Consider the following 144179-nt stretch of genomic DNA (forward strand, 5'->3'; position numbering starts at 1 on the left):
AGGCCAAATCACTGCATCCCTCTTCTGTCACTGTCCGAGTGACACTGTCTGTGGCCACTGTCTGTGGCCCCTGTGATCCCAATCATGTTGCTGCAGGTTGTAACACTAAACCAAGGACTGCCAGGTTGAGTGGACAATGGGTGGATAATGGGCTCCTCTTTTCTAACAGACATCATCCTCAAAGTATAGTCAAGAAATGGTTTGCTTTCAACTAACTGGAATATAAATTCCATGACAGAGGGTATCGACCTGCCTTTGTTCACTGCTGTATGTCTGGTACATGATGGGCACTTTGTGAACACTGGATAGATAAATGATTGATTTAATGAATAAAATCTAAATAACCTTTCATATAAATATGCTATATTGAGTAAATGTTTATATATATATATATGGACTTCCTCGGTAGCTCAGCTGGTAAAGAATGCATCTGCAATGCAGGAGACTTCAGCTCGATTCATGGGTGGGAAAAATCTGCTGGATGAGGGATAAGCTACCCACTCCAGTATTTTTGGGTTTCCCTGGTAGCTCAGATGGTAAAGAATCTGCCTGCAATGTGGGAGCCATGGGTTCGATCCTTGGGTTGGGAAGATCCCCTGGAGAAGGAAATAGCTACCTGCTCCAGTATTCTTGCCTGGAGAAGTCCATGGACAGAGGAGCCTGGCAAGCTACAGTCCATGGGATCACAAAGAGCTGGACACAACTGAGCGACTTTCACTTCACTTATATATATATATATATATATATATATATATATATTATAATGTATATTATATTATATTATACTATATTATATATATATACACACACACACACACATACTTGTATATATATATATATATATATATATATAATATATATAATATAGTTGACCCTTGAACGATGTAGGTTTAAACTGTCCAGATACACTTACATATAGTTTTCTTCAATAAGTATGGTACCTGCATTTTTATTTTACAAATCAGTAAGTATGGGGAAAAGTTTATGTTTGACTAGAGATCACAGGATATGGAATCAAAAGAATTAGCGTTTGAGTCTTGATTCCTGCCCTTGGGTGAGTCATTTATCAATTTCTTTGTCTTTGAGGCAGAGATAGCAGAACATGGATTTTCAAATGCATGGGGGCGGGAATGGTCAGCACCCCTAACCCTTGTGTTGTTCACAGGTCAGCTGTATTACACATCATACACACACACACACACACACACACACACACCCCATGGTAACTATCATTATTAGAACTTAGCTTAAAAAAAATTTAAACCACATAATGAAAACAGGTAACTAATTATGTGAAAATAAACACTGAATTTTGGACATTAGGAGTTTTGTACTTCTAGAAAAAATGTCAAGTAGAGTCACCTTTTATTGTTAATGTTAGTTTTTTCAACTTTGAGGTCATTAGATTTCATCAGTAACCTCATTTTCTGACCTGGCTCAAGGCTCCTGCCCTGGTAGCATGGCTCACTGCAAAGTCTTAGAAGAAAGATCGAATAAAGAACAGCCTGGGGACAAGTAGAAGGGTATCTGGCAGGAAGAAGTGAATGTGGTCACTTGCTCTTCCATGAAGTCAGGGAGCCTCTCGGGTCTGACTGACTCATTTGACTTGAACCTGAAGAAATGTGAGGCAGAGAACACTGCAGCTATCTCACGGTGATGTGGATCTTAACATGAAATCAATATAGTACACAGAGCACAGCAGGGGGAAGCAAGTTCTGAAATCTGAATGCAGCCCTGCCTGAAGGCATACCTCTCCCTAGCGTGTGTGCGTGCTATGTGTGCGTGCTATGTTGCTTCAGTTGTGTCCGACTCTTTATGTCCCCATGGACTGCAGCCCACCAGGCTCCTCTGTCCATGGGGATTCTCCAGGCTAGAATACTGGAGTGGGTTGCCATGCCCTTCTTCAGGGGATCTTCCCAACCCAGGGATTGAACCTGCATCTCCTGAATTGGCAGGTGAGTTCTTTACCACTAGCGCCACCTGGGAAGCCCATCTCTCCTTAGACTTTCCACTAATAGAAGTCAGTATGTTTCCTTTTTAAAAAGTTTATTTAAACCAGGTTGAGTTGGACTTACTGTCATTTGCAATAGAAGGAGTCCTGTGTGATTACTGTCTGATACTCTGTGCTAAGTTTAAACACACTGGTGTTAATAGTTTGTCTCATGTCTGGGATTTGAGCCTGACATAGATATATAATAAGCAAACACACTTCACAGACACCTTCTAATAAGCTGCTATTTGTGTTAGGCAAGCATCATCTTTACCTCCAGTTCTTCTATTAAATATCTTACTCTCTTGATGTGCTTCCCCAGTGGCTCGATGGTAAAGAATCTGTCTGCAATGCAGGAGACAAAGGAGACATGGGTTCCATCCCCGGGTCAGGAAGATCCCCTGGAAGGGGAAACGACCCTTAAATTTAATTTTTCCCTCTCCCTTTTAAGGACAATATAATATTTTTGAAATTATTTTCTTTACTAAAGCAACCATCAATTAGTTGTGGTTTGCTCTTTTACTAACCCATACTTCAACTTTGTTGTGATAGATAATACTGTCTTACCTAAAAAGTTACAATTCACAGCAGAGATGTACATTTCTCATCCAACTGTCTGAGATCTTCTGTCTTTTATAATTGTGGGGAAGAGTCCAGTTAGTGGAAACACTAATTGATCCTTAATGAGTACAAAGATTACTTCGTCACACCATCTTGGAGCTAGACTTATTTTAAAATAGATTAGCTTCTTGCTGCTTTTCTGTTCTTTTTGAGAAACAACCAAGCAAATCACATGTGGCACTTCTGTCTTTGTGATCTAATCTCAACCTCATTATAGTGTTATTAGGCAAAAGCAAGTATATTTTTAAATAAACGTCACTTACCATAGAGGCTTTCTACCTAGATAGTTCACTCACCCTTTAGCAATGAAGAATTAAGAATATTTCAGTAGTAATTATAAAAAAATTAAGAATAAGAAAAAAGAATTTGTTGTTTTTCCTATGAAATGATTTTTGTAGAAATAAAAAAAGGATCATAGCAAGTATATTTATGACATGTAAAGGTGAGAGTCATAATTCCCCTTTGTTCTACGAAAAAATATTAATAAAAACTGCTTTCTCCCCAAGGAGGAAATATTTGGCTACATGTAGACAGGCAAATATTTTAGAATGTCTTTAAAGTATAAAATAAACAAAACAATTTTCTTTCTCAGGAAAGGTTATTTGATATAGTTCTGTTACCCCTTCTATGCATATCCTCTTTAATGAGGTAATACTGTCTGGTCACTTCCTGTCTGGGGACTTTTTGCAGAGATGGATATATTCTAAGCATGTTTATTTACCAGCTACCATTACTTTCTTCAATTCCCAGAAGGACTTTGGTTCCACTCACAGACTATAATGAGGAGAAAAATTGTTACAAAATACAACTGTGTCCCTTATAATCATATATAAAGTCTTTGCTTATGTGTTTGCTTTGGCTAACACATTTTCACTTTTTATCAAATTGAGTCTGATTTTTTTTCCTTTAGATTTGAGGAAAGCATATGAAATTCCAATTTCCCTATCACAGCCTCTGACCATATGACACAATTTGACCAACAAAGTCCACAGGAGGAAAAAGACATTTTTTAAGTGGAGTGATTTTTGTGTTACCCCTCTCTGCCAGGAGTCCTTTTTGCTTCTTTCTTTATCCTTTCCCTGGGATCTTTTCCTTCTTTTTTTTCCTTCCACACAACTCCAGAAAAATCTTTTGTTTACTGTCGGGTCAACAAGAAGCCAAATTAAAAACTAACAACTTTTGAATTTCAACAGCCAGACAAAGTGAATGTTGACTAAGAAGTGAAAGAAAGAAAGAAAGAAAGAAAGAGTGGGGGGAAAGACCCTAAGGAAAGAAAAGGCCAGCTGAGGGATTTGGAGGGCAGCAGCTCTGGAGGGGCAAGGCTGCCTCGTTTGATGTGGGAGGTCTGAGCACAACCTGCTGGGATGCTCTCTGGGACATCTCATTAACCGTGTCATCAAAGCCCCCTCAGGTCCAGCGAATCATAACATTATCTCTGACATTACCACACAGATACAAGGTTCCCGAGGCAGTCTATAAACATGCCTGTACTAACCAATTCATCGTGGCTTGACACCCCGGCAAGGGCTGGATGCCCTTTAGTGAGCTCCGTGAATTGCCCCAGTCATTCATCAAAGTTTCTTGGAGTGCATTTCACACAGCATTAAATTTAATTAAAGCAACATTGACTGCATTGTAATCCTCGGGAGGCTCTTTGTCAGAGGGACCTGGAACACTTTCAGCTGAAAATATCTATTGTTTTCTTGGAGTTTTTCTTGGTTGTTGGGTTTGGGGTTTGAACGGCCTTTTTTTTTTTTAAAAAAAGGTTAGATATCCGGATCAGATTGAAAAAATGGTGATTTCCCTTTCATGACTCATTTCTTTTCTTTCTTCCTTCATCTTTTTGGACGGCTGCTTCTGCCTCTCTTTTTTAAATTTCCAAAATCAGAAAGCTTAGGAATTTGTTATCAAAGTAGCCTTAGGAGAGTGCGTTGCCTTAAGTTTAAGTAGCTGTGTGACCCCTTTAATGCCATCTGCACACAGTGTTAAGGAAGCCGACGTGCACAAGTGCACAAAGACAGGTTCCTGCTCAGGGATGCACCCATATCTATGCCTAAATAGGCCAAGAAGCCCAGCACAGGCTCAGAAGTGTCCACGTTAGCACTGCGTTGTAGTTAGAAATTGCACAGAAGGTGCTATTTTAAAATCTGAAGTTGTGCAGGTGGTGCTTGACTATACATAACTGTCCTAAACCCTCGGTGTCCTTGGTGATGTTTTAAAGTAAAAGCTCTTGGTAACAGCAGTTGAGGAAAAACAAATGTCTTTTCTTTTCATCAGCAAAGAAAACTCGATGGCAAGGAGAGGAGAGCACACCCAAGGAAGTCAATGAGCTACTCTAATCTCCTTTAGTGCTTGTATCACAGCTGAGTTATTTATGGAGAATGCAGATGTGTGTGTGTGTGTGTGTGTGTGTGTGTGTGAGTGTGTGGTGTGTTGGGGCTTCATTAGGCAGGAAGGGAGAGGGAAGAATGAAGAATGAAATGCAACTTACAGGGTATTTTTAGAACATGTCTTTACCTGGTGACACTTTCTGGCTACTTTTTGAAAAACATATGGATACTAAGTTTAGTTCTCCATTTACTCCTACCCTCAAAAAGTATGCAAAAAAATCCAAGAATTAAGGCCAAATGACATGATTTAATTATGGCAATTGGAGGCCAATATAATCTGGTTTAACCAAGATGAGATTGGTCTAATTGCAGAGTTAACATTTTCCTCTCAGGGGCTGTTCACACTCATTTTATTTGTTTGTCCTTTCCATTGTGTGATTGTATTAAATGACTTGATTTCTCCAATAAGTTTCATGAATTCAATTCTATGAGTTCAGTGAATTAGCCCTTGTAGGCAATACTAGGTAAATCTATTTACATCTAATCTATTTCGCCAGAAATGCATAAGTTATCTAAATTTTATGTTTCAGCTTCTTGGTCTGCAAGATGAAAATAACAAGATCTAGCTTACTGAGTTCCTAAATCTATTATAAAAACTATACAAAAGAATGTATGTAAGTGTTCTTTGAATAGAATAAATACACTTTATAATATGCTATATAATTATAAAGTGATTTCTTAGCATAAAATAACAACTAAAAGAACACTGACAAAATCATAATTTTTTTCTAAATTAAAACATTTATCATCCTGATGCATGATTTGAAACTCAAAACATTGCTTACTTTCTTTTGAATTTGTGTGATAGTGAATAAGCAATATGGGGGAAGAAGTAGAGGATGAGAAATTAGAAAGGACCGATATAAACAATAATAAATAAAAAAATTAGATTTAAAATCATACAATCTTGTAGTGAATGAAATGAGAGACCAGAAATAAAAAATTGATGTAAGCATATCAGATTTGAAAGGACTCCAGGAGGAAATCTGCCTTGGAGTTAAAAATAATTTTCTGATTCCACATTGCCTTTTAGTAGATACATCTCATTGTTAAAAGAACATATGGAGAATCAAGGCTCTGTATACAAAGTTGTGGTGAAGGACACAAGGTTTGGGGTCAGGCATCCCTGGGCCCAGACCCCAGCTCCACATCTTACTAGCTGTGTGATGTTGAACACTTGCTGAAGTTCAGAGCTTTGATTTTCTATCTATAGTATGAAGACAGTAATATCACCATCTCAAGGTGTTTATACATTTTTAATAAAGAATTATAGAAATAAATGTATGCAAATCCTTTAGCAAAGAGACTGGCATGTTGTAAACACATGAAACACAGATTCTGAAGGGGAAGTTACGAGTAGAAGGTGTATGTTGTATGATGGACTCTAATCAACTGTTTCCAGAATCTTAATGCCAGGCCAATCTAACTCACAAATCTATTCTGCCACTTTCTGGACCATGAAAGTATATTTCCTCCACACTGCCCCAACCCTTCTGTCCAGGATGGCAGTATTAATTTCACAAAAGCCTTTGATGGGCTTTCATTAAATAGGGGGATACCATTGCCCTCCGTGAGTCAGTTGGTAATGTCAAAACATAGTGGGATCAGAGAAGACAAGTGCAAGGACCATCGGAAGGAGATAGAAAGATACCGAGGCCACTCGGGCAACTGATTGAACATATCAGTGTCAACATATGCAAAGAAGCATGTCTATAAAAGGGGGTGTTTAGCCATGTAAATTCAGCAAAGGGAAGTCAGAGAAGCAAATATTTATAATGGCTGTCTTAACAGCTCCCAGAGAAAGAGCTTTAGCAAAGGGATTTTATGTATGTCTAGCTCTTCTGGCAAGACAGGACCTCTATGGAAAGTTGGATGCATAAGGTTTTCTCAGCCCAGTGAAGTTCAGTATTCAACTGTTCCTACTTCCTCATCTGACTCCATAGGTCTGACCATGTGCCCTATGGTGAAGGCATGAGGGAGAGAACGTGCCAATCATGTGGACTTGAAGTATTTCTGGTGCTTGTAACCTAATTTCTGGTGCTTTAGTTAACTATTTCAGCTTTCTGCCTTTGAAGGCAAGTCCACCCTTGATATTTTTGACAACTCAGCCGTCTGCAGTACTGAGGGCTACATCCTACACTGTGATATGCCTACTGTTTCAGTCAGACTTCAACCAAAGGAACAAGCCAGAAAGAAGGAGATCTGTATTAAGAAATTTATTACAAATAATTGGCATACACAGTTGCACTCTGGCTGTACAAGTCCTATATCCATAGGGAGCTGTCAGGAAGGGCAGTTCAGACATCTTGGATGTGGGCTGAAGCTGCTGCCCACAGACAGAATTTCTTCTTTATCCAGGGAAGCTTTAACTCTGTTCTTATGGTCTTATACTGGTTAGATTAGGCCCACTGGATTATCTAAAACAATCCCCTTTGGGGCTTCCCAGGTGGCTCAGCAGTAAAGAGCCTGCCTGCAATGCAGGAAATGCGGCAGGGGACACGCAGGAGTTATGGGTTCAATTACTGGATCAGGAAGATCCCTGGAGAAGGAAATGGCAACCCACTCCTGTATTCTTGCCTGGGAAATCCCGTATTGCCAAAGAATCATACACAACTTGGTGACTAAGCCACAACAGGGCTCCAAGAGCAAGTGTCCTGGAAAAAAAGACAACTGTTACATAGCATAGCTGTCATGGTGCTGGAGAAGACTCTTGAGAGCCCTTTGGACTGCAAGAAGATCAAACCAGTCAATCCTGAAGGAAATCAACCCTGAATATTTGGAAGGACTGATGCTGAAGTTGAAGCTCCAATACTTAGGTAACCTGATGCAAAGAACTGACTCATTGGAAAAGACCCTGATGCTGGGAAAGATTGAGGACAGGAGGAGAAGGGGGCAACAGAGAATGAGATGGTTGGATGGCATCACTGACTCAATGGACGTGAGTTTGAGCAAACTTTGGGAGACAGTGAAGGATAGGGAAGCCTGGTGTACTGCAGGCCATGGGGTTGCAAAGAGTCACACAAGACTTAGTGACTGAACAACAATGACAAATCCCCTTCACTTAAAGTCAGTGATTGCAGACTTTAATCACATCCCTAAAATATCTTCACATCAACTCCCAGATTAGTGTTTGTTTGAATGACTGAGGACTTTAGCCTAGGCAAGTTGACATGTAAAACGACTTCACTTTTCACTTTTCACTTTCATGCATTGGAGAAGGAAATGGCAACCCACTCCAGTGTTCTTGCCTGGAGAATCCCAGGGACAGTGGAGCCTGGTGGGCTGCTGTCTATGGGGTCGCACAGAGTCGGACACGACTGAAGTGACTTAGCAGCAGCAGCAGCACTCACCAACTTAAGACTGGGGGTTAGATTCTTGATGTCCTATACCTACATAAATTCCATACTGTGTTCTAGAGTATGATATATTCACCACGGTAAGATTAATACCTAAACTCTTTGGTATGATGTATTTATCACATAATAAAAAAAATATCCTGTGGGGCAGCTGCTTAGCAGGTTTGTTGCCTTTTTCCTGCAATACCCCAGAATAAGTACGGGGCCTCTACATTTCTATGGAGGTCCCTTTGTCAGTATTACAAATTATATAATCAGTACATCTAGAAAGCAACAGTGACTATCTCCTGAAAGCTTGGCTATGTTAGGATATTTCATTAGTCAGCTTTCATTTGACTCTCCGATTCTGTATTTTTGACATTTTTAAGAGCAATCCCTTTGCCTGTGCTGTGGCCCTTAGGTGCTCTCATCACCTTGGGAATCTCACATTACCAATAGGCATTTTCTCTTTCTGTTTCTTTATCTGTTTGGATGATCCTACATGCATACATTTAGACTTCTTCCAGTTTCTCCCATTTGAAAAACAAAACAGAACTTTGCCCTGCCACCTTCTGTTCTTCTTTTCCAACCCAACCTCTCAAAGGAGTTGTTTGTATGTCTTATTTCTTATTTATCAGCCTATTCTTTCCATATAACCTACTTCACTGATTCCACTGTGATGGCTCTCATCACAGTCACCACTGGCTTTCATGTCACTCAATCCAGTAGATCTTTTAGGAGTCAGCTAACAGCAGCATCTGACACCCGTGACCATTCATTCCTTTTTGTAATACCCTCTTCCATCAGTGTCTTTGTTTTATACACTCTCCCAGTTTCCTTCCTACATTTTTGGATACTTTTTCTCAGTCTCCTGTTCATGGTTATTATTCTTTACCCAGACTTTAATGAATGTGGTGCCTCAGATCTAGGCTGAGCCCTTTGGCTCCAGCTATCATCCATATGCTGATCATTGTCAATTTTTTTAACTACACATCAGTTAGAAATGAATTTTCCTAGTGCTAACAAGAAAAAGAGTAACTAAAATGAATACAGTTTGTTTTTGTTTAATAAAGTCTGGAGGTTACTTTTTGTAGGCATGTTTCAGTTATTCAGGACATTACGGCTAAAGTCTTTGTGATCCTCTAGCCTTTTATCTATGGCAGCAATATGGCTGCTGAAGCTCCAGCCATTATATCCATATTCAAAGAGACAGAACAAGGTACAGATAAGATAGTGTCTATATCAGAAAAAAACTTCCCTGATGGTGCCTTAATAAACTCAAGCTCATGTCACATTGACTAGATCTTTGTCACATGATCATCCCTATATGCAAAAGAGAGAAGGAAACACAGTGTTGCTTATCTAGCTGGTGTAGCAGAGTTTGGCAAAAGAGAAGAGTTGGATGTTGGGTGATCCAACTTAACAGTTCTTCCACATCTAGCTAGTCCTTTCCATTGAGCTGCATCTTCAGCATCTCCACTTGGATATATCCAAGACATCTCAGAATCAAAATACCAAAAACTTAAGTCATGATTATTTCCTCTAAATATGGTCCTCCAGTTGTGCTCTCCCAAGAAATCACACTGCTATTCATCTGGTTCTAAAAGCAGGCAACCAGGACTGTTATCTTGGACAGTTCTCTCTATTATCACCCACACCAGCAAGTACACACACATTGGATACATTGCAAAGTTCTATTAATGTTGATTTCTAAGCATTTTTCAATCCCTTCACTTTCTTCCATTTTAGGCACCGTCATGCTAGTCCAAATTATCATCATCTCTTTCACATTCTCTTGTGCCATCCTCCATCCTTTTTTCAAACTGATGCCTTTAAAAACAGCTTAGACCATGATCCTCTTCTGGTCATGACTTTCAACTACTCTTAAATATTATGACCCCAATGGTTCTGCATGACCTGCCCACTGTCCAGCTCTCTGGCCTCATCTCTCACTTACTTATCCTTGCTTTTTGAGCTCATCAGCTCCCAGAAAGCCCCTTGTTTCTTTGCATCTCAGGATATTTATCTTTCCTGATTTTATTGGTGGGGCAGGAAGTTTTTGAATACTCCTTTCAAGGAGTTGATTTCTACTTACCTTCATATCTCAGCTCCAACATCACTTCTTTGGGAAAGATTTTCTTGAACCCTACACCAGATTATATCCTTCTGTTAAAATCACTTAATTTTCTAGTTATTTTATTTCATAACTCACAGTTTGTAATTATATATTTATTTGCATGAATATATGATTATTTGATTATCTCCAAGTACCCCTATTAGATAAGCCCCTTGAGAGAAGAAACCATGTTTATTTTTTTCATTACTTTATTTCTAGTGCTTGGCCTGTCACAGTAATTAATATATATTTGTAGAAATTAATATATAATATTGGTTGAGTAAATATTGACACAGGTTTGTGTTTACCCATTGGCAAATTTTAATCAAACAACAAAAAAGAACTCATTGATTTCTTACTATGTATCCAGCACTGTGATAAGTTCAAATAAATAGTACTGGTGAATTTGAGAAGACAGGATTTGTTAATCCTCAAAGAAATGCCACTTAAAGATCTCTGATACTTGTCCTCTCATGTCACCATCTGATTCTGCTGGCCACATCATCTGGAAATTGTGGATATTTAGTTCAAGACCAGGACAGTCACAATGACTTCTATGACTTCTACCAAAAGCTAGACCTGACTCCCTATCTCTTTTGCCAAACCAATTTTATCTCAACGTGACAGCTACAGACATGGTTTTTAGAAGACACCAGCAAATAAAACTGAAATAAACTCTTTCTGCTCTATTCTCCTTGAGATTGATGCCTGAATGTCAAAAGAAAGGATGAACTTCAGATGAGTAAAGGAGCATAATCTAGACTCCTGTACCCTCCATCCACCCTAACTATTGTTTATTCTGTGAGATGAAGGGTCGCCTCATCCCAACCAGAGGACAGCCAGTGTGATCTGCTAGCCAAAACAGCACCAACTGGTTAGAGAAACCACTGAAACAAAAGATGAGCATATCCATGTCCTTTTTATAGTGTGTTCTCTTTTGAGCCAGACGAGCTCTGTCTTTATAAATGTCCATAAGCCTTCTGTAAGAGATTTTTCTGGGGGGAGTAGGTTGGGGAGTAGGGGATATACTTGATTATAATATAAAGAATGGGTGCACAAATTCACAGTATTGGGGCTGACTTAGTTTCTATTCATTCAGCGCCCCTGCAATCTTCATGTGTCCCTACAGGTCCACACTCACCTTACTCTTCTTTCTAGAGGTTAAGATGAATGGATGACATCCCAGACTCCTGAGCCCCCTGACTTCTGTGTGTGCATGTGTGCATGTGTGTGCACACTCACACTCAGTTGCTCAGTCATGTCTGACTCTTTGCGACTCCATGGACTGTAGCCCACCAGGCTCCTCTGTCCATGGAATTTTTCAGGCAAGAATACTCGAGCGGGTTCCCAGTTCCTATTCCAGGGGATCTACCCGATCCAGGGATCAAACCTGCATCTCTTGTGTCTCTTGCATTGGCAGGTGGATTACCACTGCCACCTGGGAAGCCCAGCCAACGATACAAGCCCAGATAGGAGATTGGAAGGAGGCAGGAAGGTGAGGTCTGAGTATTTATCCTTACAGCACCTTCCTGTGAGGCCTCAGGGACTGGCAATGACTTAGCTGGAAGGACCTCACTCCTTGTAACATTTTGGCTCTATGGGTCTCTTTCTCCTTGTTGCTTGGGTAACTTACTCCTCCTCTTGTTTCCTGGGGCCTGCAAGTGGGAAAGCTCTGCAGTTGTAGGTCTGTGAGTGTCTCGGGGGTTCTTAGCTCTTCCCCACTGCCATCCAGTTCTGCTTGTTCTTTAAACGTAGGTCCCGCTATACATTTTCCTTGTCTCTTCCTCAACATCCAAGGGGGTGGCATTCTCATCAATTCTCAAGGTCAATCCAGAAAGTATCTGATGAAGCGTTCTGCTTCATCAGAATGAAACACACAGGTGATGACAGTGGGTAGCTGCTCCCAGCACTGCTAGACTTTCGCTGCGTGTCAGTTTTGTGATCTGCTTTCAGAAAGCGTCATCTTCACATCCCTCTCACGGAATGTCTGTAGCAGGAGTTCCCAAATGCCAGTTCTAGAATGAAGAGTTCTAGGGTGGTTGTTTAAGTTATAAATACATATCCCTGAGTCTGGGGTACGGTGTTGTAATCTAGCAGGTGGGTGAGGCCTTGAAATTGGTGATTTTATAAGTTCCCTGAAGTCTAACAAAGTTTGGGAGCCACATCCCTGTTTCCCACTTCATCAGCCTCCTTCTGTTTCTTCTTCTGCTTCTTAGGGAGATTTACATAGAGCTTTTGATATCAGGTTTGTAGCTTTCATTTCACCCTAATTATCATATACTGTTATTCCCCATCACCTCTATCAGATCAGTTTCTTTAGAAAAAAAATAACCTTTCCAGTGATATGATATGTCATTATTCCAAATCCTCCAGGCTGTGAAAATGCTTATAAGATCACACATACATCTTCTTTATCCATTCCTCTGTTAATGGACATAGGTTGTGTCCATATCTTGGCTACTGTAAATAGATGCCAGGGACCACCGGATGGTGGGGTTGGCAGAGGAGAGATGGGGAGTTAGTGTTTAACGGGGACAGAGTTTCAGTTTAGGAAGGTGAAAAATGTGGGAAATGGATGATGGTGAGAGTTGCACAGCAATGTGAATGCACTTAGTTCCACTGAGCTGTACAGTTAAATAAGGTTAAAATAGTATGTTTTATATTATGTGACTCATACCACATTAAAAAAAGATTGCATATACAATTTAAGTCAAAATATTAAGTTGTTGTCTAAGTATTTGTACAAAATACATTCATCCACACAGTAGATATATACTATATATCTGAAAACATGAGGACTCTCATTAAGTTTCTTAATATTCCTTAATATTTTCTTCTATACTCTTCTCACAGTTATTCTCCTACTGGTCAGATCTGTTGTCTTCTGTCTGGAATTTCAGTTTTGTCTGATCTTTATCCTCAAGTTGAGTTTAACCTCTTGAGCAGGTCAGCACACCTTTTCCCTCCAACCTGTATTTTTTATTTTGAAAGAAAACACTCCCCCACTCCATTTTAGTGTTCCTAAATCTTCCATTCTCTTCCAAAGTCAACTTTCCACTGAAAGAAACGCCATTGTCTCCCAGGCTGTTTAGAGTTTCTTAATAGACTTTTGCAAACAGCATCTTTTGGGTTTCCCTGGTGGTTCTGTGGTAAGAATCTGCCTGCCAATGCAGGAAACACATGTTTGATCCCTGATCTGGGAAGATCCCACATGCTGTGGGGCTCCTGTCACAATGACTGAGTGTGTGCTCTAGAGCCAGGGAGCCACAACTACTGAGTTTACACACTGCAACTACCGAAAACCTGTGCATCTAGCACCCATGCTCTGCAACAAGAGAAGGCACCGCAATGAGAAACCTGCCTGCAGCAACCAGGAAGTGGCCACCGCTTGCCACAACTAGAGAAAAAGTCCGCACAAACCCGGCACAGCCAAAACTAAATTAATTAATCAAATAATTCTATGAAAATCACTCTTCCTTCACTTAAAAAAAAATCTTTCACTTCCACAGGGTTCATCAAAATTAGTTAACAATTTATTGAATCTCATCAGGATTTCCACTGAGTCTCTGAATCCTGTCCCCACTAGATGGCACATCCAGCCAGGCAACTCTTTTGTTCTCTAATTCCCGAGTCTCGGGTACAACTGCTTGGCTACCCCTACAGCTGGCTCCCTCCCCACCAGCCTTCTGTCACTGGGATGGAAGGTGTTGCTCGAGAGTCCCCTACCTTCAAGTCTGGTGCTTTCTCAGTGTTTAATCCTTGTTAATCTCCAGTCCATTCACTTGAGAGCAATTAATTACTCTTATTGTCTTCCCAATCTCAGTTTCATCTTTTTCTATCATAATAGAACCTCTGATTTTTAGCCAAGTACATGGCTACCCCATATAAAGACTACATTTCCTCCTGAGTGTAGCCGTTTGAGTGGTCTGTGTAATTTTGGAGATGTGATATATCTTCATTTCCTCCCTGCCCTCCCCGAGGGACTTTGTTGAAAGTGGCAGTTGCTTGGACTGTCAATTTTGATGCCAGATAGTCTGTCTTGGACCATGAAAGAAGGACAACAGCCTGGAAAGAACATAATAGCTGGTTGCAAAGTTCTGTTCAAAGGACTTAGAACAGAACCACAAGGTAGCCTGGACCACTTACTCTCAGATATTATTGACACGTGCGAAAACCACAACGTATTATTACAACACGGTGATTTGAGGATTTCTGTCACTCTCAACTAAACCTAATCCTAACTCATTCAGAATTTGGTATGTAGAAGTGTGTGTGTGCATGTTCAGTTGCTCAGCTGTGTCTGACTCTTTGCAATCCCATGAACTGTAGCCTGCCAGTCTCCTCTGTGCAAGGAATTCTCCAGTCAAGAATATTGGAGTAGGTTGCTATTCCCTTCTCCAGGGGATCTTCCCAACCCAGGGATAGAACCTGCATCTCCTGCATTGGTAGGCCCATCCTTTACTACCGAATCACCTGGGAAGCCCATGTAGAAGTAGGGTATTGTAAGTAAATATATTCAAAATGAGCCATTGGCTTAGTGGATTTGGTAGGGTAGTACAGTTTAATGAAATTTGCAAAACAGTTGGCTAAATCAGTTCCAGCAGCAAACTATGTGCAGATTGGGGCTTTAGGGAAAGTTCGGGATGCTGGTGTGTGCTGCAGCTTCATGCCACTTTCAGCAAAGTCTCAGAGGAGGAAGATAAACTTGGGCCAGAACTAGCTCCTGCAGAGAGAAGTAGAAAGAAACATTCTTGGCTTGTGGCCTGTGAATTACCAAGTGCCCAGTAATTTGGAGTTCTCCAAGGGATGAAAGTCTAACTGTATTTGTATCCTACATGGATTGGTAAAAAGCAAGGGCTGCCTAACCAGGGTGGAGATAGGACTCCACCCTGGCAAGGGTTTCAAGAACCTTCTAGTAAGTGTTCTCAACAAGACAATGGGAAACAGCTCTGAGGCACATGTCAGTTCAGGAAGGTTGTCGTCAGATGCCACAAGTTAACCACTCCTTAGGTGAAAGAGAAAGGAGTAACCACAGAGCAAAGTAAACGTCAAGAACTTTTATACTTAAAACTTGTACCAAGGCCAGATCTTTGGCCAGAATTACCCACACATGGAACAGATTGGGCACAAAGAGATCAGAAGCCTCCTAAGTTTCTGATGAGATAATATGACCCAAGAAACCACAAACTTGGTCTGCAAAAGACTCTCCAGTCCCTAAAATAATCCCTGGGCTCTAAAACCTATGCTAGCAGGAATTTGGAATTAATAACTGTGAAACCCCCCAGGAAAGGCATAGCTCCAGCACCCACCTCAGATGAGGTCATGAAATAAAACGGAAGCGAAGCCCAGAGTGTAGAACCTGGGACTACAAAGGACAAAGGTCAGAGGAGAGCTTTGCAGGGCCCCAGGGAAAGGCATTCAGGTGAACTTTCTTGATGATTCTCACCAGAGGGACTCCAGTTATATGGGCCTGTGATTTGTGTTTTCCATTCTCTCTTTTTCTACAAAGCCATTTTTCACTGCTGTCATTTTGTTTCTATTTCACAATTGTATATTATTGGGTGTGGCAAGGATTGAGGGGTTAAAAACTGGCATAGGTGTAATTATATTAAGTTCCTAATTTTTTTAATTTCTTATATCTGATAAGTTATTTCTAATAACTTCTGATTCAGGTAAGAAACTTACAGGGACTTCCTGGTGGTCCAGTGATTAAGACTCTGTGCTTCTGCTGCAGGGAGCAAAGGTTTGATCCCTGGTTAGAGAACTAAAAACTTCATGCTGCATGATGTGGCCAAAAATATATTTTAAAAATAAAGTAAAATGAAATAAAGTCTCCAAAAAAAAAAAAAAAAAGAAAGAAAAAAGGAAACTTGTAATGCCAAACAGGCCTATCATTCTACTAAAAGCACCAGTATAGCCCCTGGATATATATAGTTTTTTGCTTCTTCTATAGATGACAAGTTAATTACATATGAAAGAGTAAACTTACTATTGTAAATGTAAAAAAAAAAAGAAGAAAAGCGAAAAAGGTTCATAAAGTTAAAAGTTGTGCATTACATTATACTTTAGATGACCTCCTGCTGGTTTGGAAGGAAAACAGTTAACTGTATTCTATTCTCCCTTGGTATCAGCTTCAACTTCCTTTTCAAGCATCTCAAACATACAATAAGCTTTTGATTATCAAGATTTCAAGTTCTACTAGACAGCCAATGTGTATTTATGAATGGAATTACTAAAGAAGCAACTTGACTCCACCTAGGGAACAGTTTCTGCAAGCCCTAAGCAGTTCTCTGGGACTAAAGAACTGAAAAGAACTCGTTGGCCTTATTTTCACAATTGTTTCGGTACCTCCTGGGAAGCGCACGAAGTGTTGCCCAGAAGCATATATTATGTAGTTCTTATTTGTTTATTTATACCCCACCTTCTTTCAGGAAGGACTTAAGATGGCTTATGGAGATGCATATGGTAACACAAGTAAATTCACACGAGCTGAGAAAGTTGAGGCAAAAATAAAAAGTGTAAGAAAGAAAGATGGTACTGGTAATACATTTAGTATAGGGAAAGTTTGTCATGAAATTGCATACATTTGTCAAAAGTGGGCCACCATTTTGTCTATTTTTTTCAGACTTCTTTTTTAAACACTTTTAAAATATTTATTTATTTTTGATTGATTGATGATGGGTTTACAATATTGGTTTGATTTCTGCCATACATCAACATGAATTAACCATAGGTGTACATGTCCCCTCCTTCTTGAATCTCCCTCCCACCTCCTGCCCATTCCCACAGAGCCCCAGTTTTAGTTCCCTGAGTCATACCACAAATTTCCATTAGCATATACACTAACATATGTAAATAGATAGCCAATGGGAATTTTTTGTTTAAAGAGAATACCAATAATTATGTTTTCTATATCATTTGTAAAATAAAAACCAGCCAGAAGCTCCAAAGAAGCATGACTACTTCAGAGAGATACATGTGCTATGAGTTCTTATAGAATGGATAATGTCCTTAATTTACTTTACAGTAAATACTTTTTCCATATTATCTCTTATAATATCCCCCACTATAGACGAATTGTAAAAAATGTCTGGAGAGTACAGAAAATTACTAGAAGCAGGGACAACTGTTGTCAATGTTCTTGTTTATTTCCTTCCAACTTTTTCAATATTTTTAATAACATTGAGAGTTTATTGAACTTATTTCTGTGTTTTGCTTAATTTAAGTTATATCATAAAAGCTTTGACATGACAAAGTAGTCTATATAAATAATTTCTGATGACCAAAAAAAGGGGGACTTTCCTGGCAGTCCAGCAGTTGAAACTCCATACTTCCACTGCAAGGGGCATGGACCCACTTGCCATGTGGTGCAGCCAAAAAAAAAACCAAATCCACATTTATTTCGGGGAAGGCGATGGCACCACACTCCAGTACTCTTGCCTGGAAAATCCCATGGATGGAGGAGCCTGGTAGGCTGCAGTCCATGGGGTTATGAAGAGTTGGACACTACTGAGCGACTTCAGTTTCACTTTTCACTTTCATGCATTGGAGAAGGAAATGGCAACCCACTCCAGTGTTCTTGACTGGAGCATCCCAGGGACGGAGGAGTCTGGTGGGCTGCCGTCTATGGGGTTGCACAGAGTCGGACATGACTGAAGCGACTTAGCACCAGCCACATTTATTTTAATAATACGATGGTTAGAGGTGGTGAGGCCCTAACCATCTAGGATCCAGGTATACATATCTCTTCTATTGACTTTATCCAAGGATAGATTCTGATGCTGAAACATCTCCAAGAATGAAAGAACTGCAAATCCTTGTGGCCATGCAGTGTTCTTCCTTCACATTAGTTAAATACTTATATGCAAAGCACAGGGCTAAGTTCAGGGTATTGAGTCCTTAAAGTATTTACCATCTTAGCATCCATTTTTATCTGGGGAGGAAGATGACAGATGTTTATCAAATAATCTCAAAAACAGTAATATAATTATAGCTATAAGTTGACTAATGGAAGCATCTGGAAAGTCAGTGAGACAAGGTGAGTCAGATTTATGCAACCCTGGGTGGAGGTTGCGGTGGTGTGTGTGTGCTCAGTCTCTCAGTCATGTCCAACTTTTGTGCTACACCAGTAAACTGTAGGTCACCAGGTTCCTTTATTCATGGAATTTTCCAGGCAAGAATACTGGAGTGGGCTGCCATTTCCTCCTCCAGGGGATCTTCCCAGCCCAGAGATTGAACTCACATCTCTTGCATCTCCTGCATTGGCAGGTGGATTCTTTACCACCATGCCACCTGGAAAGCCCCAGAGGCTGTAGTTTAAAGGGGGAAAAGAGGATTATGGAGTGGAGGGGGGAGGGGTATAAAAGCAACCAGCAGAGCAAAAACCACATACAAGGAGGGAGAAGGTTTGTATAGCCTTGAGGGGATAGAGTAACAGAGACGCCATTGTGGCTGTAGCCCAGAGGGCAGTGTTGTGAGACCAGACTGGACAGACAGAGGTCAGACCAGGCTACACCTTGCAGAATGAGATAAGGATTTAGACTTTAATGTAAGAAGAGAGGGAAGCTATTGAAGGCTTTTCAACTGAGGGTGGTTCAAACATATTTGTATTTTTAAAAATTGCTCAGGGTGAGGTATGGAGATTGGAAAGGTCAGGGTAGGAATAGATGTGGAGAGAGGAATTAGAAGGCTTTCAATGATGTGAAAGATGTCATGGCTAAGATTACAGAGTCATGATGACAGAAACGAAGAGAAGAAAATGAATTTGACTATCCTGGAGTTCAAATCAACAGGACCGATATTTTCGCCTTTGAGAAAGATAAATAGCTATTGATGGGCAGTGATTTTGAGAATATATTTCCTAAAAAGTCCTTGGAATGCAGTAATTTTATGGGCAAGTAAAGAATAGAGCCGAGTGCGTTAAGAGCCATCTATGCTGGGGACAGAGAAAAGCTGAGCAGCCTTGGGTAGAAGCCATCTTAGCACCCCATGAAGATGAGTAGACAGAACCCAAGGCAGGGCCAAGATTCTCTTCAGGAAGTAATTCTTTAAATCTACCTGAATGTACAGAACTAGTAACAAAGACATCGATGTCCTCTGTCATCAAGTGTGGGTGGTGAAAATTTTAATTGGCCAATTTACATAACAGATTTTTCTACATTGATCATTAAAAATCTTCTGGAAGCACTCATGCCACCTGCAGTTTCTTTTTTAAAAAAATGCTGTTTATAGCTGTGATTATTTTTAACTGTGATGGGTCTCTGTTGCTGGGTGGGCTTGAGTATGTTAGTTGCGGTGAGTGGGAGCTACTCTGTAGTTGTGCTTGAGCTTCTCATCATGGCAGCTTCTCTCGATGTGGAGTACAGGCTCCAGGGCACTCGGGCTTCAGTAGTTGCAACTCCCGGGCTCTGAAGCACAGACTCAACAGTTGTGGGGCAAGGGCCTAGCTGCTCCCTGGTACATGGGATCTTCCCAGACCAGGGATCGAACCTGTGCTTCCTGTATTGGGAGGCAAATTCTTTACCACTGAGTCACCAGGGAAGCCCTACCTGCAATTTCTGTTTCACTTTCGGATAACTACTTGTATCTTCCATGAAATGAACAACCTAAGTTTGCGTCACTTTTCTAAATGAAGTGAGTTGCTACAAAAGATGATCAGATTGAAGATGAGGTGAGTTTGCCAACAAAAATGGCTTTGGGTTTGGAGGAGCTGATTTTTAGCTCTTTTGCTAGCAAAACTAGACAGTGAAGCCAGTTACGAATTAAGACCACACCTAGTTTGTGATCCTACAATTTTTCATCTCCTGAAAACTGCTCATCTTTCTACATGCTAGTAGTCTCTGGTCTCTATGGTTCCCATTCAGATTTTCCAACATGGTTTATAGGAGCTGGTAGGGTCTAGCCCCATTTCTGGCCACTGGGAAGGTTCCCATTCTCAGTGTATCACAGAGCAGGGTATTTATGAGACTCAATTGTCAAGAGTCTTCACAGAGCTTAGAAGGCAGCTGATTCTTGTTCACAGAAGCAAAGACTGTGCATCCAATGTGCCTTAGGCAATACCTATGCCATACATGAAAATAATAGTTAACAGACACAACATTTATGTATAAGCCACTGTTATAAGAGCGTTTATCTAGCTTAAAAGCCAACTTGTTTTACAAATGAGAAAACCAAGGCACACAGCTAAGATATGTCCAAGGTCACTAGAGCTAGAATGTCTCTGAGCCAAGATTGAATTGATAGTCTTCTCTGGTAATTGTGCTCTAGATATACAAAGAAATATTATTCAGCATAAAAAATGAGGAAATCCTACCATTTGTGACAACATGGATGAACCTTGAGGGCATTATGCTAAGTGAAATAAGTCAGACAGAGAAAAGTAAATACTACATGATCTTACTTATATGTGAAATTTAAAATAAACCCATAGTAAAAGAGATCCAAATTGTGGTTACTAGAGGAGAGGGGTAGGGGTAATAGGGTAAGAGAACTGGAGAAAGGTGGTCAAAAGGTACAAATTTCCAATTATAAGATAGATAAAGATGTAATGGACAATATGATGACTATCGTTAAAAATGCTGTATGATACACAGGGAAGTTGTAAGAGAGTAAATCCTAAGAGTGCTCATCACAAGGAGACATTTATTTTTCTTTTCTTTTTACTAAGATTTGATGATATTTTTTTTTCTTTTTACTTATTTGATAAGACAGATCTTAGCTGAACCTATTGTGGTAATCATTTCAAAATATATGTAAGCCACCATGCTGTAAGGGCGTCCCAGGAGGCACTAGTGGTAAAGAACCTGCCTGCCAATGCAGGAGACATAAGAGACTCAGTTTCAAACCCTGGGTCAGGAAGATCCCCTGGAGGAGGGCATGGCAATCAACTCCAGTATTCTTGCCTGGAGAATCCCATGGACAGAGGAGCCTGTCAGGCTACAGCCATGGGGTCGCAGAGAGTCAGACATGACTGAAGGGACTTAGCATGCACGCAGCATGCTGTATACTTTAAACTTAAGTGATGCATGTCAATTATTTCTCAATAAAACAAGAAAAATTAGTATGTTATACAGGTGGTATTTCAAATAACAGTAGAAATAGATATATGAAAATAAATGTTGCTTGGTCTATTGGTTAACAATTTGTTATATAGAGTAAATAAATAAAATATACATACGGCTTCCCAGGTGGCTCAGTGGTAAAGAATCCTCTTGCCAATGCAAGAGATGCCTGAGACATAGGTTTAATCCTTGGGTCAGAAAGACTCCCTGGAGGAGGAAATGGCATTCCACTCCAGTATTCTTGCCTGGGAAATCCCATGGACAGAGAAGCCTGGTGGGCCATGGTCCATGGGTCACAAAGAGTCCAACATGACTGAGGACACACACATCCATACCCATACCCACCCCCCCTACACACACACATACAGCTAGAGCACTATTGTACCAATCCAGATTCTTGGTTGCTAATAACAGAAACTGACTCTGTGTAGAATCACACCATGTTTCCTGGTGTGTGCTGCATCAACCCAGAGATGAAGATGCTTTATGTCTACACACAAAATCTCTATCAATTTACCAACCTGTGCATCCAAGGGCCTGTGTCTACTTGGAGAGATGTCTTTCTCTAACTTGCACAAGGGCATTGTCTATGCTAATCATGACCTGGTCACAGACCTGACCTGGGTGGCCTGTAGCCTCTGTCCCTAAATACTGAATGCCTACTGACACCTCTGGACCCAAGATAGAGGCATAACCACTGAAGTGGATTTGGAGCTGTTCCTATCTTTACCATATTAACTCTGAATCCTGGATGGGAGAGGTCAGTTGACCAAGCTTCAGCCTTGTACCCTTAATTCAACCATCTGGGACAGGAAAGCAAGTGTCTGGCTCTTTGATTTCACAAAACACACTGTAGCATGTTTCATGTTATCAAAAGCCAAGACTTATTAAATCTTAGGATGACAAATGACATACAACAGGAGAAACTGAATAGACAAAAACTGATACATGCAGTATGGAATTTCTGATTCCCAGGTGGTGTAGTGGTAAAGAATCCATTTGCCATGCAGGAGAAACAGGAGATGTGAGTTGGATCTCTGGGGTGGGAAGATTCCCCTGGAGTAGAAACTGGCTACCCACTTCAGTGTTCTTGCCTGGAAAATTCCACGGACAGAGGAGTCTGATGGGCTACTGTCCATGAGGTCTCAAAGAATCGGAGCATGCACACACATTTGGAATTTAAAATTTTATGTCGTAAAAACGCTAAATCATATGGAAAATGAGAAAATCTGGGAGAAAGGAATAATAACACATAAGATAAATAAAACTCTGACAATCTTATCATATAAAAATTCATCAAAAATCAGTGCAAAAATATCCTCTTAAAGAAACAGAAAACAAGCACAAGAAGATAATTCACAGGGTAAGTAAAGAATGTGAGAATTGTATGGCCCTGCCAGTTGCCTGTCCCATCTTATGGAGGAGAACCTGCTGAGGCTGCAGAGCTGGACCTACTAGTAGCTGCCAGTACCCCAAACCAGCCATGTTAGGTGAGGGCAGAATGAAAAAAAACAGGGGAAACTGGAAGTCAAGTCCAAGAGAAGTGACACTGAGCAACAACGAGATATAGAGTAAGAACTCAAGAACAGCCAAGAGAGTTACAAGGTTTAAGAGGCTCTCTCTTCAGACTATCTCATTTAATCCGCAAACAACCACAACAGAGATCTTTAATAAGGCCAATTTTACAGCAGGGGAAATGAAAGCTCAGAAAGTAGAAGTGACTAGCTCGAGGCACCTCAAGGCATGCGGAAGAGCTGGAATTTGAACCTGCTGACGTTCCTAGCTCATTGAAGTTTTAGCTGTCAAAAAGATTGGGTTGGCCCAAAAGTTCATTCGGCTTTTTCCATGGGATGGTATGTAAAAACCTGAATGAACTTTTTGGCCATCCTAATATTTATGAAATTTCCGTGGCTAGAGAACAAATAGAACTGGGACACAATCCTCATAGTTGATTTCACCTAGAGTTGCAGAAAAACATCTATTTCTGCTTTATTGACTACGCCAAAGCCTTTGACTGTGTGGATCACAATAAACTGTGGAAAATTCTGAAAGAGAAGGGAATACCAGACCATCTGATCTGTCTCTTGAGAAAACTGTATGCAGGTCAGGAAGCAACAGTTAGAACTGGACATGGAACAACAGACTAGTTCCAAATAGGAAAAGGAGTACGTCAAGGCTGTATATTGTCACCCTGCTTATTTAACTTATATGCAGAGTACATCATGAGAAATGCTGGGCTGGAAGAAGCACAAGCTGGAATCAAGATTGCCAGGAGAAATATCAACAACCTCAGATATGCAGATGACACCACCCTTATGGCAGAAAGTGAAGAAGAACGAAAGAGCCTCTTGATGAAAGTGAAAGAGGAGAGTGAAAAAGTTGGCTTAAAGCTCAACGTTCAGAAAACTAAGATCATGGCATCTGGTCCCATCACTTCATGGGAAATAGACGGGGAAACAGTGGAAACAGTGTCAGACTTTATTTTTCTGGGCTCCAAAATCACTGCTGATGGTGATTGCAGCCATGAAATTAAAAGACGCTTACTCCTTGGAAGGAAGGTTATGACCAACCTAGATAGCATATTTAAAAGCAGAGACATTACTTTGCCAACAAAGGTCCATCTAGTCAAGGCTATGGTTTTTCCAGTGGTCATGTATGGATGTGAGAGTTGGATGGTGAAGAAAGCTGAGCACCGAAGAATTGATGCTTTTGAACTGTGGTGTTGGAGAAGACTCTTGAGAGTCCCTTGGACTGCAAGGAGATCCAATCAGTCCATCCTAAAGGAGATCAGTCCTGGGTGTTCATTGGAAGGTCTGATGTTGAAGCTGAAACTCCAATACTTTGGCCACCTCATGCAAAGAGTTGACTCATTGGAAAAGACCCTAATGTTGGGAAGGATTGGGGGAAGGAGGAGAAGGGGACGACAGAGGATGAGATGGTTGGATGGCATCACTAACTCGATGGACATGGGTTTGGGTAAACTCCGAGAATTGGTGATGGACAGGGAGGCCTGGCATGCTGTGACTCATGGGGTTGCAAAGAGTCGGACACGACTGAGCGACTGAACTGAACTATCACATGTCAGACAATTATACTTAATTTAGCCCTGGAGAGCTTGGGATCAATATGTACAGATTGCTATATTTAAAATAGAAAACCAACAAGGACATTACAGCTTCCCACGTAGTGCTAGTAGTAAAGAATCCACCTGCCAATGCAGGAGATGCACGAGATGCGGGCTCCATTCCTGGGTCAGGAAGATCCCCCAGAGTAGGAAATGGCAACCTATTCTAGTATTCTTACCTGGAAAATTCCATGGACAGAGGAGCCTGGTGGGCTACAGTCTCAGTTCAGTTCAGTTGCTCAGTCGTGTCCGACTCTTTGCAACCCCATGAATTGCAGCACGCCAGGCCTCTCTGTCCATCACCAACTCCCGGAGTCCTGGGCTACAGTCTAGGGGGTCACAAAGAGTTGAATTCAACTGAGCACAACCAACAAGGTTGGTTGCACATAGCATGTGCTAAGTCGCTTCAGTCATGTCTGACTCTTTGCAACTCCCTAGACTATAGCCCACCAGGCTCCTCTGTCCATGAGATTCTTCAGGCAAGAATAGTGGAGTGGGTTAACATGCCCTCCTCCAAGGGATCTTCCCCAATCAGGGATTGAACCGATGTCTCTTATGTCTCCTGCTTTGGTGGGTGGGTTCTTTACCACTAGCGCCACCTGGGAAGCCCACTGTACAGCACAGGGAACTCTAATCAATGTTACGTGGCAGCCTGGATGGGAGGCGAGTTTGAGGGATTGATTGATGGATACCTATATATGTTAGGCTGAGTCCCTTTGCTGTCCTTCTGAAACAATCAGAACATTGTTAATAGCTATACTCAAAAACAAAAGTTTAATTAAAAAGAACTTTGCCCTGGGACTTTGGAGAATGACATTGTCACTTGGGTGGGGCCGTAAGAACCCTGGGGGTGGGCGTGTGGGTGTTCTGATTTATTGCGCCTTGTTACATCCCCACACTGTCCTACCAACCTCACACTTGGCTCAACCCTTTTTTCCTCAGGAACAACAGTCTAGACAAAAAAACTCCTCCCTGGGCAGAAGTGCTTCCATAGAGATGCTAAGCGAATTCTTCAAGCCTCCCCTCCATGCAGCCCTTCCCTGCAGGCCACCCGCCCCTCTTCCTCACTCTTTGCAGCTGCAGAATCACCACTACATCCCCGCTCATTGTAAGTGACCAGACTAGGCAAATAGGAAGACGGATGGTTAGTCAGGGAAATTTGGGCCACCGTGATGGGAAAGGTGCAGAGGAAAACATTATGGCCGGAGCCCCTTTGAAACATGCTGACAGTTGACAGATGAGTATCCATAAAATGACAAAGGCTCCCTGTGTAAAGACCTCTGCCACCAGCGCTTCTCCCTGGGAAACTAACTGCCCTCAACTGTCAGTGAAAATATTATTTTTTTTTCTGGTAATTATTGCCGTCCCTGGTTCTCTAACCACAGAATAGCCTGCACTTTGCATCTGTGGGTTTCTTGCATCCTGTAGCAGTGGCAACGCCTGCCTCCCCAACCTTTCAATAAGAGGTAACAAGTTATCCTGGCCATTAGATGGTTACACCCAGGATAAGAAGCAGGAATCTAATCACAGTTCCAAGCAACATGTATTGGGAGAACTCTAAGATTTTTTTAAAGGCAGTATTAATAATCCCTTAAAGATCCATGACAAAGAACTGCACATATTTACAAAGCTTGAGTCTGTAGCAACGACGGATATTAAAAATGATGCTGTGTACATCCTCAAAGTAGCCTTGCCGATGTGACTACAGTTTCTTATTCTGTTCATTTTGTCTGTCCCCTCACCTTCTGTGACAGAGAATATTAAAAGGGGTGGAGAGGAAAGAAAGGGGAGGGAACTTGAGGGAGTTGGATGCTGTGACAAACTATGGCAATTCTAAAACAGAGGGCGGGATCTTCTTTCCCACAAGATTTCTTTATCTTGGGAATCCTCTCAGGAATTCGAAGGGGGCATTGTCTCCTCTTGGATGATACCTTTGGATTCAAGGTCTCTCTTGAGCTTTTTTTTTTTCCTAGAGCACTGCTGTCCAGCAGGGTTTTCTGTGAAGACAAAAGTTCCACGTATGTACTGTCTAATAGGTGGTATCATGTGGCTAGTGAACACTTGAAATGGGGCTCGTGTGACCGAAAATGCTGGATTTTAAGTTTTATTTGACTTGGATTTAAGTGAGCTTCCCTGATGGCTCAGCGGGTAAAGAATCTGCCTTCAATGCAGGAGACACAGGAGATGCAGGTTCAAATCCCTGGGTTGGGAAGATCCCCTGGAGAAGGGAATGGCAACCTGCTCCAGTATTCTTGCCTGGAAAACCCCACGGACAGAGGAGCCTGGCAGGCTACAGTCCAAAAGGTCACAAAGAGTTGGACATGGCTAAGCACACAGGCATGGAGTACCTAGGACTCATGGTTTTGGATACTGCAGCTTTGGAGCTGCTGTTGTGTCTACCTCGGTGCCATATTCAAGTACTGTGGGTATAAACTTCAGAGGAGGAATTTAATTTGGACACACAGTTGAAGTATAGAATCTTGCTAGATTCAGGCAATTTAACACATGAGTAGGCAGCAAAGGAGGCTTTCCAGGAATTTCCTCGAGTCCCTCCCACATCCTGGCCACAAGGCTTTCCCTTCAGAGATTAACTCTGGAACATTCTACTTCCTCCCTGAGCTTGGACTGGACTGTGTTTAATGTGTTGTCTTTGAACAAGAGAGTGGTGTGCCTGTGTGAAGTCGCTTTAGTCATGCCCAACTCTTTCTGACCCTATGGACTGTAGCCCACCAGATTCCTTGGCCCATGAGGTTATCCAGGCACGAATACTGGAGTGGATTGCCATGCCCTCCTGCAGGGGATCTTCCCGACTCGGGGATCGAACCCGTGTCTCTTGTGTCTCCTGCTTTGTCAGGTGGGTTTTTTACCACTAGCGCACCTGGGAAGCTCTAAGGGAGTGGATCCTTTGAGTTTTTGTACTTCAAGCCCATTGCCATTTGGCCTCAGATGTGAATTTCCTCTTTCTCAGCCACTTAATCAGAGTCTCCTGGGCTCTGAGCTCAAGAAATGCTGGCGCAGCTTTTCTCAGTTTCTCAGGGCTGCCTCAGCCTTGATCAGCGATTTCTACTGGGTTCTAGTCCCCTCATCTCTGATCTTCCTGGCTTTTTTCTCCCAGTCTTCCTGTCTTTGCTCTTGTGGTTTTAAATCTTCTTCAGCCTCTCTTCCTCTTTCCATCACCTTTAGTTTTGGTTTTTTACTTGCTCTGGAATCCCTGAGTCATGTACTTCTCATGGGTAGCTTCAGAATTCAAGTTCATGTTGTTTGTGAAAGAAAACTTGCTCATCACTCTCCAAATTTCTATCATTGTTTACTCACACATATTTATAATTTTAAGCTTTACCACTTACATGTTACTTCATTTGCTTTTATTCATCTTTAAGTTTGCTTTTTAGTCTACTATCCTGTCTGGGAAGATATTAGAGATGTTTTTCTTTGTTTTTATTGCTGTTGTTTCATCTGCCTTCACATTCACACATACATACACACACACACACACACACACACACACACACACAGTGGTACACATTAGAATAAGTCATTAAACCATAATATAAACTCAATAGAAAGAGGCTGCTGTTTTAAATAACATGTGCCAGTATTTCATTTGAGATACTTATGAATATATTTTATATACCTCTCCACTTTACCCCCCAAAAAACTTCTTTGTTCATTATTATTAAACTATCATGACAAGGAATACAAAAGCATACAAAATCTGGAAGACTCTCGAGGGTCCCTTGGATAGCAAGGAGATCAAACCAGTCAATCCTAAAGGAAATCGACCCCTACTATTTACAAGAAGGACTGATGCTGAAGCTGAAGCTTCAATACTTTGGCCACCTGATGCGAAGAGCCAACTCATTGGAAAAGACCTTGATGCTGGGAAAGACGGAAGGCAGTAGGAGAAGGGGGTGACAGAGGATGAGATGGTTGAATGGCATCACTGACTCAAGGACATGAATCTGAGCAAACTCTGGGAGACTGTGAAGTCCTTGGGGTCTCAAAGAATCAGACACGACTCAGTAACTGAACAACAACAATCATGACAAGGGATACAAAAGTATTTCATAGTTTATACAGCACCACCTAAGTGTGAATTTTTGTCATTATCATTTCAACGGCACTCTTGGAGGACTGAATTTGAGATGATTTTTTCTGAGCAGTATAGTGGCTGCCTTTCCTGGAGGCTGCCTGCCTGGCCACCACGCTATGTCCTCAGCTCCCATTCTCTGTACAGAATTCTGTTCCTGTTATGACTGGACCTAAGGTGGGGACCCAGCCCCTGCTGGAGCAATGACATTCTTCCTTCTAGGAATTTGGTTTGTGATAGAAACACAGAAAGTCAGTTTGAGGTCATTACATTGAAGGAAATGTAAATGTAGGAGATTTAGAGGGAAAATATACCTTCCAAGTTGACTGACAGTGTTAAAAAATAGGTCCTTGGGAAACAGTAGACCCACATGCCTGTGAGCTAATTCACTTCAGTCATGTCCAGCTCTTTGTGACCCCATGGACTGTAGCCCGCCAGGTTCCTCTGTCCATGACATTATCCAGTCAAGAATACTGGAGTAGGTATCCATTTCCTTCTCCAGGGGATCTTCCCAACAAAGGGATTGAACGCTCATCCTTTACATCTTCTTCATTGTCAGGAGGGTTCTTTACCACTAGCATCACCTGGGAAGCCCTATGGAGAGACGCAGAGAAGAAGTACAAAGACTGAGTCTTGGTGGCCTTCCTGGAATCTGGTTGCTTTCCTATTCTTTGTACCTCAGTATATTCATAGGAATGGTTGTTTCTGTCACATTCAAAGAGTTCAAACTAACACAGCATAATGTTGAGAAAGTGAAAATCCTGGGCATAATCTAGTTAACCACAGGCTGTTCTATGATTATGGGCTATAACTCTTTGGTCTAGTCAGCCATTGTATAAAACCACGCTCCTCATCACAAAAAAGTGAAGAGGAGAGGAGAGTTGGAGGATCAACAAATTCATCACTACCTCTAGAATTACTATATACTGTACATCCCATTGATGGTTCAAGCCTGGTAACTAGCAGGGAAATCATGAGATGTAACTAGCCATGGCCATGGCCCCATGAGGCACCCGTATAATTGGTTGCTTTTATAGAGTCAGGGCCTAGGGAGCCCTGCAGGGGAGTAGGAGGGGAACCACCATGAAATCTACTGCCGATTTCCCTCTCATCAGGCACTGTGACTCTTGTATGTGACAAACAGCAACATGGATTCCAACCAAGTTGTCTCCATCAAATATTTATTTGGAATGTAGGTACATGGGTCCTGCAGCATCTGCCTCTGTTTCTCATCAAATTGGTAGGCAGCCCTTCGGCCAACACACACTACTACCAGTGTGTATGGGATTGTGTGTCATGACACGTGTGGTATGAGGGGAGAAGGGAATGATTCCCAGAGGCATGGAAGAGAAAATGTTTCTGATGACAGAATTCTAGTTCAGCCAACATGACTGTGTCTGTAGTGTCTCTAGCTTGAAGTGACATCTATCTCCTGGATATTGTTTTCACATTTAAGCCCAAAATCATTATCTTATCTAATACATATTTTCACATAGCCTGTTAAGACCAAGGTCTCTGCTTCTCTGTCTAATTTAGGCTCTAGAAATGTATATTAAGGTGACTTTTCCATTGTTACTACTCATGAAAAAAGACTTTTATTTCCTCTTCTAGGGCCTAATTCAATGAGGAGCAATAAAAGAGCAGAAACAGATATTTGTCCTTTCGTAATGCAAAGCACGCTGCAAAGGGACAGGCACTCATGATTTAGAGAAAGGAGAGGAGAGAGGTCTAACCATCTTTGAAAAGGGAATAGTCACTCAGACACTACAGGGAGGGGGGATGTTGTGGACAAAGAGAGGGGTGGGTCACAGAACCTGGGTCTGATTCAACTACTCACAAGTCCCTCTAATTATACCTTACGCGTTTCTTTTAACTAAACATAGAGGCTTCTTCCCTTCTCTATTTTTTGAAAACATAGACTTAATAATAGCCATCCTACATTTCTTACAGAGTTGCATAAATTCAAATAAAATTAGATATGAAAGGGGACTTCCCTGGCAATTCAGTGGCTAAGATTCTGTGCTTCCACTGCAAGTGGTGTCAGTTCAATTCCTGGTTGGGGAACTAAGATCCTGCATGCTACATGATGTGGCCAAAAATTCAAATAAATTAATTAATTAATTAAATGACAAAAAATGAGGTATAAAAGTACTTAGAAAAAATGAAACATGACACAGTGTAAGCAAGATTTTTATTTTTTAGCAAAAAAAGTGTGTATATATGCTTCCCAGGTGGGGCTAGTGGTAAAGAATCCATCTGCCAATGCAGGAGACATAAGAGATGTACGTTTGATCCCTGGGTGGGGAAGATCCCCTAAAGGAGGAAATGGCAACCCCTTCCAGTATTCTTGCCCAGAAAGTTCCATGAGGAGAGGAGTCTGGCAGGCTACAGTCCACGGGGCCACAAAGAGTCTGACATGACTGAGCAACTATTAAAGTATATGTTAATATATTATATATTAGTCATAATTTATAATTATATATATACATATATTAAATCAATTAAATACTATTTATTTATGTGTGTGCTTTCAAGTCCATCCAATGGTTTCTTCGACACAATTTTGACCTCACATCTCCTTTCATAAAATACATTTCCAGACATTTTATTTTTACAAAAAGAGAATACTTTACCACAGATTCAAGATAAAGAAGGAAATTTGCAGCTAAAGGTCTATAGGGGGAAAAATCTAAATGAGTCCATTAACGATAACTAAAAAGTCAGTCTATAACAAATGGAAAAGGCAAGTAAACAGTCACATTTAATGAAATCTAGTTAAGGAAATAAATCACTCTCTATTTCTCTTTTCCCCAATGCCACTGTTTCATGACTAGGTTTTTGAAACTAAGCGTTTGGAGATAAAGTTAATTCTAAATGTGGTTTCTCAACTATTTAAATAGCAAGTCTTTCTCCCATGTTTACTTAAATGCAAACATGGAGCCGCATGAAGTCCAAACATTGAGGGCTTTATATACTAAGACTATGTAGTATCAGCGCAAATGAGAATCTACGTGATAAGAAACATCATGCTTATAGCCCATTCTTTTTGTTCCAAATGGAATTTCTAGAGATAAACTCCTTGAAATTAATGATTCTAAAAAATTAACTTTTTAGTATCATAATGAAAACCAAAGTTGATAATTAGCCTCTTACACCACACATTGTATGACTGAGATTCCCATTTAGGCCATTTAGTGACTTCAGAAAGTCACTTTTTAAAAAATGTTTATCAAAGATTCCACATATTTTGTTAAACAAATAAAGATTTATGGAATGTATATTATATACCAGTTGATATTCTAAACACTTGAAATACATCTGTAAGAAAAAGGAAATATATTAAAAATTTGAAGGTAACAGAAGGTAATAAAATGTTTTTTAATGAAACAAAATTAAATGTATTTTTTGGCTTATCTAAATAGTATTGACTTAAAAGTAGTTAAAATAGATAATAATAATTGCTCTGTTTTCTACTCTATAAAAGTAATAACTTTTCAAAAACCAATGTTCTATTTTAACACATAACAGGAAGGAAAGATATTTTCTTCTGCTTGTTTCATCTTGCAAAGCACACAGTGATGCTCCATTAACAAAAGAGTTTTAGTTTAAGAACATCCCACCATCTCTCCTTTCTTTCTTCCGCATTTTGACATGAGTGTTAGAAGTTGGAGGTAAAAAATTAATAGGCATAATTTTGTATTGAATTTTACCTTTCCAAGAAATTTTAGAATATAAATGAAGTTGGAGGCCATGGCTATGCATGGCCAAAGTTAAAACATTCTTGTGAGCATTTCTCCCACACAGGTAGAGAGTGAAAAGGGCCCTGGATTAAAAGATGAAGTCCTGGGTTCTGCCTCATGCCTTGAATCAAATTTGTCTGAACTTCTGACCACATTCAATGCACTATGTTTAAACTTCTGTGTCTGCAAAATTAGAGCCAGATTGGATGATCTGAAAGATCACTTTTCATTGTAAAATCCTCTAATTCCCACTGGTAGAAATCATAAGACAGAGATCAATATGTAGTTCTAGACTTGATGAATGAAGTGCTATAAACAAATATATCATTAAATACTACTCTGAAAAATCACAAAGCAAGAGACAAGTTTGTAACTATAAATAGATTAAAACTGTAAGAACTATGGTGGTGGTGGTGGTTTAGTTGCTAAGTCGTGTTCGACTCTTGTGACCTTGTGGACTGTAGCCTTCCAGGCTCCTCTGTTCATAGGATTCTCCAGGCAAGAATACTGGAGTGGGTTGCCATTTCCTTCTCCAGGGGATCTTTCCAACCCAGGAATCGAACCCGGGTTTCCTGCATTGCAGGCAGATTCTTTAGCAACTGAGCTATGAGAGAAGCGCATAAGAACTATGAGTTATATTTAACTCACAAGACCGCAGTCATCTGTAGCAGGAAAAGGAGATGAATACTAATACAAAATTAGCAGTCTTTGGAGAAGGGACTGGTTACCCACTCCAGTTTTCTTGCCTGGAGAATCCCATGGACAGAGGAGACTGGCAGGCTACAGTCCACTTGTTTCACTTTTGCGTTTCTACCTGCATGAACTATTGAGATGTCTCATAGCCTAGTTTTTCTCTCCTCAAGGCCAGATTATGTTAAAATTTTCCAGTTACTGCCATCTATTCTGCTTTGTGCCCAGAGCCCAGATACCTATGAGAAAGTGTGTCAATGGCAACCACAACTCACCTGGTCCAATGACACTCAGCAAATGCTTATCCCCAGATCTACCGGCAACAGCTTCACTGCTTTCATGATGTCCTCATGGAGATCAGAGAGGGCTCCCTCAGGGGCTTTTGTTCTGTGCGTCACTTCTTCCATTCCTTACAGTTTTCTCTTTCACTTTATTCATCCCTGCATTCAGTACTTTTCAGATTAATTGTATATTATATGAAAAACACTTATAAATACCAGGGACACAAAGGTATTCAAGGTACATTGTACAGTAGGGAAGATAGGCATGGAACACATAACTACACGTGTTTGGTAAAGCAGAATCTCTAAGACTTTGTAAGAATGTAAGATGAATTTCCTCCAAGTAAGCTTGGAAGCTATTTGAATAGCACCACCCAATTGTGAAATTATATGTCTTCTCAGGGACAATAAAGGACAGTATACCAGGATCCTATGAGGTTCATCAGTAGCAAAGGCAACCACTGATGGAGTGGAAGCCAGGAACAGAACGTGAAGGACCAGTTCCTGAGACAGCCTCCTGGGAAGCTGAGAAGTAACAGGGAGCTATTTTAGGAGAGAGATTTTCTGGAGAATAGGCAAATAGGGGCTCTAGGGGAAAATAAAGATGACTTTATTTTATATGCAAAGACTAGCAAGAACAGGAGGATTTAGGTTTTTATAGATGTGATCTTCAACAACTAATTTCTGGCAATTGCTGTTAATTGGATTTTCAGAGACCTGCCAGTAGGAAGTTCTCTTCTACGAAAATGACTTAGTTCTGTAGTTCTGTACCAACCCTCCATTAAACAGACTAGTTCCAATGGAATGGTGCCAGGAAATTACTGGTTTTAATACCATCTCCTCTTGGTGGTAGCTGTCATTATAGGCCATGGTTTATGTACTTTAATTAAAATGGAGATGGTGTTCTTTAAACTTGAACCCTGAGTTGGTTCATGTTCCTGGCACTATTTTTTTTTTTAAGAAAGTAAATAAAACTGACATTTTCATTCTTAGTATATCTAGCCCACATTAAATTTATAATTCAGCTCTCTGCCTAAAAACGAGATCTCATTGGCACACTAATTCTTGATATATAACAATGATTAGCACATACAGTGTTTGCATACCACTTTAATATTTACAAAGAGTTTGCAGGTCCTCTATCTTTTTTGTTCACCAATAGCCCACTGCACTCCACAGGGGAAGAATTATTATTATTTCCGTGTGAAGATGACACAATTAGGTTTAATGAAGTGAAGGGTCTTGCCTAAGGTCACAGAGATGGTAAACGGTGTTCCCATGTCTTTTGAATCTGGATTCTACTGCTTCCATTAGGTTCTTTTATTTCCTACCTAAATTTTGTTGGTGGCAGTTATTCCTTATGATATCTACAAATCTCATTCTACCAAGGTTAGGAAGACTTGCAGGCAGACCAAGGCATTCACTTTGGATCTCACATATACTCATCGGAGTGAGTGTAGAAATGGGAACAGAGCTCTGAATGAGGAGGAGCGAGTAGGTCTGGATTCTATTTATTAACATACTGTCACAAGGCTGAGACAATTTGCTTTCTCCAGAATTACTTTCCCATTTCACAATATAAAAAATGCTTGACTAAATGATATTTAACTTTCTTCTAGCTCATGTATGTAACATTCTTGTATTTGTCATCTCGGTTGTAGAATTTAATATAATTTACCTATCTCTAAGAGCTTTACTCTGTGCTATTTACATGCATTAAATACTTTTACCTTATTTCTACTTTCTATCTTTGAAGAAATGAAATAAGATACCTCCTATCACCTACATATAAAACTTTGTGTTTATCTGTGTCTCAAAAGCACTCATGGAAATCTAGTTATATATGACTTAATATTCTTACATTTCTGTGATTATCAATGATTTTGTAACATATTGGATTCTATGGCACATTTATCATAATGTTTTTAATCATGTTTGCAAGAGATTTAATGAAATTTACACTCCTTGAGATATGTCTTATTAAGATCATGTGTCATCACAAGTTAGTTACCATCTAACAATAATTCTTCTGTGAAAGAGCTCCTGGGAACAAAATCACACATTTTTTTGTGATTAAAAAAGCTCACTAAAATAGCTTTATATGCATTTGAAGCAGAGTGCTTTTTCTACCAAAACTGCTAATGCTTGAATTGAGTCCCTCCAAAATTTCTATATTGAACCCCCAGCCACCTCAGAATATGACTCTATTTGGAAATAGGATCTTTAAAGAAGTAGTTAGGTTATAATGGGGCTGTTAGGGTAAGCCCTAATCCAATATGACTGGTGTTATAAAAAGAGGAGATTAGGACACAGGAGAAATGCAAGGGATACACGTACACTGAGGAAAGATCATGTGAAGAAGCCTCAAAGGGTGGCTGTTGGCAAACCTAGGAGAGAGACTTCCAAGGATTTTGAACTTGTCAACAACTTGACCTTGGACTTCCAGCTTCCAGAAATGTGAGAAAATAAATTTTCATTGTTTAAGCCACCAGTCTGTAGTATTTTGTTATGGAAGCCCTTGCAGACTAATATACTGGCTTTACTCATGATTTTGTAGAGTCAATATGCCAGCCAATCTGGAAAACTCAGTAGTGGCCACAGGATTGGAAAAGGTCAGTTTTCATCCAATCCCAAAGAAAGGCAATGCCAAAGAATGCTCAAACTACCGCACAATTGCACTCATCTCACACACTAGTAAAGTAATGCTCAAAATTCTCCAAGCCAGGCTTCAGCAATACGTGAACCGTGAACTTTCAGATGTTCAAGCTGGTTTTAGAAAAGGCAGAGGAATCAGAGATCAAATTGCCAACATCCGATGGATCATCAAAAAAGCAAGAGAGTTCCAGAAAAACATCTATTTCTGCTTTATCGACTATGCCAAAGCCTTTGACTGTGTGGATCACAATAAACTGTGGAAAATTCTGAAAGAGATGGGAATACCAGACCATCTGACCTGTCTCTTGAGAAACCTGTATGCAGGTCAGGAAGCAACAGTTAGAACCGGACACGGAACAACAGACTGGTTCCAAATAGGAAAAGGAGTACGTCAAGGCTGTATATTGTCACCCTGCTTATTTAACCTATATGCAGAGTACATCATGAGAAATGCTGGGCTGGGAGAAACACAAGCTGGAATCAAGATTGTTGGGAGAAGTATCAATAACCTCAGATATGCAAATGACACCACCCTTATGGCAGAAAACGAAGAAGAACTAAAGAGCCTCTTGATGAAAGTGAAAGAGGAGAGTGAAAAAGTTGGCTTAAAGCTCAACATTCAGAAAACTAAGATCATGGCATCTGGTCCCATCACTTCATGGGAAATAATGGGGAAACAGTGGAAACAGTGTCAGACTTTATTTTGGGGGGCTCCAAAATCACTGCAGATGGTGACTGCAGCCATGAAATTAAAAGATGCTTACTCCTTGGAAGGAAAGTTATGACCAACCTAGATAGCATATTTAAAAGCCGAGACATTATTCTGCCAACAAAGGTCTGTCTAGTCAATGCTATGGTTTTTCCAGTAGTCATGTATGGATGTGAGAGTTGGACGGTGAAGAAACCCAAGTGCCGAAGAATTGATGTTTTTGAACTGTGGTGTTGGAGAAGACTCTTGAGAGTCCCTTGGACTGCAGGAAGATCCAACCAGTCCACCCTAGAGGAGATCAATCCTGGGTATTCATTGGAAGGACTGATGTTGAAGCTGAAACTCCAATACTTTGGCCACCTCATGCGAAGAGTTGACTCATTGGAAAAGACTCTAATGCTGGGAAGGATTGGGGGCAGGAGGAGAAGGGTACGACAGAGGATGAGATGGCTGGATGGCATCACCGACTCGATGGACATGGGTTTGGGTGGACTCCGGGAGTTGCTGATGGACAGGGAGGCCTGGCGTGCTGCAATTCATGGGGTTGCAAAGAGTCGGACACGACTGAGTGACTGAACTGAACTGAACTGAAGAATTTCATTTGTGCTCCCTTGAATGAAGATGAATCCATTGTAACTTAGAAGTACCATGGAGTATGTGGTGTGTATATACATCGCTAGACAATACTGGTTCTTTTTTCATCCTCCTCTCTTCCACTGTATACTCAGTGGCTTGTCTCCAGCTTTTCCCATCATCAAAACGATTAAGTGACCCGAGATGGTCTTTTACACTTCGTTATTGGCAGATTAGGGGCTTCCCTCGTGGTTCAGGTGGTAAAGAATCTGCCTGTAATGCAGAAGACCCAGGTATGATCCCTGGGTCAGGAAGATCTCCTGGAGAGGGAATGGCAACCCACTCCCATATTCTTACCTGGAGACTTCCATGGACAGAGGAGCCTGCCAGGTTATAGTCCATGGGGTCACAAAGAGTTGAACATGACTGAGCTACTAACATTTCACTTCACTTCATTGGCAGATTATAGGAGGGTTTTTTCATGCGACAAATATTTATTGAGGTTTTCTCTACCATCTACTAAATATATGACTTTGAGTAAATTCTCAGTTTCAGTTTCCTTGTGAGTAATATAGCGAGAGTAATTTCTACTCTATTAGGTGGCTGTGAGGATAAAATTAAACAATGCTCTGTAAGTGCTCACTGTTACTAATGGTAGTAATACAGTGGTTTTATAATCAACTTTTACTTTCACTCAAACCGTCTCTACATACTTTATCAGAAAGTGAAAACTCTTTTCAACTAAACGAATCGTCTACTGTAATCACTCAACTAGCTTTAAAAAAGAAAGCTGATAGTGACATCAGTTTTCAGACATAGCCCATCATTTTTGAAGAAAGTGTTTACACAGCAGGAGTTTGAAATGTATACAATAAGAAATAACAGAAGGAAAAATGTGAAAAGGAATGAATAGATGCCCAGGACAGTGAAGGATGTGCCGTGGAGTCCTAATTCTAAACAGGGTTCTCACATTAATTCTAACTTGGAAACTCAGACTAAAGACTTCACAGTATGTGGAAATTTCAGGTCCACAGTCTAGGAGATGTGGGTCTCAGATAACATTCATTATACTGTTGACCCCAGAGATATGCATGGATCTGGGTCATACCCAGGAAAAGTAGAAAGCCTACCACAAAAGGACCCCACTGAGATGGATTCTTCCTAACTAAAACAAAAGCACTGGAAATGAGAGACTACTAAGCAAGCTTAATATCCCTGAGAACGAGCAACCTGAATTCAGCAGAGTAGGGTCCCAGTCCTAGAAGAGTTTCAGGTTTCAGAGAATTACAATTTGGAAAATTGTAATTCTAGTACATTATGAAGAGCACCACCTGGGAAGCCCACGAACATTGAGAGAATATATTAAAATCCAAAAATTGGTAGAAAGTCTGAAGGATCTTCAAAAAGAATGATTGAGGTTGTGCAGATTCTTTCTATGAAAAGGTAAGATTCCATGAACAGGGTGTTCAAGAGAGAGACAGATGGGGAAGGGAAGAGAGAGAAAAAGGAGAACGAGCAGATGAAAAATAAGAATGTGCTATGGTGGAAATAGGAAATAAGAAACTAGGAACCCTTCCTCTCTCCCCTCAACATATCCATCACTGTCCAGAGGCAGATTTACCATGAATTAGTCAAGTTTAAATTTTATGGTCCTTCTTTTGCTCAAGTCCTTTTTCAATACCCAAGGGAGAAGACTGAACTGTCTGTTCTCACGGTCATGTTCTTTTTTTTTTTTTTTTTTACTTTAAAAAAATTTATCTATTCATTTGGCTGTGCCAGGTCTTAGCTATGGCATGCAGGATCTTTTAGTTCAGGTATGTGGGATCCAGTTCGCTGACCAGGAATCGAACTCAGGCCCCGTGCATTGAGAGTGCAGAGTCTTAGCCACAGGATCACTAGGGAGTCCAACCTAAGATTTTTTTTTTTTTTAATAAATTTATTTATTTTAGTTGGGGGCTAATTACTTTACAATATTGTAATAGTTTTTGCCATACATTGACATGAATCAGCCATGAGTTTACATGTGTTCCCCTTCCTGGACCCCCCACCCACCTCCCTCCCCATCCCATCCCTCTGGGTCATCCCACTGCCCCGGCCCTGAGCCTTTGTCTCATGCATCGAACATGGAATGGTGTGCTGTTTCACATATGATAATATACATGTTTCAATGCTATTCTCCCAGAACGTCCCACCCTCACCTTCTCCCTCAGAGTCCATAAAATTGTTCTATGCATCTGTGTCTCTTATTCTGTCTCGCATATAGGGTTATCGTTACCATCTTTCAAATTCCATATATATGCATTAGTATACTGTATTGGTGTTTTTCTTTCTGGCTTACTTCACTCTGTATAATGGGCTCCAGTTTCATCCATCTCAGTAGAACCGATTCAAATGTATTTTTTTAATGGCTGAGTAATATTCCATTGTGTATATGTACCACAGCTTCCTTATCCATTCGTCTGCTGATGGACATCTAGGTTGCTTCCATGTCCTGGCTATTGTAAACAGTGCTGCGATGAACATTGGGGTACACGCGTCTCTTTCAATTCTGGTTTCTTCGGTGTGTATGCCCAGCAGTGGGATTGCTGGATCATAGGGCAGTTCTATTCCCAGTTTTTAAAGGAATCTCCACACTGTTCTCCATAGTGGCTGTACTAGTTTGCATTCCCACTAACAGTGTAAGAGGGTTCCCTTTTCTCCACACCCTCTCCAGCATTTATTGCTTGTAGACTTTTGGATAGCAGCCATTCTGACTGGTGTGAAATGATACCTCATTGTGGTTTTCATTTGCATTTCTCTAATAATGAGTGATGTTGAGCATCTTTTCATGTGTTTGTTAGCCATCTGTATGTCTTCTTTGGAGAAATGTCTGTTTAGTTCTTTGGCCCATTTTTTGATTGGGTCATTTATTTTTCTGGAATTCAGCTGCAGAAGTTGCTTGCATATTTTTGAGATTAATTGTTTGTCTGTTGCTTCGTTTGCTATTATTTTCTCCCATTCTGAAGGCTGTCTTTTCACCTTGCTTATAGTTTCCTTTGTTGTGCAAAAGCTTTTAATTTTAATTAGGTCCCATTTGTTTATTTTTGCTTTTATTTCCAATATTCTGGGAGGAGGGTCATGGAGGATCCTGCTGTGATATATGTCGGAGAGTGTTTTGCCTATGTTTTCCTCTAGGAGTTTTATAGTTTCTGGTCTTACGTTTAGATCTTTAATCCATTTTGAGTTTATTTTTGTGTATGGTGTTAGGAAGTGTTCTAGTTTCATTCTTTTACAAGTGGTTGACCAGTTTTCCCAGCACCACTTATTAAAGAGATTGTCTTTTCTCCATTGTATATTCTTGCCTCCTTTGTCGAAGATAAGGTGTCCATAGGTGTGTGGGTTTATCTCTGGGCTTTCTATTTTGTTCCATTGATCTATATTTCTATCTTTGTGCCAGTACCATACTGTCTTGATGACTGTGGCTTTGTAGTAGAGCCTGAAGTCAGGCAGGTTGATTCCTCCAGTTCCATTCTTCTTCCTCAAGATTGCTTTGGCTATTCGAGGTTTCTTATATTTCCATACAAATTGTGAGATGACTTGTTCTAGTTCTGTGAAAAATACCATTGGTAGCTTGATACGGATTGCATTGAATCTATAGATTGCTTTGGGTAGTATATTCATTTTCACTATATTAATTCTTCCAATCCATGAACACCAACCTAAGATTTTTTAACCACAGTTGGTTAGGGCCACTGGCTCTTTCAACTCCACCTTCCTTCCTAGTCAGTTGGCACTAGAGGGGCCAGGGATATTTCAAGATCAGACTAAGAGGAAGCTAAGTTCTGGATACTTTCAGGTTGAATTCAGTGGGATATATATTTACAAAGCTCACAGCTATAGGGTCAGAGTTTATTCCACTGTATGGATATAACTTATGGCCCCAGCACCAGGAAGATGTGTTGGAGGGATAAGTTAGGATGTTGACTATGGATAGAGCTGGATGTCAGCTCTGAAGAAATTCTTCAAAATATTACAGCTCATCTATGAAAGAAACTTGATACAGGTTTTCCCAAGTTTCACAACTCCAAAGTTTTCCATGACATAACCAATAAGAAGTTATGAGGCTGGAGAAATGCTTCTAAACTGCCAGTAAATTAAAAATTGTTTGGCTAACTCTTCCAGAGGAGAGATTAAATTATTTTTCTATTCTTTTGTAGAAAATGGTATCATTTGGATTTTCAGTTAAAATACAAGATGCCCGGTTAAATTTGAATTTCAGAAAAGCAACAAATAATTTTTAGTCTAGGTGTTTCCAATATTGTATAGAATTCAACTTTAACTCACCACCCTGCTTTTCTATTTGCTAAATCTGGCAACCTTATAAATTAAAAAAAAAAAAATCATGAGCATGAGAAAAGATGATCAAAGAGTATGCAGGCTAAAAATGCAGGAAAGAAAGCATTATAAGGTGTGTCAGACAATTAAGAAGAATCATTGCTATTTTTCATGATTTTGTGACATTTGTAGTACCTGCTAGCTTTGTCCCAAAATAAATATATTTAGACTAAATTTATAATCAGTTCTTGTAAGGCAGCCGACAGATCTGCATCTGCCCCTGTTCTTACCTCTTCCTCCAAATAATACAAAAATCTCTCAGGACTCCCAGGAAGAGAATGGGAAGGACAGCCAAAAGGAATAATGAGCTAATGCTGGCCAAATACATTAAAGGGAGTAAGAAGGTGTTTTACAACTATACCAGGGAGAAGAAATATCTGAGCACATGTAGAGCCATTAACAAATAAGGCAAGAACTGAAATTAATAATGACTCTAAAACAGCTGAGATAATGAACTCCTTTTTCAACTCTGTCTTTGGCAAGATAAATAAGGAAATGGAATTTGCAGAATTAGGAAGTAATGAAGACCTTGTAAAAATAGCTATTAATATCAGGTAGGTAAAAAAAAATGCTTAGAAAACCCGAATAAATCAAGGTGATGTGGAAATATGCATTCTGGAGTCCAGAGGTGAGCATATAATGAAGTCACTAAGCTACAGACCATTGTTTTCAAGAATTTTGAGATCTAAGAGAGGAAATTGAGAGCAGAGAGAGGGAAATGGGAGGCACAAATATAAATGGATTCAAGGAAAGAATTTGAAGTGTATAAAAAATTATTCTAGCCACTATAAAGTACATTTGAATTATTTAATAACCCAAAGGAAACAGACTACTTATTAAGGAAATCCAATAAAAATATTTATTAAACCTCATAAAGTTGCAAAACCAGAGAAAAGTCAGTAATTTGTATGTTTGTTAAGAAGGCTGCCAGATGATAAAATAGATGTGTATGTAGTGAGTAAGTAAAAAGATGCTCAGTTGTGTCCAACTCTTTGCAACTCCAAGGACTGTAGCCCACCAGGCTCCTCTGTCCATGGGATTCTCCAGGCAAGAATACTGGAGTGGGTTGCCATTCCCTTCTCCAGGGGATCTTCCTGACCCAGGAATCGAACCTGAGTCTCCTGCATTGCAGGCAGATTCTTTACCATCTGAGCCACCAGGGAAGCCCATGTGTATAGTATATTATATATAATGAGCATTTGTACTCAAAGTAACTCTTGACTGACTAGATGAAGAATATAGTTATTTAATTAAAATCACAAAATAATCATAAATAATAAGCCATAAACACTAAAGGGTAAGCTGGACAGAAAATAGTGAGAGACAGTGGGAGTGGATTGCATTAAGAACTATTCTAATTTCTGGCCAGATTTTTAACTTCCTTTAAAAAATTCTCAAAAGAGAGATAAACAAGATCTATCTGTAGCTGATAACAGTTTCTTACTAGACAGATACTTCACCTTAAACCTTGTGAAATCACAAAGTCCAGGAACTAGGAGATACCTAATATAAGGCAAGTGAATCAATTTTACAAGGCAAAAAATGAAATCCATAGAACTACAAATCAGTGAAACACTGGTATTAGCTAATTTATTTATTTTATAGTTGGGAAGGTTGAGACTAAACAACTTGCCCAAGGAAGCTAGAAGCAAAGTTGAAATTGGAAACCATATCTTTCTGATTTTGTGTTTAATAGTCATTTTTTATACTTTGTTGTAAGCCTCATGAGGGCAGAGATCAAGTTTGTTTTAAACCACTAAACCTCAGCACCTCACCTCACGCTTGGCACACATAAATTCAACATTCACTGAATTATTTAATAAGTGTGTGTGTGTGTGTGTGTGTGTGTGTGTGTGTGTGTGTGTGTGTGTATGTGCGTGGGCACTCTGTCATGTCCAACTCTTGAGACCCAATGGACTGTAACCTCCAGGCTCCTCTGTTCATGGAATTTTCCAGGAGTGGCTTGCCATTTCCTCCTCCAAGAGATCTTCCCAATCTAAGGATCAAATCTGTATCTCCTGCATCTCCTGCATTGGCAGGCAGATTCTTTATCACTGTGCCACCTGGGAACTCCCTTTAATAAGCATGATACTATCAATATATATCTTTACTTTACTAAACAATGAATTCTCTCCATTGATTCCTAATGTCCTATTAGCAAGGGGTCTTGGTGTGATTACTATTGAGGTGCCACAGGCAAATAACTACTCATTCATTCTTGAAAATGATGTTAAGTTTATTAAAGGCAACAGTACATTAAAGTCCAAACAAAAATATTCAAGCTTGCTCAACATTTTTGCCCTTAACAAAAAGATATGTGGATTCATCTTTGTGACAACTCTTTCAGGAACACGGGGGTTTACATTCATTCCGAGAGAAAGTGATCTCTAGAGTAAGATTATGTATGTAAAGAACCTAGCCAAGAACACACTTCTTATAAAGCAAAAGAGTAGATGTAGAATAGATGTCTAACTTCCTCTCTCCTCTGTGAAGTGGCAGGGGCAATCACAACCACTACAGTCAGATCGCTTCTTATGCATCAAGGAGACAATCCTGAATACCAGTAAATGGTAATGTGAATGGGGAACATTGTAGAAAAGGTAATAGAGAAAGGCTGAGAAGTCTCAGTGAAAAAAATGGTCTTAGTCTACTCTTAAGTGAAACTTCAAACCATATCAAAACCTGATTCTATTGTCAACTAACCTTGAGACATTAATGAAAGTGCCTGGGCATCTGTAAATGAATCAGAAGCCTCTGTTCCTCAGTAATTAGTTTCACTAATTATTAGAGAAATGGAAATTAACACTATTAATACAACGAGGTATCACCTCATACTGGTCAGAATCACCATCATCCAAAAAATTTACAAACAATAAATACTGGAGAGGGTATGGATAAAATAGAACCCTTCTACACTGTTGGTGGGAATGTAAATTGGTATAGCCACTATGGAGATGAGTATGGGGGTTCCTTTAAAAACTAAAAATAAAACTACCATATGACTGAGCAATTCCACACCTGGGCATGTACCTGGAGGAAACCATAATTCAAAAAGATATATGCACCCCAATGCTCATTGCAGCACTATTTACAATAGCCAGGACATGGAAGCAACCTAAATATCCATCAGCAGAGGAATGGATAACAAAGATGTGGAACACATATACAATGGATTATTACTCAGCCATAAGAAACAAAATAATGCCATTTGCAGTAACACGGATAGACCTGTGCTGTGCTGTGCTTAGTCGCTCAGTCGTGTGCAACTCTGCGACCCCACGAACTGTAGCCCACCAGGCTCCTCTGTCCATGGGGATTCTCCAGGCAAGAATACTGGAGTGGGTTGCCATGCCCTCCTCGGGAGGACATTCCCAACCCAGGGACTGAACCCAGGTCTCCAGATAGACCTAGAGATTGTCATATTGAGTGAAGTCAGACAGAGAAAGATAAATATCACACTTATTGCTTATATGTGGACTCTAAAAAAATGGTACAAATGAATTTATTTACAAAACAGAAGTAGAGGCACGGATGTAGAAAACAAACCTACAGTTATCAGGAGATAAGGGGGAATGAAGGATAAATTGGGAGAGTGGGACTGACCTATACCTACTACTATATAAAATAGATAACTAATAAGAACCTGCTATACAGCACAGGGAACTTGACTCAATACTCTGTAATGAACTGTTGCTCTGGGACAACCTAGAGAGGCAGGATTGGGTGGAAGGTGTGAGCGAGTTTCAAGAGGGAAGGAACATATGTATAGCCATGGCTGATTTGTGTTGATGTTTGGCAGAAACCAACACAATATTGTAAAGCAATTATCCTTCAATGAAAAATAAATTTGAAAAATACTCTGCAATGGATTATATAGGGAAAAAATCTCTAAAAAAATGACTGGATATATGTGTATGTATAACTGATTCACTTTGTGTACACCTGAAACTAACACAAATTAGTATATCAACTATACTTCAATAAAAAATAAAATAAAATAAAGAAGCCTCTGTTCAGTGAGGACTCTAGAATTTCTACAGAGGAAGGGCATATGAGAAGCAGTGCTTCAAGGTGCTAGGAAAATTGCATGCCAAACACCATAATTTAGATGATGCATCTATGTATGGTGGCTGGACTGAAGCTGATCTATTCTTGGAGACTGTTGTTGTTGTTGTTTAGTCACTAAGTCATGTCTGACTCTTTTGTGAGCCCATGAACTATTGCCCACCAGGCTCCTCCATTCATGGGATTTTCCAAGCAAGGATGCTGAGGTAGGTTGCCATTTCCTTCTCAGGGGATCTTCCTGACCCAGGGATTGAATCAGTATTCTCTTGTCTGTCTCCCACCCCACACATTGGGCTCTCACTTCCTGTGCCCTTAAAAATAACAAAGAGGCTAACCTTGGGCACCTTGATATATTATAGGGAGGTTGTAATCAATTTTAGCTTCCTTTGTGTCTCAGATGGTAAAGAATCTGCCTGCAACGCAGAAGATGTGGGTTCAATCTCTGGTTTGGGAAGATCCCCTGGAGAAGGGAATGACAACCCACTCCAGTTTATCCTGGCCTGGAGAATCCCATGGACAGAGGAGCCTGGTGGGCTACAGTTCATGGGGTCGCAAAGAGTCGGACATGACTGAGCGACCGACACTTTCACTTCAGGGAGGCTGTAATCAGTTTAGCCTGGAAAAGATCTATCTTCATTATGATGAACAAATAACATGTCTCTGGGCAAGACTGCACATGGAGTAAAGGACAACAGCAGAAGAAATGGGAGTGATTCACCCTCATGGTACTACCAGGGTGGGAGGCAGTTCAGAGATGATTCTAAATCCAGAACAGCTAAGAAGGAATTTCAACTCTAGAAGTAGGACAGATCAAAACCCACACTTGTCTAATGCAGTCCTAAGTGCTGTCAGTTCTCAGAGACCAACCAGAGAGATGCAGCTAAGGATGTTGGGAGTCTTCTGTTTCAGTGCTGGATTAGAGAGCCTACTATGATCTTTTTAAAAATGAAGACTCTGAATTTCTTGATAGACAGATAGACACAAGGTCATGTTCTTTGTCTGTTATGTGGATGCAAGTAAATAGCTAAATTCACGTTTAACTGCTCTTTTTAAAATTTATTTAAAAAAATTATTTTTAATTGGAGTATAATTGCTTTACAATGTGTTAGCTTCCGCTGTACAACAATGTGAATGAGCTATAAGCATATATATATCTCCTCCCTCTTGAGCCTCCTTCTCACCCCTCTCAACCCCTCCACTGTAGGTCATCAGAGTATCTTGCTCAGATATATCTCCTTCACTTGAGTATTTTTCCCCCAAAGTACTCTGGTATTCATGTTCCTCGTGAATATCCAAGCTTTCCGCTCTTGGAAAAACCAGAACTGGGCCATTTTGCCTTAGTTCTCTGCATTGTATTAAGAAGGAGTTACTAGGAAGAAAGAGAGCAGGCTCTCAGCTGACAGAAATTATCAAAAAATGCAGAGACAGGGTTCTCAGAGAGGCAGAGAGATCAAAGCTGAGTTCAGATATGCTTCTAGGAAAAGCAGAGGTATAATTTCTGTTCCATCAGGGAGAAAATTTAGTCTTCATTCAGTGATTTTAACTCAAATTTAAAGTTCATCTTCTCCTAGCAGAATAAAGTTTCAATAAATTCCTTTTTGATAATAATTCAAGCAGACAAAAAAGTTTCATTCCTAAATAAAAGAGACAAAATGATGCAGTTGTTTTGGCTGTGGTGTTTTAAGAAAATACACTTTAGAAAATCACCCCAAATGATGTTAGTTTGAAGGTGAAGCATTTATTAAGCTCCAACTATGTGAAAGGCACTGTGCTGAGCAAAGTGATTACAGAGATAAGTAACACATACTTTTGGATAAATCTAAAGACTTGTAATCAAGAGGAGGAGAGGAACATTTACAAATAACCATGATCCAAAGCAACAATAATAAGTAACTGTGAATTCAGTGTAAGTCAATAGATAAGTGCCATAACAATATCTATAAAATCTTATGCTACATTTAAAGTAGTAAAAAATGTTTAGAACAAAGAGCAGCATTGTTTTGCTCTATTTGGTGGTGGGTATAGCATACCTGTATTATTGGGTTGAGCTCTGAGTTCCATATTTTAAGAGAGATGTAGACAAGCTGGAGTATCCTGAAATGAAAGTGAAAGGATAGTGAGGAAACAGACAAAATACGTCCTGAAGAGTAGCTTTAGGAGCTGAGAGTGTTTAGCCCTGAGAAGAGTGATAAAATAGTGGTGGTGGTGGTTTAGTCCCTAAGTCATGTTCAACTCTTTTGACCCCATGGTTCTCCAGTCCATGGGAAGAGTGATAAAGTAGTCCATGATAAATGTCTTTAAAGAATCAAAGGGCTGTGGTGTGAAGAAAGTGGACTCCAGCATACAAAGCAGGTATCGGTGGGTGGACATTAAAACAGAGAGCTCTATAGCTCTGGATATTAGGAGAATCTTCTAGCAATTAAAACTGCTTTTAATTGGAATGGTTGTTTCTGTAAAGTGTGAACTGCTTGCTTGTAGAAATGTTAAAGAAAAGCTGCAAGATCACTCTTGGGGGTGTTGAAGAAAGGTTTCATGCAACACTGTTGAAAGACCCTCTGAGGTCTCTAAGAACCTTAATACTCTATTAGAGGAGTCAAAACATTAAGAAAGAATGGGCAAGAAAGATTAATGCTGACCATAAAAGTCTTGGGGACCCTGTACAGGATGTGGAAATTAAGCTGAAGCTTGAAGAGCAGCTAGGATCTCAGGACATAGCGATGAAGAGAAACTGCATTCCAAGTACAAGAAATAGCATAAACCATTGTAAATGTTATTATCCTTGGGAAATGGCAGGTTAAGGATCATGGAAAGAATGTGGATTATGGAGTTAGATTGACCTGCATTCAAGACCTGGTTAACTTTCTTCTAGTGACTGTTTCTTCACCCATGACTTCAGCTAAGTCTTCCACTGTCCCCAGTACCATATCCTTCTCCGAGCTCTGAATCAGTCCAAGAGGCAACCTCATGGATTTCACACACTTATTTAACTTAATGTGTTTACAACTAAGCTGGCTGTCTTTCACTTGAAAGCTTCTCCTCTTTCTAAATTCATTCTAATTCCTCAGCGAAATTATCACTCATGACCCTAGCTGTCTGGCCAAGACACGAGAGTCAGCTTAGATTTATCCTTTTCCACACTGTTTATAACCACTGCCAATCCCCATATCCTGGCCACTTCAACTCTGAAATAGACTGAGGTTTTTCTTCCTCCTTTCCAGGCTCATACCTCTGCTCTAGTTCAGAAGTCTGTTGTTTCTCACTTAAACTCCTAAGTGGTCTGTCTAACCCTAGCCCCACCACATTTTTGCCTTCAGTGTATGCTTAACCTCAGAGTCAAAATGCCATATTAATAGCCAATCTTAATCCATATCTTTTCTGCTTAAATATGTCAGCAAATTCTTATCATCTTCATGATGAAATTTAAACTACTTAATGTGGCACACATTAAGTCAAATCCCTGTTGAACTGAATTCAGTAAAACACTATTCTACTCTCAGCTCTAGCCTTAGTGAATTTCTTGCAGCTGCCCACTGTATCACATCTCTCCAGGTGTCTAGTCCTTAGCTCATGGAAACTCTTGCATTAGAAGCCCCCTTCTCAGTCATCCTCCACACTATCAGTCACCCTTCACTCCTTTGTGAAGGTTCAGCTCTACTGCCCTTGGAAGTCTTCCCTGAGTGCCTTTTCCTCTTTCTTCCTCCACTTTGCTAAGAGCTCCCATGGCACCCAGTGTACACCTTTATCATAGCATCACCTACACTCCACTATGACTGCTTATTCTTCCATCTTCTTTACCCATCACTGACCCCCTTGAGAGCAAGTATTGAATCTTTGGCTACTGTATCCTGAGCACCTGGTAGCTATATAGAAGGTACAGGTAGAAAGGATGACAATTCTTACTGGTTGTACAATCTTGAACTTAACATCTATGAACCTCACTTTAATCATCCGTGAAGCAGAAATTATACTGTGTATTTCACTTGGGTTTTGTGAGAATAAATGAGAAAATAAATTATTATTATGATTGCATGCATACGTGCTAAGTTGTGTCCAACTCTTTGCGACCCTATGGACTATAGCCTGCCAGGCTCCTCTGTCCAAGGGATTCTCCAGGCAAGAATACTGGAGTGGGTTGCCATTTCCTTCTCCAGGGGATCTTCCTGACCCAGGGATCGAACCTGCATTTCTTTCTGTCTCCTGCACTGGCAGGTAGGTTCTTTACTGCTAGTGCCACCTGGGATTTTGTGGCTGGAGCACAGAGTGTTTGGAAAGATGTAGTGTGTAATAAAGTTAAAGCTAGTACAGCCAAGGGTTAGTTACCAAGCTGAAGATGCTTCCTTGAAGTGTAGAGAGATGGGAATAACCTTTTTTGTTCCCACTCTTGAAGTTCAACACCTACACCAGGAACACAATGGTTTTCATGAGAATTGGAAATATGGTCTGATGACAGTGGACCATGGTGGTTAAGTGTCAGACAAAACTAGATTTAAATCTCTTCCACTTATTAGCTATGAAATCCAAGGCCAATTATTTAATCTCTCACTCAGATTCCTCCTATGTAAAAGCACCAAAATGTATTTATAAAAAGATTGTTAAAAAGATAAAATTAAACTAGATAACATATGTAAATGTAATACACAGATCTAGTTCTAGGTACACTGTAATAGCTGTAAAGTCAAGTCTATTTACTGTATACCAGGTAAACTAAGTGATTTACATAGATCAACAACATCCTGTTATCACAGCAATCCTACGAAGTAGATTCTGTCATTATCTCAATTTACATGTGAGGAAATGGAAGTATGGAGAGGTTAAGCATCTTGGTCAAGGTCATAGACCCAAGGTCATAGAGTCAGGGTCACAGGCTTAGAAAATCTCCAACAATAAATTCTTCTTAGGAAATGCCGAACACGTGGTAACTATGGATATTACTGGTTGTGTGTCAATACTCTTTATAACCTATTTTCAGCACTGTTAGTGGGTGAATATCTTGGCAGATGCCAGTCTTCTATGTTAGAGATATGTTTTTCAGAGTCACATGATCACTGTGGGGAGCTTAACAAATTTCAAGAGTGTAGCTTATTATTTCATCTCTGGGAAGTAGAACAACACAATTGTGTTGCCTTTTTGTCAACAATGAGCTTGTTATTATAAAGAATATTGAGTCATATCAGGATTGCAATCCAAAAGTAGCAAACAGCTTTACTTTCCATCACTTTCTCATTTTTCTTCTTTTGCTTAATAATTTTTGTGTCATTAGAATAAATTCATTTCAGCCCTCCTCCAAATTCTTTCTGAAACAAAGTAAAGCATTATTTAATTTGCACCTAAATGTTTAAAATATTGATTATTTATGAACTTTAACTTAGTAAACGACAGATGCAAATATAAACAGTCGGTAAAACAGACTTTGCATTAAAGCCCCTGGTTATAATGAGTTTATGGTATTTCTATTTCTGACCCTATTATGCTTGTACTTTCCTTAACCGACTTAAAATGAAGTAGCAAACCCAGTTCACAGTAAGTAACCCAAATTATGACAGGATCTAATATTTAGGGCACAAGGATGCTGCAGAATTAGCCAAACTTGAAGTTTGTTCATTGGTAGGATGAAAGCCCAATGAGTAGCCTAAAGGTTAGTTTACATTCCCACCCTTTCCCTAAACTCCAGGATTTCATTAATGCCACCTCTATAAGACTCAGTCTATCTAGATAATAGTTAGGGCCACTACAGGAAGACAAACACCTTTGTCATTCATCTATTCAATTTCCTAAAATGCCTATTTCATTTTGCAAAATACTGATGACAAATTCTACAGACTTTTTCATTTAACTACCATCTACTGAACACTTAACTAAAACTGGACACAACATTAGGTGTTTGATACACACAGCATAGATCCATGGAATCGGGAACTTAGAATTGAGGAGAAGAGCTCTATGTAACAGAACAACTGCAAAATAATACAAAATGTGCTAAAAGTGTGGCACATAGGGTCTGCAAAGAGGAGGTCTGCCATGGGAGGCCTAGATTTCTGGCAGTGACAAGGACGGGGATAACGTGTGTGGTGAAAAATTAATCTTGAATACAATAGGGGCTCAATAAATATTCATTGAGTGAAGGAGTCAACAAGGGTCTTAAAGTTCACAAGCCAAGGGCTTGTGATTGTATCTATTTAATCACTTTGTTCTTGTTCAGTTTCTCTGTAGATTCCAACTCTTTGCCATCTCATGGACTGCAGCACGGCAGGCTTCCTTGTCCTTCACTATCTTCTGGAATTTGCTCAGACTCATGTCCATTGAGTCAACAATCCCATCCAACCATCTCATCCTGTGTCATCCCCTTTTTTTCCTGCCCTCAGTCTTTCCCAACATCAGGGTCTTTTCCAATGAGTTGGCTCTTCACATTAGGTGGCTAAAGTATTGGAGCTTCAGCATCAGTCCTTCCAATAAATATTCAGGCAACAGACATGAGTTTGAATAAACTCCAAGAGTTGGTGATGGACAGGGAGGCCTGGCATGCTGCAGTCCATGGGGTCGCAAAGAGTCAGCCACGACTGAGCAACTGAACTGAACTGAACTGATTTCCTTTAGGATTGACTGATTTGATCCTCTTGCTGTCCAAGGGACTCTCAAAAGTCTTCTCCAACACCACAGTCCAAAAGCACCCATTTTTTGGCACTCAGTCTTCTTTATGATCCAACTCTCACATCTGTAAATGACTACTGGAAAAGCCATAGCTTTGACTATATGGACCTTTGTTGGCAAAGTGATGTCTCTGCTTTTTAATATGCTCTCTAGGTTTGTCATAGCTTTTCTTCCAAGGAGCAAGTGTCCTTTAATTTCATGGCTGCAGTCACCGTCCATGGTGATTTTGGAGCCCAAGAAAATAAAATATGCCACTGTTTCCATTTTATTTCTCATCTATTTGCCACCAAGTGATGGGACTGGATGCGATGATCATCATTCTTTGAATACTGAGTTTTAAGTCAGCTTTTTCACTCTCCTCTTTCATCCTCATTGAGAGGTTCTTTAGTTTCTCTTTGCTTTCTGCCATTAGAAGGTATCATCTGAATATCTGAATTTATCAATATTTCTCTCAGCAATCTTGATTCCAGCTTGTGATTCATCCAGCCCAGCATTTCACATGATGTTCTCTGCATAGGCATTAAATAATCAGGGTGACAAGATACAGCCTTGATGTACTTCTTTCCCAATTTTGAACCAGTCTCTTGTTCCAAGTCCAGTTCTTTTGCCTCCTGACCTGCATACAGGTTTTTTTAGGAGGCAGGTAAGATGGTGTGGTATTCCCATCTCTTTAGGAGCTTTGCACGTAGGAATTATACAGTCTACATTCATTGAATGAATGGTCTCTGCAGGAATTGGTGAGAAGAAGGGAAACTAGATTTTACATGGGTGCTTACTAAGTATTACTAAGTAATATGATGGCAGGTGGCACAGGTAATACAGTGAAAAGTACACAGACTTTGAAATCAGAGATACCTGAATTCAAATTTTGATCTTGACTCCTACTAGCTACCTAACCAATTTATGAATATTGCTTTCCCTGCTTGAATCTCAATTTTCCCAAATACCCACCTTTCATTGGTCAAAATTAAGGATATATCATATAAAATATTTAGTACAATACACACATAGAGCAACTGACCCCCCCCAAACGCACACACACATCACACACAGGTCTAATCAGAAGTTTCCAGAAACTTCCTTTCTTTACACAATGTTCCTAAAAAACTGTATGAGACAATCTTGTAAGTAGCTTTTCCTTTAACCAACCTGGAAACCTTGAAAATTCCAGCAGAATTTCATGAACTCCTTGGGAATTATGAAGGATTCCTTTTTATGAGATTTTCACATTTTTTCATATCAAAAAGATCTTTTTCAGTCATTATCATGTTAGTCTAAGAGAATCAAAACCAAAAAAGAAAGAAGGAAAGAATACACAAAGAGAGACCAAGTTTGCTGATAATCTCGTTAGGTCCATTTCCTTGAAGTCTTTATATCCAGCTTGTGCTTATTTTCCCATCAATGACATCAACGACCCTGTTCCCGGACTGTATGGAATATTTCAAGAAGATGTGCCATTCTGACCTCTGAATGCCAGGCTGACTTTTACAATTTATAGGCTAGCTCGGGGGAAAGCAGCCTTTGTTCACCTCAGCTAGGGGGAACTTTTTGAGAAGTGCTTATTGGAGACTGTGCATACGTTGTCATTTCTGCCCACCCACTGTCTGCCCAAGACAAGGTAGTTCCTGATGGTCTCTTCTGACTCACATGAGTGGTGCTTAAGGTTTAGTTTATTTCTTTAAAAAGTCCAGATCCCCTCATAATGACTTTTCAGGGGGTCGTCCCCATCTCTTAACTGTCAAAGGAGCACCATGCCAAGATCAAAGCAGCTGTGGAGATGGAAGAGAAATATTAGGATAGCCAAAATTAAAAAAAAAAAAAGGGGAAAGAAGAAAGAAAAGGAACAAAGGACAGAAGAGTGGAGAGTGAAATGGGATTATAGTGTTGCTTTTAGGCCTCCCCTTCTGCCTGTCTGTCTATTAAACCTTCACAGACCTGCATCTTATATACCTAAGATCTATGAGCAACGTGGGGCTTCAGGGCATGCTACACTCATATTCTCAAAGAGAGACCAGTAAACTTTCAGAGTTTACTTTCAGGGACTCAGCCACAACCACCATCTCTGGGGTCTGAATACACATTTCACACTGGGTTCTGTTTAGCCACTGCCTGGCTGTGCTGATAGCTCAGTGGGGAATGCCATGTCTGTTCTCCAAAGGAATTCAACAAATTAACTCAGAACAAAGTTGCTTGGACGTGACATAGATTCACACACAGTGTGTCATGCCAATGAGAAGCTTGTCAGCTTGCTGTTTTCACAGATATGAAAAGAAAATTCCCAGGACCCACCAAATGGATGGAAGTACAACTGTGTTTAGAAAAGCAGGCAGGAGAGGGAACAGGGCAGCACCATAGGCCAAGATGAAAATCCCTAGAAATACCTCCAGTGACTGGATCACGAAAGCAGTAATTAGTGATAAAGAAAATAAAATAAGAAAGATTATTTTATTTAAGTTCTAGCAGATTAGTGTAATATCTATACACATATAGAGGTAGTTGCTGTGATTTAAAGCCAAACAGTGAAAAAGAAATGAGTGGACAGCTTGCATGCCTCTGCGGTTTCTGTCTAGTATTTTACATATGCAATTTCATTTTAATTCATAAATCTTTCAGCAAAATACATGTAAACTCAGAAAGATAATGGGGGAAACTGAAGCTCAAAAAGAAGTTAAAATAGTTACATAGGAAAAATCACCAATTGTATGATTCCATTTACAAGAAATATCCAGAATAGGTAAATCCATAGAGATGGGAGGCAAGTTAGTGGTTCCCAGGGGCTGGGAGGAAGGAGAAATAAGAATGATGGCTTAATGGGTATAGGTTTATTTTGGGGGTGGTAAAATGTTTTGAAACTAGGTAGAGGTAAATGGTTGCACAAAGTTGTGAAAATACTAAATGCCCCTGAACTGTATACTTTATTACAGTAAATTTTATGCTCTGTTAACTTTGCCCCAAAGGGGAAAAAATATTGAATAAATTTTGTCTAGGGTTATACCACTACTAACTAGTACAGCATGGATTGGTAATTAAGTGTGGCTACATCAGGTCCATAACAAAGATGAATAGTTTGTAAATTCATTAGTGGTTCATAAACAAAACTAACTGTATTTTACAAACATACAATGGTCTCGTTTTAACACTGGCCCTTGGAACATGCTACTTCTTCCTTATGCTTTTTCCTCGGTTCACTAGCCCCAAATTATTGCCTGATTAACTTCTCACTTTTCAGAATTCCTTCTTCATCATGATGGCCATAACCAGATGCTTTTACTTATTAAGCTGTCTTTCAGCCCTGATTTATTTATGAGACAAAAGAACTTTCACTATGATAGTTAAATACAAAAATAGTGTTAGTGAAGGACTTTTATCAAAGAAAGGCAAAGTTAAATGTTTTGATTAGTTTAAATCAAGAACCAAGGCAGAAATGTTCATAATGAGCATTTCTGGCAGGTGGAAGAACATTTTCATATGCTTTTGTAGGTTTATTTTTATTTTCCAAATTAAAAAAATATTTCTTAAAATCTTAGTTTAATAAATTTGTAGTATACAAATATTCTTTAATTTTGTCACTGACCCCCATCCTCACTGTCCTTTAATTATTATTGTAAAGTGCCATCATCAAACACATAACAGAAAAAAAATACTATTTTGCTTTATTGGACTTCTCTAGTACTAGCACTTCAACAATATTCATGTTGGTTTTTTTACCTTCAAAGTGAGAATATTTAATTCATTGAGCTTGAGCTTGTGTAAAAATATCTTATTTTCAGCCTCTTCATGAATTTAAGTCTTTGTGAACTGGACTGAGATTTAACTATCGCTTACAAACTGCCTGTGTGATAAATATATCACAAAACCTCATGCTTTTTATGTAGAAGCAAAAACTGAATACAAACCCTCTCAAGGTGGGAACCACCTGTCTCTTCTCTCAAGGAGCCATCAATGTTAATTCACTTTATCCATGCCAAGTCGTTGACAGCTGGTTGTTGTTGTTCAGTCACTAAGTTGTGTCCGACCTTTTGTGATCCCCATGGACTGCAGCATGCCAAGCTTTCCTGTCCTTCATCATGTTCTGCAGCTTGCTCAAACTCACGTCCATTGAGTCAATGATGCTCTCCAACCATCTCATCCTCTGTTATCCCCTTCTCCTCCTGCGTTCAACCTTTCCCAACATCAGGGTCATTTCCAATGAATTGGCTGTTTGCTTCAGGTGGCCAAAGTATTAGAGCTTCAGCATCAGTCCTTCCAATGAATATTCAGGGTTGATCTCCTTTAGGATTGACTGGTTGGATCTCCTTGCTGTCCAAGGGACTCTCAAGAGTCTTCTCCAGCACCATCAATTCAAAAGCATCAGTTCTTCAGTGTTCTGCTTTCTTTGTGGTCCAGCTCTCACATTCATACATTACTACTGGAAAAGCCATAGCTTTGATTATACGGACCTTTGTTGGTAAAGCAGTATCTGTGCTTTTTAATACACTATGTTTGTCATAGCTTTTCTTCCAAGGAGTGAGTGTCTTTTAATTTCATGACTGCAGTCACCGTCCGCAGTGATTTTGGAGCCCAAGCCAGTGGCAGGCATTATTTTCTGCGTGTTCTGGATGGGGAAACCAAGGTCAGAGGGATTAAACGATGTACTGAAGCCTCCCAGCTAATCATTACCAAGTTGGACTCTCAATCAGGCAGTAGTGCTGATTTCTGATTAAAAATTTAAAACGCAGCCAATGTAAGGAAGTGACATTTCTTTTGTTTTCAAGAAGAGTACCTTCCACACCCTAAATCCAGCTTAGTTCCTGGACTGCTGATGGTCGGCCACTTTACAGTCATCATCTTAGCTGAGTCCAGTAAACTTCACTGATCCTACAGAATATTGAACTTCTAAAGGCCAGGAATGGTTTTCCATGAAGTAAGGATGGTGATAAGTTATAGATAACCCGACTAGACATTGTCAATGGCATTGGATTGTTCTTGCGGACACTGCATGGCCACAGTTAATACTCTGCATAAATAAAAATTTAATTTATGACATTAAACCTTTAAATGAAAAAGCAGTATGTTTTTGTTTGACTTAATTTGAAGCATACTGAAATTGTTCTCTATTCCTACAAGGAGTGGATAGCAAGAATGTTCAAGGGGCTCAGCCTATTTTTTAAGCTGTCATTAGAAATGATTAATATTTAAGAGAAATCAATAAAAATTGAATTTGAAAAAAATCAATATTTGAGCAAAAGCATTACAAATCACATGACTAGCATTGACACCCTTCATATATTAAAAAGGTTTGTTTTCCTGTGGCATGTGGATAATGCTACAGCTGTATGAAGCAAAATTTCAAAGCAGTGATGTATTGGTTTGAGCCATAGGGGTAAATCATTTTGAAAATCAACCTCAGTCCTTTAAGACAAAGAAAAACATTGAAGTAAATGCCAGCAAATATTAAATCTCACTGTCAACTATATATTAATGTAAGTACATATGGATTTGTATACATATCTATTTCCAGCAATCTTTCTTCCACCCCTTCTTGCTTGAACAGTAGCTATGTCAAAAAAGCAGACATGGTTATTTAAAATGGTAAACATAGTTGGGTTTCAGTTGAGTTGTGACAGATCAAAAGAATAAGAATATCCTTAAATTCAGAAACCATGCTACAATCCTAATCCCATAGGATTTCCCAAACAAACAGTCTTTGTATAGATCCCCAAAGCACTGTATGATTTTCTATCCTGGTGACCTAGACCAGACCATGAATGAGCTTCACTATCTCCTTTTGTCCCTTCAAGCATTATTATTCCCCAACTGAACATTTCTCTGGTTCCTACTTGACTTTTCAAGAGCAGCCTGTGTGTGTGCTCAGTCACTTCAGTCATGTCTGACTCTTTGAGATCCCACGGACTGTATCCTGCCAGGCTCCTCTATCCATGAGATTCTCCACGCAAGAATACTGGGATGGGTTGCCATGTCCTCCTCCAGAAAAATAAAAGAGAATATTTGCCTAAACTTTCTTCTATTTTAAATACTTTACTGAAAGGCCCATTTAAAGATTACTCATATCCTTGTGGGCTTCCCTGGTAGCTTAGCTGGTAAAGAATCCACCTGCAATGCGGGAGACCTGGCACACATATAGCTAGCTATGTCCCACCATGCTAGCTACGTTGTGTCCCAAGAAAAACAATAAAAGAGTATATTTGCCTAAACTTTCATCTATTTTAATTCTTTTACTGAAAGCTCATTTAAAGATTACTCTTATCCTTTCACTCAGATACTTTACTTACCTTATATCATTCCATATTTGCCACGTTCACTCTGCTTTAGCCAAAATGGCCTTGACTTAACAAAGAAACAGTCCTCTGCAGCTCGCTCAAAGGCTGACATCTACCTTCTTTGTGACACGTGGTCCTAGCTCAAAGGTCTACTGAGAGGATTAGAAACCCAGATTCCTCAAGCATTAGTAATACACAGGTTTTACCGTTCCTAATGGGTATTTCTACTAATTAAATGTTATCTCTATTTACAAGTGTGCTATGGCAAGTCATGCTAAGTTGCTTCCCTCATGTCTGACTCTTTGCGACCCTATGGACTGTAGCCCACCAGGCTCCTGTCTATGGGATTCTCTAGGCAAGAATACTGGAGTGGGTTACCATGCTCTCCTCCAGGGGATCTTCCCAACTCAGGGACTGAACATGCATCTCTTATGTCTCCTGCATTGGCAGGTGGGTTCTTTGCCACTAGTGCCACCTGAGAAGCCCCCACAAGTGTGCTAGGCCATGATCAAAATAGAAATATACACTTAATTTAAATAAAATAAAAAGATAATTCTAATATGATAGAGATTTTACTCTAATTGAATAGGTATGCAGGAAGAATAAAAAGGTATATGAGCATATTTTAGCATTACAAATAAAGTTATCACTGTTTAACATTCCTTTAAGATGCTTTCTAGAAAGGGGATTAACATTTGCTAACTTTTATTTAACTTCCTGACAAACCCTAAATATTACACATAGTTGGGTTAAACTAATTCCTTTTAGTCAGAAATTAATCTTGGAACCAAATGGCTCATCGAATAGACTAGTTTTCAAAGAATTTGTATAATCTGCATAATGTATACTGCAACAAAATGTAAAACTGGTTGAATCCTTTGTCAGTAATAACATGATCAATCTCTATCTACTGAAATATCATTGAATCAACCCTGCTTAGAATCTGCCTTCCAAGCAGGAGACATGGATTCAATCCCTGGGTCAGGGAGATCCCCTGGAGTAGGAAATGGCAACCCACTCCAGTATTCTTGCCTGAGAAATCCCATGGACAGATGAGCCTGGATGGCTACAGTCTATCAGGTTGCAGAGTCGGACATGAAGTAACAACTAAACAACAGTTTACTGAAACAGGTGTGAACTAGGATTCTTAGCCTTAAAACAAAAGCCACCATCTCTAAGCATTCAATTCAGGAAGACTGCATGTGACATTGTGGAAGGTCAAGGACACTATCCAGCCAGCAAAATCAGATGAATCAAATATTTCCCTTGGATAAGAGAGTTTCTTTTCAGTTCATCTCAGAATTAAATAAAATTTATTTCTATAATGTTCTAGTTCCATGCACACTATGTTACCACTATGTGGGTTCACTCACTAAAGCATTAGTTCATTCATGCGATCATTAAACATACATTTATCCAGGGCCTATTGTATGTCCTAATTAAGAAGACACATATTTATATTTAAACAGGTAACTATTAATAGAATACAATGAGTAAAATAACAGAAAAATAACAAGATATTTTGGGAACGTAGGAAAGAGGTATTTAATTCACCCTGAAGGGAGATGCCAAGGAAGTCTTCTAAAGGGGAGACAGCTGATAATAGTTTTAAAGTGCAAGAAAGTGGAAGTCACTCAGTCATGTCTGACTCTTTGCAACCCCATGGACTATACAGCCCATGGAATTTTCTAGGCCAGAATGCTGGAGTGGGTAGCCTTTCCCTTCTACCAGGGGATCTTTCCAACCCAGGAATCAAACCAGGGTCTCCTGCAGTGCAGGTAGATTCTTTACCAACTGAGCTATCAGCGAGTTTTAAAGGCTAGCATTGAAGAAGGAGTGATGAAGCATTACAGAAGTATAGATGTGACACTCACCAACCGTGTGTGCTCCAGCAGTTCTGTGCCATGTCAGAACACCAGTTTCAAGGCAAAGAGCTGCATCACATGATGCTAGAGAGATAAACCAAGACCAGAGCACCAGGGACTTCTTGGCTATCCTAATGAACTTGGATTATATCCTGTCGGTGATGTGAAGTCATTGATAAGATTTCATTAAAGGAGCATCGGGGTCAGATTTGAAATGCCGATTATCCCCGCTGGTGCCTGTGCAGAGGAATGAGATGTGAGGCAGAGAAAACTAGAGCAGGGAAGTGATGCAAAAGATGTGAGAGTAGCCCAAGGAGAGACTTAGGAGGAGTCAGAAGCCGGACAGAGCAGTCAGAAACCAAACAGAGGCAATAGGGTAAAAGAACATGGGGTATATTCAATAAATACTTAAATTTTAGAGTTTGCAAGACTTAGTGGGTAATGAAAAATGGATGTTGGTTTTGGAAGGTGAAAAAAAGAGCAGAGTCAAGAAGGACAGGTTTCTCCACTGAACTCAGTTCAGTTCAGTCGCTCAGTCATGTCTGACTCCTTGCGACCCCATGGACAGCAGTACAGCAGGCCTCCCTGTCCATCACCAACTCACAGAGTTTACTCAAACTCATGTCCATTGAGTCAGTGATGCCATTCAACCATCTCATCCCCTGTCGTCCCCTTCTCCTCCCACCTTCAATCTTTCCCAGCATCAGGGTCTTTTCAAATGAGTCAGTTCTTCACATGAGGTGGCCAAAGGATTGGAGTTTCAGCTTCAACATCAGTCCTTCCAATGAATATTGAGGACTGATCTCCTTTAGGATGCACTGGTTGGATCTCCTTGCTGTCCAAGGGACTTTCAAGAGTCTTCTCCAACACCACAGTTCAAAAGCATCAATTCTTCGGCACTCAGCTTTCTTCACTGTCCAACTCTCACATCCATACATGACTACTGGAAAAACCATAGCCTTGACTAGACAGACCTTTGTTGGCAAAGTAATGTCTCTGCTTTTTAATATGCTGTCTAGCTTGGTCATAGCTTCTCTTCCAAGGAGCAAGCATCTTTTAATTTCATGGCTCTAGTCACCATCTGCAGCAATTTAGAGCCTCCAAAAATAAAGTCTGTCACTGTTTCCCCATCTATTTACCATGAAGTGATGGGACCAGATGCCATGACCTTAGTTTTCTGAATATTGAGTTTTAAGCCAACTTTTTCACTCTCCTCTTTCACTTACATCAAGCGGCTCTTTAGTTCTCCTTCGCCATCTGCCATATATAGATGGTGTCATCTGCATATCTGAGGTTATTGTTGCTTCTCCCAGCAATCTTGATTCCAGCTTGTGCTTCATCCAGCCCAGCATTTCTCATGATGTACTCTGCATAGAAGTTAAATAAGCAGGGGGACAATATACAGCCTTGACGTACTCCTTTTCTGATTTGGAACCAGTCTGTTGTTCCACGCTCAGTTCTAGCTGTTGCTTCTTGACCTGCATACAGGTTTCTAAGAGACAGGTCAGGTGGTCTGCTATCCCTATCTCTTTAAGAAGTTTCCACAGTTTGTTGTGATCCACACAGTCAAAGGCTTTGGCGTAGTCAATAAAGCAGAAATAGATGTTTTTCTGGAACTCTCTTGCTTTTTCGATGAACCAACAGATGTTGGCAATTTGATCTCTGGTTCCTTTGGCTTTTCTAAATCCAGCTTGAACATCTGGAAGTTCACGGTTCACATACTGCTGAAGCCTGGCTTGGAGAATTTTGAGTATTACTTTACTAGTGTGTGAGATGAGTGCAATGCCTGTCTATTGATTGGTGATGATATCCAACTGTCTCACCCGCTGTTGTCCCCTTCTCCTCCTGCCCTCAATCTTTCCCAGCATCAAGGTCTTTTCCAATATATTAATTTCCATGTATTAATTATACTTATATCCCATTGACTAATTCTTGTCACATAACCACCTAGCTGGAAAAGAAGCTAAAAGAATTGGTCTTTATTCTAGGCTGCTTTGTGCCAAGCTATAAATTGTATATACCTTGACAAAGTCTGAAAGAATCTAAGATCATTATCATCCAAATAGAAATAGTCCCCTCTTCATGATGATCTATCTTTTCAATTTTCCTAAGGTCGGGAGGTTTTCTAGGATATGACTTTCGGTACTAAAAGTGAGAAAGTCCTGGGTAAACCAGGGTTAGGTATCACCCTACCTCTGACCTAGTAAAAAAGATTATAAACTTCAACAATGCTACGAATCCTAAAACCGTGTTCAGAATACCTTTTTGAAATACAGCTTTCAAAGCCTGAAGTCGATTTGTTGAAAATGTGCTCTGGGATATTTTCTTTATTTCATTTCTCCAAACAGTTAAGACTCATTTAGAGAAGCGTCTGATAAAGTCAACCAAAAACAATACTCTGACAGTAAATCCAAAATACATTTCAAGAAATATTTTGAACACTTCATAACATTGTTGAAATAAGACTCAAGTACTCTCATTGGGATACTTAGAAACGTAATAATGCAAAGGAAAAAAATGACTTGCTAGTTTATAGGTATAAACCTAGTTTCTTAAATCAATGTAGCTTAATTAACAGAAGGCACCAAATGTTAATAAAGTTATATTTAGCTCCTTTGAAAACAATATTTTTAGTAACACTTTCTCAAGCAAATATGTCTTTGAATTATTTTAAGGACACATTTCAATTTTCTGTAAACCTGCATTATTTTAAAATTGTGAATCAGAAACAATATTGTCTAAGAGATTATTTCCCATTACAGTCTCTGGAATTGTCCAGAACTGCTGTTCTATAACAAATGATAAAAGCCAAAGAGAGCTCACCAGGTGGGGAGATCACATTGATGGCTTCTCTAATGACAGCACCAGCTCAGTCTGCAAGGCTGTGGGACTTCTTTTCAGCCATGAAGGGAGGGCACGCCAGGGGCCCACTCCAACTTAATCTTTACTTGTCAAATCTGGACCATATTTTATTTCACAGAATCAGAAGCAATATCTCAGAACACTTGCTTCAGGGAAAGACTTCCAGATTTGAGTGGAATAGGGAACCTATGTTCCCTGAATTGGCAGGAGGATTCTTAACCACTAAGCTACCAGGGAAGTCCAGTATCTTCCATTTTTCACATCTCTTCATATAAAGTATATGTAGTAAAGAATAATTATCATTTTATAGCAGCTCATAATTTTCAAAGCAACCCTTCTAGATTATTATTATTTTGCCTACTTTATATAGGAAGAAATTGAGGTACAGGACCTTCAAACAACTTTCCCAAGATCTCACAGCTGGGAAGTGACTGAAAATTTGATTTTTCTAAACCTAAAATCAGCATTGTCTCCCCATGCCAAAAATTCTATTTCAAATGTTATCAGAAGTTTTTTTGTTCTACTCATCAGAGGACAAAAATAAAACCAGATTAATGAGACATTAAATATCAATGTTCTTCAGCAAAGACCTGCAGGAACCAGAATCCAGAAAGGGGCAGGAACCAGAATCCAGAAAGGGACACAGACGTACACACACACACACACACACACACACACACACACACACACACACACACACACACACACACACACACACACACACACACACACACACACACACACACACACACACACACACACACACACACACACACACACACACACACACACACACACACACACACACACACACACACACACACACCCCAAACAAAAGGAAGCAGACATTCGACTCTCTTGGAGTATAGAAGTATATATGCTGTCCCTCTGGGCATGCGCGCAGTCGTGTCTGACTCTTTCTGACCCCATGAACTGTTAGCTCACCAGGCTCCTTTGACCATGGGATTTTCCCAACAAGAATACTGGAGTGAGTTGCCATTTCCTTTTCCAGGGGATTTCTCTGACCCAGTGTTCGCACCCACATCTCTTGTATCTCCTGCATTGGCAGGTAAGTTCTTTACTAACTGAGTCACTGGGAAGTCCGTTGGATGTTTTATAATGAAACCTATAAATCTTTTCCACAGAAAAATGCACATGCCACATACATTCCTTTCTGGGAGTCCATAGACTGCTCATATTATCCCTGAAGAGTTGTTGGCTATATTTATTTTCAATTTTTTTCTATTTCAGTTAGATAATTTTATTGATATATACTAACATTCCAGGGCCCTTTTATTCTCTATTCAATTTAATGTAAATTTCATCCAATAAGTGCTAATTTTAGATATTACATATTTTATTTCTAACATTTATTTTTTATTGAGAGCTGTCATTAATCTGCTGAAATACACCATGTCTTTACCATTCATCCCTCTTTTTCCCATAAATACTTTAACATTTTTGCAATCATTGTTTTAAATTGGTTCTTCTATTTACCCCATTCAAAGCAGGAAACCAGCCCTGATATAGAAGTTCCGATATAGAAGCTACCATAGTTTTTTGCTCACTTGTGAAAGTCCTACTTCCTTCTAGAATGCAGTTGATCAGAGCTTCTCATATCTACTTCTCTTTTCTAGTCTCATAGAAATAATAGGCTTTTCTCTCTGTCTGTGGGTTTCTTGTTGCTACTAAGACAGTGAAGTTCTTTCCCATCTTTCTGCACACTAACTGGTAGTGGAGCACCAAGACCTGGTTCTTTTTTGCTCACCATTAACTCTAGTGCATATCTGTAACCCATAAGTAAAAATGGAATGAAGATGTTTTGGATGCATGGAGCAAATAAAATATAATATTCACAGTTTATAGGGTAAAATACTAGATGGTAGTTTAGGACCAGAATATTTTTCGTGATGTTTTAGCTAAGGGTGTCATTGTCTTTGAAAAGTCAAATGAAGTTTATTGATAAAATCCATCACCTAGCATTGTTCTTTGATCAGAACAAGTAGGTTGTTGGGGGAATTCTCTCAGGCAACAACCTAGGATAAAGAGATAACACTCTACGTTTTGAGAAAGATGGCCATTACTTTTGAAATCCGAGAGATGAGGAATGGAGAACATGAAGAAAACACTCTCAATAGAGCACTTATCCCCCCAAAACTCAAGGTTCTCCAGTAACATCTATAGCTGGGTTGGATTATCTTTGTTGATTGTCTGGTTCATTTCCAACTCTTCTATGTTTATCCCATTCTTTTGGTAAGATATGAGAGAAGATGGAGCTTGAAAGTAAAGATCAAGTGTCCCCATGCCAAGCGGCAAGAGATCTGTAACATCTGATAATCAGGCCAAGGCTGGCATCTCACTATGCCAGGTATTAACCTACTGGTAGCAATGCATGGAATTATTTATCCATGCATTTATCCATGCACTCTTTATCCCAAAACTTCTTAGGTCTCCTAATCTGAAAAGCACATATTTATTAAAATAACAAAAGAAATTCAGTCTTTCCATTACACATTTTGCCATGTTACTTTATTAAATTGAAAATAAGTACATTTTAAAATACTAGCAAAAATGGTATAGAATACAGATGCATTGAATAGTGTTGAAGTGCCCACTTAGCTCTGACTTGTGGATTGTGCCACATGTCCTGACCCCCAGAAGGCAAATTATGAGATTCTCTGAGCTAGCAAAGGGTCTAATAGCCTATATCAGGTCCATTCATCACTACTGCCAAAGATACTACTCTAATACTAAAATGTTGATATCAATACTGTTGTGTTGGAGTTGATGTTGTTTTGCTGACATTGGCATCATTTTGTTGGCATTAAGCCTGTTGGCCTAGTTCCTCTGTAGGCAATCATTATTGCACCTAAAGGATTTATTCAATGCCTGCTTCAGTGTATTTTTCTGTCTGACCTGCTCTTTAACATCTGACAATATGTGATAAACAATGGTGGTAGCCAAAGACCCAAATAGTGAAATAAGCGTTCGATAAATATACATGCATGTAGAGAGAGCAATACATTCATTGTAACGGGTTGACTGAATATAAAATTATGAAAGGAAAAAAGTCAAAGGAAATTTTCTACTCTTCCAATGGGCTCTGAAAGGTTTCTCTGAAATAGGAAGATATTAGAAGCACTAAAGAAAGGACAGTGTGCAAATGCGTAATGATTTTTAAGCAACTTAGAAGACTGCAATTAAAAGGTTGCTTTATTTTTCATACAATTTTAAAGGTTACATTCCATGTATAGTTATTATAAAATATTGGCTATATTCCCTATGTTATACAATGCACCCTTGTTGCCTATCTTACATTCAACAGTTCGTACCTCCCACTTCTCCAATCCTATATAGCCCCTCCCTTCTTCTCCCCACTGGTAACCACTAGTTCATTCTCCATATCTGTATGTCTGCTTCTTTTTTGTTATAATCATTAGGTTGTTGCATTTTTTTAGATTCTACATATTAGTGATATATCCAGTATTTGTATTTCTCTGTCTGATTTATTTCACTTAGCACACGTACTCCAATTTCATCCATGTTGCTGCAAATGGCAAAATTTCATTGTTTTTATGGCTGATAAGTACTCCATTGTGTATATATACCACATCTTTATCCGTTTATCTGTTGATGAGCATTTTGGTTGCTTATTTACATCTTGACAACTGTGAGTAATGTTGCTATTGAACACTGAGATGCTCGTATCTTTTGAATTAGTGTTTTTTTGTTGTTTTGTTTTCTCATATATATACCCAACAGTACAATCGCTAGATCATATGGTAGTTCTATTCTTAGTTTTTTGAGAAAACTCCATACAATTTTCCATAGTGGCTCCACCAGTTTATATTCCCACCAACAGTGTACAAAAGTTCCCTTTTCTCCACATCCTTGCCAACATGTGTTATTTGTATTTTGAAAGATTATATTTAACAAAATATATTTAAGTGGTAGAAAAGGGAGACTGCATGATCTGCAGAAGATGGGAAACAATTACCTCATCCATAAATGATTACCACAGCTGACTAATATATATTAAGTATACTTCAATCAGACAAATAAATCCTTACTTCTGTAACATGACTTTATGTGACATGATGCTAAACTGACTGATGAGGCTAGATATAAGTTAATTTTGGACATAAAATGACACAATTGGATCCACTTCCATAAAGCAAACTTCTTTGCCTCCAAATCTTCAACCCTTAATTCACATAATGCCCTCAGCTTAAGGATTGAGGAAAGACCCATGTGCTTCTGAGAGGGTAACAGGCAGGAAGGCTAGGGGTCTCCAAATGGAGGAAATGGGCTGCAAGTGTCAGACATTTTTTTAATCTCTCTCTTAAGTGGCAGGAGGATGCAAACTACAAGTGTCAGATTATTTTCCCTTCTCTATACAAAATTAAAAGGAGGTTTCTCTTAAAATTCTACGTTGCCATGACAACACCTGGTTCCACCTGAACTTAATTTTTCTCAAACCTTGAAATAACCAATGCATTTTTCTTATGGAAATGTTTTTCTTAAGCTATGTTGATGAACTATATATTTACCCTAGATTCTGTCTTTCTTCAGGCTGTTTCTGCCTAAGACTCAGAATCCATAAGGGCCCAACAAACCAGCATGTTTTATTCATACACTGTTCTCCTAATCTATGTTAATGAAACTATATATTTACTTGGAAACCTGCTTTTCTTCAAGATTCATGTCAATCATTTTATGGCCCGGACGATGCACCTTGTGCCAATGTTATCTCAAAATGCATGTTGTGGGTGAAGGGCCTGGTGCCACTCTGAGTTTTGAGACATTTCTTTCTCTAATTAACAGCTTGGTGATAGGTATACAACCTACTGCTAAAGGCTAGCAGAGGGGCACTCTTGCTGCCCTCTTCTGATGTCTACGTCAGAAACTTTCTCTATCTCTGTTAGGGGAAGCACACTGACTGAAACTGCCCATCATGGCCAGGCACCATAGTAACCATTTGTATGAGTTGTTTTACGACAGGAGGTCTTGGAAAGGAACAGAGAACTAAGCCACCACCAACCAGAAGAGTTTGGGAAAGGTCAAAAGGAGACACCACATGTCCGACCACCTTCTAGAATCCTTCTCTCTGGCATCCATCTTGGCTAAACAAGGCATGCACCACCAGGAAGGACTCTGAGTCAAACTGATCGGCTAAAGACAACCCGGAAACTAATCCCATCACCATAAAACCCGAGACTGTGAGCCACATGGCAGAGCTGTTATCCCGGGTCTCCTTATTCTACTGCTCTCTGCCCGGCCACCCTTTCCCAATAAAATCTCTTGGTTTGTCAGTGCATGTGTCTCCTCGGACAATTCATTTCTGAGTGTTAGACAAGAGCCCACATTCAGGCCCTGGAAGGGGTCCCCCTTCCTGCAACATCTCTTTTATACTTTAATAAAACTTTATCACACAAAAGGTCTGAGCGATCAAGCCTCGTTACTGGCCCTATTGAATTCTTCTCTTCTGGAGACCAAGAATCCCAGTGTCTTTCATGGCAACAACCTTTCACTTCTTAGGTCAACTCTTTCCTTGACACAAGTCTCCCTTCCCTTATTTCACTGAGAAGAATACAACTTTCAGTCAACTACTTTGTCCAAAGATTTGGTTTACTTTAAAAATACATATAAATATAACAAAATATAAAGTACTTAGGGATAAATCTAACAAAATGTGTAAAGGATTTGTATGTAGAAAACTACAAACTAATGGAGGAAATCATAAAAGATCTTAATAAATGGAGATACATTCCATTTTCATGGACTGGACACAGGGAAGTAATATGGTCACGATGTCAATTCTTCCCTACTTTATCTATAGAACTGACACAAATTCCAGTAAGTTATCTTGTATACATTGTCTAATTGATTCTAAACTGTATATATGGGAAGACAAAAGACCCAGAATAGTCAATACAATACTGAATGGGAAAACAAAGCTGGAGGACTGACATTACCTGATTTTGAGATTTACTATAAAGATACAGTAAACAGAACAGCATGGTTTAGGGGGAAAAGACATATAGATCAATAGTACAGAATTAAAATCCCAGAAAGACACCTATATGAATATATTCAACTGATCTCTGACAAAGAAGTAAAGTCTAAATAATGAAAAAAGGATACATTTTCAACAGAAGGTACTGGAATCACTGAATGTATATACACAAAATAATAAACATAGACCTTACATTTTTCATAAAAACAAAGCCAAAATGGATCAGAGGCCTTAAATGTAAAACCCCAGGCCACAAAACTTGTAGAAGATAGCAAAGGCGAACATCTAGGTAATGTTGGGTTTGGTGAAGGACGTGTTAGACAAAATATAAAAGGCACAGTCCATGAAAGAAGTTGAATTTTATTAAAATTAAAAATTTCTGTTCTGAAAAGTTACCTTCAAGAGAATCAAAAAATCAGCCACAGATTTGGAGATATTAACAAAACACATATTTGATAAAAGACTTGTTCCCAAAATGTGCAAATGACTCCTAAAATGAAAGAACAAGAAAACAAACACCCAGTTTTAAAATGGGAAACAAATCTGAACAGATACAGTTCCAAATAAGACATGGAGATGGAAAATAAGCATATGAAAATATGCTCAATATCACGATATTAGGTAATTGTGAATTAAAACAAGATACTACTACACACGTATTAAATGGCAAAAATATAAAAAGCTAACTCCAAACTAGCAAGGATGAGGAGTAACAGGAATTCACATTCATTGCAGATAGAAATGCAAAATAGTACAATCACTTTAGAAAACATTTTGGCATTTTCTTGCAAAGTTAAACATAGTCTTACCATACAATCTAGCAATCATGCTCTTAAGTATTTATTCAAATAAGTTGAAAACGTATGTCCACACAAAACCCTGCACTTGAATGTTTGCAGCAGTTTTATTCATAGTTGACAAAATTTGGAAGTAACTAAGATGTCTTTCAGTAGGTGAACGAATAAACTGTGACATATTCATACAATGGAATATTATTCAACAATAAGAAGAAATGAGCTACTAAGCCACAAAAATTCATGGAGGAACCTTAAATGCATATTGCTAGTGGAAAGAAGCCAGTTTGAAAAGGCTATGTATGATTACTGCATGATTTGTATGAATCATACAAAATACTGTATAATTCCAATTATATAACATTTTAGAAAAGCCAAAACTATAGAGACAGCAAAAATATCAATGGTTGCCCGAGGTGGAATGAACAAAAGGAAGGATAAATATGTCAAGTACAGGGGATTTTTAGAGAAGCAAAACCATTTTTATGGCACTGTATCATTGGATACCTGATGCTATCAGTTCAGTTCAGTTCCTTCCCTCAGTTGTGTCCAACTCTTTGTGACCCACTGGACTGCAGCACACCAGGCCTCCCTATACATCACCAACTCCCAGAATTTACTCCAAGTCATGCCCATTGAGTCGGTGATGCCACCCAACCATCTCATCCTCTGTCCTCCCCTTCTCCTCCTACCTTCAATCTTTCCCAGCATCAGGGTCTTTTCAAATGAGTCAGTTGTTCACATCAGGTGGCCAAAGTATGGGAGTTTCAGCTTCAGCATCAGTCCTTCCAATGAATATTCAGGACTGATTTCCTTTAGGATGGACTGGTTGGATCTCCTTGCAGTTCAAGGGACTCTTGAGAGTCTTCTCCAACACGACAGTTCAAAAGCATCAATTCTTTGGCGCTCAGCTTTCTTTGTAGCCATACTCTCACATCCATATATGACTACTGGAAAAACCATCGCTTTGACTAGACATACCTTTGTTGGTAAAGTAATGTCATTGCTTTTTAATATGCTGTCTAGGTTGGTCATAACTTTTCTTCCAAGGAGTTTAATTTCATGGCTGTAGTCACCATCTGCAGTGATTATGGAGCCCCCCAAAAATAAAGTCTGTCACTGTTTCCCCATCTATTTGCCATGAGGTGATGGGACCAGATGCCATGATCTTAGTTTTCTGAACGTGGAATTTTAAGTTAACTTTTTCACTCTCTTCTTTCACTTTCATCAAGCAGCTCTTTAGTTCTTCTTCGCTTTCTGCCATAAGGGTGGTGTCATCTGCATATTTGAGGTTATTGATATTTCTGCCAGCAATCTTGATTCCAGCTTGTGCTTCCTCCAGCTCAACGTTTCTCATGATGTACTCTGCATATAAGTTAAATAAGCAGGGTGACAATATACAGCCTTGACGGACTCCTTTTCCGATTTGGAACTAGTCTGTTGTTCCATGTATGGTTCTAACTGTTGCTTCTTGATCTGCATACAGATTTCTCAGGAGGCAGGTCAGGTGGTCCGGTATTTCCATCTATTTAAGAAGTTTCCACTGTTTGCTGTGATCCACACAGTCAAAGGCTTTGGCATAGTCAATAAAGCAGAAATAGATGTCTTTCTGGAACTATCTTGCTTTTTCGATGATCCAACGGATGTTGGCAATTTGATCTCTGGTTCCTCTGGCTTTTCTAAATCTAGCTTGAACATCTGAAAGTTCATGGTTCATGTACTATTGAAGCATGGCTTGGAGAATTTTGAACATTACTTTACTAGCATGTGAGATGAGTGCCATTGTGTGGTAGTCTGAGCATTCTTTGACATTGCTTTCTTTGGGATTAGAATGAAAACTGACCTTTTCCAGTCCTGTGGCCACTGCTGAGTTTTCCAAATTTGCTGCAATATTGAGTGCAGCACTTTCACAGCATCATCTTTTAGGATTTGAAATAGCTCAACTGGAATTCCATCACCTCCACTAGCTTTGTTTGTAGTGATGCTTCTAAGGCCCACTTGACTTCACATTCCACGATGTCTGGCTCTAGGTGAGTGACCACATCATCATGATTATCTGGGTCATGAAGATCTTTTTTGCATAGTTATTCTGTGTATTCTTGCCACTTCTTCTTAATATCTTCTTCTGCTGCTAGGTCCATACCATTTCTGTCTTTTATTGTGCCTATTTTTGCATGAAAATTTCCCTTGGTCTCTAATTTTCTTGAAGAGATCTCTACTCTTCCCCATTCTATTGTTTTCCTCTATTTCTTTGCACTGATCACTAGGGAAGGCTTTCTTATCTCTCCTTGCTATTCTTTGGAACTCTGCATTCAGATGGGTATACCTTTCCTTTTCTCCTTTGCTTTTTGCTTCTCTTTTTTTCACAGCTATTTGTAAGGTCTCCTCAGACAGCCATTTTGCTTTTTTGCATTTCTTTTTCTTGAGGATGGTATTGATCCCTGTCTCCTGTAGAATGTCATGAACCTCCGTCCATAGTTCTTCAGACACCCTGTCTATCAGATCTAATCCCTTGAATCTACTTGTCACTTCCACTGTATAACTGTAAGGGATTTGATTTAGGTCATATCTGAATGGTCTAGTCGTTTTCCCTACCTTCTTCAATTTAAGTCTGAATTTGGCAATAAGGAGTACATGATCTGAGCCACAGTCAGCTCCTGGTCTTGTTTTTGCTGACTATATAGAGCTTCTCCATGTTTGGCTGCAAAGAATATAATCAATCTGATTTTGGTATTGACCATCTGATGATGTCCATGTATAGAGTCTTCTCTTCTGTTATTGGAAGAGGGTTTTGCTATGACCAGTGTGTTCTCTTGGCAAAACTCTACTAGCCTTTGCCCTGCTTCATTCTGTACTCCAAGGCCAAATTTCCCTATTACTCCAGGTGTTTCTTGACTTCCTACTTTTGCATTCCAGTCCCCTATAATGAAAAGGACATCTTTTGGGGCTGTTAGTTCTAGAAGTTCTTGTAGTTCTTCACGGAACTGTTCAACTTCAGTTTCTTCAGTATTATTGGTTGGAGCATATTACATGGAAAAGACCCTAATGCTGGGAAGGATTGGGAGCAGGAGGAGAAGGGGAAGACAGAGGATGAGATGGTTGGATGGCATCACCAACTTGATGGACATGGGTTTGGGTAAACCCCAGGAGTTAGTGATGGACAGGGAGGCCTGGCATGCTGTGATTCATGGGGTCGCAAAGAGTTGGACACGACTGAGCAACTGATCTGAACTGATACATTTTTCAAAACCTATAGCATGCTAAAGCACAGAGAGTGAATGTCAATTTGTATAAATTTTTAAAAATCATTAAGGAGGGCAAAGGGTCCTAAAGATGGCTAAAATTGAAACAAGAGACTCTATTATATAAAACAAGACTGGGGACAAGGTGCTGTCTTAAGTAACACTGGAAATGAATGAAGTCTATACAACTAAAGGCAAATAGAACTGCACATAAATGTAACTTAGTTGATGACGTTGTTTCTTACAAAGGTAAGGGTAACAATTCTAATACTACTATATGTATGTATGTACATGTGTATGTACACACATACGCACACACACTGGAATGAACAAAATGATTAAAACATGATGAAAGCCAGGTTTTTCACTGTTGGAGTGGGAACTGAGAGATAAACACAGGGAGAACGCTAGAAAGATCCATGTGCCAAATGGAGTAGAACTGGAGGCATCAGTAAGAACTCATCTTTGACTTAATATACAGATTGTTACATATAGAAATATTTATGTGTAAATGTGCTATGCTGTGCTTAGTTGCTCAGTCATGTCTGATTCTTTGCAACCCCATGGACTGTAGCCCACCAGGCTCCTCTGCCCATGGGGATTCTCCAGGCAGAAATACTTGAGTGAATTGTCATGCCCTCCTCCAAGGGATCTTCCCAACTCAGGGATCAAACCTAGGTCTCCCACACTTTCTTCCAAAAAGTACAGTATGTAAAGGGGTTAAAAAGTAAAAAGAGTAATTTTACAATGGAGAAAACTGATCAACACTTCATCAGCCAGGTGATAAAAATCAACATCAACAGTCACAAATCATAATCAAGTATACACCCTTGATAGGATATGATGAAAATGATCCTTTAACATGGTGCTATTCCTCTCTAAAATCCATAACCCCAGTTGAGTCATGATAAAAGCCATCAGACGAATTCTAATAGGGGGATTTCCTACAGTATACTCAACCAGTACTCCTCACAACTGTGAAGGTCATCAAAAATAAGAAAGGTTTAGGAATCCATCATAGCCAAGAGGAACTTAAGGAGACACAGGTAAATGTAATGCGGTATCCTAGAATAGAACAAAGGAGAATATTATGTAAAAACTAAGAAAATCTGATTAAACTGTGGTTTTTACAGTTCATAATAATGTAGCAAATATTGGTTCATTAACTATAACAAGGGCTTCCCAGGTGGTGCTAGTGGTAAAGAACCTGCTTGCCAATGCAGGGGACATAAGAGACATGTGTAAGATCCCTGGGTCGCAAAGATCCCCTGGAGGAGGGCATGGCAACCCACTCCAGTATTCTTGCCTAGAGAATCCCATGGACAGAGGAGCCTGGTGGGCTACAGTCCATAGGGTCGCAAAGATTCAGACATGACTGAAGTGACTTTGCACACGCAGCACACAACTATAACAAATGTACTATTCAAATATAAGATGTTAATATTAAGAGAAACTCTATGCAGGGGGTAGTGTTATATGTGGGATCTCTTTGTGCTACCTGTTCAACTTATAAAACTACTCTAAAAAATAAAATCTGTTAACTTTTTAAAACAATTAGAAATTTAAAAATGCAATACTATTTAAATAGCATCAAAAACATGAAACATGTAGAGATAAAATTTACAAAACATAAAACTGTAAAGCATGAAACATTACTGGGGAATGTTAAAGAGTTGTTGTTGTTTAGTTGCTAAGTCGTGTCCAACTCTTTTTGCAACCCCATGGATGGTAGCCTGGCAGGCTCCTCTCTCCATGGAATTTCTCAGGCAAGAATAGGGGAGTAGGTTGCCATTTTCTCCTCCAAGGGGATACTAAAGGAGTCCTAGATAAAAGAAGATGTATTTTGTTCATGGATAGAAGTTCAAATATTGTTAACATGTCAATTCTCCCCAGATTGATGGAAAGATTTGATGGAATAAAAATCAAAATTCCAGAAGCATTTTTCTTGTTTTGGCAGAACTTGACAAGCTGACTCTAATAAAATATGGAAATTAAAAGTACATTGAAAAGTTGAAATAAATTTTGAAAAGAAGAATAAAGCTGAAGGATTGATTTCAAGACTTACTATATAACAATATTGGAGTAAGAATCAGTTCAGTCAGTTCAGCCGCTCAGTCGTGTCCAACTCTTTGTGACCCCATGAACTGCAGCACGCCAGGCCTCCCTGTCCATCATCAACTCCTGGAGTTTACCCAAACCCATGTCCATTGAGTTGGTGATGCCATTCAACCATCTCATCCTCTGTCGTCCCCTTCTCCTCCTGCCCTCAATCTTTCCCAGCATCAAGGTCTTTTCAAATGAGTCAGCTCTTCGCATCAGGTGGCCAAAGTATTGGAGTTTCAGCTTCAACATCAGTCCTTCCAATGAACACCCAGAACTGATCTCCTTTACGATGGACTGGTTGGATCTCCTTGCAGTCCAAGGGACTCTCAAGAGTCTTCTCCAACACCGCAGTTCAAAAGCATCAATTCTTTGGTGCTCACCTTTCTTTATAGTCCAAGTCTCACATCCATATGTGACCACTGGAAAAACCATAGCCTTGACTAGACGGACCTTTGTTGGCAAAGTAATGTCTCTGCTTCTTAATATTCTGTCTAGGTTGGTCATAACTTTCCTTCCAAGGAGTAAGTGTAAAGATTAATGGAATGGAACAGGGAGTCCAAAATTGAACACATATGTGTATATGGTCAATGAATCTTAATAAAAATGATAGATTAGAAAAGGATACTCGGTGTCTTACAGTCTTCTGTATACAGGTCTATTGTCTCATTAGATAGGTTTATTCCTAGGTATTTTATTATTTGTTGCAATGGTGAATGGTATTATTTCCCTAATTTTTCTTTCTGATTTTTTGTTGTTGGTGTATAGGAGTGCCAGGGATCTCTGTGTATTAATTTTGTATCCTGCAACTTTACTAAATTCATTGATTAGCTCTAGTAATTTTCTGGTGGCATCTTTAGGGTTTTCTAAACTAGGGAAATTACCATATGACCCAACAATCCCATTTCTGGGCACATACCCTGAGAAAAAAGTAATTGAAAAAGACACATGTACCCCAATGTTCATGGCAGCACATTTTAAAATAGCTAGGACATGGAAGCAACTTAGATGTCCATGGACAGATGAATGGATAAAGAAGTTGTGGTACATATACAATGGAATATTACTCGGCCCTAAAAAGAAACACATTTGATTCAGTTCTTGTGAGGTGGATGAACCTAGATCCTATTACATGGAGTGAAGTAAGTCAGAAAGAGAAAAACAAATTTTGTATATTAATGCATATATTTAGAATCTAGAAAAACCATACTGATTAACCTATTTGCAGGGCAGGAATAGAGACACAAACATAGAGAACAGACTTTGGACACAGTTGGGGAAGGAGAGGGTAGAATGAGTTGAGACAATAACATTGAAACATATAAATTACCATACGTAAAATAGATAGCTAATGGGAAGTTATGTTTAGTCGCTCAGTCGTGTTTGATTCTTTGTAACTCCATGGACTGCAGCCCATCAGGCCCCTCTGTCCATTGGGATTCTCCAGGCAAGAATACTGGAGAATGCCCTCCTCCAGGGGATCTTCCCAACCCAGGGATCAAACCTAGGTCTCCCACATTGCAGGCAGATTCTTTACCAACTAAGCCAACACAGGGAGCTCAACTCTGTGCTCCATGACAACTTAGAGGGGTGGGATGGGGTAGGGGATGGGGAGGAGATTTAAGAGGGAAGGGACATATGTATACTTAAGCTGATTCATGTTGTTGTATGCCAAAAGCCAACACAATATTGTAACACAATTATCTTTTAATCAAAGCTAAATTTAAAAAAAAAATTAAGGTAAAATAAAGATATTGTAGATGTTAAAAAAACAGTGGGGTAAATTTGTATAAATTCATTGCTTTTTAATAAGATAAAAATTAATATTCATCAAAAAAAGAAAATGGTACTCTTTCCAACAAATTGTGCTAGAACAATTACATACTTACATATGAAAAATATCTTTGATTCACAGAAGTTGATTTAAAATGGATTATAGATCTAAATGTTCAGTATAAAATTTTGAAAATTTCTAGGAAAAAATATGAGAACGTATTTATGATTGAGTTAGTTAGTGTTACTCACTCAGTCATGTCTGACTCTTTGCAATTCCATGAACTATAGCCCACCAGGCTCCTCTCTTCTTGGAATTCTCCAGACAAGAGTACTGGAGTAGGTAGACATTCCCTTCTCCAGGGAATCATCCCGACCCTAGGATTGAACCTGGGTCTCTCACATTATAGGCAGATTCTTTACCATCTGAGCCACCAGGGAAGCTGTTTATGATTTGGGGGTAGATAAAGATTTAAGATACAAAAAGTTTAAGGAAAAAAATCTCCATCATTATGCTAAACGAAAAGAAAACCCAATGTGTGTATGCACAACATAGGACTCCGTTTTTATGAGATGTTAGAAAACACAAATCAAGTCTGCACTGACAGCAGGTCAGTGATTACCTGGGGCTGGAGCTGGGGTTTGGGGTTAGGGATGACCTGGGATAGGGCAGAAGACAAGTCATTGGGTGTTAGAAGTATTTTATATGATGATTATGGCGGTAGTCCTATGGGTAAGTCATTTGTCAAAACTCATCAATGTACATTTAAAATGAGTATATTTTATTGTACCTTTTAAAGTTGATTTTAAAAAATTATAGAAAGCCCTTTGTATGTTTTCCTTTTGCACTTAAAATTAAAAAGGAGGGAGAAAAATAAGGAAAGGCTGAGAGATGAACCAATCGTCCCCACCCAACATGCCCCCACTCCCTACTAAGAAGGACATTGTTTTAAGAATCAGAGAAACTATTGTAATTGGTTACATTTGTCTCATATGGTTCACAGGAAAATTTTTCAATCAAAGTGAGAGAATTTGTAAATGTAACCCAGGCCCAGGAAGGAGGCAAATTGTTATTTAGTGTAATTAGGCCATGGTTTTTGTTTTGGAAGCAATAACATAAACTTCAGTATTCTTGAAACTAAGTGATCCTGAGAAGAAAATCTATTTTTTCTTTCTTTTTTTTTTTTTGTGGTAGCAAATATCTTTCTTCTTAGTTTAGGCTAGAAACAGCAAACTGAGTGATAGTCATTGCTGATGGAGAATTGGAACTAAATTTGAAGTAGCTATTTCCGTTCTCCATCATCCATTATTGATGGCCCAGGGCACATTCCTCTCTCCCCCAGAGCCCAGTCAAGCTCAAGCAGTTGACCATACTTTGATATTCAGTCACAGCCTGAGTGTGCAAAAGGAGGGAGGTAACCAGCAGTTGGAACTTTATTTTAGAATGACTAGAAGTGGCAACATGTCAATAAATTATGTGGCCCAACCCTGCAGGAAGGAGCCTTGCCCACAAAGTGAGAACACTGCAGAATTTTGTGGGAAACAGGGTGTGGATCTAGGGAGGGGTGAAGAATTGGGGCCATTAGTGAAGCAAATTGGTTGCAATCATTCTTCATGGATGCAGTTATTCAAGTTCCTCCCACATGTAAAATCTGTTCAGACCCATTCCAGGATCCACAAGTTTTTTCAGTTATGGTCTGAAGCTCAACATCCTGACACAAATCACATCAGTTCCCTGAGCAAAAAATCAGGTTGCTCTTCAAGGCATTTAGAAAAGTATACAATACCCTTCACAATCTGACCTTAGCTTTCGTTATACCATCAGTCGCTACATATACTCAGCTTTCTCTCCTAAGCTGCCTATATCTAGCCTTTCTTTATTATTAACACCATCACCTAGCACATCATGCTTTTCTGTGTGTTCACACCTCACACTGGCTCTTCCTTCTTCCTCGACTGCCCTAAGCAAACAACAGTTCGTTTCTATCACTATGTCGTGAGTTCCATATGTGAAAGAAATGAAACTGATTTCTATTGTATCCTTAGCACCTGGAACACAGGAAGTACTCAGTAAACATCTGTTGTATGAAACAAAGCATTATTCAATTGTAAAAAAAAAAAAAAAAAAATGCAGACCTTTGCTTGTAGATAATTTAACTGAGTCGGATTTCATTACCTTCCTCCTTAGATCAATCTGGAAATCTGGGACTGGAAATAGAACTCTAGCCTACATGGTGCCTAGTAAGCAGTGGCATTCAGTTCATCATTTAGGCAAGCAGATACAGGCATTTTCTTAGCTGGTGTGTCACACCTACATGCACGCTGTTTTGCTTCGTTGTCTGTTTCTCCAGGAGGACTGGGAATCAATTTATGAGAAGCCCCATTCTTTTTGGTTTGTGGTTCAGTGTACAATTTGGGGGGAAGAACTAGGGGAGGCTTGAAACACAGTTATAACATGACAGAGAAAGAAAGGGAAGAAAAGAATGTGTAGGGGATGATTAAGTGCTTCTGAATTTACACAGTGAAATATGGACAGTTTAAATGTCTTTGCTATTTGCTTCTTTTCAAACTGTGAGCAGTTTCAAACACCCCATGCTGCTCCAAGATTAATTGAGTTCTGCATGCTTTTGGCTTGCTCCGGGTACCAAGGAGAAAGGATTTCCACAGAACCTGTATTTGCCAGAGCAAAGAGAATATCTCATTAATGTATGATTAATAGCCGTTTGTGAAGTGATTAATTAGTCATTTTGACAATAAACGGAGTCTATGTACATGCCTTTGCTGGACTCAAGTTTCACATGTAGAAGAAAGAGAGAGAAGGTCTTGCTTCTGCTTGCTTTCTTCCTGCACCAAGACTAGAAAAATCCAAAGGCCTTTGCATATTCTAGTCTTGTCTGATTTCATCTGGTTTGTCTTTAAGAACAATGGCCCTGAAATGGAAGCTCTCCAGCATGATTGATGGCTTCTCTTTCTATTTGCAAGTTGGAAATACAGAAAAGGATTTTTTTTTTCCTCTGTAGGTCTTACTGCTTATTGGTACGAGAGTTATTTCCACTTTGCCACAGAATTGATTTGCAACATTGGTGTATGAGTTTGTATATTTTTCTCACTGGTCCGTCACTAAGCATAAGCCAGCATGTCTTCTGCCGTATGATGGATTATGTAGCCAGGAGCCTCCTAGTAATGTTTCCATTAAAAGGATGATCACACTGTCATTAACTTTGGGGTGGGGGTGCTGGAATGATTCAAATTCTGTACCTTGACGTCTTACAAACTGTATTATTTAGTAGCGCTCATTTCCCCCACATTCAATACTATCTACCTGACCTCGGGTAGATTTCTGCATCTCTGATTGCACATTCTGTAAAATTAGGAAATTAGGAAGATTTCAGAGGACCAATAGCAATAGGTCTCAGCTTACATCCTGCTTCTTACCAAATAAAACCACTTGTTTAATTCAAAAGAGGAAAAGAACAAAGAGAATGAGGAGGACCGCCTGCTTATCTAAACTGTTAGAAAAGAATCATTCATTTCAGGATATACTGAAGCACCTCAAGAGCTTAATTAACCAAAATGAAAACAGAAGAAGAAAAAAAATCAAATATAAAATTCCTGATTTCTAGTTTTCGATTAAAGCCATTTGGTAGCATAGAAATGCTCATCTCCCCCCCTCCTTGTCTTTCCTCTCGTTCATCTCTACACAAGTTGTGTAGGAATTATACGGGGATGAGGGGGAGGTGTATCACCAGAAAGCACCTTTGGAACAAGTTTGAGTAAAACTAAATAAAACAGTATAATAAAATAAATATTAGAAAATAATCATACGTCTGGGAAAGGCATCATAGTGGTTAAAAAAACCTGACTTTGAATTGTGACAGCTGGGTTTGAACCTTAGCTTCACCAGTTTCTCATTGTGTATCATGAAGAGGTAGCAGTTTTATTAAGTCTTAGTTTTACTGTAAAACAAATATACTAGTATTTGCCTATGAATACTATAACATTTGGATTTAAAACCTATAAAACGTACAATGTCTGACACGTAACTAAGGCTCTCTAAGTAAATGTTAGATACATAGCCTTGAGTATGTATTTGTGTATGTGTGCATGTATGCAACACTTTTAGTACCATTATTTCTCATCATTTAGAGATGTAACATGCCCATTGGGTTGGCCAAAAAGTTCATTTTACTGTAACATCTTATGGAAAAACCCAAATGAACTTTTTTCCCAACCCAGTACATAGATTCATGTACAACCATGGGGATAGAGTTAAATGCAATGGTCCAAGGGCTCTGGGGCATATAGGGACTCCTGAAAAGAGATCTACACACTGAACAACCAAGATCTTTATCAATAAGGGATGAGTTAAAGTTTTACTCTTCAGAACAATCTGTTACACAGCCCTAACTGTTGTTGCTATTCAGTCAGTAAGTCATGTCCAATTTTTCCCATCCCACGGACTGCAGCACGCCAGGCTCCTCTGTTCCTCACTATCTTCCAGAGCTTACTCAAATTCATATCCATTGAGTCAGTGAGCTCTAACTTTAGTTACTACCTTTCTGGAGAAGAGTTAGACTTAAAAGTGTATCTTTTAATAACTGACCAGCTACTTTTTCCATGATAACAGCTCAAAGTGAAAGTCGTTCAATCATGTCTGGCTCTTTGCGACCCCATGGACTATACAGTCCATGGAATTCTCCAGGCCAGGATACTGGAGTGGGTAGCCTTTCCCTTCTCCGGGGATCTTCCCAACCCAGGGATTGAACCCAGGACTCCTGCATTGCAGGCAGATTCTTTACCAGCTGAGCCATCAGGGAAGCCCAAGAATACTGGAGTGGTTAGCCTATCCCTTCTTGAGCGAATCTTCCCAACCCAGGAATCAAACCGGGGTCTCCTGCATTACAGGTGGATTCTTTACCACCTGAGCTATCAGGGAAGCCCTGTTAACAGCTAACACAGTGACAACACCAGTTATCCAAGTAGACGTGGTCATATCACCATTTTCTAAAACTGTATGACTCAGGTGGGGAATGAGAGGCCTCTGGAGTGGAGAGCTTAAAGAATATAGCTAATATTCTTTTCTAATATTTTTATCTTATCATTCTCAGACATATTTTCTTTTCACATTTTAACATCTCGTACTGACATCAGACATGTCTCATAATCGATGGTGGACCTTCGTTTAACTGGCAGCATTTTTATTTCTTAATAGAATATAAAATATTCATGTGACTTATAATTGATGAAATCTTAGATTTGATGAAATATATTAAGCGGCTTGTGTGTACAAGTGCAGATATTGCCATAGAATACTCAGGGGTTCCATTCCGTGGCCTCTGGTGGGCACTGAGAGAACCACCACAGGGAAGCTGAGCCTATGTCTGGCCTCTGCATATTTAGTCAAAATTTTACTTGCCAATTTAGTCAAAATTTTACCGTGAAAGTGGACTTTGGTGGCAGGATATGCCTCAACTTAATAATAATTGGGAAGAGCAGCTTCTTTGAATATGTGATAATAATTTCTCTATAAATCCCCAAGTAATATATATTATGAAGCATAAAATAATGGTCCTATCTTCTGAGATAAGCATAGTAAACGTAATAGGAATTAATAGACTGCTTTATTGTCACTTGACAACTTCCATTACCAAAATCACCATAAAACTAAATTATATATCTCCAAGAAAACTCAATCAATATCATAGCCAAGTCATGCTGTTATTTTATGTAATTTTAAGACAGCAATAAATATCTTTTGATTTTTTGATTTGCTCTAAGTGTTTGAAATCAAGTGAAATACTACCTAAAAGCAACTAGTTGACATCTTCCATTTTATCCTGAAATTTGCCTTTGAATTCAGTCCTCCCAGAAAACTTTTTTCTTAAGAAATTTCTAGCTATAGAAATTTAGCTATAGTCTTACTTTTTTTCAACTAATGCAAATGACATTATGACAGGATCACATGTATTATTTATAAATGGATAAGAAAATGAGCTTTATCTCTGGCATGAATGATTCCTTCCCTAACATAAGGAAGAATGTTATAGCAGTAAAGATTTTGTAATAATGAGACAAGTTACTGAGAAAAGTGTTGAATTATCCTTTCTTTCACATAGAATTTACTTTTCATATCTGTTTCTTAGGATTTATCTTCGGTAGTTAGGGAGAAAAAGTGGGCTCTAAATCCTAAGCTAAAATTATGTTATAACTCAATCACAGACATTTATTTACCAAAATCTCTAGTAGGTGGGACTCTCAGAAACAAAGAATGAAGTTTTCTTTCCTGAAATATGTAACTTAAATCAAAATTGGGCAGATCAAATACTCCAAATTAGAAATGTATTACAACCTAGACAGCATATTATGAAGCAGAGACATTACTTTGCCAACAAAGGTACATCTAGTCAAAGCTATGGTTTATCCAGTAGTTATGTATGGAGGTGAAAGTTGGACTATAAAGAAAACTGAGCACCGAAGAATTGATGCTTTTGAACTGTGGTGTTGGAGAAGACTCTTGAGAGTCCCTTGGACTGCAAGGAGATACAACCAGTCCATCCTAAAGGAAATCAGTCCTGACTATTCATTGGAAGGACTGATGCTAAAGCTGAAACTCCAATACTTTGGCCACCTGATGTGAAGAACTGACTCATTTGAAAAGACCCTGATGCTGGGAAAGGTTGAAGGTGGGAGGAGAAGGGGAAAACAGAGGATGAGATGGTTGTATGGCATCACCGACTCAATGGACATGAGTTTGAGTAAACTCTGGGAGTTGGTGATAGACAGGGAGGCCTGGCGTGCTACAGTCCATGGGGTTGCAAAGAGTCAGACACGACTGAGCAACTGAACTGAACTGAACACTCCTTCTTAAATATGTTCAGACGTGGAGATTAAAGGGAGGTTTTTCTGTTAAGCTAAAAAGCAGTGATAAAGCACAAAAAGCCAATCCCAGCCTCATATTTAAAAGTCTATCCTTAATACTAAAAATAACAGTAGAGTGGAATGAAATTGTACTCAGCTAATAGCAAAAGATTGTCATTCTCTGAAAGAAGTTCAAGAAAATGGAATTTCCAGATTTATTTGTAATTTGGACAATTATCTAAATGGATTTGAGTTCTGTGGTTATTCTACAGATTGTTCTAATATTAATCATCCTCATTTATTAAGGTATGCACTGAAAATATTTAATATTTAAAATTACTGGAGTAGCATTTCTGAAATTTGCTATGCTTTCTTCTTAGTAGATATGTTTTCTGTGTGTGTGTGTGTGTGTGTGTGTGTGTGTGTGTGTGTGTGTGTAGTATTTAGCTACATTAACCACAGGAAGATAGCAACTCTATCCACCACTCAAAATCCACTTGATCTCCCACCCAACTGCTGAGTCACTGACAAATGATGGAATCCAGTTCAATTAACATTTTTGACATCTATTCTATACTTTGTATTAGTACTCTTCTCCTGGCTCAATAGCATTCTTATGTATATTTTTATTCAAATTACATAGCTTTAACCTATTTAGGTACACAGTCCTCTTTGGAATTATGATGAAATGTAAAGGCATGTTCCTTTACAAAATGCCTGTAAGTTCACATAGACTAACTCTCCACACAAACTCAACGAGTGTGTGGCATGTAACTTAATGGAATAGACAGGTGAGAAGACAGTAATGAGTCTATGGCACATGGACAGTGCATGCTCACTTGATTTTTGTGAGAATGTGGCACAACTGTACTCCTTTAGCTCTAAGAGAAGAAATTCAGACCTTCACAGGAGATATCTAGATTTTAATGTGTATAACTAGTTCATTTTTCAAACATAGGATAGGCTAAACCAACATATTTTAGAGCCCAGAGTAGCTAGTGAGCCTTTAGGCATGCAACCCCTGCCCAGGAACTCAAGCTAAAGACCCCTTCTCTGAGCAATAAAATTGCTACAACCATTCCAGAAGAACCAGTCCTACTTGCCTTAAAGAGAATGTAGAAGTGACAACAACAGGTTTCAGTTCACTAACTTGTAGGTGATATTTAGGAAAGGCTCTAATCAGATGGATTTTCTCATAATCTCAAGTACACAATCCAATATTTCTGATGTGTTCTCTTCCCACAGTTTCTCTCATTCTATCTCAAATCTCTTCCAAATTCCCAGGATACATGCACAATGTATATTTACTCAGGATTGATCATTTCCAGGCTTTGTGTAGACACTGGAGCTACTGTGACAATAAACACAGCCTTTCCCTTGCAGGCAGCCACAGACTACAAGGACCAGAGACATGCAAGGAATTCATCATATGATGTAAGTGATGATGTAATGAATAAATTATACAGTAAAATACGATGGAAACATGAAAGAGAAAGGGGGCAACTCTATGTGGGAATTCTTGAACAACTTCATAGAAAAGCACATCTCTGCGGAGAGGTCGTCAAGCAGAGAAGGAGAGGATGTAGGTTCCAGATTGAGGGAGGATAATGTGTGATAGCAAAGAGGAGGGAAACAGAACAGAGCAATAGAAGGCTTTGGAAAGCAGCAAGGGGCTTCACGTGGCTAGAGTGAAGGTACAGGATTGTGCATACAGAGATGGGCGAGCGCTTTGAATGCTGTGCTCTGCATGCCATCTGAAAGAGTTGAGTTCTTCCTATTCAAGATGGTAAGAAGTAGAGTAGTGAGATAATAATTTCAAGATAGTCAAATATGACTCCATGTGTTTGAGTTCTTCCTGAGGATCATTGTAGGCCATCCCCACTGAGGGTGGCCAATGTGTACACCAAGAAATATGTATAAGCACTTTGGCCCCATTACTTCATAAGGTTTAATTTCCTTAAGGCTGCTTTCAAGCTGGTAGAGCCCAAACAGCAGCAAACTACAATTTCAGGTTAAACAGAATTAAGGGGGAAAAAAATGTCAAAGTAGGTGTATTTGCTGTCAGTGAGAGAAGAAAGGAATATGTTAAGCTAGTCCACATGGAGAGACATTTGAAATGAAACTCAAGAACTGGACTTATATATAGAGAGACACAAGAATCTGAACTCCTTCCCTCTGTCTGATTACTTCTGCAATAACTTGCTAGTTTTATTTAGGAATCTCTCTAGCTGAGGATGGAGTCTCTTATGTCTGTCAAGTACCAGCACTATATAAATGAAATAGCATTATAAAGCAACAGACAGATATCTGCACCTGTGCATATTAATGATGCGCTAATATCCCACCTTGGCTCAGAATTCATAATGAGCTTTCTCTCTGCCAATTGCACAGTGGCACATTATAGGTAACATGTGTGCAATCATACCTTTAAAGTAAATGCAGTCCATTAATCAAATATGACCCAGTGTAGCAGGGAAAAGAAATCTTGGAAATGTGATTTTTATTTTATTGCTTACCCCTCCATGCAAGTTTTGGCTCCTTGCCGGTGAGTGACAGAGAGCTATTCCATGTGACTAGGGGCCTGAAGTTGACGGTAAGGAAGCCTGCTGTGTTTTTTCAGTTTTCTTTTTTTAAAAAATGAACACCACATTTTAAAAATCAACTGAGTTCAGACTCTTTCTTCCATGTACACAACTACATAGTAATAGAGACCAAATCCTGGTCAGAGAGAGAAGCATAAAGGGAAATGGAGATCATTGCAAGAGTCAAAGTCATGCCTTGAGTCCCATTCACACCTGAAAACCTAAGAATTGTCTCCTCTCTGCCAGATCATGATTTTCTGTTGTCTTTCCAAAAGAATGGATCTTATCTATGATTTTTTTATTACTGTATAAGGAAACTAGTCACTTCAGAAATCCCAAATATTTCTGATTATTGCCTGCATGATCGTATGTGGTTAATAACTAGGCTGGCATTTACACACACACACACACACACACACAAAACACCTTATTCTGTTAGAGAAGATAACTATAGCCTCACTAAAACTTTCCTTAAAATTTGTATTTTAAGTGAGGTCTAAGAGAGAAAATGCATAATGACATAAACAATCTTTCTATCTGTTTGCTTTCAGTTTTACTATAAGAAATGTAATTGCAGTTAAAAGTAATGTGTGGAAAATCACTTAGTCGTGTCCAACTCTTTGCAATCCCATGGACTATACAGTCCATGGAATTCTCCAGGCCAGAATACTGGAGTGGGTAGTTATTCCCTTCTCCAGGGGATCTTCCCAAGTCAGGGATCAAACCCAGGTCTCCCACACTGCAGGCAGATTCTTTACCAACTGAGCCACTAGGGAAGCCCCAAAAGTATCATGAAAAGAAAGTGAAGTCATTCAGTCATGTCTGACTTTTTGTGATCCCATGGACTGTAGCCCACCACACTCCTCCGTCCATGGGATGTTCCAGGCAAGCGTACTGGAGTGGGTTGCCATTTCCTTCTCCAGAGGATCTTCTCGACCCACGGATTGAACCCAGGTCTCCTGCATTGTAGGCAGACGCTTTACCATCAGAGCCAAAAGTATCATAGTTAACATTAATATTATATAACCAAATCATATTGTATATCATATATAAAATACTATAGTGGACAATATATTTACAAACAATTTTATATTGGTAATGTGTAATGTGCTTAGTTGCTCAGTCATGTCCAACTCTTTGCGACCCCATGGAGTGTAGGCACCAGGCTCCTCCTGAAGCTGACTGTAAGGAAGCCTGCTGTGTTTTTTCAGTCCATGGGGATTCTTCAGGCAAGAATACTGGAGTGGGTTGCCATGCCCTCCTCCAGGGGATCTTCCCAATCCAGGGATCGAACCAAGGTCTCCTGCATTGCAGGCAGATTCTTTACCAGCTGAGCTACCAGGGAAGCCCAATTGATAGAATATGCAGACAAACAAGACTGAAAATGAAATTAACAAACCAAAACTAATTGACATGAGAGTACCACATCCATCAAATGCAATTTACAAATTCTTTTCCAAACTTACATAGAATATTTTTACCAAATTTTGCCAATTGGCCAGCCAAAAAGTAGACTTCAGTATATCCCAAAGAATCTTAATTATTCAGAATATATTTTTAACACAACATAATTAAAGTAGAAATCATTAATAAAAGGAAAACTTTTAAAAACCCAAATGTTTGGAAATTAAATGAAACACATATTAGTGACTAAAGGGTCAAAGAAGAAATTATACTGGAAATTAGAAAGTATTTTTGACTTAAAAAAATATAATATATTAAAACTTGTGGGAGGAATTCCCTGGCTGTGCGTTAGTTAGGACTCCACACTTTCACTGCCAAGGACCCTGGTTCAATCCTTGCTTGGGGAACTAAGATCCCTCAAGCCCAAAGGCATGGACCAAAAAAAGAGAAAAAAATTTTGGGATATAGCTACAGCAGTGTATAGAGGACAACATATAGCCTTATTTACACTAGAAAAGTTGCAACTTAGTAATCTAAATATCAACCTCAAAAAGTTAAAAGAGCAGCAAATTATGTATGAAGGAAGTAAAAAGGATGAAAATAATAAAGATAATGGCAGACGTTAACTGAACAAGAAACGTACTTGCAGTAGAGTAAAACAAGCCAAAAATAAACCTATGGAAGTAAAGTTGATAAATCTCAGGAAAACTGATCAAGAAAGAAGAAAGTAAAAGTTATCAGTATCAAATATGAAAAAAGGATATCATTATATATTCTACAGAAAGTAAAGACAAATAAAAGAATATTTTTTTAAATGTATGCTTTGCTTACTTGTGCAAGTACATGTGTGTGTATTTGTCGTGTGTTTTTCCTTTCTCTGAATTAAAACAATGCAATATAAGCGTGTATGGCCCAAGGTAAAATGAAATGTATGCTAACATTTAATAATTTAAATGAAATGGATAAAATCCTAGAAAACCACATCTTACCAAAACATACACAAGAAGGAAAATAACACATATATATATATATATATATATCATTATCACATAAATATATGTATTAAACCTTCCATTAAATAAATCTTCAGGCTTAGTTGGCTGGTAATGAAGTCGTTTTACCATTTAAGGAAGAAATAGCACCAATCTCAAATTCTTACAAAGAATTAAAAAATGAAAATACTCTGCAATTGAATTTTAACAAATTGAATCCAAGTGCTATATTTTAAGGTTAATACATTATCATCAAATTGAATTTCTTGTAGGAATGAAATCATGATTTAACATTTGAAAATCAATCAACATAGTTCACATTTACAAAATAGAGGAGAATACATATAATTATCAATAGATTTTCTTAAATGCCATGTCATACTTATTTAAACCACCATAAATAATGCCTAGAATCTAACAAATACTTCCCAAATCGTATTAGTTTATTTTCTTTCTTCTTAGTCCCCATGGTTGTTTTCTTCTGATGCCACTCACATTAATAGTTTAAACTCTACAGGAGATCAGCTATGATCGTTTTCATTTAATCCCGAAACACTACATTTTCCCACTGATGATGAAATCAATTCCCAGCGTCCTTACCCTGTCACTCAGTTTGCTCTACAATACAGTTCAACTGACCTTTCTGCTTTTTCCTCAAGACTCTGCCAAGCATTTTATGTATTTTACTTGCTTTCAGTTGAAAAGATCTTTGGAATCAATGATGAATTCACTGTAAAGAATTTGATGGCATATCACCCTTTGTATCTTCCATTGTTCCGCACATAAATATTCACATAAATAAATTTTCTTGACGAACTGGCCTGTTCTCTCCAAATGTGAAATGAGACCTAAGTAATTAACCAGTTTTCCTTTTCATATTGGTCACTAGAAATTTAAAAGTTGTATTCAAATCTAGTGACTGTGTAGGATTTTAAAACTTTCCTGTGTCTATTTTCCTTATCATCAGTCTCCTAGCTAGATATTACATTTTTATTATAATATGCATGTTATTTAACCCTCTCATTATTTTCCTTGTTAAATTATTTTTAACAATACATCACATAAATGGTTTATATCCCTTATAGAATGAAGTGAAGTAGGTATGAAAATATAAAATTCCACTCTGGATGAACATATTTTAAACTTTCAAATCTTTGTGCCTTTCTTCTTTTTTGTTTGTTTGTTTGTTTCTTAACCTAAATTATTCCTATGTCACTATTACCATCCCATCACCTAAAATATTTTACTCTCTTCACCTCAATGATCAAAATTGTATCCTTTCTTCAATGTTCCCCTTGAATGGTGCCTTTCCCATAAAATTTTCCTCACTCACAGTGAGTGAATGCAACTTATACAAAGTTCACCTCCAAGTAACAGAAAAGCTAACTCAAACTCACTGAACTTCTCTTACTCTGAGTTCTTCTGTGTGTTGACTTTTTCCTAATGCTGAGGTTGAGATGACCTCAAAAGGATCAGGAATCACATCCAGTCATGGCAACATGCAAGGAAGGGAAAGGGATCTATTTTCTCTCTTACTAGAGGGTAAGGATACGGTTCCCAGAAGTCCTCTCCCCCAGTCATTGGCCAAAGTTGGGCCATAACATTCCTAACTATGTACAGGAGAGAACAATGGAATTCCCAGGACTGGCTTAGATTAATCATCTTACAAGGGCTTCCCTGGTGGCTCAGTGGTAAAGAATATGCTTGGCAATGCAGGAATCACAGGAAACGTGGGGTCAATCCCAGGGTCAGGAAGATCCCCTGGAGGAGGGCATGGCAACCCACTCCAGTATTCTTGCCTGGAAAATTCCATGGCTAGAGGAGCCTGAGAGTCTACAGTCCATGGGGTCACAAAGAGTCTGAGCGAGCATGCACACACACAATCAACTTAAATCCTCTGAGGTTAGGCAAGAGCTCAGTTTTCCTGGAATCCATGAGTATGTGGAGGATAGTGGATATTAATCAAAATCAAAGATAAGATTTGTTAGAAAAAAGAGGGGGATGAATAGTGAGTAGGCTCATGGTGGATTCTGTCATTGTGATCTCCCCCTTCCAGAATTCCCAGGGAATTTTGTTTACACCTGTCATAACTCACCTTGTGTTTTGTTGTTGTTGTTGTTATAGTTATCTGTGTACCTACTTCATTTCTACTTTCTATCAGTGTTAAGTTCTTGGAGGATAGAGACTCATCTGAGCATCCCACTCAGCTACCCGAAGAAGGGTTGGCCATATTGGGCACTCAATAAGTACATGTTCAATTAAATTCCTCATTTTCCTCCTGGACAGCCTCAGTATAAAAGCTGTGCCTCTTTGGATTTGTCCCCAGAGGAGATACTTCTGTGTGGCCTCAGGCTTTGACTTGGAGTGCCTGCCTCCTATTAATTACCATCCACTGGTGCACACTTGTACAGATGCTGCTCATTGCTGCTTTGGTGGAGTAAGTCCTGTGCTTTGATCTTCCTACAGGAGATGAAACCCTCATTTGTCAACGTACAGTCACTCAACCTGGTTCCTTTTCTAATTCATTTGCAGAATGGCAGGCAGGGGCTAGGTGAAAACTGAGGCTAAAGGACAAAGCTTTTCTCTGTGCAAAGATGACTGGCTCACACCTGGATCAAGCTTGTGACCCAGGGCTCATTAGCACATTTTCTAATCCTGCAGAGAGCTTCCAGCCAGAACTATGAGCAGCAAGAACAATGGACACTGTGCCCTACTGGGCCAGGCCTAGCCAGGAGGAGCCAAGGAACATCTGGTAGACCGTAGGGTAGCTGAAAAATATACAATGTTTGAAGAAAGAACTCCCCCTAACCTCAATGGACCCAAGATACAGCATTTGAAGAAAGATATCTCCTCACTCAAAGCTGCTCTCTTTCCACCTACTCTGGCAGCAACAGCAAAACTTAAATAGTCCCAGTGGTCCTTTCCCTGACACAGCATGAATACAATCTGAGTATAAGCAGGCTGTTGTTAACAGGGTCCAATGAAATATTTTATTTATTTCAATTAGAAATCATCCTAATCAGCTCATTTGAAAACGTTTACCCTGGAATGCACAACCACCACTCTATTCCCTATAACGGAAAAAAAGATACATTGTCATGTGGAAGAGAAGCGAAACAAAAAATTCCTAGCTAAATTCCTGAGGAGCATATCTGACCAAATATGCAGCAACTGCTCTGACTAAAAATACCACTGATTTCATGTTAAAGATACTGGAGCACTTTTGCTCATTAACGTATGACCAGTTGATCAGTTCAGTTCACTTCAGTTGCTCAGTCGTGTCCGACTTTTTGAGACCCCATGAACCACAGCATGCCCAGCCTCCCTGTCCATCATCAACTCCCAGAGTTTACACAAACTCATGTCCATTGAGTCGGTGATGCCATCTAACCATCTCATCCTCTGTCGTCCCCTTCTCCTCCTGCCTTCAATCTTTCCCAGCATCGGGGTCTTTTCCAATGAGTCAGCTCTTCGCATCAGGTGGCCAAAATATTGGAGTTTCAGCTTCAACATCAGTCCTTCCAATGAACATCCAGGACTGATTTCCTTTAGGATGGACTGGTTTGATCTCCTTGCAGTCCAAGGGACTCTCAAGAGTCTTCTCCAACACCACAGTTCAAAAGTATCATTTCTTCGGTGTTCAGCTTTCTTTATAGTCTAACTCTCACATCCATACATGACTACTGGAAAAACCATAGCCTTGACTAGAAGGACCTTTGTTGACAAAGTAACGTCTCTGCTTTTTAATATGCTGTCTAGGTTGGTCGTAACTTTCTTTCCAAGGAGTAAGCGTCTTTTAATTTCATAGCTGCAATCACCATCTGCAGTGATTTTGGAGCCTAAAAAAATAAAGTCACCCACTGTTTCCAGGGGATAGTAACCATTATACCTTCCCTAAAAGTGTCTGGGTACTCACAAAGAGCAGGAAAATCTTCTGGGATGCCCACACAAAAGGATCATTTCTGGGAATGTCAGACTAGAATAGGGATCATAAAACTTGTCTATGAGTTCAGAGTTTAAATCTATGCCACTCCCTTCAGCACATCTCTCGGAAGGTGAAGTTGCCTGTTTTCTTTGATCCAACACCATACAGGAAACCAGAGCACTGGCATGCCAAACTGTCTCAAAGTGGCCCTGTCAAACAGGACCAACGGCACCCCACCAATCTATTTTATTTCTTTGCCTTCCTTGTGTTGCACTTCAAGTATTCTAGTTTTACTACTGGACAAGCAAGGTTCAGATAACAGACCTAAAGCAAACGAAAAGAAATGTAAAAAGAGAGGGTTGAGGGAAAAGGAATTCTTTCAGTTAACTCAAATCTGCATCTCTGAAAAATAATATTTTCCCTCTACTGGAGTTGAAACTAGGAAATCTAGGCACCAGTATCCTAATGAAAAATGAATGAATGAATGAGAAAATGAATACAGTTTAAGCTGTAACTGGCACTGACATTAGATAAGTTACTGAGCCTCTCTGAGACTCAATTTCAAAATCTGGGGAGAAAAAGAGTTTCTTCTTTGTAATCTAAGGGGGATTGTTCTATACATTTGATAACCCAAGAAACATCCATCAGTATGATTATTATAGTAGCTGGGCTTCCTGTTTCCATGGTAATAAGGCTCTGAGTGCGGAAAAGGAATGAAGGGATAGGATACAGAAACTTTAAACCTACTGACCACAATGACACGTCTTGAAGACAAAACCACCCTCATTAAAAAGTTATTCCAGGGCTTCCCTGGTGTTTCAATGGTTCAGGATCTACCTTGCAATGCAGGGGAAGCTGGTTTGATCCCTGGTCCAGGAAGATCCCACATACTGTGGGGCAACTAAGCCCATGAGCCACAAGTATTGAAGCCCATGTGTCACAACTGCTGAGGCCTATGTACCAAAATTGGTGCTTCCTCCCAGGGCTCAGCAGAGTCCAGTTCTGAACAAAAGGCCTTTTGAGTGCTGGTAATGACTGAAGGGAAATGCCTACATGGCAGAGTAGAAGGATGTGCGCTCATCTTCTCCTCTGAGAACTCCAACATTACAATTTACTGCTGAACAACCATCGACAGGAGAATGTTGGATCGCACCAAAAAAAGATATGCCACATCCAAGAGCAAAGGAGAAGCCCAAGCAAGACAGTAGGGAAGGCAAAATAACATTTAGAATCAAACTCCATACTCACCAGAGATGCTCAGAGGACTCAAACAAACCTTGTGCACACCAGCACCCAGAGACCCCACAAAGACTGAGCCGGAACTCTGTTTGAGTGTCTCCTGCAGAGGTATGGGTCAGCAGTGGACTGCTGCAGGGGCAGGGGCTCTGGGTGCAGTAGACCTGGGTATGGCATAAGCCCTCTTGGAGGAAGTCATCATTAACCCCACCATAGAGCCAGAACTTACACAGGACTGGGGAAACAGACACTAGGAGGGCACAAACAAGAGACTGACCCAGACTTTCCCATGAGTGTCCAGGAATCTCTGGCAGAGGTTGGGTCGGTGGTGGCCTGCTGCAGAGTTGGGGACACTGAGTGCAGCAGTGCATGTGTGGGACCTTTTGAAGGAGGTTGCCATTACCTTCATTAAATCCACCATAGGTTGGCCTCAGGTCAAATAACAGGGAGGGAACATAGCCCTGCCCTTCAACAGAAAATTGGATTAAAGATTTACTTAGCATGGCCCCACCCATCAGAAGGAGACCCAGTTTCCCCCTCAGACAGTCTCTCCCACCAGGAAGCTTCCATAAGCCTCTTATCCTTCTCCATCAGAGGCCAGACAGAATGAAAACCACAATCACAGAAAACTAACCAATCTGATCACATGGATCACAACCTTGTCTAACTCAATGAAACTATGAGCCATGTCCTGTAGGGCCACCCAAGACAGACTGGTCATGGTACAGAGTTCTGACAAAACATGGTCCACTGGAGAAGGGAATGGAAAACCACTCCAGTATTCTTGCCTTGAGAACCCCATGAACAGTATGAAAAGGCAAAAGATAGGACACTGAAAGGTGAACTCCCCACACTAATAGGTGCCCAATATGCTACCGGGTATCAGTGGAGAAATAACTCCAGAAAGAATGAAGAGATGGAGCCAAAGCAAAAATAACACCCAGTTGTGGATGTGACTGGTGATGGAAGTAAAGTCTGATGCTGTAAAGAGCAATTGCCTAGAAAATCGCAGAGGAAGGTAAACATCCAAACTCATTCTATGAGGCCACCATCACCTTAATACCAAAACCTGACAAAGATGCCACAAAAAAAAAGAAAACTACAGGCCAATATCACTGATGAACATAGATGCAAAAATCCTTAACAAAATCCTAGCAAACAGAATCCAACAACATATTAAAAAGATCATACATCATGACCAAGTGGATTTTATCCCAGGGATGCAAGGATTCTTCAATATCCGGAAATCAATGTAATACACCACATTAACAAATTGAAAAATAAAAACCATATGATTATTTCAATAGATGCAGAGAAAGCCTTTGACAAAATTCAACATCCATTTATGATAAAAACCCTCCAAAAAGCAGGAATAGAAGGAACATACCTCAACATAATAAAAGCTATATATGACAAACCCACAGCAAACATTATCCTAAATGGTGAAAAACTGAAAGCATTTCCCCGTAAGTCAGGAACAAGACAAAGGTGCCCACTCTCACCACTACCATTCAACATAGTTTTGGCCACAGCAATCAGAGCAGAAAAAGAAATAAAAGGAAGCCAGATTGGAAAAGAAGAAGTAAAACTCTCACTGTTTGCAGATGACATGATCCTCTACATAGAAAACCCTAAAGACTCCACCAGAAAATTACTAGAGCTAATCAATGAATATAGTAAAGTTGCAGGATATAAAATCAATAAACAGAAATCCCTTGCATTCCTATACACTAACAATGAGAAAACAGAGAAATTAAGGAAACAATTCCATTCACCATTGCAACGAAAAGAATAAAATACTTAGGAATATATCTACCTAAAGAAACAAAAGACCTATATATAGAAAACTATAAAACACTAGTGAAAGAAATCAAAGAGGACACAAATAGATGGAGAAATATACCGTGTTCACGGATCGGAAGAATCAATATAGTGAAAATGAGTATACTACCCAAAGCAATCTATAGATTCAATGCAATCCCTATCAAGCTACCAACAGTATTTTTCAGAGAACTAGCACAAATAATTTCACAATTTGTCTGGAAATACAAAAAACCTCGAATAGCCAAAGCAATCTTGAGAAAGAAGAATGGAACTGGAGGAATCAACCTGCCTGACTTCAGGCTCTGCTACAAAGCCACAGTCATCAAGACAGTATGGTACTGGCACAAAGACAGAAATATAGATCAATGGAACAAACTAGAAAGCCCAGAGATAAATCCATGCACCTATGGACACCTTATCTTCGGCAAAGGAGGCAAGAATATACAATAGAGAAAAGAAAATCTCTTTAACAAGTGGTGCTGGGAAAATTGGTCAATCACTTGTAAAAGAATGAAACTAGAACACTTTCTAACACCATACACAAAAATAAACTCAAAATGGATTAAAGATCTAAATGTAAGACCAGAAACTATAAAACTCCTAGAAGAAAACATAGGCAAAACACTCTCCGACATAAATCACAGCAGGATCTTCTATGACTCACCTACAAAAATATTGGAAATAAAAGCAAAAATAAACAAATGGGACCTAATTAAAAGTAAAAGCTTTTGCACAACAAAGGAAACTATAAGCAAGGTGAAAAGACAGCCCTCGGAATGGGAGAAAATAATAGCAAACGAAACAAAGGACAAAGAATTAATCTCAAAAATATACAAGCAACTAATGCAGCTCAATTCCAGAAAAATAAATGACCCAATCAAAAAGTGCGCCAAAGAACTAAACAGACATTTCTCAAAAAAAGACATACAGATGGCTAACAAACACATGAAAAGATGCTCAACATCAGAAATGCAAATCAAAACCACAATGAGGTACCATTTCACTCCAGTCAGAATGGCTGCTATCCAAAAGTCTACAAGCAATAAATGCTGGAGAGGGTGTGGAGAAAAGGGAACCCTCTTACACTGTTGGTGGGAATGCAAACTAGTACAGCCACTATGGAGAACAGTGTGGAGATTCCTCAAAAAACTGGAAATAGAACTGCCATATGACCCAGCAATCCCACTGCTGGGCATACACACCGAGGAAACCAGAATTGAAAGAGACACATGTACCCCAATGTTCATCGCAGCACTGTTTATAATAGCCAGGACATGGAAGCAACCTAGATGTCCATCAGTAGACAAATGGATAAGGAAGCTGCAGTACATATACACAATGGAATATTACTCAGCCATTAAAAAGAATACATTTGATTCAGTTCTAATGAGGTGGATGAAACTGGAGCCTATTATACAGAGTGAAGTAAGCCAGAAAGAAAAACAGCAATACAGTATACTAACGCATCACTTCAGTTCAGTTGCTCAGTCATGTCCGACTCTTTGCAACCCCATGAACCACAGCATGCCAGGCCTCCCTGTCCATCACTAACTCCCTAAGTCCACCCAAACCCATGTCTATCGAGTTGGTGATCCCATCCAGCCACCTCATCCTCTGTTGTCCCCTTCTCCTCCTGCCCCCAATCCTTCCCAGCATCAGGGTCTTTTCAAATGAGTCAGCTCTTAGCATCAGGTGGCCAAAGTATTGGAGTTTCAGCTTCAACATCAGTCCTTCCAATGAACACCCAGGACTGATCTCCTTTACGATGGACTGGTTAGATCTCCTTGCAGTCCAAGGGACTCTCAAGAGTCTTCTCCAACACCACAGTACAAAAGCATCAATTCTTTGGTGCTCAGCTTTCTTTATAGTCCAACTCTCACATCCATACATGACCACTGGAAAAACCATAGCCTTGACTAGATGGACCTTTGTTGACAAAGTAATGTCTCTGCTTTTAAATATGCTATCTAGGTTGGTCATAACTTTCCTTCCAAGGAGTAAGCATCTTTCAATTTCATGGCTGCAGTCAACATCTGCAGTGATTTTGGAGGCCAGAAAAATAGTCAGCCACTGTTTCCACTGTTTCCCTATCTATTTGCCATGAAGTGATGGGACCGGATGCCATGATCTTAGTTTTCTGAATGTTGAGCTTTAAGCCAACTTTTTCACTCTCCACTTTCACTTTCATCGAGAGGCTCTTTAGTTCCTCTTCACTTTCTGCCATAAGGGTGGTGTCATCTGCATATCTGAGGTTATTGATATGTCTCCCGACAATCTTGATTCCAGCTTGTGCTTCCTCCAGCCTAGCATTTCTCATGCTGTACTCTTCATATAACTTAAATAAGCAGGGTGACAATATGCAGCCTTGACGTACTCCTTTTCCTATCTGGAACCAGTCTGTTGTCCCATGTCCAGTTCTAACTGTTGCTTCCTGACCTGCATACAGGTTTCTCAAGAGGCAGGTCAGGTGGTCTGGTATTCCCATCTCTTTCAGAATTTTCCACAGTTTATTGTGATCCACACAGTCAAAGGCTTTGGCATAGTCAATGAAGCAGAAATAGATGTTTTTCTGGAACTCTCTTGCTGTTTCGATGATCCTATGGATGATGGCAATTTGATCTCTGGTTCCTCCAGAGTTCTGACAAAATGTGGTCCACCGGAGAAGGGAATGGGGCTTGAAGAAAGGGTCAAATTTAAATACTGAGAGATATCATGAAGAGACAGCATAAACATGCTATTTTTCTTCATAGGCAACATTAGAATCACCCAGGAATGTTTTTTTTTTAATACCAGCACCTGAGTTAATATTGATTAAAATACTGATGCCTGAAACAGTTAGTATCAGAGTGCCAACATGTGGAAAAGATTCTACCAGCCTTTCTGGCTTTGAAGATGAAAGGAAGCCCAAATCAGGTCCTGCAGGCAACCTCTAGAAGCCGGAAAGGGCAAGGAAAATTTCCCCCCTGGAGCTTCCTGGCCAACACCTTGAGTTTAACCTGTGAGACCCATTTTGGGCTTCTAGTCTCCAGGACTGTTGCAAATATTCCTGGGCACATTACTTGTGATAACCAAATCACTGGAAACAGCTCAACTCTCCGTCAACTGGTAAAAAGAGAATTAAAGTGTGGCCTATCCTATACTACGGAATTCTACTCAGCAGTAAAAAAGGTCAACGTGAATGAGTCTCAAAAACATAAATATGTGATCAGTAGAAATAATCTCATCTACATGAATACACACTCAGTGATTCCATTTATGTGAAATTCTAGAAAAGACAAAACTTTAGTCACGGAAAGCAGATCAGTGGTTGCCTGGCATCAGGTATCAGGGGAGGGGACAAACCAGAAGGAGCACAAGGAAACTTAGGGAGAACGAACTGTTTTAAGTCTTGATTGCACTGCTGGTTACACCACTCTATATAGTTAACACACTTCATCAGGCTGTATAGTTAAACGCATGAATTTTATTGTACATAAATTATACTCCAATTAGCTGATATCACAACACAGACCAATTAAGTCAGAATCTCTGAAAGGTCTGGGTGTTGGCATTTTCTTTAAGTTCCCAGGAAATTATAGTATTCAACCAGTCTGAAAAGTTGTTGCTCTAAGGAAAAGATGCATTATGCTCAAATGTATGTACAAAAATAAATATTATTTTAAATGTTTTTAGTTTTCAAAAAGAATAAAACTGGGTATCTTTAGGGAACAAAGTAAGCACAGAGTCTACAAATGTGAATAGTAGACATTAGTCTAGAAATATAACTTGGGGAAGATCATAGAAAGCCAAGTTTTTCATAGTGAAAGAATGTTCCAGACTATCCATCTAAAGGCAAATTTGTCCCTAAAATGTTGTAGAGAAAATATTCTCAATTTTTAGAAGCAAAAATATTAATATTCCATCTGTAAATATCATTATTTTTATTGATAATATTTACTTGGACTATATACTGTGTCCATGCTAAGGATGACAGTCAAGAAGAGAACTGATTATTATATCATTTTTGATCTTGAGCAAGTTTTTTATTTTTAACCTCAATAAACTTCTATCTGCATGCGTGCTCAGTCATGTCTGACTTGTTGTGACCTCATGGACTATAACCCACAAGGATCTGTCCATGGAATTTTCCAGGCAAGAATACTGAAGTTGGTTGCCATTTCCTACTCTAGGGGATCTTCCCAACATAAGGACTGAATCTGCATCCCCTGTGTCTCCTGCATTGTCAGGGGGATATTTTACCTGGCAAGCCAGAAACTAATTTGCAAAATCAAGTGTTAAACTAAAGGATTTCACAGCCTCCTTCCAACTCCATTTCTTCACACGCAAAGGAATTAAACCTAGGAAACAATGCCATATTTAAAATAATGAAGCAGGAGCTCAAGGGACCTAGATCTGGAAATCAGTGAAGACACATGACTCTTATTCTTTCCTTCTTTTTTCTTTAGGGGCCATACATTGGTGCCTGTCCTTCCATCTGCTTGCTTCTCCTCATTCTACACACTCATTTTTTCTACCAATATATCTTGTATATGCTCAAATGCGCTTCCCTTGTGGCTCAGCTGGTAAAGAATCTGCCTGCAAACCTGGGTTCGATCCCTGGGTTGGAAAGATCCCCTGGAGAAGGGAACAGCTACCCACTCCAGTATTCTGGTCTGGAGAATTCCATGGACTATATAGTCCATGGGGTTGCAAAGAGTTGGAAATGTCAGCTTCAGCTCCTAGGTCTACAGGATCTTTCAGATTAGTTTCCAAAATTTGAGAAAGGATTTTATCTCTGTTTCCAACCTAAAGATGGCTCCTATCCCTTTGGGTCCAGTATCAATTCTGGATATACATTCATATCTGGTGGGGTTTGGTTACTGGGGGTGCGGTTGGGAAGCAGGGAAAGTTTAACATTTACAACTGCTCCTTTTTGTGCAAGGCAGCCAATGGAACTAGCTAGTGTCTTAGCAATCTAATAATTTATTTTTTACTTGAGAGTAGCAAGCATGGATCCTGATACCTTTTGAGAGTTCTCTACTTTTATTATTTGAATATAAGTTCTGGAGATTTGAGTGAGTATATTGGAGGAGGCGCTTCCCCAGTGGCTCAGCTGTAAAAAATAAAAAAATAAAAATCTACCTGCAATGCAGGAAACGTAGAAGGCGTGAGTTTGATCCCTGAGTGGGGAAGATCCCCTGAAGGAGGGCATGGCAACCCACTCCAGTACTCTTAACTGGAGAATTCCATGGACAGAGGAGCCTGGTGGGCTATAGTCCATAGAGTCACAAAGAGTCAGACACGACTGAAGCAACTGAGCACGCAGGCATTGCGTGTGCATGTGTTTCAGACAACATTCTTCTATTGTTAGAAGATAATCAATTATGAAATTACCAAAAATTATAGATGTATAAAATTTTCCCAAATACTATAAATGCATTTCCTCAATAAGGTATTATTTTATATATAATTTAAGTATTATATATATTTTATATCTTATATTTACATTTTAAGTTGTTCAGTCATGTCCAGCTCTATGCTACCCCATAGACTGTAGCCTGCCAGGCTCCTCTACCCATGGAAGTCTCCAAGCAAGATGACTGGTGTGGCTTGCCATTCCCTTCTCCAGGGGATCCTCCCAACCCAGGGATCGAACCGGGGTCTCCTGCATTGCAGGCAGATTTTTCACCATCAGAGCCACCAAGGAAGCCATTTTATATCTAACAAGAAAAAAATATTATTGCACCTGACTGTCTGGCTATAACAGCAAGTCTTCAATTTGTGTAGCAAAATACCAAGGAAGTAGTATATGTCTTAAATATAATTGATAAAGTTGGAGGTGACATCTGATAGTTTGATAGTTAAAATAGCCATAGCTTGAGAATACTGAGAAATCAAAACAGACTTTTCTAGGCAACAATTTGTTCCTTTTCAACCAAAAGCCAAAGCATCACTGATAGAACAAACAACAAAATAACAAAGGAAAACCTCTCATTGCTGCAGCAAAAATATTTCCTAAAATCTAACCCGACAGATGTTTTGCAAGTCAAGCACTGGATTGGATTTTCAACTCATGAAGCTCTTATAAATACACAGATTGATATAGTAGCAAATAAGAACAGAAAATTCTAGCACTATGGAATTGCAGTTGCCTAAGACTATAATCTTGATTCTGGACAGAGACTAAGTATTTCCTGAAACTAGTTATAACACATGAATGTGAATATGGAACAAGGACTAAGAAAGGAGAGGATACAGATGAGACGAAGAGGAGACACAGCTCTCTCATCATTTTCATTTACTCTACAGTGAATAAAGATTTGTAGTTTAAAAATCAGAACTTAGTTCTACTACTATTTGTGTAATACATACAGTAATGGTGTGTGCATGTATGCATATACACATAGTTACATGTGAACATTAAGATCATTATATAGAGTATATGCTTGGTATATTAGCTAGCCCTCTCTGGTTGTCTTTATGCAGTTAAAGAATCCCTCCCAGCACCAGGAAGAAAACTGATTGTGCTACCTACTGTGTACACCTGTCCATCTGTGTCCACTTCTCTGTGTCTGTCTGTCTCCTGCTCTTTCGGCTTGTTTCAGAAGTAACTCAAAAATTCTCCCTGGCATTTCCATGCTAAAGCAATTTTACATGGTGGCATTTAAGCTTTCCTTGAGGGTAGATTATGCTTCCATGTGAAACTCATATCAAAACTTTTGAGCCATTAACCCTCCTTCAGGCTGTAACACAGCCCTGCCAGTATGAAATATAAAATTGCTCATTAGAAGCCAGCAGGAAAAAAAATTCCCCCATAGACAGAATTAAAAGTCTAGCATCTCTAGACTGCATGCGTCATCACAGCACCAGCAGCTACTTCCTTAGGCACTGGCAGAACAATAAATCTGAGGGTGTAGCTATTCATCCAAGTATGGTTAGGAGGAATCCAGAAAAGAACAGAGTAACATAGGGTGAAAAACAGGTTGCTGATGGTCAGCTAAGGTTGCTGTTTAACTTTGCAGGTTATGGCCATATAATCATCCCCCACCACTCTACAAGGGAAACTCAGTATTGCTCTAATTACTTTGCTCTTGTTACTCTTTGAATTCCCAATCCAACAGTATATCCAATAAATGAAAGGGCAGACCATTCACTTATTGTATACAGAAATTTATATTATCTAAGATGGTGTATATACTTTGATCTTGTAAAAAGGATTATGAGAATTAACATGGTATTTCATCAAAGTCTTTAAAGCCCTGGCCCAGGACACATGGTTAAGCCATGACTAAAAATCAGCTCTGTCTCTGACTATTCCAAGAGGGGCAAAAGACATGAATTTTCTAAACTATGCCCCCAAATCTTCAACCAGTAGAATGTTGATTCATCAGAGAAAGAATTGACTGACTTGACATTGAGGTGATACTTCTAGGAAGGATCCTTCATAAATCCCCAAAGTCTGACCTCCAAAGTTTTCCAATACTTTTTTTTCCCCCTTCTAGATTTATATCCATCCACCATAAGGTCTCAAATGTTTTTGCTCATTTAGGTTTATAATAGTTGTCAGACTTAGGGAGTATGTTATTTCAGTTAACAACAGTAATTATGTTTTGTTTTGGTTTGGCATGATGATAATGATAGGCAAAGTAAAAGTGGTAGTCATACTTTAAATCTGATGGAACTAGAAGGAAGTCACTGCATCAGAGAAAGGTTGATGGATTAGAACTGGTGATTCTCATTTCAAGAAAACAGCCCGTTCAGTATGTTTCTTCTGAAAAAACATCACTTTATCTTATTCACTGATGAATACTTAGATAATCAAAATGAAACAAAAATGTTCGATAATTCCAGTAAACAGAGGTAACATTAGTAATACTCTAGGATATCTTTCCAAATATATCTATAATATTATATATAATTATATACCCCATACATACTGGGCTTCCTTGAAAGCTTAGTGGTAAAGAATCTGCCTACCAGTGCAGGAGATGAGTGCGATCTCTGGGTCAGAAGAATCTCCTGGGTAGGAAATGACAACCCATCCTATATTCTTGCTGGGAAATCACATGGACAGAGAAGCCTGGTGGGCTACTGTCCATGGGGTCACAAAAGAGTTAGACATGACAGTGACTAAATGACAACAACAACTATACATATTATTTGCTCTTTGTAGCTGGTTTGAGAATATTAATATATAGATCTTGAATACATGCAAATAAATGAAGAACTTATCACCTTTTCCTTCTTTGATGTTAACACCACAATGGGCCAGGGAAAACCATGAATACAACTTACTTCCCCCATGCAGCTTTTCCTCTTTGAAAAATGTAGACAGATATTATCTATAAAATACAGTAAGTTCATGGTTTAAAAAAACAGTGTGGATTTTTTCTCCCAAGCTTGGAAAGGCAATACCTTTTCTGGTAAAACTCATCACTGTGGAAAAAGTAAAAACAAAGAACAAAACTCAAACAAATAAAACCCAAAGAGATAGGCATAGGCTTAGGAGATAGTTTTCTTCATCTAAAACTATCAATCAGGATGTTAAGCACTCATAACACATTTCTATCAAACTCATGTGAAACCTGGCACTTCTGATCCTTGCTCCTCTCACGTCATATGTTCCTGCTCCCCGTCAAACAGTTTTCAGCTTCATGGGAGTGACATCTGTACCTCCAGATGTTCATGTTTTATCAGGCCCTTCTCTGTCATTTCAATCAGGATACATGTACACAAATTATACCATAAATCTTCTCACGCTTCGTATACTAAATCAAATAAGAAAAACCACCAAATTTACACAGAGCTACATTAAACTAGGAAAAATGTAACTTGAGATTTAACACACTATTTACAAGGATGTGCTATTATTCTTAATCCTTCAGTTAATACCAGCCAGTGCTACTGTACAGATTTATTATGGACCATATGCTCCTTAATTATCATCGCCTCCCAAAGTTAGCACTTCACACATCTGCAACTGATGTGGGCTGCTGTTCCTCTGTCCATTCCTCAGCAGGATCTGGTAAGCATTTTTCAGCTGGACACCTTGACAAAGAAGAGTCAACTCCAACAATGTCTCAGAAGAATGATTAAAATAAAAGGAAAGGGGAAAGGGAAAGCACTGAAGATGGATTGGGGAGATACCATGTACCACATCTGTTCAGGTTCGTATTAACTGAAGTGTTTTTAAGTTGTAGATTGTTAGCGTTCAGCCTCCAAAATCTGGATGTTGTTAGTGGAATTAAGGAATTTTCCTCTCTTGAAGCAAAGAAGACTGAATGTGCAGAGTGTGCAAATACTAACGTTGTTCTCAGATCAAGATGTGTCTTGATGATTTAAAATCTTCTGGACTGCATGATCGGGGGAGACATAACTCATGTGGACTTGGATTAAATTTTTAAAGATTTACACTACAATTTTCGATGAAGTTCTAGTTAATTAAACATCTCTCTATATCACAGAGGAACAGTTCCTATAAACTGTTTTCCCCTTTATTGGAGTTTAACATTCTTAAGGTCACACATCTCTTTCTTCTCGTAGATGCAAGAGACATATGTAATATCATGGCAAAGGCTTCCTGAAATATCATAGCCTTGTTTGAAAGGTGGAAAACTTTAGCATAAAGATGACTGGCTGGTGAATTTGGAGGCAGATGTTGGGAAAGTCATTTAACCCCACAATTTTTCATTTGTGTTACAAAGAGCTTAAGCTAGATGAAATTCAAGGTTCAGTTCAGTTCAGTTCAGCCACTCGGTCATGTCCGACTCTTTGCGACCCCATGAACCACAGCATGCCAGGCCTCCCTGTCCATAACCAACTCCCGGAGTTTACCCAAACTCATGTCTATTGAGTCGGTGATGCCATCCAACCATCTCATCCTCTCTCATCCCCTTCTCCTCCTGCCCTCAATCTTTCCCAGCATCAGGGTCTTTTCAAATGAGTCAGCTCTTCGCATGAGGTGGCCAAAGTATTGGAGTTTCAGCTTCAACATCAGTTCTTCCAATGAACACCCAGGACTGATCTCCTTTACAGTGGACTGGTTGGATCTCCTTGCAGTCCAGGGGACTCTCAAGAGTCTTCTCCAACACCACAGTTCAAAAGCATCAATTCTTCGGCGCTCAGCTTTCTTTATAGTCCAACTCTCACATCCATACATGACTGCTGGAAAAACTATAGCCTTGATTAGACGGACCTTTGTTGGCAAAGTAATGTCTCTGCTTTTTAAGATGCTGTCTAGGTTGGTCATAACTTTCCTTCCCTAAATTAGTGACACTAATTCATTAGTAGTGAATTCAAGAGATTTACACTCATTTGTATTTTGACCATCCAGAGAGTTGGATGACTATCTTTACTTCTATTCTATGTTGACAGAAAAGATCTCAAGAATCCATTCATTCACCAAATATATTTGCTTTGGAAATTTTCATATTAATTCCAGAACATTTCTTTAAAAACTTTTCAAAATTAAAGTTTCTAAATATTTATTTACAGAAATAAATAGATCCTAGAATAGTTAACAAAAAATGGCAACCCACTCCAGTATTCTTGCCTGGAGAATCCCATGGACAGAGGAGCTTGGCAGGCTACAGTCCATGGTGTCACAAGAGTAGGACACAACTTAGCGAATAAACCACCACCACCACCAGGGCTTCCCTCGTGGTCTAGTGGTTAAGAATCCACCTGCCAATTAGGGGACACAGGTTCGATCCTTGTTCTAGGATGATCCCACATGCCATAGAGCAACTAAGCTCATTTGCCACAACTACTGAGTCCATGTGCCACAACTACTGAAGCCCACACACCTAGAGCCTGTGCTCTGCAACAAGAGAAGACACTGCAATGAGAAACCTGCTCTTTGCAGCTAGAGAAGAGCCCCACCAACCCTGCCACCACAACTAGAGATAGCCCATGTGCAGCAACGGAGACCCAGCTCAGCCCAAGAGAACCAGTGCAGCCAAAAATAAAATAAATTAATTTAAAAATCTTCACAAAAAGAAAATCTAGAAGATGAAGAACAACAGAGCTGCAGGGCTTGCTACTAGAGTTCAAGGTTTATTATAAAGCAATTATGACTAAGACAGTGAGGTTTCAGCTCAAGCATAGACAACTAACCAAAAAGACAGGATGCAGAGCCAAGAAAGAGACCCACCCAGAAGCAGTCACCTAATTATTATAAAGGTATCACTGCAATCTAGTGAGAACAGGATAGTCTTTTCAATAAATGAGAAAAAGTGAAATTTGACCTCCACCTCACACCTTGCACAATAATTAGTTTGAGGTAGATCAGAGACTTAAATGGAAAAGGCACACCATAAATTTACTGAAAAAAAAAAAAAACAGGAGAATATCTTCAAGATCTTGAGACAGGCAAATATTACTTAAACTAGAAAAGGAAGAGTTAGCCATAAGAAAAAAGATAAATTGCTGTGCATGAAATTTAAAACTTTAGCTCTTTGAAAGGCACCATTTAAAAAAAAAAATGAAACAAGTCACAGACTGGAAAAAAAATTGCTATACTTGTGTTCAAGAAATGACTCATTTAGAATATTTAAAGAACTGCGAATCAATAAGAAAAAGACAGATGACCCAAATTTATTTTAAATGAGGGAAAGACTTGATCAGGCACTTTACTAAAGTGAAGTACATTGCCAATAAACATAAAAAGCAGCTCAATATTCTTGGTCAGCTGGAAAATGCAAATTAAAACCACAGTGAAATACCATCACACACCATCCAAAACGGTGCAAAGTGAAAGGATCTACTCCTGTAATAACAAATTAAAACGTGAGATTCTCGTACACCATTGTCTGTGTGCCCAGTCGCTCAGTCATATGTGACTCTATGCTCCTCCATGAACTGTAGCCCTCCAGGCTTCTCTGTCCATGGGATCTACCAGGTAAGAATGGTGGAGTGGGTTGCCATGCCCTCCTCCAGGGGATCTTCCTGACTCGGGGATCGAACTTGGGTCTCCTGTGTCTCCTGCAACAGTAGGCAGATTCTTTACCACTGAGCCACCAGGGAAGCCCTCATACACAGCTGAAGTAGCCACTAGAGGAAACTTTGAGCCTGTGTGTTAATCCAAACATGAGTTTGCCGTGTGACCCAGTAAATCCACTCCTGGTGCTATGTCCACCAAAAACATCTACAACAGTGCTCATAGCAGCATTATTTATAATAGCTAAAAACTGGAAACAACCCAGATTTCCAACAACAAAGAATGAATATGTAATATGGTCAAACAAAAAAATAACCCACAGCAGTGAAAAAGAACAGACTGCTGCTTCATATCAGAGCATGGCTAAAATCTCACAGAAAGTTGGGCAGAAAAGAAACGACATGAGACAGTATATATTATTATACTTACATGAAGTTCAAAAATAGACAAAACTAATACATGGCCTTAGGGAAAAAAAGGTTACCTTCAGAATGGGGATGGGAGTAAGGGCTGTGGGCACTGGAAATCTGGAAATCTGGGTGGTATAATACGTAAAATTGTCTTCTGATTTGTAAACCTTATTGTTTGTAAGTTATATCTCAATAGAAAAGAAAAGGTAGGTGTGTATACATATGTGTGTATCCATCTTTCAGAAAACAAAAGTGAGATTATATTCTATTGATATCAAAACTTTTGTTCTTTATTTTTAGTATATTCAAGACATTTTCCCAAATGTAAATTAGAAACCTTCAATGGGTGAGAAAAATAATAAATTAAGTTTCTTCTAAAGATGAACGTATTCTTTCTTGGACAGATTTACCTTCTCAAATGGAATATTAATGTACAGCTTATTTAAGTTGCCTAAAAAGTCGTGAGGTAATAAAGGAATTGTTTAAGGGAGGAGAATACAGGTCAGCATGGGAAGAAATAGAAATTTGTATCATTATGTCAGGTAAGTAATGCATTTGCAAAAATGTAAAAATGACAAACAAGACTAAGAGTCAGTTTGAGATCATGCTTTTCCTGTGAACTAAAGTGCATAGGGGGCTGAATTATACAAAATCAAAACCGAAAGCACCCCTGCTTTTCCCCAAAACAGAAGTGAGATCCACCAAAGACCAGAAGCCCCAGGGGGTCCCCTGTACTGATTCTTAGATGCAGAAGAAACTGAAACCATTTATCATTTTTTTTTATAAAGTCAAGTTGTTCAGTCATGTCTGACTCTTTTAGACCCCATGGACTGTAGCCTACCAGGCTCTTCTGTCCATGAAATTTTCCAGGCAAGAGTACTAGAGTGGGTTGCCATTTCCTTCTGCAGGGGATCTTCCCGACCCAGGGATCGAGCCCGGGTCTCCCACATTGCAGGCAGACGCTTTACCATCTGAGCTACTAGGTATGCCCTTTTTTTTTTTTTTCCATAAAACAGGCTTTTTAAAAACTCACACTTTTTAAAAACTCACACTATCTCAATTTTCTCTTCCAAATGACTTAGGTGCACACCAAAAATGGTAAGAAAATGGTCCCCAAGTCCCAGCTTCTTGTTTCCTGGAGCAAATGGGTGAAGCTTTCATATAGGGAGCGAGATGATGGCTCACATCCAGTCTTCCCCTCTATCTAGAATGTCAGTTCTCATCCACAGCAGCCCCCAGACTCGGTTGGTGTGAGCAGATGTAAAATGAGTCACAAGAAATGTACTGTTATAAAAAAAGAATCAAAGTTGCTTTTTAAGAGTGAAGAGTAGATCTATGTAGTGACATTTCCATTTTACAGTTGAAAAAAAAAATCGCAGTTGAGTGGTTAATAAGTTGCCCGGGGGCACAAAGGGCTTCCAAAGTGGCTCAGTGGTAAAGAATCCACCTGCCAATGCAGGAGACCAGGAGACGCAGGTTCAATCCCTGGGTCAGGAAGATCCCCTGGAGAAAGAAATGGCAACCCACTCCAGTATTTTTGCCTGCAGAATCCCATGATACAGAGGCCTGGAAGACTATAGCCCATGGGGTTGCAAACAGCCGGACATCACCTAGAGACTGAGCACACATGTAAGAATGCGGGGCACAAAACTAGAAAGTAACGTTTCCATCATGAACTGCCTCTTTATGAGAGTGTACTATGCAGCAAAACACGCACACACTTGTGCCATGGGAATGATGGCTCACCTATTACATACGTCAGAGGGAGACTCGTCAAGTTATCAAGCGCTCACGGTCTTATTTTCAAAGAGTAGGCACATTTGCTTCCATGGCACTGCATTCAATCAGCCATTTCTAAACTAGGAGACTACAATCACATGTTAAAATGATGTAGTCACACACCTTAAGCAGGACAGATACTCAGGAACTGGAAATTACCTGATAGAACTTCTGGCTCAGAAAAATAATATTCCAAGGTCTATAGAAGCAAAAATACTTACAAAGCTGTGATACATAAGAATATTACACTTTTTACAATGTTTCTAAAAGGCATGAAAATCAACATATATGTAATCACTCTGTTATTGCTTATATCACTTCTTGTGTTTTTCATGTTTAGCGTTTTCTTGTTGGAAGCTAGACATTCTTTCTTAAGAAACTTATTTTATATCATAGTCAACATTATAAACAAATGTTTAAATATGACAATTCACTTCCTGACTAAACAAAATAACACCTATTTCCAAATAGAAACAATTATTTTTAATCAGCAAGAAACACCATGTAATTATTTATGCAGTACAAGCTGGTTGACTTAGCCAAAGTTATGTGTCTTTGAAACAAAAATAACTGCTCATGTAAACTGTTTTCTATACATCTGAATTTTGCTGATTTCCCTCACTAAAATCTTTAAAATTAATTCTAGAACTTCATGGACCTAATTAGCTCAGAAAGACACAATTTCCAGAACCTAAGACTTAAAATAGATTCAGAGATAACCTAATCCGATTCTCTTTCTTTATACATGGAACTATGAGGTTCAGAGAAGTGATACAGTCAAATTCACAGAGCTTCCACTCCTAAAGTCTTCTATTATGAATACAATTAACCAATCCAGTGCGTGCTAAGTAGCTGCAGTCGTGTCCAATTCTGTGAGACCCTATGGATTTGCAGCCCACCAGGCTCCTTTCTGCACGGGATTCTCCAGGAAAGAATATTGGAGTGTCTTGCTGTGTCCTCCTGCAGGGGATCTTCTCGATCCAGAGATAGAACCTGAATCTCATGTCTACCTGCATTGGCAGGTGGGTTCTTTACTGCTAGGGCCACTTGGCAAGCCTCAATCCAGAAATCATCCCTATTTGATTTGTGACTTTCTAGACTGACCCTGATAAACACCTGCTTTAGGAAATAAAAGTTCTTTTTAGAGGCCAATGTTTAAATATATCAAAGAGGTTCTTTCATACTCATACCATTTCCTTTTTAAAACCAGTCTGAGCTCTAACTATATGGAAATTGCTGCTGACACTTTGAAGAAACTGGGAAACCAAAATGAAACCATCTCCACAATTCTGATATCTCAGAATGTCCACTAGATATTATCAGAGAATCATGCCAACTTGATTCAGAATAAACAGTAGTGCCTGCATTTATGTCATTTGTGATGTCAAAAAGATTGGGCTGTGACTAAGGTTGACCATCCTTACCACCTACCTGTGAGAACTTAAGCAGGTTACATAACTTCTCTGCCCCTCAGTTTCCTTTTCTGTTAAGTGAAGATAATAATAACACCTGTTCCACAGGTTATTGTGTTCAGGTAAACACATATATGTCACATGGCATATGGTCCCATAATTTCATAGAAAATAGATGGGGGAAAAGTGGAAGCAATGACAGATTTTAGTCTCTTGAAATCCAAAAACACTGCAGTTGGTGATTGCAGCCAGGAAAAGTCACTTGCTCCTTGGAAGAAAAGCTATGACAAATCTAAACAGCATATTAAAAAGCAGAGCCATCACAAAGGTCCATCTAGTCAAAGCTATGGTTTTTCCAGTAGTCCTGCACAGATGTGAGAGTTGGACCATGAAGAAGGCTGAGCGCTGAAGAACTGATGTTTTCAAATTGTGGTGCTGGGAAAGACTCTTGAGAGAACCTTGGACTGCAAAGAGATAAAACCACTCAGTTCTAAAGGAAATCAACTCTGAATATTCACTGGAAGAATAGTTACTGAAACCCCAATACTTTGGCCACCTGATGCGGAGAGTCGACTCATTGGAAAAGATCCTGATGCTGGGAAAGATTGAAGGCAAAAGGAGAAGGGGATGGTAGAGGATAAGATGGTTGGAAGGCATCACCCACTCAAGGAACATAAGTTTGAGCCAACTCTAGGAGACAGTGAAGAACAGAGAAGCCTGGCATGCTGCAGTCCATGGGGTTGCAAAGAGTGGGACATGATTTAGTGACTGAACAACAAAACTCATGTAAACATGTTGAACAGACATGTTCTATGGCTCTTATTATTCTCATTATGTTAATGATAATGTGTTATTGCACATGTAAAAAAGAAAGTGAATTAAGAATGATTTAATTATCCTTAACTAGTCATTAATAAATTAATTTCATTTAAAAATTTACTTCACAATTATTTGTAAAATTAACCATGCCTTAAGTTCACATAGGTATGCCATCTGTACTTGTAAAGTCTAAACTCCATGCCTTAGATATTAATATCTTTTAATATATGTTATAGTGCCTAGAAGCTTGCCTTATCCATATCACCTACTCAATAGGCATTTGTTGAATTAACGAATGGAGGTTGAAATAAACCAAGCTTAAAGGAAAAGGAGACTGCTGTCTCCCATCCCCTCTACACACACATATCAACCCTGCCCAATTTATTGGAAGGCACCCAAAGCGCTGATGAAACATTTGGCTCAAGTCTTCAAAATAGTACACAAATAGATAAATGGTCTTTTTTTTCCTTATAGCTTTTAATATCCTGTTCTTTATAAATGACTTTCAGACTCATTTTATATTACCGTTATCTTCTGAAAATGTATTATACCTTAATAGCCAGGCTTCTTTCTCTACCTTCAATCCTAGTTTTTTGGTTTGGTGCTGATTTTTTACTTTGAGACATTAATTTAAGTATTCTGCTTGTCAGTGGATGAGTGAATGAATTATTCATTTTATTATGAAACATAAATTTTAAAGAACAGCATTATAACTTCTTTTTATATGCCAAAAATAATAGATCATTCCAGAAGCCATTATGGCCCCCGTGATCTAACACAGGGTGCACTTTTGAAAGCTGTGCCAAACTAATATGTTTTAGTATAACTACAACTCTGAAACCTTAAAAGGAGCCAGCTCAATTTAGTATCTAAATAAAAATGCAAGCTATACTTCAAGTCAGAAATTACATAATATTGGAATTCCTTGATTACTATTAGCATTAAACAGAACAAATGATTAAGACAAAATCAATATGATAATCACTGCCTCCTCTCCATAATGATAACCCAAACTCTCACTTCTTTTATCAAAATGTTATCCTCATGCATATGTGATAGATATAAAACCACAAACAAAACATTTGTTCCAATGTGTTCTAACTAAAGACACTACCATTCTCTAAATTTATGTATGAATATGCATATATTAATTAGACTGAATTTCACTAAATATCTATTAATAGAAAGCATTATTTCTAAAATGTCTGATTTTGAAGACCACTGTTAGACATTAATAAAGTTGTATCTCCATAGCCAAGCGTTTTTAACACCCTGTATCTACTATTGTTTTTCCCTATATGCTATAGCCTCTGCTCAACATACTGACAAAAACAATTTTTTTAATGTGTCATTATAAACTCCTGTCTACATCTCTCCTTTCCCAAACGTATCTCATTTGTTGTAAGAACAACGAGGTTAGCTGACTGGCATCCTGGTGGACTCAATAGATAATATGCATATTACTTTCTGGCCCATCTTTATTTTTAAAAATTAATAAAAACGAACATGAAAGATAATCATTACAGAGTAAGGAACAGTCATTACAGTGGAGGAGATAGATTTACTCAATGACAGAGAAGTGAATGAACCTAGGCAGTTAAGACTATTGAGGAGCATGAAAAGCCATATTGATTATTTTAATTTCCTAAACTCTTTAGTGTTCTGAAAGGCTCTTTAAAACTTCATATTCTTTCACATTTGTCTGTCGCTATTATCTTGTCCAAAGCTCTCACTCACCTTCATGCTACCGAGAAAGACCGTTAGCATCAAACTGGCAAGATTTAATCAGAGTTTATTGCTTCAGATAAAAACACGGCCACATTTTTTATCTTTTTATTAAATTTACAAACTTGGGCATCCACATTAGGGAGCAAAAGGTGATTGCCTGTTTCCTCCACTGGAATGCAATGTTATACTTTTCATATAATAAAAAGCCCTTTCTTTTGATTTGCTAAAGAGAAATAAGGCTTTTTCTTACTGAAGCAGAAGAACTTTCCTTGAGATTATATTCAGGGACGATAATCTCTTTAACAAAAAAAAAATGAATTTAAACATTTGACCCTCACATATGGATATATTGCAAGTGAACACTGTATTCCTGAAATACAGCAATACTACTACTGTTACAGAAGTCAGACAGTAGGAGAATTTTAGGGTGCCCCTGACTACACAGACACATGATAACAAAAACTAGAATCTTCCATAACAAGGTTTACTCTTAGCTCCATTTTAGATCTCAAATAAAAGCGTACTTTCCCCTAGAAAAATATTTTTACTTTATAATGACTATCAACTTCCACTTTGGAAATTAGATGGCTATATGTTCTGATGTGGGCATCCCTGGTGGCTCAGACAGTAAAGAAACTGCATACAATGCAGGAGACTTGGGTTCAATCCCTGGGTGGGGAAGATCCCCTGGAGAAGGGAATGGAAACCCACTCTAGTATTCCTGCCTGGAGAATCCCACGGACAGAGGAGCCTTGCAGGTTATAGTCCACAGGGTTTCAGAGAGTCTGACACAATTGAGCAACTAACACTTTCACTTTGCTGATTTGGAAATGGGTTCCAAAACTACTGGGAGTATCCATTAACTGTCCACCAGCACCATGGTAGGCACTGGCGTAAAGAAAGCAAGACATAAGGTCATTAAAATTACATTTTGTTTTTTAGTCACTAAGTCATGTACAACTCTTTGTGACCCCATGGACTGCAGCATGCCAGGCTTCCCTGTCCTTCATTGTCTCCCAGAGTTTGCTCAAACTCATGTCCATTGAGTCGCTAATGCCATACAACCATCTCATCCTCTGTTGTCCCCATCCCTCCTGACTTCAATCTTCCCCAGCATCAGGGTCTTTCCCAATGAGTTGGCTCTTCACATCAGGTGGTCAAAGTATTGGAGTCTCAGTTTCAGTATAAGTCCTTCCAATGAATATTCAGGACTGATTTCCCTTAGGATTGACTGTTTTGATCTTGAAGTCCAAGGGACTCCAAGAATCTTCTCCAGTACCACAGTTTGAAGGCATCAATCCTTCAGCACTCAGCCTTCTTTATGGTCCAACTCTCACATCCATACATGACTACTGGAAAAACACATACACAAAAATTTATATATTCAAGTTATTGCTGTTCTTCAACATAGTAATCTCAGAGGAATTTCATATATATTTTTGTCTTGTATACCAAATTATTTGTAGAGCTCCTCTTTAAAAATTATCTTCAGAGATGATTAACTACAGTCCTACCCTCCTGACTTTATGGCTATAATTGCTTTGGGACAGCAGCAACCTTATCCCTCCAAATACTATTACTCTGTCTTATTCAGTGGGCCTGAATTTTAAATATCTTTGACTGACTGCAAGAAGAAAACCTATCCTCCACAAATGAAGATATTCTACAACTCAGAATATTCCAGAGAACATGCAATATATTTGAAAAGGAAATCCAAGACTGTACTCAACGGAATAAGAGATTTTCTCAATGTGACTGCTTCCAAAGGAGCAAAAATGGGAGGTATATAGCAGCATTAAAAACATAATTTGTAATACTTTACTTGTCTCATCTCATGATACCCTATGAAGAAGGAAATGGCCACCCACCCCAGTATTCTTGCCTGAAGAATTCCACAGACAGAGGAGCCTGGCCGGCTACAGTCCATGGGGTCACAGGGAGTCAGACATGACTGAGCGACTAACACTACTACTGTGAAACCTTAAAAGGCTTTGGTTAATGAAATTTATGCAGTTCAAAATTATCTTCCTGGAAAGAAACCAGTGAGGATAAGAAATCATTCCAAAATTATTTTCAAGTTAGATATGAAAGGAGTTATCATTAATTTCTAGATATTCTACAATCATATTTATAGCTCTAATAAAGAAAAATCAGGAGTTGTATAAACTTTGTGAGTCCTGGTACTGGCTGGAGGAAGGGTGATCTGGCAGATGACATGTATGGGAAAAGGCAGCCTATGATTAAACATTGTGGATAATCAGAAGTTAAACCTGAGGCTGAGAATGCAACCTTAACATCATCTGGGCTGTCCTATTCTAATGAATTCCACTGACCCTCAGAGTGTGGTTATGACAAATTTAACTACGTAGGAAATTTAAACCCCTATGCCTGGCTTTGAACACTTGTGATCACCTTATTGCTCTATATATTGTTCATAATTTTATACTTTGACATACTGTTTTCTAGAACAGTAATGGTGAGACTCATGTTATGTGCTTCCATAGTACACTATACATTATAGAACCTCACACACTTTGGGAAATTACTTATTCAGCATCCTCAAAGGTTAAATCTATTTTCCATTCACAAGTGAAAAACCCAGATTCTGACTGGCTTTCCATTACATCCCCAGCACCTAGCAAGGTGACTGCAAACAGAAAATGAATACTGGAAGGACTAAGGAAATGAAAGAAAGAATGGAGGGAGTTGAGTTAGTGATTTTGCTCTCTGTAGAGCAGACCTTGATACAGGGTATAAGTGAATGTCTAAACTGGCATGACAACTTTTTTATCAGGAGTATACTGATTAAGTTTTAAGTATTTTGCCAATAATTTATGACTTACTATTTTCTTTTCTCTTACTCTATTCCTTCTCTTAATAATAACCCCAAAAGTCTTACAGTCCTTTTATTGATAAGAAACACACACACATTTTTAAGCAAAAGACTAAAAAAAGAAGAGTCTGTGAGAAAAATCTCATAAGCCCTGGGGAAATAACACATTTCAACAAATCTTTTCACTTGAAAGATAATTACTTTGAAAGGGAAAGTTTGCCTTCATAAATAGATTTTAACACTAATGAGCCACAAGCCACAAGGAGACCTTAGGAATGATTATTCTTGAAAAAGATGAAGAACATTGTCACATTGAGAAACCACATTAAGATCTTGTTAAAAGGACTAATTTAAATGCTATTTGAGCCCAAAAAAGTATTTACAGTATATCTTTCTGCTTCTTTACTTGCCTAGGTATTAGATAATACTGTGAAGCATTATAGCATAAAGGAATAGATAAAGCCACACCTCCTTCATATGAATGGGGCAGTCCTTACTCAGTTCCAGCTATGGTTGCTAGAAAATTTAGACTCACTCATGCCAACATATCCTATTTTTCAAGAGAAGCCAGAAATAAGATTGTTATGTGAATCTCTTAAGATTTTTAGTGTTGGTAACTAATCTAAATTTTTTGGACACGGTAAATGGTTTGTATTTCTGTTCAGGATATCAGATACTCACAAGACAACTTCATCTCTACTCTAATAACTGGAACAAGATGGCTATACTATAAACTCATAGGTTTGTTGTTGTTGTTAAACCATCAGGGAAAAACCTAAATGAGATGATGTTCCCTTCCTTCTTAAGACAAAAGCTGTTTTCATACCTGATAAAACAGCAGGAAAAAGAAGCATCTGCTATAGACAGCAGTAAGGAGAAACCAGCCAAACTTCCACACATTTTTAACAGTTGTATGTGGGTTGGGATTATAGATTAGACTTCTGAGGAGCTCCAGCCACAGAACAAGTCTGCATCCATTCCATCAGCTGTGTCTTCACCAAGTGCATCCAAGCAATATAATGAAGGCCAAGGGCAGAACTATTAAAATAGATGTCCACTGAGGTACGTAGGACTTCCCCTAGTACAAGGGGGCAAACCCTTGAGAGTGTAGACAGGAAAGAAATGGTAAGAAGTACAAGTCCCTTCTAGGCCTTCACCCTTCAGTGGTGCTTGGAAGCATGTCTCCAAAGATGGGATCAGATCAGCAGGGGCTTGAAAGACTTCTCAAAGTTACAAAATCTGGGAATGGAAGGTGTGGGAAATACCACATGGCCTAACAAACATGTGTATAGAGAAAACACGAAGGCAAATAATAATATTGCCAGACAAACAACCAAAACCCCACTGTAGATACAGGTCAGTCATGACTACCAGTTTTCAGAACATTCCTCTAAACCAGATAAAGTATTGTCCTTAAATCTCAAATTAGCTTATTGCTGATCCTACCACTAGTTAGCAAGTAGCCAATGAGCTATTTAGCTCAAAGTTACTAGTCTCATCTTTAAACAATATTATCTGGAGACAAGATTACCTCAGGGTCCTTGTTTCTTCAATCTTTAATTCCCCAGTTGCTGGTGCACAAAAGTTTCAAGCAAATATTTACTGATCAGAAGGATGTAGCAAATTTTTATGAGCATTCTAGAGTTCATAAATTAACAAAATACTGCTTTTATTAACTAGCTCATTGCTCTTGCCTTATTCATATTTTAATTTTTTAAAACATCTGTCATTTATTCAGAAAACCACATACCAAGGACACAGTTACACTGGTTGCAAGGTCAGTGGAACATGGTATCATTTCTTAATGATTTAACATCATCATAGTGGGTAGGCATGCACTGCTGATGTTTCATGGCTTTAGCGAGTTCAGGCAAAACTTTCCTATGTTTAGTCTCTAGACAAGTGATCAAGGATAATGTCTATTTTCAAACCTGGAGTTGGAAAAATGAAAAATGAGCTGAATGTATCACCCATCTTTAGCTGGAAAGGATCCAGAGTATCCATGATGGATACACACATGCCTGCTAAGTCGCTTCAGTCGTGTCCCACTCTGCACGACCCTATGGACTGTAGCCTGCCAGGCTCCTCTGTCCATGGGAATCTCCAGGCAAGAATACTGGAGTGGGTTGCAGTGCCCTCCCGCAGGGGATCGCCCTGACTCAGGGATTGAACCTGTGTCTTATATCTCCTGAATTGGCAGGCATGTTCACTCGCACCACCAGATTGAACACAGAGGAGAGCATACTTCATTGGAGGTCTCTGTAAAGCAGCTGTCATCCCATGATGCAATGCAGCCAAGTAGAGGACAGCACAGATGCTTTGTGGGGTGATAAAACTCACCTTGGAGAAGCATATGGTTAATTGGCAGCACCAACATAGCTGTAAATGCATAAATGAGACAAAATTTCAGTATCTCCTAACTACCAGAACCTACATGGTCAGAGTGAATTTTAACTAACAGAATGGTATGGTATAAAGATTTCTCGAAACAGGTATAAAACATAAATAAATGGTGGTCTGTGTAAAACTCGGTGTTCAGTTCAGTTCAGTTCAGTCGCTCAGTCGTTTCTGGCTTTTTGCAACCCCATGAACCGCAGCACGCCAGGCTTCCCTGTCCATCACCAGCTCCTGGAGTCTACCCAAACCCATGTCCATCGAGTCAGTGATGCCATCCAACCATCTCATCCTCTGTTGTCCCCTTCTCCTCTTGCCCTCAATCTTTCCCAGCATCAAGGTCTTTTCAAATGAGTCAGTTCTTCACATGAGGTGGCCAAAGTATTGGAGTTTCAGCTTCAACATCAGTCCTTCCAATGAACACCCAGGACTGATCTCCTTTACAATGGACTGGTTGGATCTCCTTGAAGTCCAAGGGACTCTCAAGAGTCTTCTCCAACACCACAGTTCAAAAGCATCAATTCTGCGGTGCTCAGCTTTCTTCACAGTCCAACTCTCACATCCATACATGACCACTGGAAAAACCATAGCCTTGACTAGACGGACCTTTGTTGGCAAAGTAACGTCTCTGCTGTTTAATATGCTGTCTAGGTTGGTCATAACTTTCCTTCCAAGGAGTAAGCGTCTTTTAATTTCATGGCTTCAATCACCACCAGCAGTGATTTTGGAGCCCAAAAAAATAAAGTCTGACACTGTTTCCACTGTTTCCCCAACTATTTGCCATGAAGTCGTGGGACTGGATGCCATGATCTTAGTTTTCTGAATGTTGAGCTTTAAGCCAACTTTTTCACTCTCCTCTTTCACTTTCATCAAGAGGCTCTTTAGTTCTCCTTCACTTTCTGCCATAAAGGTGGTGTCATCTGCATATCTGAGGTTATTGATATTTCTCCCGACAATCTTGATTCCAGCTTGTGCTTCATCCAGCCCAGCGTTTCTCATGATGTACTCTGCATATAAGTTAAATAAGCAGGGTGACAATATACAGCCTTGATGTACTCCTTTTCCTATCTGGAACCAGTCTGTTGTTCCATGTCCAGTTCTAGCTGTTGCTTCCTGACCTGCATACAGGTTTCTCAAGAGGCAGGTCAGGTGGTCTGGTATTCCCATCTCTTTCAGAATTTTCTGCAGTTTATTGTGATCCACGCAGTCAAAGGCTTTGGCATAGTCAATAAAACAGAGGTAGACGTTTTTCTGGTACTCTCTTGCTTTTTCGATGATCCAGTGGATGTTGGCAATTTGATCTCTGGTTCCTCTGTCTTTTCTAAAACCAGCTTGAGCATTTGGAAATTCACAGTTCATGTATTGCTGAAGCCTGGCTTGGAAAATTTCAAGTATCACTTTACTAGCATGTGAGATGAGTGCAATTGTGCGGTAGTTTGAGCATTCTTTGGCATTGCCTTTCTTTGGGATTGGAATGAAAACTGACGTCTTCCAGTCCTGTGGCCACTGCTGAGTTTTCCAAATTTGCTGTCATATTGAGTGCAGCACTTTCACAGCATCATCTTTCAGGATTTGAAATAGCTCAACTGGAATTCCATCACCTTCACTAGCTTTGTTCATAGTGATGCTTCCTAAGGCCCACTTGACTTCACATTCCAGGATGTCTGGCTCTAGGTGAGTGATCACACCATCGTGATTATCTGGGTCGTGAAAATCTTTTTTGTACAGTTCTGTGTATTCTTGCCAGCTCTTCTTAATATCTTCTGCTTCTGTTAGGTCTATACCATTTCTGTCCTTTATTGGTGAGGAGAATTTTTTTTGCCAGTATGGTCGAAAATCTAGCTTCATATTTTAATGAAGTGTTAATGGCAATTATATCTGCTCTTCTGATTTAGCAAGAAATAAAATGAAACTTCTAGGAACACTCTGTTGCAAAGAGGTTGTAATAAATAAGTCAGGCCTCAAATATTTTTACACTAACTTTAAAAAAACAAAGGAATTAAATGAAGCAAGGAAAAATCAACCTACAATGTCATTGTGAATGCAGTGTTTGTTAATCCTCCTATAAAATGAATCTTTCATAATCCTCAGGGAATAGACTGTGCTAAAAATCAATGCCCAAACTTGTCACTACAGAATTTCCACAATTCTAAAACTCCTTCTAAGAGAAAAAAATAGGGCATACATTTCTATTACATAGAGTGTTTGATAGAAAACAGATCAAAATAAATAAAGCTGAATGCTATTGACAACAGTGGAGGGAACAGACAGCACCATTGTAAAGTAAAAGTTAGGATTACAGAACATACCACAGAATTATACCTCTTGGAATCATGATAAACTGTAAAACCTCTGCTCTGCTGATGACTTGAATAAGGCAGCAGAAGGAAAATTATGTCCGGCACCTACAGATGACATTGGGAAATGACTGATTAGCATATTTCTATCTGAAGCTCAGGCTTCCATAATGGCTCAGTGGTAAAGAATCTGCCTGCTAATGCAGAAGACATGGGTTCCATCCCTGGGTTGAGAAGATCCCCTGGAGAAGGAAATGACAACCTGCTCCAGTATTGTTGCCTGGAGAATCCCATGGACAGAGGAGCCTGGCGGGCTATAGTTCTCTAGGTCACAAAAGAGTTGGACACAACTTAATGACTGAAAAACAATCTGAACCCCACAGAACTGGCTTTCCTGAAAACTGTTCTTTGAGCACAGTCATTCTTGGGGGGTTGCTCCAGATCCTATTCTAGGATGATAGATGGGCTGTACTTTGGAGGTTTATGCATCCATTGAGGAGTGGTGATAGGAAGCATTCCAGTGGGCTGTCCTGAAGGCTGTTCCTCTCTAGAGAGGACTCTGCTCTGAGAACACAGGAAAGACGCATTTAGCCCCAAAGCTAAGCTCATTCAGTAGGAAGACTTCCTCCAAGTATCATCCTAAAGTTATTTTAAAATATCCCAGGATTTTACAAAGATTTTTGCTTTCCATTTACTGTTTTAACCTTTTTGTCTGTTTTTATTTTTTAATTAATTTTTATTGGAGTATAGTTACTTTACAATTTGTGTTACTTTCTATTATACAGCAAAGTGAATCAGCTATTGTTGTTCAGTTGCTAAGATGTATTCAACTCTGTGACCCCATGGATAGGAGCATGCCAGGCTTCTCTGTCCTTCACTGTCTCCTGGAGTTTGCTTGAATTCGTATCCATAGAGTCAGTGATGCTATCCAACCATCTCATCCTCTGTTGCTCCCTTCTCCTCCTGTCCTCAATCTTTCCCAGCATCAGGGTCTTGTCCAGGTAGTTGGCTCTTTGCATCAGGTGGCCAAAGTATTGGAGCTTCAGCTTCAGCATCAGTCCTTCCAATGAATATTCAGCATTGATTTCCTTTAGGATTGGCTGGTTTAATCTCCTTGCAGTCCAGGGACTCTCAAGAGTCTTTTCCAGCCCCACAATTTGAAAGCATCAGTTCTTTGGTACTCAGCCTTCTTTATGGTCCAACTCTCACATCTGTACATGACTACTGGAAAAATCACACTTTTGGCTATATGGACCTTTGTTAGCAAAGTGATATCTCTGCTTTTTAATACACTATGTTTGTCATAACTTTTCTTCCAAAGAACAAATGTCTTTTAGTTTCATGGCCGCAATCAGCTATATGTATACATATATGCCCTCTTTTTTATATTTCCTTCCCATTTAGGTCACCACAGAGCAGTGAGTAGAGTTACTTATGCTCTACAATAGGTTTGCACTATCTACTATATACATAGTGTATATCTGTCAATTGCAATCTCCGAATCCATCCCACATCCCTTTATCCCCTCTTGGTGTCCATAGGTTTGTTCTCTACATCTGCATCTCTATTTCTGTTTTGTTTTTAATTGAAACTAGGGCCAAAGGCCAGGCCTGACCTTTATTTGCTGTGATTTTGGACAAGTATCTTAATATCTCTGTGCCTCAGTTTTCCCCACTATGAAGTGATTAAAATAGTGCTCATAAGTTTCTTGTGAGAATTCATAATGTCTGGTACATGAGACTCATGATACAAGCATTTGTTCTTTTATCGGAAATGTCCAAATTAAATCATTACATTAATTGCTTCTGAGTCATGTGACAGAAATGAAGTAACTTAATGAGGAGTATGACAACAATTTCCAGGTAAAGATCTCTATCTAAAAAAAACTATGAAGAGAGCAGACAATAATTGATAGGGGAATCCACTTGAGGAAAACTGCCCTTATAAGCTCAGTAGTATAAATTAAAACCTATATAACATGATTTGTAAAGACATCAAAAAAGTTTTCTTCTCCCTATTTTCACACCCTCCCAACCTCAAAACATACTTTTTCTTCAGGTTCATTTGTATTTGAAATGTTACTAGTTAGTGGTACAATATTTTTATTAAAAAAAAAAAAATGGCAGTCATTCCTGAAGATGTTGGAGGGTAGGGTAGAAGTGGTTTCACCTCAAGCATTAGTAGTACTTTATCCTTCAGAGTAAGTGAGTCTTGGCATTTCCTGAGAACCAATGTTGATAAAACAAAGCACACTGAGAATAGTTCTGAGAAAGATATAGTGGAGACGTGTTAGTCATTCAGTCGTGTCCAACTCCTTGTTACCCCATGAACTGTAGTTTGCCAAGCTCCTCTGTGCATGAAATTCTCCAGACAAGAATACAGGAATGGGTTGCCATTTCCTTCTCCAGAGGATCTCCCCAATCCAGGGATTGAATCCAGGTCACCTTCATTGAAGGTAGATTCTTTACCATCAGAGCCACCAGAGAAAACCCGAAGTGCAGAAAGAGTAGATTAAAATATCCAAAGACAAACCAAACTTCATCTTCTTTACACTCTTGCCCTGGGCTAGCAAAGGCATCTTATAAATCCTGATGAATTATAGAACAACATTCCATAGAAGACTTCTTCCCCTAACAAAAGTCATCATATTAACTGATGCCCTCTCCTCCCATTGTAAAGCAGACTTTGAATGTAAAACAGGTCATACTGATGGCTAGAGGCTGGCAGGCTCCTCACTGTTACTTCAGCTACCAGCAATTGCAGTGATGTTTCCAAGGGAACATTTCATGCAAAGATAGGCTCGATAAAGGACAGAAATGGTATGGACCTAACAGAAGCAGAAGATATTAAGAAGAGCTGGCAAGAATATACAGAAGAACTGTACAAAAAAGATCTTCACGACCCAGATAATCACGATGGTGTGATCACTCACCTAGAGCCAGACATCCTGGAATGTGAAGTCAAGTGGGCCTTAGAAAACATCACTACCAACAAAGCTAGTGGAGGTGATGGAATTCCAGTTGAGCTATTTCAAATCCTGAAAGATGATGCTGTGAAAGTGCTTCACTCGATATGCCAGCAAATTTGGAAAACTCAGCAGTTGCCACAGGACTGGAAAAGGTCAGTTTTCATTCCAATCCCAAAGAAAGGCAATGCCAAAGAATGCTCAAACTACTGCACAATGGCATTCATCTCACATGATAGCAAAGTAATGCTCAAAATTCTCCAAGCCAGGCTTCAGCAATATGTGAACCGTGAACTTCCAGATGTTCAAGCTGGTTTTAGAAAAGGCAGAGGAACCAGAGATCAAATTGCCAATATCTGCTGGATCATCGAAAAAGCAAGAGAGTTTCAGAAAAACATCTATTTCTGCTTTATTGACTATGCCAAAGCCTTTGACTGTGTGGATCACAATAAACTGTGGAAAATTCTGAAAGAGATGGGAATACCAGACCATCTGACCTGTCTCTTGAGAAACCTGTATGCAGGTCAGGAAGCAACAGTTAGAACTGGACATGGAACAACAGACTGGTTTCAAATAGGAAAAGGAGTACATCAAGGCTGTATATTGTCACCCTGCTTATTTAACTTATATGCAGAGTACATCATGAGAAATGCTGGGCTGGAAGAAACACAAGCTGGAATCAAGATTGCTGGGAGAAATATCAATAACCTCACATATGCAGATGACACCACCCTTATGGCAGAAAGTGAAGAAGAATGAAAGAGCCTCTTGATGAAAGTGAAAGAGGAGAGTGAAAAAGTTGGCTTAAAGCTCAACGTTCAGAAAACTAACATCATGGCATCTGGTCCTATCACTTCATGGGAAATAGATGGGGGAACAGTGGAAACAGTGTCAGACTTTATTTTTTTGGGCTCCAAAATCACTGCTGATGGTGATTGCAGCCATGAAATTCAAAGATGCTTACTCCTTGGAAGGAAGGTTATGACCAACCTAGATAGCATATTTAAAAGCAGAGACATTACTTTGCCAACAAAAGTCCGTCTAGTCAAGGCTATGGTTTTTCCAGTGGTCATGAATGGATGTGAGAGTTGTATGGTGAAGAAAGCTGAGCATCGCAGAATTGATGCTTTTGAACTGTGGTGTTGGAGAAGACTTTTGAGAGTCCCTTGGACTGTAAGGAGATCCAATCAATCCATCCTGAAGAGATCAATCCTGGGTGTTCATTGGAAGGACTGATGTTGAAGCTGAAGCTCCAATACTTTGGCCACCTCATGCAAAGAGTTGACTCACTGGAAAAGACCCTAATGATGGGTAGGATTGGGGGAAGGAGGAGAAGGGGACGACAGAGGATGAGATGGTTGGATGGCATCACCGACTCGATGGACATGGGTTTGGGTGAACTCCGGGTGTTGGTGATGGACAGAGAGGCCTGGCGTGCTGCAATTCATGGGGTCACAAACAGTCAGACACGACTGAGCGACTGAATTGAACTAAACTTACAAAGGGCAATCAGGTTTGTTCCCAAACTTGTTTACTCCAGCTGCCCTTATTATAAATACGTAATACAATTAAACATTTGGTAAAATAATATAAAGTGGCTCAGATGGTAAAGAAATCTGCCTGCAATGCAGGAAGGGCTGGGTTCAATCCCTGGGTCAGGAAGATCCCCAGGAGAAGGGAATGGCAACCCACTCCAGTATTCTTACCTGGAGAATTCCACGGACAGAGGAGCCTGGCGGGCTACAGTCCATGGACTTGCAAAGAGTCAGACATGACTGAGCAAAAACTAACACAAAATAATGTAAGGTTTTAAAAAAGAGATTGTTTCTATATCTTAGTTTGACTTGCCTCCCAGATAGTCAAGCCTAATACCAGGAAGTTCAGGTGATCCCAAGAGTGGAGCGCCAGAAAGAGCAGAAAGCCAAGACAACAGTGTGCTATTGAGTGTGTTATTGCTGTTAGCAGCTGAGGCCAAATTCCCTGGAATCCCCTGAGAAGCCTTGTAAAATGTATTTACAGGTTCCATCACCCATTGATCAAAGGTTTCCCTTGGGGCATAACTCCCCTGCACATGTGTGAGGTGGGAGGTTCCCTGAGACATACCAAAGGCATCTCATGCTATGGAGTTAGAGACCCCTGATAAACAGTGCAGCTAAGACTGAATGCTGTCAGTTTATACCTGTGAAATGCTTGTGTCTGCAGCAATAGCTGAAATGAGAAGTGGACCAAGAGAATGCGAGGTGTCCACTAGACATTTGAAAAATCAGTTCACTGCTTCACAAAACCATAAAGGCAAGTAGCTAATAAAATGCTGTTTTCAAATTTAATGTGGGCAAAACCACTATAAGAATTTGGAAAAACAACTAAAACATTTTTCAAATTGTTTCACTAGGGTTTCTAATTTCTCACTCCACTTGGACAAAAATGAATTTAGGAATTATAAAAATGCATTGTATCTTTGATGAATGCAAAAAAGGACTACAGGTAGCTCTAATGAGAAGATCTGCACTCAACAAAAAGGCCTCTGGCTCTAGATTGAAAGACTGGTAAATGAATGTGTACTTATATTTTTCTTATTAATAATAGGCTATATAAAACATTTCAGATATGTGTGTGTAGTGTTTTAACCATGCCTCACTTTATCCAACTTTTTGTAATGGTTCCTATTGCATTCAGATAAATGAACTCTTACTGTATTTTCCCGAAATCCTTAATTTCATAATATTGCCAGGTAGCACAATATTGTCAAGCAGCATAATCCTTAACTTTATAATATTGTTGTGATAAAAGCACTTCTCAGTTTATCTGAGATACACAGTACAAATTATTGCCACACAGTTACATGAACTATTTTTCTTAATAGAAAATGCTAAATGTTTAATATTCCAAACATTTATTGAATAGCCACAGCATTTACTCAGGACACCAGCAAAAGCCTCCTACCTGGCTTCCCTGTTTTCATCTTGAATCCAGTCTCCTTGGTGCGAATACTTCTGAAGTGAAAACTTGATCTGCCATCCTGTGCTGGAAATTCACTGGCCTGGGACAAAATTCAAAACGCATATTCTGGCTTCTAGGCCATTCATTCATTCATTCATTGTTAATAGAGCATTTTCTATACACCAGACCCTATTTAACTCTATCATAATCATTTTCCACTACCTCCTCACAATTCAAACTCCAACCATTTGAATGTTGATCTCTCCTCTAGGTGTTAGCTTGGTGGTGAAAGGAGCCTCTTGACTCTTTTAAGGCTCTGCTGAACTCTGTACTCCTCTGAAGTGGCCAGGCATTCCTTCAGAATGATGCTTGATCAAATGGTCATGTCCCACTGGTTCTGACTCCATATTCATGGAAGATGTTTCTTACAACCTTCCAAACAGCAACGTGCTGCATTTTAGCTGCCATGTCACCTGTCCATTTCTCTTTCCACTCCAGAAAAACACTTCTCTGAAACACTTTCTGATGCCTGTGGAGGAAAGTGCTCAGTATAGTTTAGACAGGAGCATCACTTATTCTTCTTCTTAACTGGTTGTTCCAAAGATTCCTCTACATCTTCCAGGCCCACCTCCTTCTATGGTGCCTCAACTTCACAGTGTTGTTACATTTATTATTAAGCAAAATTTCAAATATGTCTCCGTTACATTAAAACAACCCATAAAAATGAAATCATAATAACAATAGAATAAATTATGAGCAGTTGAAGACAAGTTGATAGTATTCTTAACAATAGATTCCTTGATTTTTTCAAAGTGACTTATTTTAAACCAAATTGACATTACTTGTCATGTGAAGGAAGAACAATTTAAAGTTATTTTTTTAAAACATAGAGTCTGAGCTATTTCTAAATTAAAGTTAATTCTAAATAATCAATATTTTATAACTGCATGTGCAGTGTAACATAAAAAATATCAAATCACTATGTAGTATACCTGAAACTATTAAATATTGTAAGTCAATCACCTTTAATAATAACAAAGAAGTTAAGCTTAAGAAGCTTTATTTTCACCTTTTATCACAAGAATAAGGCTGGATTAATCACCAGAGCTAGTCAGGTGTCAGTTCAGTTCAGTCATTCAGCCATGTCCAACTCTTTGTGACCCCATGGACTGCAGCACACCAAGCTTCCTTGTCCATTGCCAGCTCCCAGAGCTTGCTCAAACTCAGGTCCATTGAGTTGGTGATGCCATCCAACCATCTCATCCTCTGTCGTCCCCTTCTCCTCCTGCCTTCAATCTTTCCCAGCATTAGGGTCCTCTCCAATGAGTCAGTTCTTCCCATCAGGTGACCAGAGTATTGGAGCTTCAGCTTCAGCATCAGTCCTTCCAATGAATATTCAGGACTGATTTTCTTTAGGATTAAAAGTCAAGTGTAGGGATGTTTTATCTGTATATTACACATTGCTATTGTTTAGTTGCTAAGTTGTGTTCAACTCTTCTGCAACACCATGGACTGTAGCCTGCCAGGCTCCTCTGTCCATGGAATTTCCCAGTCAAGAATACTAAAGTGGGTTGCCATTTCCTTCTCCAGGGAATCTTCTCAACCCAGGGATAAAATCTGCATCTTCTGCATTGGCAGGTGGGCTCTTTACCACTGAGCCACCGGGGAAGCCCCATATACCACCCACAATTAATATGAAATCACCTCTCACTAAATGTTTGGGGAAATAATGTCCATAATTCAATTTCAGATTCTAAAATTACTGATAAAATTTAAATAGTGTATTGGGTACTGAGTACTATGGAAATAAATATGGTACTGAGAAAAACAGTACAGAAAACGCTTTGAGCTTTTCAATGACTTTGAGCAAGTCATTTATATTGGGGGGGTGGCTGTCAGGACTGCCTCATCTGTAAAATGAGGGAATGAGACAATTGTCTCAAAGGTTGTTTTTTTAACTCTGATTCAACACTAACTTGACTTGTTTTCAGTCATCCTTTTCATGCTTGTTAACACATGTAGGTGGAGATGCCTGTTTTTTTTAAACACAGAATTGCACAATTACATATTATCCACATTGGATTTTATCCTCTGCCACAATCTTCCTTTTTTCATTACAAAACATTTCTCCTACTCCCTAATGTGGGTGGTAACAAGCAACAATTCAGAGATGCCCCATGTCAGACCATGCTTATCAAGGCTGCTCACCACCACTGCCATCAACTGTAGCCACCTTGGAAAGCTATAGGATCTCCCTTCAAAAGTTGGAGCAGACCTAATGCTCTTCCCAGTATCCAAGGCACCAAGAGAAGAGTGATAGAAGTTCTGCACACTGCTAGAGAGAACTTCCAAGATCTGCTCTAGCAGCCTGTTGTTGTTCAGTCACTCAGTCGTGTCCAACTCTTTGCTACCCCATGGACTGCAGCACACAAGGCTTTCCTGTCCTTCCTTATCTCCCAGAGCTTGCTCATAATCATGTCCATTGAGTGACAATGCCATCCAACCATCTCATCCTCTGTCGCCCCCTTCTCCTCCTGCCCTCAGTCTTTCTGAGCATCACGGTCTCTTCCAATGAGTCGGGTCCTTGCATCAGGTAGCCAAAGTATTGGAACTTCAGTTTCAGTATCTCCTTCTGATGAGTATTCGAGGTTGATTTCCTTTAGGATAGACTGGTTTGATCTCCTGGCTAGCAGCCTGACCTCCATGCATTTAGTAGAGTGACACAGAGCAAAGTTTGCTGCAAGTGGTGAATGCAAAGGAACAAGCATCAATTGCTTTTAACATGGTAGGAGGTGTCCAATTCATTGGTACATGCTATTTTGTAGCTTTGAATAAACACTGGTGCGAATTTCAAAAAGTTTCAAACAATGGCCCTTCTCTTCAGTTGAAAGAGAAATTAAAAACATCTGACATTAAAAACATCAATCCCCTCAGACCCTTGATACAATAGGTTTCAGAAACAACATGATCACCTCAATAGTTTTGCTATATTGCCCATTCATTTATTCATTCTACAAGAACTTTTAGGAACATCTGCCTGGTGTCAGGTCCTATACTAAGCACTGGGGATACAGAAACAGGTAATATCTGCCTTTAGGGGTTCACAATCAAATGGGAGCCAAGCAATTGAAAAGACAGGAGATGCAGAGGGACATACTCAAATAAATCTTGTCTATTAACTTGAAACTTGTCACTAGTTTTATGGGCTTACTAGTAAAAGGCCTCTGAACTGAAATGAACCAAGCACCAGTAAAAGATTATTACTGAATACACTGCTATGCTATTGATTAGCTCCTATTTGTCACACACATTAATGATGAAAAGCAACATGTAAGTGCAAAGTATGAGTATTTTCCTCATTCAGTTAATAACTTAATTGTGACATTTGGGTTATATGTCGAGCTTCAAGCAGCATTCAAACTACCAGTAAAATGCAACAACATGGTGTCATCAAATATAGCAATCCAAAGATGATAAAATTTTATGTATGTTTTTATGCATTGCCTATGTACAAGTCAGCAAATCTATAACAGTAATTTGTAATAGTCATAAATTGATATTCATATAATAGCTGTATATTTAATGTAACTGTCCATTTTGCCACAAAATGTGTGATAATCATGAGATGCATAAAGTCTCCCTCTGGGAGCCATGGACCTGACTCAAGAGAGGCAGCCAATCCATGCGAATTCAGCAGGGATGGAGCTAAGTTAAAAAATACTCTGACTTTACTCCTCTTCCTCCTTCCCATCTCCAGCCAGTATCCTGTACACTCTGTGTGTGCTCAGTCATGTCTGACTCTTTGCAACCCCATGGACTTTAGCCTGTCAGCCTCTTCTGTCCATGGGATTTTCCAAGCAAGAATACTGGAGTAGGTTGCATTTCCTTCTCCAGGGGATCTTCCCAACACAGAGATCAAACCTGCATCTCCTGTGTCCCCTGCATTGAAGGTGGGCTCTTTACCCACTGAGCCATCGGGAAAGCCCCAGCCAGTATCACATGAGTGAACCCAATTAGAAGCCAGAGAACTAAGGAGCCCATTAATGTGGTTCATTTAGGCCAGCCTCCCAGTACACAAAATAGGGTGGATAATGGTAAGGTGTGCAGGGACAGCTGGGAGAGATCCAGCACAGTGCCAGTACTAGTAATAGTAGTAACAGTAATAGCTGAAGTAAGAGGAGTATTGAGAAATGTGGCTAGATGCTAGTACAAGTATGTGTTTATTCAACCCCATGACCAAGGGTATGGGGTTTCCCTGGTGGCGCAGATGGTAAAGAATCTACCTGCAGCACAGGAGACCTGGGTTCGATCCCTGGGTCGGAAAGAGAATGGCTACCCACTCCAGCAGTCTTGCCTGAAGAATTGAACAGACAGAGGAGCCTGACTGTCAGTGGGGTCGCAAAAACGTCAGACTTGACTGAGGGACTAACATTTTCACTTTCATGACCAAGGCTATGAATTTCAACACTGAAATAAGGATAGGTGTTGGTCCTCTTGTGTGCCATCTTCTATTAGCGACTCAAGAACATTAAGCTAGGAAGATAACTAATTATGTACATGATGCAATAAATATTCCACAAGATGTTAATATATTGGGATGATAATCTGAAATCAACATAACAGCATCTATTTAGGGAAAATAAATGTTACATTTTACATGTTACAAAAGAATCACATAAAAGGATAGAAGTATACTGATAAAAACTTGAGAGTCTTAATCAACCAGAAATGAAATGTGAGACTATTGTACCCAGTCGATGAATAGAAATATAGAATCAAAAGAAGGAACTAAGTCTAGAGTCATAAGTCAGAAGATGGGGACTGATAAGCATGGCGAAGGTGTTAGAAAGAGACAATTCTGCTCTGAGCCCTTTTGCAGGCTCTTATCTCACCAGAGAGACTCTGTGTTGGCTTTGCGTTCATTATATCAGCGTTTGTGGTCATTCTGCTTTTAGATATAGTTTGAATCATATTTTTATGTGACTTCAATTTGTCCCAGGTGAGAAATTTGAGATATTTCAGAGGACTGGCACTATCCCAGTAATTTTCCATTTAAATCATATACATAAAAAATATCTGACACGACTCATTCGTCGTGAGACTTCTTTTCCTTTTCAATTTAAGATTGTTCAATGGAGCATTTTAAAGCAGGGACTGACATGAAAAATGTTCTCACAGATTCTTTGAACATGTAGGGGTGCTGGGAAGAAGAGGAGAAAGCTAAGAAGCTCGGAGCATTTCTGTATCATTGTATTTAATCCACAAAACCGGCCTATAATGTTTACAGTAATTATTTCCATTTTAGTGATATAAAAAAATCTTAGCTTAAAGAAGCACATAAATTATCTGCAAATGGCAGGATTCAGACTAAGGGAAAATAATATCTTCTTTGTTTTGATCTGGGATATTTTAAACCTAATTTCCCTTTGTAATCCCATTATACTTTTGCTGTAATTAGTTTGCATGAACCATAACTGGGAGACAAAACACAAAGGATAATTCAGGAATGTTCAGCTGAGTGATGATCAATAGAGGAGAATAGCAATGAAGTTCATAACACCTTAGGCTGATCAAACTTCTCATCAAAGTAGCAAGGGTCAGTACCAAGTTCTTCTACTACTCTACATGTATATTTCCAATCCAGGCGTTGTATAACTAGCTAGCAGATCATATATATGTCTAGTCAAATTACTTCATCCGTGCACACAAAATATCCTAAATTGCTAAATTATTCCCAAGAAGAAAGTGGGATGATACTTAGTGCAAGCAATATTAATGAGTTATCATTTACAATCACATACAAGCCATGCTGGGCTTTCCAGGTGGCTCAGTGATAAAGAATCTCCCTCCCCATGTAGGAGATGCAGGTTCGATCCCTTGGTTGGGGAGATCCCCTGGAGTAGGAAATGGCAATCCACTCCTGAATTCTTGCCTGGGAAATCCCATGGGCAGAGGAGCCTGGTGGGATACAGTCACAAAGATTCGGACATGACTGAGCATACACAAGCACATAGGCCTTGCTGATTTTTTTTTGGATCACTAGTGAAAAAATATTATTAGACTCCATTAGAATAGCTCAACTCTATTCTTAAAATATACTGCTTTTATTTTTTAAAGCATGTGGGTAACATTAAAAACAGCTGGTAAATTCATTACAAATTCCACACTTAAAAGAAATAAATTATGTAAGAGCCTCTAACAGACATTGCTCGACGAACCAAATTCAAACACATGAGGAAGAAACACAGATGCACTCTTAAAGGATGTAGTTTCACTGATTGCATTATTTCAGATGCTGTGTTTGAGCTTCTTGCAGACACACACTGACTTACTGAAGTCCATTCAGATTTCTCTGAAGCCCTGGCCAGGGTATGAAAGCAGTCTTGCTGCGCAGAAGGCCAAATTCACTCCCCAAGGGCATCAGGAATTTTCCCCAAGGGCAGCACTTAGCCCTGGTCCAAATGGCCTGGCTACAATGCTTGTTTTCAGTCATCAAGATACAACATTTAGTTATGCTGTTGTCATGAACCTCTTGTGCCTTTGGGAGAGAATTAGAGTCTGCCTCCCAACCACATGACCTAGAGCTTCAGTCACAAAGCTGCTAATGTTGATCATATGACAAATAACTAAACCACCCTGTTAAATGCCTTAGAGCAGTCCATTCAGATTCTAGAGCCAAAAAGAAGAGAGATGAGCCATCAGTGAGGCTCGCACCGACTTCTCCCCCTTGCCACTCACAGCTCCTGGCCGCGTGCAGAAGGCAGCCCTCAGTCACTTAAGACTGTCTTGATGGGGGAGATACTCATGGTGTTTGACTTTATTACAGCCGAGCCAAATCAAATGCACAGGCACTGCTTCCTTGGATGTCTATATTTCACTTAAACTGGGATAAAGCAAAGAAACTGGAATATTGTCTCATCATGCATTCTAAATCAGCCAGGGTAGAATATAATGGGGAGTTAATCAGATCACTGAAACTCTAATTCACTTGGTATTGATCGGGCAGATTCCTAATGGGACAGCAGACCAATTTCAAATTACAGTAAGCTGACTTGTCCTGGAATACCAATGACCAGGCTGGCGGACGAGCCAGGAGGACAGTGAGCTCTGTTCTCCTGACGCTCTCGCCTAGCTGGCAGACGTGAATGCATAATCCGATGCGGCATTTAGCTAATTAATAGGGGATTGATGAAAGGTTCGGTTTTGAAAGCAGCCATCTCACTTGGATAAACGTAGGACAGAGCCCCATGGGGATGGGTAGTTGGGTCCTGGGAAGGAAGGTATACAATGAAAGCTAATGGAAAGTAATGCAATTAACTCAGACTTTTAATTATATTAATCAGTGACTTCGTAAGAGCCCACCACATACAGAATGTGGTCTTTAACTCTTGGCCAGCACCACGTTTGTGATTCACATCTGATCCAATCTCAAACAGCAATTTGAAGGAGTAGATGCAGGCATATTTATATCAGTTCATTTTCCCCGTGGTTTTTCTGGTATGGAAAATACCAGAATAGAGAAAGGAGAAAAAGGAAGGAACAAAGGAAAAGGAGGAGGGAGGTAATGGGTGAGGCTGAGAATTTTCTAAAGAAGGAGTAAGCTCGAAATTGGTTCTATTTAGACTGATTGTTAATTTATACTTTCTTTCATTTTGGATTATTTGCCCTGCAAGTGTGAACAAATGACCAGGGTACTGACAGGTAGTTAAAGCAGCCTAAAGACCAAATTGATTGAATTTTACATTTTAGAAACAACCTGCTGAAATATTCAGTGACATACTCAAATGGATGAGTTTATTCTCACTAACAAAACTTCTTGACTTAGTTCCCTTCTCTAGTCATCTTTCCCTTTTCTGTGTGGGTCTGCGTGTAGAGTGTGTGTATTTGTATGGGTGTACATGTGTGGGTACCTGTCTATCAGGCTCCCTTTTTCTATGTAGAGTCAGAGAATTTACAGCTCCAGGCAGACATCAGATAGAAGGGGCCAATGGTGAAAAGCTTTCAGTGAGCCCACACTCAAGCTTCACACTGATAGAAGGAACCCATACTCCTTCCAAAGAAAGCATATATTTCTCCCATGGGGCTCTTTGCCTAATTTTCAATTTCCCAACATATCCCTCAGGTAACTTGCTTTAGAAAGTGAAACTTGACTTTTAAAAACTAGAGTTTTATTGCATAACCAGAGGTAACACTATTTTATGAATTTTTACACATATTAACTGAATGTATTATCATCCCCATTTTACAGAAGAGAAAACAGAGATTCATTAACTTGCCCAAGTTCATGTATCTCACAGGCTAAGGAGCCAGTCCTCAAACCTACTCCAATAAGTAGAACTGTAACCACTTTAACAGCCTTGAGTCCCCCAAGCCGGAGTCCAGAATGTTGTAAAGAATGAATGGAAAAAAAAGGGGAGCAAGAAGTATTATTCATGATAATAGCTGGGTTCTGACCTATTTTAAGTGGAGCATTACAGTCATATGGAGCATGACAGTCATATATTCCACATGGTAACATCAGTTTAGTTCAGTTCAGTTCAGTCGCTCAGTTGTGTCCGACTCTTTGCGACCACAGGAAACACAGCACGCCAGGCCTCCCTGCCCATCACCAACTACCGGAGTTTACCAAAAACTCATGTCCACTGAATCGGTGATGCCATCCAACCATCTCATCCACTGTCGTCCCCTTCTCTTCCTGCCTTCAATCTTTCCCAGCATCAGGGTCTTTTCCAATGAGTCAGCTCTTCACATTGGGTGGCCAAAGGATTGGAGTTTCAGCTTCAACATCAGTCCTTCCAATGAACACCCAGGACTGATCTCCTTTATGATGGACTGGTTGGATCTCCTTGAAGTCCAAGGACTCTCAAGAGTCTTCTCCAACACCACAGTCAAAAGCATCAATTCTTTGGCACTGAGCTTTCTTTATACTCCAACTCTCACATCCATACATGACTACTGGAAAAAAACCATAGCCTTGACTAGATGGAACTTTGTTGACAAAGTAATGTCTCTGCTTTTCAATATGCTGTCTAGGTTGGTCATAACTTTCCTTCCAAGGAGTAAGCGTCTTTTAATTTCATGGCTGCAATAACCATCTGCAGTGATTTTGGAGCCCAGAAAAATAAAGTCAGCCACTGTTTCCCCAACTATTTGCCATGAAGTGATGGAACTGGATGCCATGATCTTAGCTTTCTGAATGTTGAGCTTTAAGCCAACTTTTCACTCTCCTCTTTCACTTTCATCAAGAGGCTCTTTAGTTCTTCTTCACTTTCTGCCATAAGGGTGGTGTCATCTGAATATCTGAGGCCACTGATATTTCTCCTGGCAGTCTTGATTCCAGCTTGTGCTTCATCCAGCCCAGCGTTTCTCATGATGTACTCTGCATATAAGTTAAATAAGCAGGGTGACAATATACAGCCTTGACATATTCCTTTTCCTATTTGGAACCAGTCTTTTGTTCCCTGTCCAGTTCTAACTGTTGCTTCCTGACCTACATACAGATTTCTCAAGAGGCAGGTCAGGTGGTCTAGAATTCCCATCTCTTTCAGAATTTTCCATAGTTTATTGTGATCCACAGTCAAAGACTTTGGCATAGTCAATAAAGCAGAAATAGATGTTTTTCTGGAACTCTCTTGCTTTTTCGATGATCCAGTGGATGTTGGCAATTTGATCTCTGGTTCCTCTGCCTTTTCTAAAACCAGCTTGAACATCTGGAAGTTCACAGTTCATGTATTGCTGAAGCCTGGCTTGGAGAATTTCAAGTATCACTTTACTAGCGTGTGAGATGAGTGCAATTGTGCGGTAGTTTGAGCATTCTTTGGCATTGCCTTTCTTTGGGATTGGAATGAAAACTGACCTTTTCCAGTCTTGTGGCCACTGCTGAGTTTTCCAAATTTGCTGGCATAATGAGTGCAGCACTTTTACAGCATCATCTTTCAGGATTTGAAATAGCTCAACTGGAATTCCATCTCCTCCACTAGCTTTGTTCTTAGTGATGCTTCCTAAGGCCCACTTGACTTCCAGGATGCTCTAGGTGAGTGATCACACCATCGTGATTATCTGGGACGTGAAGATCTTTTTTGTACAGTTCTTCTGTGTATTCTTGCCACTTCTTCTTAATATCTTCTGCTTATGTTAGGTCCATACCATTTATGTCCTTTATTGAGCCCATCTTTGCATAAAATGTTCCCTTGGTATGTCTAATTTTCTTGAAGAGATCTCTAGTCTTTCCCATTCTATTGTTTTCCTCTATTTCTTTGCATTGATGGTTGAGGAAGGCTTTCTTATCTCTCCTTGCTATTCTTTGGAATTCTGCATTCAAATGGGTATATCTTTCCTTTTCTCCTTTGCTTTTCACTTCCCTTCTTTCACAGCTATTTGTAAGGCCTCCTGAGACAGGCATTTTGCTTTTTTGCATTCCTTTTTCTTGGGGATGGTCTTGATTCCTGTGTCCTGTACAATGTCACAAACCTCCATCCATAGTTCATCAGGCATTCTATCAGATCTAGTCCCTTAAATCTATTTCTCACTTCCACTGTATAGTCATAAGGGATTTGATTTAGGTCATACCTGAATGGTCTAGTGGTTTACCCTAGTTCAATTTCAGTCTGAATTTGGCAATAAGGAGTTCATGATCCTAGCCACACTCAGCTCCCAGTCTTGTTTTTGCTGACTGTATAGAGCTTCTCCATCTTTGGCTGCAAAGAATATAATCAATCTGATTTCAGTGTTGACCATCTGGTGATGTCCATGTGTAGAGTCTTCTCTTGTGTTGCTGGAAGAGGGTGTTTGCTATGACCAGTGCGTTCTCTTGGCAGAACTCTATTAGCCTTTGTCCTGCTTCATTCTGTACTCCAAGGCCAAATTTGCCTGTTACTCCAGGAGTTTCTTGACTTCCTACTTTTGCATTCCAGTCCCCTATAATGAAAGGACATCTTTTTTGGGTGTTAGTTCTAAAAGGTCTTGTAGGTCTTCATAGAACTGTTCAACTTCAGCTTCTTTGGCGTTACTGGTCAGGGCATAGACTTGGATTACTGTGATATTGAATGGTTTGCCTTGGAAACCAACAGAGATCATTCTGTCATTTTTGAGATTGCATCCAAGTACTGCATTTTGGACTCTTTTGCTGACTATGATGGCTACTCCATTTCTTCTAAGGGATTCCTGCCCACAGTAGTAGATATAATGGTCAGCTGAGTTAAATTTACCCATTCCAGTCCATCTTAGTTCACTGATTCCTAGAATGTCGATGTTCACTCTTGTCATCTCCTCTTTGACCACTTCCAATTTGCCTTGATTCATGGACCTAACATTCCAGGTTCCTATGCAATATTGCTCTTTACAGCATCAAACTTTGCTTCTATCACTAGTCCCATCCACAGCTGGGTGCTGTTTTTGCTTTGGCTCCATTCCTTCATTCTTTCTGGAGTTATTTCTCCACTGATCTCCAGTAACATGGTAACATGGTAACATCACATTAGTCAAATTCAGTTCTCAGTTCTAAATAACGTGCCTGTCATGTATGCACACATGTCTAAAACCAATACAATTCTGCAAGAAATTCAATCAGTAAATCATAGCATATTAATACTATATAACATTGTTCACTATTTAAGTGAAAAATTATGGTCTATGTGATCATGTGAAAATAACAAAAGAGCCAAGATGGCCAGGATTTCTTTCTCTGTCCTCAGAAGCTAGCCTGGCCCATGGGAGGCATCAATTAAGCATCTACTGAATGAATATGGTGGGTGAATTTAATACTTATATGAAATCATGTCAAATGAAAAAATAGAATAAAAAGTTATGCAGACCATTTGATTACAACTTGAGTTTTTTGAACAGGTCAGTTTTATCTTATCCTGCAACTTTTTGGGATCTCTCTCCCAAATTATGATAAAATATTGATAATTAGTTTGGGGGAGTTTGGGGTTGTTTTCCTGGTTTTGTTGTTGTTGCTTGCTGTAGCTAACATTCCTACCGCACACTCCTCTCCCACCTGCATCAGATGCCTGTTGCCCTGCCCCATCTCTCCACTCCTCCACCTGTTAAACACTGTGGAAGATTTTTACCTGCTTTTCACAACACAGGCCCTAATAGCTTCCTTATTTTTCTTTCTTTATACAAATTGTAGATTGATTAACATAAAACAAACTCTTGCCTTGACTTTGAGGAAGAAGCTTCTTGTTCACCCAGCCACTGCACAACTCTGTCTCATGCCTGACTATGCTACACTTAAGATCGACACAACTTTAGATTAATTTATAAATATTTACAATTAGTTATAATAAACTGTGGAAAATTCTGAAAGAGATGGGAATACCAGACCATCTGACCTGTCTCTTGAGAAACCTGTATGCAGGTCAGGAAGCAACAGTTAGAACTGGACATGGAACAACAGACTGGTTCCAAATAGGAAAAGGAGTATGTCAAGGCTGTATATTGTCACCCTGCTTATTTAACTTATATGCAGAGTACATCATGAGAAATGCTGGGCTGGAAGAAACACAAGCTGGAATCAAGATTGCCGGGAGAAATATCAATAACCTCAGATATGCAGATGACACCACCCTTATGGCAGAAAGTGAAGAAGAACGAAAGAGCCTCTTGATGAAAGTGAAAGAGGAGAGTGAAAAAGTTGGCTTAAAGCTCAACGTTCAGAAAACTAAGATCATGGCATCTGCTCCCATCACTTCATGGGAAATAGTTGGGGGAACAGTGGAAACAGTGTCAGATTTTATTTTTTTGGGCTCCAAAATCACTGCAGATGGTGATTGCAGCCATGAAATTAAAAGACGCTTACTTCTTGGAAGGAAGGTTATGGCCAACCTAGATAGCATGTTTAAAAGCAGAGACATTACTTTGCCAACAAAAGTCCGTCTAGTCAAGGCTATGGTTTTTCCAGTGGTCATGTATGGATGTGAGAGTTGGACGGTGACGAAAGCTGAGCACCGCAGAATTGATGCTTTTGAACCGTGGTGTTGGAGAAAACTCTTGAGAGTCCCTTGGACTGCAAGGAGAGCCAATCAATCCATCCTAAAGGAGATCAATCCTGGGTGTTCATTGGAAGGACTGATGTTGAAGCTGAAACTCCAATACTTTGGCCACCTCATGTGAAGAGTTGACTCATTGGAAAAGACCCTAATGCTGGGTAGGATTGGGGGTAGGAGGAGAAGGGGACGACAGAGGATGAGATGGTTGGATGGCATCACTGACTCGATGGACATGGGTTTGGGTAGACTCCGGGAGTTGGTGATGGACAGGGAGGCCTGGCGTGTTGCACTTCATGGGGTCGCAAAGAGTCGGACACGACTGAGGGACTGAACTGAACTGAACTGAAGCTGATTAATGGGTAGTATGTAATATTAGTAACATGATATTTCAGCACCAAGAGAGAAACTCCAACTCAATGATTGTTCTAAATGTGTTTTGTGGGGCCCTTGAGTGTAACCTTTTGAATAGGGATCAACATCAGAAGAATGAGTTAAAGAGCCCTAGAGGCATATCAACTCAAATGCATCCCAATTTCTTATTTCAAAATCCTTCATGAGACTTATTTAAGAACAGCAATAGACCCACAGACAACTTTACCAAAGGGAAAGTGGTGGTGGTGGCTTAGTCACTAAGCTGTGTCTGACTCCTGCGACCCCATGGGGTGTAGTCTGCCAGGCGCCTCTGTCCATGGGGATTCTCCAGGCAAGAATACTGGAGTGGGTTGCTATTTCCTTCTCCAGGGGATCCTCCTGACCCAGGAATCAAACCCAGGTCTCCTGCACTGCCGGCAGATTCTTTACCAACTGAGATGTGAGGGAAGCCCAAAGGGAAAGTGAGGAGGGATAAATTAGGAGCTTGGGATTAACATATATACAGTGCACGCATGAGTGCTAAGTTGCTTTAGTCATGTCCAACTCTTTGCAATCCTATGGACTATAGCCCACCAGGCTCCTCTGTTCATGGTATTCTCCAAGCAAGAATACTGGAGTGGGTTACCATGCCCTCCTCCAGGGATCCTCCCAACCCAGGGATCGAACCCTGCATTGGCAGGTGGTTTCTTTACCACTAGCTGCACCTGGGTAGCCCCAACATGTACACAGTACTATATATAAAGTATATAACCGACAAGGACCTACTGTATAGCACAAGGAGCTATATTCAATATTTTGTAATAACCTATAATGTTATGAGGTTTATATGTGTGTGTGTGTATATGTATATATACACACATATATACACACACACACACATAATGATATATATACACATATATATATAATATATAAACACGTATACATACACATAATGATATATATTTATGGGTTTCCCTGGTGGCTCAGTCGGTAAAGAGTCTGCCTGCAATGCGGGAGACCAGGGTTCAATCTCTGGGTTGGGAAGACCCTCTAGAGAAGGAAATGGCAACCCACTCCAGTATTCTTGGCTGGACAATTCCATGGACAGAAGAGCCCAGTGGGCTATACAGTCCATGTAGTCACAAAGAGTCGGACATGACTGAGTGACTAACACTTTCACTTTTCACTTTATTCATATTTATACATACACACACACACACACACACAGACACATATAACTGAATCACTTTGCTTTACACCTGAAACTAACACAGCATTGTATTAATAAATCAACTGTACTTCAACAAAAAATTTTTGAAAATTAAAAATTCTGCTTGAGAAGGAACAAAGTAGAAACAAATACATATATATTGGAATACCCTGTAACTCTGATATAGGTGAGGGTAGAAAGGAAAATTCCTGCTTCTCTTCCTGTCTTGTAGTCAATCTCCTGTTTGAGAAAATGACTTCAACTTTCCTAGTGAGATGGAGTTTTAATTGCCACAAATTAAATTGCTATTTAGTTGCCTTAAATAGTGTTTAGTGTCTCAACCCAAATGGAAAGAGATTCATTCAGCGGAAAAGAAAAACACTGCTTCCCCTCCATCTCCTTAGGCTGATAATAGTCACATAGTCTGTTTCTTTATCAAGAGTTTGAGCCTACAAAACTGTCTTTTTGCGTATTAGGAAAGTACTTTTCTCCATCTGGTTGCCTCTCACTGTACTCACTGCCATTTTTCTATTTCAGGAAATCTCACTATATATTTCTTCCTGTCCCTCTGATCAATATATTCTTTTACAGCATTTACTTTGAGCTACTACTACTGGAAACTTGCTAAAATGGCTTTTCAGTTATATTCCCAAAAGGCCAGTGCTCCTTCCAAAATAAATTATTTTAAAACATTTGAATATTTACTAACAGTAATGAAGATTGTGAACAATGCTAAAGAGAATTCACCAGCTGTCACACTTAGTGAAAGATGAGGCCATAATATCAACAGGGCCTAGAATTCTTTTCTTTAAGAGAAACTGGACCTTATCTGTTAATGATTTGATGTAAAATGGTTAAAGGTAGCATCGTATTGATGGAGGTAAGATTCATGGAAATTGCAGACATTGAGGAAAGGACAAACAAGCAGGTTTCAACTTGAATCCTAGGTCACTTGGTAAAGTCTGCTCTGGTTCATATCCCCTGTTATTAGGGAAGCACTAAGCTCATAGTTAGGGCTTCCCAGGTGACTCAGTGGTAAAGAATTCACCTGCCAACACAGGAGACAAAGGAGATGCCGGTTCAATCCCTGGATTGGGAAGAACCTCTGGTGGAGGAAATGGCAACCCACTCCAGTATTCTTGCCTAGAGAAGTCCATAGACAGAGGAGCCTGGGGTCTCAAAGAGTTGGACACAACCGAGCAACAAACATTAACACAAATAGTCCAAAACACTTTTGAAAGGCAACATCCTGGTGATGTATTTATTTAGAATATGCCCATTGGTTTCCCTACTGTTATTTAATGTTGAATAGAAGGGTTCCTTCCTCTTTGTGTCTACATAACACTCAAAATTGAACCGAGAGAAACAAATAGAGGAAAGTAAGGAAGGTCTTTCAAGTTTGCTTTGGGATTTATAGAATTACTGCTCTGAGGGGCTTCTCTGGTGGTCTAGTGGTTAAGAATCCACCTACCAATGCAGGGGACATGGGTTCAATCCCTGGTCTAGGAAGATTCCATATGCCAAGAGGTAATTATGCACTGAATTTACTGACCATGCACTGAAATTTACTCATGCACTGAAATTACTGACCAAAGTGCTCTAGAGCCTGTGCTCTGCAACAAAAGAAGCCACCACAATGAGAAGCCTGCACACCACCACCTAGAGCAGCCTCCGCTGACCTTGACTAGAGAAAGCCCTCATGCAGCAGTGAAGACCCGGGGCAGCCAAAAAAGAGAAAAAAGAATAACTGCTCTGTATATTGATGACAATAGACAGGGCTATGGATCAACACGTGTGTGTATGTATGTGTGTTAGCGGGTCACTACAGGGAGCTACTACAAGTATTAACGGCACTGATGAAAATTCCTTTACCTCCTCTGTCATCACAAAGCTGTGACAAGGGATCACAGTAAATCCAGGCTTCGGAGATGAGCT

The sequence above is a fragment of the Giraffa tippelskirchi genome, chromosome 1 (assembly GCF_054371585.1).
Source record: "Giraffa tippelskirchi isolate mGirTip1 chromosome 1, T2T-mGirTip1v1.2.pri, whole genome shotgun sequence".
NCBI lineage: Eukaryota > Metazoa > Chordata > Mammalia > Artiodactyla > Giraffidae > Giraffa > Giraffa tippelskirchi.